General features: G+C 37.5%; 8 protein-coding genes, 1 long non-coding RNA gene and 4 pseudogenes across 17 annotated transcripts; 4 read left to right on the plus strand and 9 right to left on the minus strand.

Annotated features, from left to right (window-relative positions):
• Positions 1–10,669: 10,669 nt before the first annotated feature.
• On the minus strand, positions 10,670–13,270 carry LOC137745943 (expansin-A3-like). Its single transcript, XM_068485976.2, has 2 exons — positions 12,982–13,270; positions 10,670–11,573 (listed from the first exon to the last, which is right to left on the minus strand). Exons 1-2 carry the CDS (start codon positions 13,214–13,216, stop codon positions 10,945–10,947), a joined length of 864 nt encoding a protein of 287 aa, XP_068342077.1. The 5' UTR covers positions 13,217–13,270; the 3' UTR covers positions 10,670–10,944.
• Positions 13,271–15,360: 2,090 nt separating this feature from the next.
• LOC137744133 (ARM repeat superfamily protein) lies at positions 15,361–38,707 on the plus strand. 2 transcript variants are annotated; one of them, XM_068483998.2, is made up of 51 exons: positions 15,361–15,538; positions 15,658–15,748; positions 15,855–15,909; positions 16,040–16,171; positions 16,258–16,329; positions 17,265–17,355; positions 17,480–17,575; positions 18,351–18,429; positions 18,546–18,609; positions 19,093–19,196; positions 19,397–19,502; positions 19,854–19,943; positions 20,126–20,203; positions 20,337–20,404; positions 20,489–20,588; positions 20,720–20,890; positions 21,081–21,170; positions 21,273–21,338; positions 21,546–21,644; positions 21,734–21,808; positions 22,069–22,128; positions 22,613–22,702; positions 23,084–23,205; positions 24,234–24,363; positions 24,449–24,528; positions 24,825–24,960; positions 25,906–25,987; positions 26,824–26,969; positions 27,455–27,535; positions 27,634–27,734; positions 29,395–29,633; positions 29,712–29,821; positions 29,953–30,081; positions 30,221–30,295; positions 30,367–30,500; positions 30,650–30,722; positions 30,874–31,005; positions 31,561–31,742; positions 31,827–31,949; positions 32,570–32,630; positions 32,737–32,832; positions 34,091–34,191; positions 35,229–35,334; positions 35,984–36,097; positions 36,250–36,324; positions 36,832–36,930; positions 37,179–37,250; positions 37,334–37,419; positions 37,522–37,615; positions 37,860–37,967; positions 38,060–38,707. In XM_068483998.2, the coding sequence occupies exons 1-51, from the start codon at positions 15,499–15,501 to the stop codon at positions 38,237–38,239; spliced, it is 5,184 nt and encodes a 1,727-aa protein (XP_068340099.1). In that variant the 5' UTR covers positions 15,361–15,498; the 3' UTR covers positions 38,240–38,707. The 2 variants fall into 2 exon arrangements, with proteins under 2 accessions (XP_068340099.1, XP_088537440.1); XM_088681314.1 differs by lacking the exons at positions 34,091–34,191; positions 35,229–35,334; positions 35,984–36,097; ... (5 more) ...; positions 37,860–37,967; positions 38,060–38,707 and adding an exon at positions 33,904–34,058.
• Positions 38,708–39,139: 432 nt separating this feature from the next.
• LOC137744134 (UDP-glycosyltransferase 73C11 pseudogene) lies at positions 39,140–40,913 on the plus strand (annotated as a pseudogene). Its single transcript, XR_015953824.1, has one exon. The product of XR_015953824.1 is annotated as a UDP-glycosyltransferase 73C11 pseudogene (transcript).
• A 2,498-nt stretch (positions 40,914–43,411) lies between these two features.
• On the plus strand, positions 43,412–45,459 carry LOC137745308 (UDP-glycosyltransferase 73C1-like). The gene has a single exon (XM_068485248.2). It carries the CDS (start codon positions 43,483–43,485, stop codon positions 45,028–45,030), a length of 1,548 nt encoding a protein of 515 aa, XP_068341349.1. The 5' UTR covers positions 43,412–43,482; the 3' UTR covers positions 45,031–45,459.
• Positions 45,460–47,339: 1,880 nt separating this feature from the next.
• Positions 47,340–47,921, minus strand: LOC137745309 (uncharacterized). The gene is made up of 2 exons (XR_011069679.2): positions 47,699–47,921; positions 47,340–47,521 (listed from the first exon to the last, which is right to left on the minus strand). It is a non-coding gene; the product is annotated as an uncharacterized LOC137745309 (long non-coding RNA).
• A 7,436-nt stretch (positions 47,922–55,357) lies between these two features.
• On the minus strand, positions 55,358–57,528 carry LOC137744207 (putative pectinesterase 15). The gene is made up of 5 exons (XM_088681829.1): positions 57,004–57,528; positions 56,723–56,894; positions 56,428–56,634; positions 55,970–56,220; positions 55,358–55,729 (listed from the first exon to the last, which is right to left on the minus strand). Exons 1-5 carry the CDS (start codon positions 57,426–57,428, stop codon positions 55,522–55,524), a joined length of 1,263 nt encoding a protein of 420 aa, XP_088537955.1. The 5' UTR covers positions 57,429–57,528; the 3' UTR covers positions 55,358–55,521.
• Positions 57,529–62,095: 4,567 nt separating this feature from the next.
• Positions 62,096–63,280, minus strand: LOC137746097 (increased DNA methylation 1). Its single transcript, XM_068486160.2, has 5 exons — positions 63,149–63,280; positions 62,993–63,049; positions 62,823–62,916; positions 62,488–62,628; positions 62,096–62,397 (listed from the first exon to the last, which is right to left on the minus strand). Exons 1-5 carry the CDS (start codon positions 63,157–63,159, stop codon positions 62,299–62,301), a joined length of 402 nt encoding a protein of 133 aa, XP_068342261.1. The 5' UTR covers positions 63,160–63,280; the 3' UTR covers positions 62,096–62,298.
• Positions 63,281–66,283: 3,003 nt separating this feature from the next.
• Positions 66,284–73,894, minus strand: LOC137745207 (uncharacterized). 6 transcript variants are annotated; one of them, XM_068485118.2, is made up of 22 exons: positions 73,657–73,894; positions 73,531–73,581; positions 72,642–73,402; positions 72,483–72,554; positions 72,181–72,385; positions 71,933–72,041; positions 70,808–71,041; positions 70,510–70,599; positions 70,193–70,285; positions 69,981–70,062; positions 69,842–69,901; positions 69,709–69,761; positions 69,444–69,610; positions 68,802–69,012; positions 68,617–68,674; positions 68,445–68,501; positions 68,085–68,330; positions 67,337–67,401; positions 67,181–67,237; positions 67,011–67,104; positions 66,676–66,816; positions 66,284–66,585 (listed from the first exon to the last, which is right to left on the minus strand). In XM_068485118.2, exons 3-22 carry the CDS (start codon positions 73,368–73,370, stop codon positions 66,487–66,489), a joined length of 2,922 nt encoding a protein of 973 aa, XP_068341219.1. In that variant the 5' UTR covers positions 73,371–73,402; positions 73,531–73,581; positions 73,657–73,894; the 3' UTR covers positions 66,284–66,486. The 6 variants fall into 6 exon arrangements, with proteins under 6 accessions (XP_068341219.1, XP_068341221.1, XP_088536999.1 ...); XM_068485120.2 differs by having other exon boundaries at positions 72,642–73,412; positions 73,657–73,849; XM_088680873.1 differs by having other exon boundaries at positions 73,531–73,590; positions 73,657–73,801.
• Positions 73,895–82,109: 8,215 nt separating this feature from the next.
• On the minus strand, positions 82,110–89,283 carry LOC137745954 (uncharacterized). Of its 2 annotated transcripts, none has more exons than XM_068485985.2 (9): positions 88,678–89,283; positions 88,071–88,268; positions 87,764–87,886; positions 87,145–87,182; positions 86,923–87,061; positions 83,272–86,565; positions 83,041–83,166; positions 82,708–82,841; positions 82,110–82,589 (listed from the first exon to the last, which is right to left on the minus strand). In XM_068485985.2, the coding sequence occupies exons 1-9, from the start codon at positions 88,756–88,758 to the stop codon at positions 82,373–82,375; spliced, it is 4,350 nt and encodes a 1,449-aa protein (XP_068342086.1). In that variant the 5' UTR covers positions 88,759–89,283; the 3' UTR covers positions 82,110–82,372. The 2 variants fall into 2 exon arrangements, with proteins under 2 accessions (XP_068342086.1, XP_088537653.1); XM_088681527.1 differs by having other exon boundaries at positions 83,263–86,565.
• Positions 89,284–100,562: 11,279 nt separating this feature from the next.
• Positions 100,563–102,010, minus strand: LOC148692349 (uncharacterized; annotated as a pseudogene).
• A 2,015-nt stretch (positions 102,011–104,025) lies between these two features.
• On the minus strand, positions 104,026–111,320 carry LOC137746015 (O-methyltransferase family protein). The gene is made up of 4 exons (XM_068486061.2): positions 110,639–111,320; positions 106,695–107,031; positions 106,205–106,269; positions 104,026–104,532 (listed from the first exon to the last, which is right to left on the minus strand). The coding sequence occupies exons 1-4, from the start codon at positions 111,041–111,043 to the stop codon at positions 104,233–104,235; spliced, it is 1,107 nt and encodes a 368-aa protein (XP_068342162.2). The 5' UTR covers positions 111,044–111,320; the 3' UTR covers positions 104,026–104,232.
• A 5,155-nt stretch (positions 111,321–116,475) lies between these two features.
• LOC137744395 (carotene epsilon-monooxygenase, chloroplastic-like) lies at positions 116,476–136,388 on the minus strand (annotated as a pseudogene).
• LOC148692350 (uncharacterized) lies at positions 119,739–120,617 on the plus strand (annotated as a pseudogene).
• Positions 136,389–144,179: the final 7,791 nt, after the last annotated feature.

Here is a 144,179-nt window from a genome sequence, read left to right on the forward strand (position 1 = left end):
AGATGAAGGCATTCTCTACGCTCCTTAAGCTTAAGGATACCGACAAATTTGAATGGCGCGAAGAGCATCAAACTGCATTTACGCAAATCAAGGTGGCCCTTTCCACCCCACCCGTGCTAGTTCCACCTTGTCGCGGCAAACCCCTTAAATTATACATTTCGGCAACCACTGAATCCATTGGTTGTCTCCTCGCGCAAGATAACAATGTAGGGCGTGAACAAGCTATCTTTTATCTTAGCCGTAATCTGAATTCACCAGAGCTCAATTATTCACCTGTCGAAAAACTTTGCTTAGCTTTGTTTTTTACCGCATCAAAGCTTCGGCATTACATGCTCCCATCAGTTACGCAGGTCATCGCCCAAACAGACGTAATTCGTTACATGCTCACTCGGCCCATCATCAAAGGCCGAATCGGGAAATGGACACTCGCTTTATCCGAGTTCAGCCTTCAGTACGTACCCCAAAAGGCCGTCAAGGGGCAAGCCCTCGCAGACTTCTTGGCCCAACACCCTTCCCCTTATGGTTTTAGGGGAGGCGACGTCGACATCGGTTTAGTCACAACACGTGATAACCATTGGACTATGCATTTTGATGGTTCCAGTACTTCGACCTCGGCGGGTGTCGACATTGCAATTCAGTCGCCCGACCATTGTCGATGGTATTTTTCTCTCAAGTTGGATTTCAGCTGTACAAATAATCAGGGCGAATATGAAGCCCTCATTATCGGCCTCCACGTTTTACACGATCTACGGGCCTCCCGCGTTCTCGTCCTCGGTGATTCCGAACTTGTGATTAACCAACTGAACGGCATGTTTCGTTGCATGAGTTGTACTTTAGCGCCCTATCACATGGTCGCCACTTACCTGGCCGAGTCGTTCGAACGGATCACATTTGAACATATTTCACGTATTCACAACACAGACGCCGACGAACTCGCCCAGATCGCCTCCGGAGCACAACTCACGGGGGGCAAGCTAGGCCGAATTGCAACCACAAGTCTGTGATCGTACCCAGCCTTGATCAATCGACAAACTCTCCAGCGCACACACGTAATACGCACAAGGGTAATGTCGCTCCCATCCCTACTAGAACGGGGAGATCCCGTAGAAGTATGTGTCATCGAGGTGGAACCAGATGATTGGAGAAAGACGATGTTACGATACCTCGATAACCCCAACGGGAAACACGACCGGAGAACGAAGGTCCTCACCACGAATTACGTGTCGTACCAAAATGAAATATACCGCAAGGGTGAAGACGGGTTACTACTATTGTGCCTCGGCCCACACGAGGCTGCCCAAGTAATGGCCGAGGTACATGAAGGAATTTACGGGGCACACCAATCTGGACGAAAGATGCGCTGGTTGCTTCGACGACACAGTTATTTTTGGCCCAGTATATTAAAGGATTGCATCGAATATGCACGAAGATGTGTACCATGCCAAATCCATGGACCCGTGCTAAGAGCCCCGACCGAATTACTCCACTCGGTTACTAAACCATGGCCGTTCAGGGGATGGGCAATAGACGTAATTGGCAAAATCACTCCATCATCGGGGGCGGCGAAACACGCGTGGATAATTGTAGCGACTGACTATTTCACTAAATGGGTCGAGGCAAGATCATACGCCGAATTAACGGCCAAAGAGGTATGCAATTTCGTAAAGGAGAATATTGTGACCAGATTCGGCGTGCCAGAAACGATCATAACTGACAATGGCACCATATTCACGGCCAATAGGTTTAAGGAATACGCGGCAAGTCTGAATATCCGACTTAAGCAATCTACACCGTACTACCCTCAGGCAAATGGACAGGCCGAGGCATGCAATAAAGTGTTGATCGGCATCCTCGACAAAACGGTAAGAGAAAGGCCTGGGTTGTGGCATTTGAAGTTAAATGAAGCATTATGGGCATACCGAACTTCACCCCGGTCGGCCACTGGAACCACTCCTTACGCGTTAACTTATGGACACGACGCTATGTTACCAGTCGAGTTGAGTATAAACTCATTACGAGTAATCGAGCAGAGTAGTTTGTTCAGTGTCGAATATAGTCAAGCGATGAGATAAGAATTAGAAGACTTAGAAGAAAATCGAATCGACGCGGGTAACTTATTGATAGCACAAAAGAAAATTGCCGAACGAGCGTATAACCAGCGTGTAAAACAAAAAACGTTCGGCGAAGGAGAATTGGTTTGGCAAACGGTGTTGCCCGTCGGGATTAAAGACCCCCGATTTGGTAAATGGTCGCCGAATTGGGAAAGGCCATTCATCGTTCATAAAGTTCTCGGCAAGGGGGCATATCATCTCAGAGATCGGACGGGTTCAGTTCACAAATTGCAGATTATTGGAAAGTTTTTAAAAAAGTACTATCCAATTAAATGGGAAATGCAAGAGTAAAAGACCATTGTGTTGATAAGAACCATTGTGTTGATAGTAAAAGACCATTATATTGATAGCAAAAGAACCATTGTATTGATAACAAAAGAACAAATACAAAGATAAATTCCTAGAGGGTCGAGGGGAGGAAAGTCTCGAGGGCAGCTTTTAGCTCCAACCACTTCGCTTCGCTCAAAATTATCTTAGTCTGCCTCGTATTTTTGTTGAACTGCAGTTGCTGGATGTGCCGTGCGCCGGCAGCGAAGGCCGTCAGCCGAGCCCTGTTGGCCTCGAAGTCATTCTCAAGTTCTGAAGCGGCAGCAGACCTTTGCCGTTGAAGGTCAGAAATTTGACACTGGAGGTCAGAGATCTGGCGATCAAACTCGGTCAACTTCGCTTTCTTAGCTTTTATTGCCTCCATCTCAGCTTGGCCAGCCTCTTGCGCTACCTTGACCGCCTTCAAGTCGTCCTCGGCTTGTAGGGCTCGTTCAAAAATATTGAAGTGTTGCCGAGTCCGCTCCAAAAGGTCAGTGAGGAAGGAGATATTCTCCGTGCTTAGGTAACCGCCGCTGGTGAGGTCATTAAGACACTCCCCAACGGAGTCAAGACCCTTGCATCGGAGAGCTTGGGAGGCAGAGAGAGACAGGACGTCGTGCAGCTTCACGAAGGCTTGGGCCTCGGGCGTGGTTCCCGCTGGTTCGGTAGGAGCAGCAGAGGAGCCGGCCTCACCAGTCGTGCTCTGAAGAAGAGCGTCGAGCTCCACTTCCCACGATGGCTGCACATAAAAGGAAAACTGTGAAGAAAAATAAGATGTTGTAATATAGTGCATGACAAAGGGATTGGTTTAGACCTGCCGAGAGGAGACTTCGGCCATGCCCTCTGGGTCATTGCTCGAACCCAGGGAACTTAATGGCCGAGCCCAGTGCCTTAGACCGCTTCTCAATTCACGCGGCCGATGGAGTTCATCTACATTTGATGGCCACGACGGTGGCCAGGAAATATAGACAACGCCTGTCGGCGCATAAAATTGTCGGTGAAATGAACGTTCGGGCACCTGATATTTAATAGTCTTTTAAGAACATGTGTCATGATAAAATCAACGCAAAAGAAACAAGACTTACAAAGGCCGAAGAGACTTCATGCGGAGGAATGGAAAGGTCTTCATCTTGCGGATGGATCGGCGTTTCGGCCGTTGCCTCAAGATCGGCCATGGGTCTCTTGCCGCGATCCGCCGTAGGGAGACATGATCGAGCGGTCGCCTCGACCACCGGAGGAGGATGGACGGGAGGAGAGTTAGTTGGTCGAGGACGGCGCTCCAGCGAGACTTCGTCACTCTCGCTCTCGACGTCCTGAGAAAAATTTCGTTACGACTAGAAGCCTAAAGAAACAAAGGATGGAAGTAGAATTATACCTCTTCCAGAAAGACCATCGGTCACTGAGTAGAGGGTGCCTCGACAGGTGCAGCCGACTTCCCCACGGCAGGCGCCACGACCGGCTTCGAAGCTGCAGCTGACACGACGACTGGATCGGCCGTGGTCTCAGGCAGGGAGACGGCTGGAGGAATCGGGTTTGAAGAAGCTGGGGCAGCCGGTACAGAAGGAGAGCCGGCATGAGCAGTTGTCCCTGTGGTGTCACTGGGAACAACATGAATCTCCCGGTCGCCCTTCTTCGCCAATTTCTTGACGCGTTTAGAATGACGAGGAGCATCATCCTCCGGCTCGGCTTCTCGATGGGGGCGTTTCGCGGGGACTATCCGCTCGGTGGCTATGGTCATCTTCGTGGGAACCAATTTCTTCGACTTCGCCACCGCGGCGACCACTTCCACCTTTTTCGGCACGCGACCCCCTGAAATAGCAAAGTAATTAATAACCGAGGACAAGCAATTGAAATACAAAGAGCGAAAGGACAATATACCTTGGATCGACTCCTTGGGTTGGGCCAAAGGCGCTGGTCTGGGCAGGTCGCCGAAGATACTGCTTACCACGTCTTCAGCCGAGACGCCGAAGAAGTCGCTGGTGTACTTCTCCCACCAGTCCCCGAAGGTATCGGTTCCCAAGGATTCAGGAACTGTCGGCTGGAACCAGAATTTCTTGCACTTCTCCTGAAACTCCTGCTCCGACGTCTTACATTCCCTCTCAGAGGAACCAGAAAGACGCCCTCGACTCAGGAGGGACCGAGAGGCAAGCAGGGGTTCAGGGCAGCCTTGGAGGTAGCCAAGCTGCCGGGCGACAAAATGGGGATGGTAGACCTCCCAGCTAGCTCGGCGGGCATCGCAACCAAGAGGAAGATCGCGAGCCAGAACGAATGACCCCCAGCGTTGACGGATGTCCGCATCCTCGGACTCAGCCCACACTGCCGTGGGGAGCCTGATTGAGGTAGGGTACTCCTGGTGTCGGCATACCAGGAACTCGTCGTCCGAAAGGACGTCGAGGCTGAGGAAGTGTTTGAGGACCTCATCGGCCCGGTGAAGAGGCGCCGGTCGAGAGGCCAGTTGAAGGCCGAGGGCGGCCGAAGGGTGGAAAAGTAAACCTGCAACCAGAGTTGGAACACCCAGAGGGGTCCATTCTGGTGCGGGTCAATCTTGTTAATAGTCGTCTCGGCCAAGTAACGGTAGAGGTTGGCGAGTATAGCCGGGCTGAGCGCCAAGGAGCGACCATTAGCCAGTGCCTGGGCCACCGGCATGTTCTCGACCAGGCATTTGTTTGACCTGGTACAACAAATGAATTTGTTGTACCAGTAGAAGAGGAAGGCTTCGTGTTCTCCCTTCCTAAGGCTTTCCTTGCCTCGGTCGGCGAAGTGAATGATGAGAGTGTTGTAGTTGAAGAAGTTCTTGTGGAGCTTCTGAACTTCTTCCCTTGAGGGCTCCCGGTCGCCCCGACTAAGCGTCTCAACGGCCCGTTCGTCGAATAACGCCTTTAGGTCGAGAGGAGAAGGGCATCCGAAAAGGGCGGCATTGATGGGAAGGCCGGTTGGAGAAGTCCCAAGGATGGCCGAAATGTCGAGGACTGTGGGGTCGAGAGGGCCGAAAGGCAGGATCATGGTGTTGGTGGCCGAACACCATAAACTCAGGGCCGCCATAAGCAGCTCCTTATCCATGGTAATCTCCATGGTCGAAAGAATAATGGCATCATAGATACCAAGAGCTTTCCACTCCTGGCCGAAGAATGCTCTCATTCGGTCGACCCAGGCGGCCCAGGTTGTGGTGGTCGAGGGCCAAGCTCCTTGAGGCCGTGCCAAGCACCATTTCGACCAGTCGAACCCCTGAAGCAGGGGTGTTAAGCACTTCTCCTTGAGAAGATTGGTGATGCACGACGGCACTGCATCTTTGAAGAGTGGGCCCAGAATCTGATGAGTAGTGGCCATGTCATTCTCGAAGCGTAGCGTCTTGATCGCGCTCCGATCGATGAAATCCTTGCACTTGTTGCACTCGTCAGAAAGCTTCGAAATAAAGGAAGCCATTGGTAGAGAAGAGAGAAAGTGGTTTTGAAAAAGGAGAGATTGCAGAAGGACGAACTGGAAGGAGTTGCTTGAACAAACAAGAATGATAAAAGGAAGGATTCGAAATTTCTGAAGGCGTGGGATACGAATTGCAGAAGTTTGGTATTTATAAGCTTTTCAGAATGAAGATCAAATGTTTGGTATTCGAAAAGCACTGGTTCGAATTGGGGGGAAATTTAACCGGGAAAAAGTCCTAATCATTTCGGATATTTTGGGAACCTGCGAGGATAGGATCGAGGTTTCGAGGATCCAGGATGCACGATTGCGTGCGGCGGCGGTTTTAATGCATTAATGAGGAAGAGACGCTTCGGTGGGTGCACGTTTTCAAGGGCCATGATTGAAAGCTATTAAGATCGGCGGAGAATCGACACGTGGCTGTACGTTGGGGGTAACAAGGAGAGTGCAATCATGTCTCATAAATGTGCATAAGTAATGGTCATCAAGGGAAATAAAGTCCGAAAAGCAATAGGCGTTTCCGCTTCTTCAAGGTCGAGGCCCGACCAAAAGTTAACAGTCGGTGACCTCAGAAGTGAGGTGGCAATGTTTGGGCCCAAAATAATATTGTCGGGCAGAGCAGCAGGATATGCTCGGCCCAAGGCTGTGTCAAATACTATGGGCCGAATGATAAATCCCAGGCCAGTTGGCAGGGTCGGACAAGTCCTATCCTAAGAAGTAGTCCAGATAAACAGAAAGGGTCGAGGAAGTCCTGGTATGACCAGGATTCCCGGCCGGCAAAGAATAAAGCCTCGAAAAGAGGGAAAGTTCAGAATCCCAGTGGGAGTAGGTTTGTTCGAGTTAGAGTTGAAACGGGACGAGGACTCCCAATCCAGATCAGGATGCAATTCGGTCTCAAGGAATGGGGTGCTATAAATACAAGAAATCATTCAACAGAAAAACCCCTTCAATCCAGCATACAATTGCCCTGCGCAAAACCTCTCAAATACCTTGAGATTTTTCCTTTTCTTTTTCTGCCGAAATACCTTCAGTTTGGATAAACAGCACTGTGGAGGCAGCCGACGAGCACCTTCAGTTTGGATAAACAGCACTGCTGCCGCAGAATCAGCCGACTGAGAAGCACCTTCAGTTTGGATAAACAGCACTGCGTCGAGGCCGACCGATTACCTATCTAAGTCTTGGCCGAGAAGGGTTTTCGAACCCTTGTTGGTAGAGGTTACCTTGCTAGCCTTCTTGGCATAGTCAGGTGTTACGAGTTGCGTTACTCGGCGTACTAGACGCCGAGTAATTTTATGATTGGATACTTGCAAGTAAGTTTCAGGGTTCGGCATTCCGACGGCTGAACTACATTTACCATCAAGACATACATCACGTTTGAGTACCTGTGCCCATACAGTTTGGTCTCGATTCGACGTGCTTATACTCTTACGAATATAATCACAGTGACCGAATCGGGCTCCGACGATTTGTGAACTCCGCAGAATTAGTAGCCCTGTCTTCAGGCTATAGAACCCAGAGACCGAGAGGGTTCCTTCCTCGGTCGCAATCGCAAGATAGAGAAGTCAACGACGCGCTCAACGCAACATCAACGAATTTTACTCCTCGGCCGAGCTCGGCCGACGAGTTGGCACGCCCCGCATTCAACCGAAGGACGTAGTTAGCTTATTAGTTACTCGGCCTGCGCGCCACGTAGGTTTTTGTAATTTTTAGAGTCAACAGTGAGAGACCTTTATTCCTATTGAAAACGCAGAGGAAGTCGCAGGCTAGAGCAGCTAAGGTGTAGTGTGGATTGAAGACGTTGAGATAAAAATCGGAGAAAAACCCTAAACCCGTTAATTTTAAGAATTATTTACCTTGGCTGTGATTTTTGTCAAGTGACTTTGGAAGTTGTTGGTTAATTTTAAATAGTTGGCAGATTTATTGTTTTTGTGGATTTTGAAAATATGAACTTCTATGTGGGAATTGAGTGTATGCAGATGCTTTACGATAACAGAAAGGAAGTGCAAAGAAAAAGGGCAGATTCTTCCCATTGTCATTTCATTTCGTTTCGGGAATAACGCAAGTAGCTTACGTTGAAATTCTGTTATAGACGATGAGCTACAATTGGCTTGATCCGTTTACAAAGTGCGTAAGCGGTTTAACTCGAAAATTAGATGCAGCCATAAGATTAAATAAAATTAAATGGTGCATCAGGTCTCCGAATTCAGAACTTGATATTATTATGATTCAGTCTAGCTACAAAGTTAACCAAGATTGGTAAAGACCAGGCTATCAAGCGAGAGCTAGCTAGAGGTGAGTGGAAATTTGATTTCAAAAATGGTTTTCATTATATACATACCTATATAAATGATTTTAAATATGATTATGATCATTCCTATACTTGGTTTATTGTTGGAAACATGATTTAGCTGATGAATTTTTATAAAAACGATTCTTTGAGATACTGCTTTCACTACTAGGCATGATCATGTATTTGGTAATCGTTTTGGATTATGATCTTATACACTACTTCGTAGGCATGTACTCACATCTAGCGCCTTACTCGTACGACCGTATACATTATTGTCATGACGTACGTTAAATTTCAAACTCAACTATTATTTAGGGTTAGAGTCCCAACTTATTCATGTTTTGGGTTAGAATCCCAACTTATTCATGTTTTGGGTTAGAGTCCCAACTTATTCATATTTTGGTTTATAGTCCGAACAATTTTGTATTATGGCTTCAAGTTCCAAGGTTCTAAAAAACGCTAGGTGCTAGTAGGGCGGTGGGTAAGGGCTTAGCGCCTAGGCGGCCTAGCCGGATTTATGTAAATTTATTATATATCTTGTAAATAAATGTATATTTACACTTAAAAAACTATACTTGTATGAATAATAGAAGAATGATAAAATGCCAAATAGAAGTAGAAGAATACACAAAGTACATCCATCCAACAGGTTCAATATTTAAAAAACAGTAAACATATATAGGTAATGTAACACGTTATTTTTAAAAAAAGGAAGAGATATATATATATAGGTAATGTAAAGAATTTTAAGTACATAATTTGAAAAAAGAGAGTAGATAATAATATATAATATATTTGTTTAATAACGGAGTAGGTAACTTTTTAAAATATAATTCATAAGCCTAGTGCTTTTGACACCTTGGAAATCGATCTGACAGAGGGGATGGCTTTTGACAGAAGGCAATGACTTTTGACACATTGGAAATTGGTAAGGCCCTTATTTTGGGGTTTCTTGTTTCCTCACCCTTCCATTCTTTTTTGATTGCTCCGCCCAATTCCCATCTTCTCCACCTAATTAAGTTTCTCATTTCCTTTCCCTTCCATTCTTCTTCGATTGCTCCGCCTGATCCCCCATCTTTCCGCCTAATTTCCATCTTCTTGCTCTGTATAATTTTCCAAAACCTAATCATGAGTCCAGTCAATTTCCTCAAGCACAGCGAAGAAATCCTCTTTGGCGAAGAAATATGGACTTCCAGGTCAAAATTTTCATTTTTTTCCTACAATTGCATTGTTATTTTGATTCGTTCTACGTATCTCTCTCACGTTTACTCTTCCCTCACACTCTCTCGGTTTCTCTTTCGTTACCCTCGCGGTGTAGTGAAACGAAATATTTTAACAGAACCGCCGCAAAGGCTGCTTAGCTCGGCCCTTAGGCCGCCAAGCCCGCCTAGGCACCGCCTAATACCCTTGCCGATTTACTGAACATTTTTGAAATAATCGCGGCGACGGCCCGACGCCCAGAGTCTAGGTGCCGCCTAGACCACGTTTTAGAACACTGAAAAAGATTTGGCAAATTTTAATATAAAAGTGATTCAATTGTATATAATGACAAAAATAAACATGATAGTGTGGGCGCTGACTACGCCAACGGTGGCAAGAACAATGGTTGTGATGATGGTGCCAATAAAAGGGTGTGGTGGCTAGGCTACAGAGGTAACAATAGTGGTAAGGGCAACGACAACAACAATGGCGGCGATTGTGGTTGTGATGACAGTTGTGTTTATGTTTGTGATGATGGCAACAGCGACAAGGATGTAGTGGGAGTTGTGGTTATGGTGGTACTAGTGGCAGGTATAATAGTGGTGGTGATGATTGTGCGATTGTGGTGTGGTGGTGGTGGTAATGGCAATGTGGTATAAGAGGTTAGGGTTTTAAGTGGTATGTGGGGGTGATCATTTTGTTCTCCAAGAATAAAGTGTGTCTAGAAGAATAAATAATATATATATTTTTTTAAATTAATGAGTGTATTACATGAAAGTTTGAGGTAAGAATAGCATCAATGGTGTAGAGAAAAATAAAGTTTGATTATAACTTTTAAAAAATTAATTGACACACATTACAAGAAAGTTTGATGGTAATAATGTTATTTTTTAAAATAATGCGGTGTAAGAGGTTAGGTTTTAAGTGTAATGACAATGTGGTGTAAGATGTTAGGGTTTTAACGTGCTCTTGACACATCACATGTTATATTGTGATAATTTGATGGTAAGAATAACATTATTGTTTCCACATTTCTTTTGCTATGTCACAAGACCAATTTTAATTTGAAATTTTGTCTTTTCCTCTCTATGAAATCTTGGATTTCACTGCACACATCCGTTATGACGAAACTTTTGCCGAAAACTAATGTGGATATAAAAACCTCGCTATCAGAAATATTATAACACGAAACCACAAATTTGCCAAGATTGAAGGAAATGTTGACCATATAAAACAATAGGTGAATTATACTTTACATGGAACAGTTTGTAAATATATATATATATATATACACACACACACACACACACATATATATGTACATATATATATATACACACACACATACATGGAACATTTCAGTCTCTTTTACACGATGAGAGGTAAATCTCCGACAAAGCAAATATTTATAATTTTACATAATAAAAAATAAGGAAAATAATTTTCACACATCGTCTTTAGCTTCTTACACACTTCTGTTTAATTATGGATGTTGATTTTGTTTGATTTATTCAATTTAATGACTATAAATAAAGAAAAATGTGTGGAAAGCTAAAGAGGGAGGGTGTGTGAAAATCACTTCCCATAAATCAAACATTAACATTATTTACAAGTTTATTTCTACCTGAAATTCTTGCCTACGAAGGTTTGGCCAAACTGCCAATTGCTTGGAGCAACATGCCATGAGGTTGAGTATCTACCATCACTCGCTCTGACTCGGAAGGTCAATGACTCGCCAACCATCTTGGCGTCAGTTTCCCACTTCTGACCCCATAGCCGCTTCATCGTTGTCCATATGAGCTTCTTGCTGCCCTTCACTTGCATTCCGGTCACATCTCCGGCTCCTCCCACATTCCACACCAACACTTGGTTGAAATATGGATTCCCAGTTATTGTGAGTTTAATTCCTCCTGTCTTCAGGCATGGAACCCTGCGGTACATGACCGGAACAATGCCGGCCTTGTACTCGGCAATTTTGATGAACGAAGGTTTGGCTATATCAAAATGCTCACGAGGAGGGTTGCACCACCCTCCATTGTCACTTGGCTGGTTCCAATTGGGGGGGCAGTTGTTGGTTGCCGTGACGGCAAGAGTTGGGTGTCCTGGCTTGCACCACTGAGGGTTGTCGACGCATTTGATTTCATAGCATGCTCCACAAGACAGCCCTTTGTTGAATAAAGCCTCGCTCAACGCTGCTGTGTCCAGGCCATACCCTTCTTTTATCACATCCTCATAACCACAAGCTCCTCCTGCACGTAGTCATCATCAAAATACTACTATCTTGTTCTAATTAATTTCCAAACAACCAGGTGAGATGAAAAAAAAAAAAAAAAAAAAAAGACTAGTTCGTGTGATAATGATGTGATTGGATCGTAAATAGTATGTCCTAGGAGCGTCCCACGGCTCGTATGAAATTGACATCGTGAATTTTTTGTCTTAATGGGTCGTGCATTGTTATCGTGAATTTTTGGAAGGCAAGAATTTGAACTCTGCAAGTTCCATTCTTGATCTCTACTGCCTGCATAAAATACAAGATCCTTTTGACGGCGACTGGATCAAAAGCAAAATTACAGAATCCAACTTGCTTCGAATATGGAAAATATTTACATCTGTTATTCTTAAAGCTCACTACAAGCAACTGATCACATCTTTAAAGAAAAGCTAATGAAAAGGGCTTGAAAACTTTGAGTATTAATGATAAGGACAAAATAAAGGGTAAAGTGAATAGTACCAGGATTGACTTTTTAGTGTAAAAATGTGGTTTTTGGTTAAAGTGAACAGTACCGTACATTTTTCGTTAAAACTCCCCATCTTTAATACATACTCAAATTGGGATCGAGTTGTAGATATAAATGCTTGTCTAACTTTGCGTTTTGGCTGAAATATGGCCGCGATTTGAAATGTGGTCTCATGTCTATTATTTGAGAACCTAGATGTTGTGATTGAAATTTCTCTCTAGATTTTAATTTATCATCAATAGGAAGTGGGATTCAAACTTATAAATGTTTTCTAAAATTGGGAACAATGTTTTAAAAGATGAAGGTGAAGTCAAGGCCTTCATAGGTTACCTAGCCTAGGTAGGAGCATAAATTATTAATTTTTCATAAACCTCGATGTAGGTGAGAAACTCTAACCATAAATTTAAAATTACAAATTTGTTGTGAACTTGTGGAAGGTTGCCGGGTGAGATTGGAGGTTGGCACCGTTGGCTTGAGACTTGAAATTTTGAAGTAAAGAAAGGTGGGAGAAGATAGAAGAGTTTTAGTTTATAAAAGCCGTGCCCAAAAACGATATCTATTTGGGTTTGGGTTGTTTTAAAATAAATAAAAAAATCAAACACCTAGGTGGCGCTTTAACAACACCTCAAGTGCTTAGGTGCTGTCTCCCAACGCCTAAGTTAGTTTATAGCTTATTCCTGATTGACGTATATAGGTGTTTCTTTATATAGTCGCCCAAAAAGTCATCTAGGCTGGTCAATGCTAGTTTTTTAAAACATTGACTGGTAAGAAGAGAAAAAAAACCACTACGTAAGACCTAGTTGGTATATAATCGATCCCTTTAAACAAGGTTTTTTTTTTTTTTTAATTTCGCCGGAAGATGGTCATTGAATCCTAGAAGCTTGTTAATGTACAATATAGAAGTAGCATTAATTCATACCAAAGGTTCCCGGGCCACCTTCATAGAATGTGGCATGAGCATGCTTCCAAGGGCCACCACCGAACCTTGGCCGGTTGTGGGTGCGGGCAACCGTATGAATGTCATGTCCATCGTCCTCCGATAATTTAGCTGCAAGTCTCCATGCAGTGCTTGCATGGACAACATCAGCCACCAGAGGAAGAAAAATCAATGTCACTAGCCCTAAGAGGGCCTGCAAGGGCACTTCATATGCCATATCTATTTGTGTAGGTGTGTAGAAATTTTTATTTTGCAACTAATAATTTGGTTTGCTGTAGATTCTTGTGTTGCAAGGATTTATATGGTTCTAGAGTTTAGGCATGTCTATTTTGCAACCTTGCGGTTATTTTAGTTAGCTTGAATTTGGTAGGATGTAAGTGATTAGGGTGGTTACAATGCTCCTAAAATTTAACAGAGATAATAATTAGTTGATACGAAAATATAGTAATTTCTATAAATTAACAAATTCAGCAAAAGATCATGTGAAAGTTTCTATTTAGCTTCCTGAACTTGTGGTATAATCGCATCGTTTCTCTAGTTTTCGCCCCAAAGACTTATAGTGGAACCCATCCGGCGGTGAGATGGGTTGTCTGATCCAACCGTTGAACTTATCGGTTATCAATGTGATCGAAATCATCATCCACCGTAAACAAAACATAACAGAAAGATAAAATTAAGCTGCTAAATCATTGTAAAAGCATAGTAGCAGATCTGATTAACTGACACTCCCCGGGCTCAGCTTCGCTATCCTTTGTCTTTGTCCTCGCAGGTCCTTTCATTCAACCTTGCGCGGAATTGGGTCCATTAGTCAGGAACATTGTAGTTAGCCTCTCTCCATCAAGATCCAATCTCCACCAAGATCCAATAGGGGTCCCAACCTTCACGGTGGTCTCGCCAACCATAGCCTAATATGTACCAAGAAGTTGTACCCCTCGGTGTACCATCTTTTAAGGATTGTAGTCTTTGTTTGCATTCCACTAACACCATTGCTTTCACAATGTCTCGGTCTTTCTTTTGTAATTCTTGTCATGACTCAATTGTAATTCCCAATATAAATCTCATAAAAAAAAGATGAAACACAAACCAAAAGTTTGTAGTTTGTTGAATAACCTATTTGCTTCATCTAGATTATCTTGGTTGTGATAACCAATAATCCATTGAAGCACCTGCACCAAAGGTTGAAACATTGGCTGCAAGCTTGCAAAGCGCAGTGCAGCAACGCAGCACAACATTGACAATAGACTTGAATTTCATCGTAGCATTTCGTCGAATACCTTCCGTGTCGGTTCAGAGAGGTGGATTCCTTGCTCTTCATGGGGTTTTCCAAAGGCCGAAGGAGCAGCCGCCCTTCAAACAATAATAAACAATGTTAAGAGAATTGGGTTAGAAACACCTGAATCAGGTAAATGTTCGACATTTTGTTCTTAAAACAAGTTTACGTCACACTACGATGTTCATGGCTCGTCCCACATAATACAATGACCACGTCTTATAACAGTAGCATTCCAAATTACAAGGCTCCAATGAACCATGATTGTGTTGAATACTTTATCATATGGACTCAATGCGACACTCTAATATGTAGTGCGCTACATGTATGATTATGCAAATGACGAAAAAGTGAATCTACGACTATAGGAGAGCTTTCCTATTTATAAAAGTTGAGACGTTTCTTTGAAAAGTATGTGACTATTCATAAGTCCAAAGTTGCAACATTTCATTTGAATTTCATTTTAGGATAGACATATCTTTCACCAAAAGGCACCACTTATAATTCTCATTCAATTAATAAATTTAATGCTAAAATAACATTATTAAATGTCCAACAGATGTTTATAAAAAAGCGAGCATAGTTCTGTAGGTCTACCGAAAAGGTGGAGGTTTTTTCCTCTGGTATCTCTACTAATGTTTAAAGAATTTCTGTAGGCACTTACTGAAACACTGTTTCAGTAGAATCATGCCAAAAGTTATGGCAGATTTATGCTGAAAACTTTACCTAAAAGCCAGACTTTTTAGAAAAATGTACTGTTTGAATAAATTGCATTTAGATAGTTGCAAGAAAAAATGGTAAATATTTTATTTTAAGCTACTCACAAACGCTTGTTAAATATTGTTCCGTTAATTTGTTTGATCCATCAAATTAGATGGTCATAACCAAAAAAAGAAAAAATAAAAACGTAAAAAAAAAAGAAAAAGAGCATGTGAAAATCAGCTCCGAGTTAGATTCAATTTGCAGTGTGGGCCTCGTTTGTTATACACACACATACCCACATACCATTGGGCTCGTTTACGTCGACGATTGAGTAAATAAAAGCCCGCAGCTTCCTTTTCACGTAACGAAAAGTGTCACCGACTGAGATCTGGTGCGGCAAAACAATTTACCGTTTACCGTTGAAAAATTTGTGGGGGAAATAAAATTGCCGCAGGCTCTTAAAACTGTGTGTGTATTCTTCTCGAACATCCATCCCTCTTTTTTCCCCTTCTTCTTCTGGTTCTTCAATGGCGTCTTCGAGCTCTGGAAGTTCAATTCCTGCTCCAGGTACTTTCAGTTGCCAATTGAACAATCAAATATTAAATTTTGATATTTTATTTAATTTTTCTCCGAATTGAGATTCTCTGATATTGTAATTTTGACTGTTTGGTGAGCTCTGATCTCAGAGGCTGTTCAAGTTTTGGTTTCGTTACTCGCTGATGAATCTCCCATCGTCAGGGAGGCCTCCATTGCCTCCCTCAAGGACGTTGCTGCTCTGTACTCTCTCTCTCTCTCTCTCTCTCTCTCTCTCTCTATATATATATATATGTTGAGTTTATATGTGTACACTGATATATATTGAACTGCAATTGATATTTTGCAGAAACCCTCTTCTAGTGCTTGATTGTTGTTCGGCCATTTCGCGAGGAGGGCGTCGGGTAAAGTTCAGTCCTTTGTGTCTATTATTTTGGAATTGCATTTGTTATGGTTTGTTTTTATATTTTTATCAATTTGAATGTGTAGTGAGATTTGGGTTTTTGTTCGGTTTCTTTTGTATGTTTGTTTCAGCGTTTTGGTAACATGGCTGGGGTTTTCCAAGTAATGGCATATGGTGTTCGAGCCTTGGACAAGGATGATGTCGACCCTCCTTTCATGGCTAAGCTTGCTAAGATTGCAACGGCCGAAATCATATCCTCGAAGGTACTTTTGTGTTCTTCGTCCTGATGATGCTTTGTTGATCTCATAGTAGAACTACTTGCATGATTGAATTGTTCTCTTTGATTTAGGAGCTCAATGCAGACTGGCAAAGAGCTGCGTCAGCTGTTCTTGTTTCAATCGGCAGACATTTGCCAGACCTAGTAAGTTTTGTAGTTTTACAACAAAGTTTACGTTTTCATTTACATCTTAGAACTGATTATCTTTCGTTTTTTATTACAACACCTCTTAGGATGAACTGAAAAATAGTAGTATATTCTCTTTTTTTCTTTCAAGCGCCTGTGAGATGTGACATTTTGTTTTAATCAGAAATATCATGCATGACTTGACTGCCAAGGTACTCATCTACAAAGCCCACTTTGAGGCTTAGATTGTACAACGGAAAAAATGGCTTGTCCATAATCTTGGTTGTCACTCACCAAAGTAACTGAAATCTAACACTGGAATGCTATGTGATACTCATATAGGATACGGATTTATCAATTATTTTTTGTAAAAATTTCAATTTTGGCTATAAAATGGTAAAAATGGTTTGTATGGATACTTTTTGCTGTTTGCTCAGCAGTTTTTTTAATGAGAAAATAACCTTGCAAAGAAATAACAAGAGGCTTAGTTAGGGCTGACTGCCTCTGCATTTTGAATATAATTGTCTTCCCAGACTTAAATGATCCTGGATGTTTACTGTTTAGGGCAAGCTATCTCAATATTATTAGAAAGTTCTTGCATCAACCAAATCTACAGTATTATTTATTGTTTAAGATGGGGCTTTGTCAGGCTTTTTCCATTTTTTAAATAATTGAGAAGCATTCAGTAATTCTGCCTAAAGCTGATAATGTAATATTTTATTAGCATATATTTCTGTTTAACTGATCACATCCCTTTTCTTTGGATTGTGGGATGTTGGGCCAACCCCAATCTTTAGCAGAAATGGACGATTTACACTTATACTATGATTTCACGTACACACTACCTCTCCTTCTACCTGTCCTCCCTACCTTGCTCCTTCCCAGTTCCCCGTGAGATTCTTCATTAACTCTTCTTTTAATTGGCCTTTTCTTTTCTTTTCTTGATTTGGCAGATGATGGAAGAAATTTTTCTTCATTTGCCTGGGCCAAACTCAGCTTTACCAGCTATGGTTCAGATACTAGCAGACTTTGCCCATGCTGATGGTTAGTATTAAACTTTCCTTTCTTTGTGCTTCTCTTCCACCTTGGGATCCCATATGTTACTTGGTTTTATATTTTGGATTAAACTAAAATGTCCCATACCTTTTTTGCTTTAATCTTATTGAAGCATTGCAGTTCACCCCACGATTGAAAGGTGTGCTTTCACGGGTTCTACCTATTCTTGGAAATGTACGAGATGCCCATCGGCCTATTTTTGCTAATGGTATGCTGAATTGTTATTGACCACTTTCCCTTCTTGTTCAATTGATCTTTGCTTCTAATATTGTGAAGTGAAATTGGTGTAAATAGGTCTTGATTATTTGGTAGACTGCGGAACTATTTGTTAAATGCTGTAGTAAACACGGTCAAAGTTGCATAAGAAAGTTTGTATCAAAACACACCGTATAACTTACAAACTTTAAACACTGGTTCCATGTCATTCTTTCATCTAAAATCAAGAACAAAAGAAAATAGGTTTGTGTGTTGGCTGCCACATTAATTAACCAAATCAAACCCTTAACACATTTGTTCATTTGACATTTCAGAGTGACTTGAGAAGGTTATGGAAGTTTGTATTAATAGTGTCTCCAACCTTATAGAGAAATTCTGGCCATTCGTCACCTGTTAATTACCACACACTTCCATGATAGGATTAGAGTATTCAACCAAAAACCAATTGGCAATGGATAGAGATGCCCAAGATCCTTTAAAATACTGGCAATGCTTCCATTTTTAAATGTAGATAAACTCTCAACAATCTGTGTGTGTTCATTTGTAAAATTATTTTGTTTTCTAGTTGCAATTAGGCACATATTTTTACCTCTCTGTCTCTGTCTCTGTCTCTGTCTCTGTCTGTCTGTCTGTCTGTCTGTCTCTCTCTCTCTCTCTCTCTCTCTCTCCCCCCGCTTATTTTTTGACACAGGTTCAATAAAATATACTATACTAATTTACTCAATAAGTTTGCTAACGATGTTTACCATCTTTCCTGTTCTTTTCAGCTATTAAGTGCTGGTGTCAGGCTGTTTGGCAGTATAGCCTGGATATCCCTTCGCATTCACCTTTGGATGGTGACATCATGTGAGATAAACTATCAGTTGTTCTTAGCATTACAGTTTCTTCAGTCCTGGTTATTTTCTTATTCCTATGCCTATTTTATACTTCTTGTCTTAATGAATGAATATCACTTAGTGCAGGTCATTTCTGAATTCTGTTTTTGAGCTTTTATTGAAAGTTTGGGCTGCTTCACGAGATCTAAAGGTTTGAAAAATATTGTTGTTTCTATTTCTTATTGTAATTTCTATTTTCCATGGTGATTTTGTTTTCCCACAACCTTTAATTGCAACTACATCTTGGTAGTTGTTATTACTATAAAGTTAAACTCAGTCAAATACTTCATTTTGGGAAACACATTTTAGTCTTCTTTCTTATTTCACTCTAATGGTGCCTCATTGTTTTAATTGCTTTCTATTTTCTTTAAGATGAATCATGTATCTATGCTTAGTTGGGCATAAATTTGTGAAGAGTTTTACCAAAGGTATATTTGTTTCTTCCCAACTGTATGCTTAGGTGAAGTGTAACACTCCTACGTAATGAGTGTCGTGTATCCCTTGTTTCTGATTCTCTCTCTCTCTCTCTCTTGCTGGATGTATGATACTTTACACTTTTTCGTTTTTATAGACATGAGAACTAATGGCATTGGAATCTGGTTTCTATAAATTTAATAAACTCTTTCTTGAATAGGTTCGCATGTCATCTGTAGATGCATTAGGACAGATGGTTGGCCTTATTAACCGGGCACAATTAAAGGCGGCTTTACCCAGACTTGTCCCCACAATATTGGAATTGTAAGATTGATTTATCATGAAACAGTACTTCCTGCTCCTGCACTACAAATAAATGTTTTGTAGACAAGTCTTTGATGATATAGTTCCTAAACCCGTATTGCACTTGTATATTTTCAAAGGCATACATGGATATACACACCTTCACTAAATTTTTTACACGTCAGTAACGTTTGTAGCTTTTTCTTTATCCCGTCGACCAGGTATAAAAGAGATCAAGATATTACCTTTTTGGCAACATGCAGTCTTCACAATCTCTTAAATGCTTCTATACTGTCAGAAAGTGGTCCTCCTTTACTTGATTTTGAGGTAATGAAAAACATATTATGTTCTTTTTTTTCTTATTTAGTTTGTTGGTGCTGAAGTTTTTGGATATTGTTCTTGCACAGAAAAGTTGAGGTTGTTGATGGTTTTTATCTTTAAGAACTGCTGCGTTTTTTTCCTGTTCAACCTTGTGACCAATTTTAAAGGAATGAAACACCTAATCTGTTGTAGTAAAGTGAGGCCATCAGTATGGCCATATTATTCACCATAGGCCGAATTACCTTTAGTTACTTTCAGAATACTACTAATATTAGTTACTTTCGGAATACTATTAATATTCTTTCCGATGCTAGTATTGTTTATATTGTGTTGTTTTGTACTCATGGTGGTTTTCAGGAGCTTACAATTATTTTATCAACACTCCTGCCGGTGGTTTGCATCAATAATGACAACAAAGAACACTCAGATTTCTCAGTTGGACTGAAGGTTAAAATGTGTTCCTTATTTTTTGTTCAAATAACACAAGTTCCTGCCTTTTGCTTCATGTACTTTGTCCATAGAGATTCTGTAGTTGTCTGCAGATGTTGATGGCTAACCGTTTCAGCACTCAATTGTTAATTTGGTATTTTACTTTTTCCCAATGTTTGAGTTGTTTCCATTCTGGGCAGACTTACAACGAAGTTCAGCGTTGCTTCCTGACAGTTGGCTTGATATACCCTGAGGATTTATTTGTCTTCCTTATAAATGTACGTATCCTTTCCATCATGTTTCTTCTTACTACTAAGTGTTTATCTAGAGTAAACGTGGAGCTGGTGTTGATTTTATGTATTAGTTTTCAAAATATAATAGTCTCTTTTCTTTTTTATTTTTTGCGACTAGAAATGCAGATTGAAGGAAGAACCTTTGACGTTTGGTGCACTATGTGTTCTAAAACATCTCTTACCAAGGTTTTTTGACCTTTTGTTGTTTTGTTGGTAATTAATATTTTGATTCTCTTACATGATCTAACATTCTTATGATTTTATTTGGAGGTTGTCTGAAGCTTGGCACAGTAAACGGCCTTTTCTTGTTGAAGCTGTACAGTTCTTGATAGATGAGCAAAATTTAGGTGTCCGAAAGGCGCTTTCAGAGGTATGTCGTATGAACTTATAGTTCTTAACCCTTAGGCACCTTTCTCTGTTTTCTATTTTCTTCTAAACATTCAGTAGAACACTCTTGCTTTTCCTATGTCCTAATGTTGGATTGCATTTTCTTTGGTGTAGTTGATAGTTGTTATGGCTTCTCATTGTTACTTAATTGGTCCATCCGGGGAGCTGTTTGTAGAATATCTTGTGCGTCACTGTTCTTTAACAGATAAGGATAGAAGTGATTTTGAGAGGTCGAAGGATGCATCAGGCAACCCCTATATACCTTTCCAATACAAGAGATCAGAGGTTCGTATCTGATTTTATTTATTTGGAAGTTCTAATGCTGCTACTGATCTTACTTAACTACAACAAAAGAAATTTATATTTTGATTTTAAAGTTGATGAAATCTTAATGTTTGTGGGGGAGATTCCACAAAAGTAATTTTTATTGCCTCCCAGATGCTTTAAGCATTAATACTAGCTTCTTGTTCTTAAGGTGAAGATTGGGCCAATTTGTCCGACAGAGTTGAGGGCAATCTGTGAAAAGGGCCTTCTTCTGCTGACTATTACGATCCCTGAAATGGAGGTATGCCAAATTGACAAATGTACATTTTTTATGCTTTTAAAGGGATTTTTGTGTACACGTACGTAAATTAGAAAAAATTGTTTGACATATTTTTGTCTGCAGCATATACTTTGGCCTTTTCTGTTAAAGATGATTATTCCCCAGGCTTATACTGGTGCAGTTGCTATGGTAGGACATCCTTTACATCCTTATATTATTATACATCCCTTTTGCTTAGGGAAGTTATATTACATACCCAAATTTTAGCTGTTTTATTTAAAATGCAGTTTTGCTTTTTTTTTTTTTTTCCCTTCTTTTCTCTGGTGGACTTGTGATTTATTGAATGCATTTTGTATAATTCGTCCCAATGAATTGAACATTGGCTTCTTGCTACAGGTTTGCAGATGCATCTCAGAATTGTGCAGGCATAGAGCATCTAATAGTGATATCATGCTCTCTGAGTGCAAAGCTCGTGCTGATTTGCCAAATCCAGAGGTAGAATTCCTTCTAAATCTAGCTTTAGACTTTTCCTTGTGCAGTACAAAAAATTGATCCAGAAACCATTGTTTTAATTGTGTTTTAAGGAGCTTTTTGTTCGTTTGGTGGTGCTTTTGCATGATCCTTTAGCAAGGGAGCAGCGGGCGAGTCAGATTTTGACAGTATGCATATCTTATTCCCTTTTAGAGTGGTTTTAGCCTGGAAATGAGCTGTACTTATGCTGTTGATTATGATTTTCTTAAATAAAATTAGAAGGTTTGGAAGTGGAGGAATTTCATTATATTGTTTGTTCTCTTTCTTTTCAAAGAAACAAAATATTAAACAAATGATATTGCTTATGATCTGGGGATTATTCATCTTATTCTGAGATAGTTTGTAATCCTCAATGATGAAATATTTGTTTTCATGTATTGCATTGCAGGTTCTTTGTCATCTGGCGCCTCTCTTTCCAAAAAATATCACCTTGTTTTGGCAAGATGAGGTATATCATTATGCAGCTAAAAATTTCAGTACTTAAGCTAGAGCTTGTTAGAGCTGGAATATTTTATAATTGGGCTATAAGTAAATTCATATCTTCAAAACTTAATTGGTTTATTAAATAGCCATGCAACAAAATGTTTTACTTTAAGAAACAAAAGAAAAAGCAGTACCAGATTATGATATGATTTGTCTTACGCAACTTCTTTTGCAGAGTTCCCTGTTCCCTTTTTAGTTTGTTTCATGATTTTTTTTGCTTTTGTACTTTTTCTGTTGGAGGTGGAGGCGTTTCTGTTATATTCGTGATGGACTTCTCTTTCCTGTTTTTGTTAAGATTTTCAAATTTTTGTTTCCTGTCAAAATAATTGGTAAAATGTTTCACTCTAAAGTGTTTAATTTTCGTTGTTGTATTCTCTTGACTCAAGTACAAGAAAAATAAAATGGCTAGTAATATAGTCTAATTAATTTTTTTCTTTGGTAAGCTCTAGATTCCAAAATTAAAGGCATATGTTAGTGACACAGAAGATTTAAAGCAGGATCCTTCTTATCAAGAAACTTGGGACGACATGATAATCAATGTAAGTTCAGTTCAACTGTGGAACTCAGTGATATCTGTTCCTTTCTTCAGCAACATTCCTATTGTTTTTTAGGTAAAGAACTCGTGTTGGCTTTGGGGATGATGGAAATATCAACTCATGATTCCACTGCTAATCAATTAGTTCAATGGAAGCATACTCTAATTGCTTCTTCAAACATGAATTTCTAATTCTTGGCCATTGAATTTGAGAGCTATGTTCCAAATGAACAAGAAAAATTATGAACGGTTTCAGAAATTTGTTTTCTAAACTGTGTCTGTCTAAACACGTTCATTAGTATTGTGAAAAATAATATAAAAGGCAGCTGAAACAAATGTCCTCACTGACAATAAGATTGATGCATCTCTTTGTTTTGTCTGGCAGTTTTTTGCAGAATCTTTGGATGTTATTCAAGATGCTGACTGGATGAGATCCCTTGGGAATGCTGTTACCCAACAATATGAACTTTATACATCTGATGATGAACACTCAGCACTTCTTCATCGGTATTATTCCTTTTAAACCAATGTTGATATTCCAAAGCATGTTTAGATTCATATTGTATTATTATGCTCCAAAAGGAGATCTTCTTTCCAATGTTAGCAACTTAGCAATGACAGGTCTTTTACTGGCTTAATACTCGTTGGGTGTGTGAACTATTTTTGGTAGATTGAGTTTCCTCGATTGTGTTGTTTGTAGTGGGCATCTTGTAGACTAAGCTTTTTAATATTTTGGTTTTAATGAAATTTTGTTTCTTATCTGCAAAAGTAATCCGTAGGGTTGTTTGCAAATAATTGGCAAACGGAAAGTACAGTAATTTGAATTTTGGGTGTTGTGCTGTCATCTTCTGATGCTGAATGGGTTGGAATCTTGATTTGTTGAAGTTGATATTTAGGTTGGCTTCACATTGTAATACTTGGTTTATCATTCATTTTGGTTTTAGTTAGATTCTGATATATTTTTTATTTGTTTCTTATCTTTTACTGTTCTATTATCAGTTTGAATGCTCTAAATTACTGTGCACCACCACATTGGTAATTTGGCTTTGTTTAGGGCTATTGATGAAGGTTTATCGAGTAGAAGACCCCAATTTCCCTTTTTGTTTGTGAAAACTATCTATTACATAAGTGTATTGTACTATTGTTGCACTTTGTTTCATTTGAGCATATGGCGTTCCCGTCTCCCTTGTAGTTCAATACTACCCAAATTGAGATTGGGCAATTGTGATGGGTACAAGTGTCCCTAGCATTTGACACTACCCACGTTAACTTCCTAGCAAAATGATCCTCAAAAATGCTGAAGCAGAAATCTAACATTGTGATGCCTTAGTTCATATATTAGTATAAAACAGCTTTTAACTCATAATGTAAGCTTAAATTTGGCCAGCAGTTATCATTTTGGTTCCATATTTATTGGAATTTCTATGTACGCCAATCTTAGGGCCTTTTGTGGCCATCCTTCAACTCAAGAAGCTATCTTGAAACCTTTGATTTGAGAGGTGCTTAATATGTAATTGTAATTTTTTTTATTGCAGCTGCTTTGGCGTGTTTCTTCAAAAAGTTAATGACAGGGCTTATGTCCGTCATAAGATAGATTGGATGTATACACAAGCTAACATCACAAATCCAACCAATAGGCTTGGTCTGGCAAAAGCCATGGGATTGGTATGTTACTTTTCGTGGTTTTATTTTCTGCTCTTCCATCTTTATGGGGTTTGTGATTCATTACTTTTGGCCTCTCCACTTCCAGGTTGCAGCATCCCACTTGGACACTGTCCTGGAAAAGCTGAAGGGCATTCTGGATAATGTTGGGGATAGTATCTTCCGAAGGTTCTTACCAGTCTTCTTCAATTCTATACATTGATGCATTTATTTTATTGAGTTTACGTTGTTAGATTCTCTGTATGATTCTCTCTCTTCTCCCGCCCCAGAAACATTGCTGTCTTTGTTTTAAAGATTTTGGTACTTTAAATATTATGCTGGATGCAATTTGTGGATTCTAGGTTCTCCCCCCTCTGGTTCTTTTTATTTCTGAGTTCCAATTCACTGTTTACTTCTTAGGTGGATCTGTAAAATATATATATTTCTTATGGTTTATGACATAAACATTGCTTCATATATTGCAGATTCCTATCTTTTTTCTCTGATGATTTCAAAACAGAAGAATCTGATGATATACATGCTGCTTTGGCTCTAATGTACGGATATGCTGCAAAATATGCTCCATCAACGGTTATTGAAGCCAGAATAGACGCACTTGTTGTATGATACCTCGTCCTTTTCTTAGCCCCTCTGACTACCAAGAAAGAACAAGATTATGTTTTTCTCTTTTCTTTATATTCTGGGAACTTATATTGCGAAACTGCTAATGATATGAAAACAAAATGTAAATTTAAAAATAGAGATATACTCTTTGTGCTCCACATAAGCTTACCCCTTCATTTTTCATTGTTTCTAATTAGAGATGTTGGTGAAACTGGTTACCCATTCATTCATATGCGTTTACTTGGCTAAGAATAGCTCTTTAGCACAATCCAGTTTGAGTGTTGTTGACTCATACTAGAAATAAAGTCATGTGGTCTAATGGCTTGAATTTTATTACAACATATTCAAACTGTAGTCTCACACATTATACCAGAAATAAAGTCATGTGGTCCCATGACATGGATTTTTGAGCAAGCAATTAGTGATGACCTTTTGATTTCAGATTCCTTTTAGTGAGCTTTTACATAGTAATCTGCCACTGTCAGATATTGTAATTGTGTAATTAAAATTAATGTCTAATGCCTTTTACTTAATATGTTTAAGAGGTATCCTGTTTTTCTCTTTGAATTTATAACTTCTTAGACCAGTTACTATTGAGCATTTGTTTTTTGAGAAAAATTCAAAGCATTTTAAAGGTCTTTCCAAAGTTTGTCTTTGTACCAACTTCTCTCTCTCTCTCGCTGGGTTCAAATTTCTTCCTCGGAAGGTATGAATACAGTACAGTAAGAGTCAATAACATGGGAGGAAGATCATACAAATCTGAGTTATTGAGGTTTGACAAATGATTTTGGTGGTTTAATGTTAAAGTGAGTATTCCTTAAAAGTCTAGATATTTGCATTGGTTTGAATTCTGACCTCACGATGAATTGAATATGGCCAAGTGTGTTAGTGAGTTTTGTAGAATTTCTGCAATTAAAGATTGATTACTTATTTCTCTTGCAGGGGACTAATATGCTCTCTCGGCTTCTTCATGTGCGACATCCCACTGCAAAGCAGGCAGTTATTACTGCTATTGATTTACTAGGTTTGTATGAAATCTGGTGTTATTTTTATAATTACTTTGAAAATTGTTTTGCAAAACTTGCATGAACTTCATTTATGAATTTGGTTTATTTCCATGTTTTTCTTTTTAAGTTTGAACTCCCAGAGTTATCCCCAGCACTTGTTTCTCTGTTTCTTCTTTTTACCATTATCAGTGATAAAAGACACCAAGTAAAACTTTGCTCAAAGGAAAAAAATTCACCTAAGCTTGTTTCTCTTGAATTGGGATACATCTTGCTAAGAGTAAGGTTTCTCTTGAATTAATTTTTTCTTTTTGATTGGCACATGAAATTTTGTTCTTTCATGTGTGTTTCCATAGGGTTTGAGGCCATTTGGTGTGGTTGGTTCTTGTTCATGTGGTTCTTATAGGGTTGATTCCGGAATGTTTAACCCATCTAGCCAGATTGCTTTCAATGAATTGCCTGTTTGTTTGTATGTACCTAAGATATTTGCCGAATCTTAGGAAAGTTGGGATATAGAATGATTTGAGGTTTAGTGTAATTGTACATGCTAAAGGACACATATATGCTGGAGAGTCTAACTTAAACTCTCTAAAAGACGTAGGTGGTGATATGGTAGATATTGCTGATAGTGATATAATTTATCAATACATTGGGTGATGTTGTAGTGTACACATGTTTATGTTAGGAAAAGGCTTTGATATTGGCCAAAATAATGTGAAATATTGCTATTTATTATAGTTTATCATAAGCTGAAAAATCTGTTGCTGGACACATATGTTCTGTGCCTAATGATTTAGATGGTATGCAACTGTTAGTACAATGCATCTTTAACAGAAGCTTATTGTTGATATTTCAGGTCGCGCTGTCATTAATGCTGCAGAAAGTGGCTCATCCTTTCCATTAAAAAGAAGGGACCAAATGCTTGACTATATATTAACTTTGATGGGCCGAGATGATAGTGAAAGCTTCTCCGATTCTACTCTTGAATTTCTGCACACACAAGTTAGTAATATACAGTATTGGTTTTATCCGTGGTATGCAATGAGCTTGTGTTTGTTTTTCCAAAAGAGAGAAAACTTTGGGGAAAAAAAGAAGTAATTTCTGGGAAAACACAATTTTCTTTGCGTTTGAGCCACATAATTTTTCTGACAACTAGGAAAATCCTGGCAATTGATTCCCGAAAAATATGTTCCCTATAAGGCTACAACCATAAATATAAAATTTTAAGAGCTATGAAGCTAAGTTTTCAGAAAATGAAAATTTCAATTAAATCGTTATACAATTATTTCAATTATTTCCCTTTAGAAACTGTCAAGAAATCTAATCAATGTGATATCAAAATTAAATATGAGAGGAAAACTTTCTCCCATATATTTTGTTTCCCAACTATAGTTCGTGGAACATAATTTTGAAACAAACACAGCCTAAAGGTAATGATTAACTTACGTTGTAACTTTCTCAATTTTTCTCTTCTTGAATTTCTACAGGCTCGTGCTTTAAGTGCCTGTACTACGTTGGTCTCCGTTGAGCCAAAACTAACAATTGAAACCAGAAACCATGTTTTAAAGGTTTGCAGTTTTTTGTATTCTGACGCACTAGTTATTTTGGTAAACCCAATTCTTGGTTGGTGGCTAATACATCTTGTTGATTGTGATAATTTTGACAGGCCACCTTAGGGTTCTTTGCTTTACCAAATGATCCAGTGGATGTTATCAATCCTCTTATCAACAATCTTATCACTCTCTTGTGTGCAATTCTTCTTACAAGGTACATTACATAACATGATATATGCATTTCTTGTAGCATTTATCTTAAATAACATGATATATGCTTCTTGGGAGTGCACATCAATCTGTCATCCTTTCCCAACTCTTGCTTGACTGCTGTGCTTTTAGTTTTTTTGTTGTTTCTTTTTCTATGAAAGTAACCAAATGCTATCTCTGGATTTCTGATAATTTTGGATATGGGTGAGATTCCACTTTGATAGAGGTTGAGAATTTGAAATTATTCCGTCACGAAATTCTAAGCCTTGCATTTCCATACATAGATTTATAGCCTCTTCATTCATTTATCCAAATATGAAAACCTCTTCATTCATTGTTAGTTGGTTGGGCAATGTATTAAAAGGCGGAGGCGTAGGCAAGGCGTTCCATGAATAGCCCCGCCTAGGCGTGAGGCGTGAGGCGTGAGGCGTGAGGCGAACCCTCATGGGACCTAAATAACTTAATATATATTGCATATATAATTATATATATAGTATAATATTTTGTAAAACAAATATAAATATAACTAAGCCAAATATGATATGTTCTTCTTCATTACTAAGCGTAGTTGTACTTGGAAATTATGTCATGTAGTCTTAAAATGTTGTAAGTATTTATTTTCTTGTAAGCAATTATAGTGAACTTCAAGAGAAATAAGGTTGACTGGCCACAATTCTAGGGAGTTTGAAAGGAAATAAAGGCAGAATGTTGCAATTATAGGCAATTCAAAAGGAAATAAGGGCTAAGTGGAGCTATTATAAGGAATATAAAATGAAATAAAGATTGAGTGGAGCAATTATTATAGGGAATTTAAGGGAAATAATGGCTGAGTGGAGTAGTTATAGGAAATTTCAAGAGAAATAAATCTTGGCTAATCAAAATGCTAGATGGCAGAATCTGAATGGGCAATAATTAATAAAAAAAACAAAAAAAATAAAAGAGTTAGACTTTGCCACTAGGATTTGGAGATAGAAACTCTCTCTTTCTTCTTCCTTGAAACTAGAACGGCACACAGAGGAATGGGAGAAACAGAGGAATGGCAGAAATAGACCTGGAATTGGAAGGAAAGAAAGGCCCAACTGAACGCATGGGCGCGCCCCGACGCCGCCTTACCCCTACCCTCACAAAACAGAGCCGAAAACCCAGCAGCCCTGCCTCCAAGGGCGCCTAAGCGCACCCCGAGGCTAGTTTTTTAAAACACTTGGGTTGGACACTTTAAAGTGGGAAATTCATGTATGTCTCAGGTTCAAATTCAATGTGGCCATATATGCTCCATTCCATCTAAAGTAATTCTTATAGATGCTTCTCTAGTTCCACTGTACTCGTGGGGTCGTGTTGAGCATATCAAATTCACACATCTGATAATTTAAATTGTCCATCCCTAAAACCTAAGCGTAATGTATCTTATGTATCATTGACCAAAGAATATATTTTGTATGCAAACATCACTATAATATGCATATTCTCTAGATCCCATGAGTTATATGTGTTCCATTACTGATTTAAGGTATAATGATGATGAAGTTATATGTGCTACTTTTCATGTATTAGGAATATAATGGTGAGCTTACAATTGAAAAATTGCATGGGTTCATATATTCCATGTATATTTGCTTTTATTTACATACCATACCGCTTCTGATTGTTATCATATGACAATTTAGCGGAGAAGATGGGAGAAGTCGAGCAGAGCAGTTATCCCATATCTTGAGACAAATTGATCAGTATGTTTCTTCACCTGTGGATTGTCAAAGGCGAAGAGGTTGTCTTGCAGTACATGAGATACTTCTCAAGTTTCGGACAGTTTGTACCACTGCAAATTGTGCCCTGGGCTGCCAAGGAAGTTGCACGCACAGCAAGCAAATTGACCGTAATTTGCATAGGAACTTTTCCAACTTACCATGTAAAAATGCCCGACACAGCTTTCCTTTTAGTTTTTATTTGACCTATCCTTATTCTTATTATTTTGTTTAACGTCCAGCTGCATTTGTATTGCCAAGTCGTGAGGCATTGTCATTGGGAGACAGGGTCATTATGTATCTTCCACGTTGTGCAGACACTAACTCGGAAGTTAGAAAAACCTCTGCTCAGGTAAGTTGGACAAGTCTCTGAAATAGTTATCTGGAAGACTAGAAATGCATTTGGATCTCTTAATATTACTTTCTATGACTGAACTCTCTCTCTCTCTCTCTCTCTCTCTCTCTCTCTCTGTGTCTTTGTAGATTCTTGATCAACTTTTTAGCATTGCGCTTTCACTTCCACGGCCATCAACTACTAGCTATGGTGTGGACATAGAAATATCCTACAGGGCTTTATCATCGCTTGAGGATGTCATAGCTATTTTGAGGAGTGTAGGTTCATTGCCAATTCTTTTCATACATATTTTTGTTTTTTTAATATTCTCTACTTTGCTTTTATCATATCTTTTGTTTGGAGTCATGGGTGGAAATGTAACACTAGGATGATCTTTGGTTTTCTTTTTGTACCCAGGATGCTTCTATAGATCCATCTGAGGTTTTCAACAGAATTATTTCCTCTGTCTGTATATTACTAACAAAGAGTGAGGTAAGTTCATTTTTTTTATTGTGTTTCCAAAGTTGAAACCGATACTACAACACAACAGTTTCATCTTGCAGCTAGTAGCCACCCTGCATGGTTGCACAGCAGCTGTATGCGATAAGATCAAGCAATCAGCGGAGGGGGCCATTCAAGCTGTAATTGAGTTTGTCACAAGAAGGGGAACTGAGCTGAGTGAAACTGATGTTTCAAGGTTTGGCTAATAATGAAATTTTAAATCAGTAACAGATTCTGAAAAAGGGAAAAATGCAATGAGCTTTTCTTGCTTTCTTTTGGTAAAGAAATAGGTTTTTTGTTTGGTAACCCTGATAGAGAATATATGTGTGTGTTTGTCTGTTATAGGACAACTCAAGCTCTGCTGATGGCTACAGCCCATGTGATTGAGAAGCATTTACGCCAGGAAACTCTTGCTGCTGTATCCTTTTACCCATATTATATGCACTCTTCTTATAAAGATACCTGTTTTTATGCTGCACTACTGGGTTGCAATGTGTTTCAATAATCCGAACTGCATAATTTTGTTTCTTTTTAGGCTCCTCTGTCAAGTAGTCCTTAACTGTCAGAAGATTTCTTCTCTAGCTGAGAGCACTAGTTCGAAAGTTGTCTTCAATGAAGTTTTAGCTACATCTGGAAGGGACATAGTAACAAAAGATATATCTAGGCTACGCGGTGGCTGGCCAATGCAGGATGCATTTTATGTAAGTCCATTTAGAAGATTTTTATGTGTCATGAATTCTTTGTTTGCTCAAACATTACCACAAGTTCAAATGGTTATATTGAATCTGTTGCTTCTGGTTCTAATTGGTTGATCAAACATGTGTTAGAGACCGAGATTCACTAATAAAATAGAATTGGGCCACAGGAGCCAGTGACACCGTAGACATTGAGTTCTATAATTCTTGAAAATGTCTCATGTCTTGCTTGTTTAGTAAGAAAGAAAAAACTTCCATCTTAATCTGGCCCCTGAATGCTAATTTTCATCTATTAGGTTGATTCTATGAGTGGCAAGAAAACACAATAAATTTTACAACCTTTCGATACATCCACCACCACCACTTCCTCCTCCTCCTCCTCTATTTCATGTGTGATTGTATCCATACATTGTGCACATATATATTGTCAACGTAATGTTTGAGTTTCTATTGTGTATGGCAGTATTATCTTCTTCATTTAATTTATTCAGTTTGATCATAATTTATTCAGTCATCTTCTAAATTTTTTTAATGTTTATTATTTTGCCTTTTTTTTTGTAGGCATTTTCCCAGCATACAGTTCTTTCGTCTTTGTTCCTGGAGCATGTCATATCTGTCCTTGACCAGTATCCCATCCTTAAGGGTGATTCAGAAAAAGGAGAGAATCCTAGCCATTTAGTTGACGGTCAAATGGAGGATGACATTCTGCAAGCTGCTATTATTGCTGTAACTGCATTTTTCAGGTTTCAGAAATCAGCTTTGATTATCAAATTTCAGTAGTATTTGTTAATGTTAGACAACTTTGACATGTTCCAAACTTGTTGCAGAGGTGGTGGTAAAATAGGAAAAAAAGCTGTGCAACAAAACTATGCTTCTGTTCTTGCTGAACTTACTCTCCAATTGGGAAGTTGTCATGGTCTAGCTAGCCATGGTCAACATGATCCGTTACGGTAAGGATCTAGTACAGTTTTTGTTTATTGATAATTTTGTCTTGCGAGATGCATGCAAGAATTTTCCTTGTTTATTTTTGAGAAAGAACTGAGATTTCATTGCATGACAACTACACAAGTGAACAAGATGTCCACAAAGTGAAAACAATGCAAAAAAACAGTGAAAATGCAAATAAATCCTTCTAAAATGAAACAGCTATGAAGTGTCCATAAACAATTTTAACTAATAGCAACTTTCCAATCAAGACAAATAACTGAAAAAGATGAATTTTTAAAATTTGCTGAAACCAAAGCCCATGTGAAAACCATACAACTTTCTCCCATCACTCCTCAGTCAATGGTCCAAATTTATAGTCTGTTAGACTAACATTTCTGCTATATATAGTTATATACTAACAGACGATGATATATTAGGCTGCCAGATGGTTATTAAGTTGATACCTGCAATTACAATATTACCTCTAACTGGCAGTTTGATGCTAACGTCACATCATACTGTCTGATAGAAAGAACATTGCCGTCTATATAAATACTCACACACGTGTAAGTTTCAAGCACATGTAAGGTTTAAATGTTGTTAAATGTTGTAAAAACTTGTCCCCTTTTTCATGCTCTTGCAGGGCTCTTTTAACTGCATTCCAAGCGTTCTGTGAATGTGTTGGAGATCTTGAGATGGGAAAGGTAGAAAAGCACATAAAGACGGAATTATATCAGTTCTTTGATTTATGAATTCCTTAGTTGTATCTTGCAACATGGAGGGAATGTGATTTAGATATTCTTTCTATAGATTTTGGCCAGAGATGGGGAGCAAAATGAAAATGAGAGGTGGATCAATCTTATTGGAGAGATAGCATGTTGCGTCTCGATAAAAAGACCAAAAGAGGTAATTGGTTTGATTTAAGACTGTGTATCATTTTTCACAATATATTTTATACAGGGAACTATATTTGAGCTTATTAGTTAAGGTGTGTGTGTGTGTGTATATATATATATTAAGATCTGGGGACACACGCTTTTGACACACATTTTGACAAACATTTTTGTTGGCCCCACACCATAATGTATTTCAACAATCCAACAGTCTATCTTTTATGTCTTACCTCAAAGATAATGTCTACCAAATATCACCCAAATGCACCATATGACTGTTGATTAAATTTAGAGTTTCTTTGTAGAACTGTATTTGTCCATTTCCTTTACTACAAATGAATGTCTTTATGGTTTCAAATTTGTCTAATTTTTTGCAAGGATGATCTAATAATGATGTACTAAAACCAGTGTTTTAAAAAACTAGTTTTAAGAGTCACCTAGGCAGATTTTTGGGGGCGGGGCTATGAAAAAAACACCTCTGCCCAGCGGTTGGGCTATAGACTAGCCTAAATGCCTAGGTTGTTGCCTAGGCACCTAGGCAACCTGGGCGTTTGATTTTGTTTTAAAAGAAACCTCCCAAACCCAAAATGACGTCATTTTGGGTAAGGGTTATATAAAATTCGTGCTAATTTTATGTTTTGAATTTAGTTTCTATTAGATTATTATGACTTTATGATGTGAATTAGAGAAATAATAATTTAATCAAATATTTGATTGCTTGGCATGCTTGCTTGATTGTTTTACAAAGTATTAGGTACCATGAGGCTATCGCCTAGGCAAGGCTATTCATGAAACGCTTTGGCTTCACTCTTTAAAACATTGACTAAAATATAGATGGTGCAGATTGTTGAAATACATTACAAAGTGGACTCTATGGGTGTTAAAAGCGTGTGTCCTTGGATCCTAACCCATATATATGTATATGTATGTCCTACGACAAGTGCTCAAGCGCTAACAAGTTAGTAAGTTAATATGGTGCTAACCGCTCGTTTGGGCTCACTCCACTAAAAAATACCATCTGAAGTCATCTTTTAAAGATCATCATTCGAGAAACCGAGATTAATAAAATTCCTATTTGTTTAAGCTTATCACATTTTGCGAATTTGTTGAAAAAGGTAGCTTGCATTTAAGTACGAGGTATGTAGTGAGCTTTATATGGTAAGTGATTCTGTGTTGTAAATATCATAATTTGTTTTTTATGGTCCATGGAAATTAAGGCTTGTGGTGGTTTCATTTTCTTTTTTGATGGATACTACCTTTTTTATTTAAAGGTTCAAAGCGTATGTGTAATTTTAAGTAAATCATTAAATCGACACCAAAGATACCAAAGGGAAGCTGCAGCTGCTGCACTGTCAGAGTTTGTCCGCTACAGGTATGCGTTGGATGTCAACAAAGACACTTTACATTTTGTTGGTTACATTAAAATTTTGTTATTCCCATGGCATGTCTGTATCATGGGATCTTCTTGTTGCAAACTCTGTTTTCATCATGTCATTATTCTCAGCAATTTGTTACTTTCTCTTCATCTTGGTAATTATCTCGGTCCGTATCATTGTTCCTGTCCATGTTTACTCATTTGATAGAAAAGGATACAATTAATAAAGTATGTGTACCCAAATAATATGTGCATAGTAACCACTGTTTACTCTATTTCCTTCAGTTTCTTGTGTACTTGGGATCTTAGTTCTTTGCAAGCATTTTAACTTGTTTTGTGCTCATTGTTAATCAATTATTTAAAAGGCTCGCTTCAGGGCGCGCCTAGGTGGCCTTTGAGGCTGGGCGTGAGGGTTGCCGCCTCTGTTTTGAGGGAGTTGGCGGAAGGCGTCGCCGGAGCCACCTAGGTGGCGGAGGCGTGCCTCAGGGCGTCCAAGCGTCTCTGTTTGGCTTTTTTTTTTCTTTTTTTTCTTTTTGTTTTTTTTTTTAACTCCCAAACCCAAATTTTGGGTAGGATTTTAACTGCCTCATATCTCTTCCTTGCACTATTGTCTCTCTGCCTTTTTTCTGATTTTTATTTTTTTATATAATGGATGTGTGTGTTGTCTGCGTGCATTGTTATATGTGTGCTCGTTGTGTTTTTCATCCTCTATTATATATATATGTATGTCTGTGTGTGTGTGTGTGTGTGTGTGTGGGTATATATATTTATAATATATGTGTACTCAGGGTGATTATTGATTAATAATCTTCTTTTTTTTAATATAACATATGTGTACACTCAGTGTATGTATTAAAAAATTTAGGTCCCGTGAGGCTTCGCCTCACGCCTAGGCCGGGCTATCCCTCGGACACCTCGCCCATGCCTCACGCTTTTAATACACTGTTAACTCATGCATTTTTGTGTTATTAGTTGAATAATTTTGTTAACCTTTGATTCCAAAGTCTTATTAGTTAATATTCTTGATAATGCAGTGATGGGTTTGGATCCCTATTGGAGCAGATTGTGGAGGTATTGTGTCGACATGTTTCAGATGAATCTCCAACAGTTAGGCGCTTGTGTTTGAGAGGACTAGTACAGGTTAAGTGAATCTTTTGTGAAAGTGCTTGGAATGAGTGTTGGAGTTTTTCTGTGCATGTTCCTATTTAGTTTTCTTTTATATTTCTTCAGCTTTTTTCTCGGAAGCTGACCTCCATAATTCTCTAGTGGGAAATGATTTCCACACATACGTTTTATCCTTTTACCCACCATGTTATATTTGTCCCTTGATTCTCCTTTGATTTATTCAATTAAAAAATGAAGCGGTTACCTTATCCAAAAATGAATAATTTCTTACTTTTCAGTTTTCACTAATTAGTATGTGCTTGCATTCACATCTTTTGGTTCTATCAGTCTCAAGCTAGACGAGCTAGGCCTTAAGAGAAGAGAGTATTATTTGGTTGAGTTGAGTAATGTTATTAAGACACTTCTATTAGAGAGTGTCAACTAGTGTGTCAGTTTCGTGCGTCTAAATAGCTTTATTGGTCTTTGGACGATATCCTGTAATTACATGTCCATTCTCAAGCCTGGCTTTGTTTGTCTGCCTGCCTGAAATTGGTGTCATTATTTCTCTGTCCTTTACAATGAATTGTATGCCTACTGCGTGTTTTAAATCTTATTTCATTTTTTTCTCTTCATCTTTCATTCTATGATTCTGGAGGAATTGACATTTTGAACTTTTGAGTTGCAGATACCATCCATGCAGATGTTGCAGTACACAGCTCAAGTTCTGGGTGTAATATTAGCTTTGCTAGATGATTCCGATGAATTGGTGCAATTAACTGCAGTTTCTTGCTTGCTCACGGTGAATTTTTCCCTCCTTTTCTTTTGATGGGTATAATATTAGCATGTGTGTTATATAAATATTAAGAATTTTCCTTAGATCACTTTTTTTCCTTGGTAATCATTAATCTTTAGTATTAATTCAAAATTGAGCACTCATTTTTAATATAATAGATGCTTGAGTCGTCACCCAAGGACGCTGTGGATCCCATTTTGCTTAGTCTTTCTCTGCGGCTTCGAAATCTTCAGGTGCAGTACTTCACTCTCAGTATGCTGGTTCACAAATTATTTTCTTGGTTCTTGCTGCCTCTTTCATTTTTGATTTGGTCATTCAAGGATTACATCTGATTAAATGTGGTTTTGACTTTCATTGCCATATCTTGATTGCAATTTACATTTGATTAAATGTTTCCAAATTAATTGAGTTATGATTGCAGTTAATAGGAGCATCTCTTCTCAAAGTTACCTTACTAATTTTGGTATTAGACTGTCAGTAAAATATTGTAAGTATAGATTTAAAAAGAATTAAGAGCATGGAAAATTTGAAGTTTGTCGAAGAACAGAAAAATTGGTGGACTGAACAATTTATGCCTTCCCCTTCATCCTGGAAGTCATTTTATGAAAAAGTGTCAGCCAAAGGATATCCATGTAATATCAGACATTATTTGGAAATCAGATGGCATCTTACATGTTGCTTGTAGCGTACTTCATTTTATTGTGCTGACACATTGACTAATTACAACATGTATGGAACAGATATGTACAAATACGAAGATGCGAGCTAATGCTTTTGCTGCTTTTGGAGCACTAAGTAACTATGGAATTGGTCCACAACATGAGGCATTTCTCGAGCAGGTCTATTACTTGTTCTGATCTTAGGAAGAACTTTCTTTCTTTTTGAAGAACTGACGTATGAGCGTAGAAATTATTGAGATTATCATTCTCATTCGTTCTTTTGGCTGTTTATTTCAGAAAGTAACTTGTTGCACAGTTTTGTTCAGAACTTTTTACCACTTAATTCTTTATATATGAATAACATGGAAACTTGACAGAGGTTTTCATTTAAAAGCTCATATAGTAATAAAATGTAATACTACGTCCAGGTACATACCGTAATCCCACGCTTGGTTCTGCATTTGCATGACGATGACGTTAGTGTGAGACAGGCTTGCCGGGTAATTGCTTACCGTTATTACTTCTCGTGTGCATGAAGATGCATGGAGACAATTTTAACTTGTTTTTCTGAACTGGTGAACAGACTACTCTGAAACAAATTGCCCCATTACTGGAAATGGATGGACTCCTTCCCTTGTTCAACATGCATTCTTTCAATCATGATCATCGGTATGTGTTGACATATTATCAGAGGACTGAATTTATGAGATGATTATGACAGTAGCCCTTATATGGCGATAGATGAAGTCACACCAACTTTTCTCTTTTCAGAACTGACTACGAGGGTTTTGTCAGAGACCTCACAAAGCAATTTGTTCAGCATCATCCCTTAAGACTTGATACTTACATGGCATCTACAATACAGGTTCCCGACTGGAAAACCTTCATTTTCAATACAATTTTTTTTTTCTTTTTTTGGTTGCTATGCTAAATGGCTAGTAAATTTAGTGTTTTTCCTATCATTAATAGTGGTAGGCCTCATAACCATGGTATGAAAGCCCTATGATTTTATGGGTGTAATCTTTGCAATTCAGATGGTTACACCACCCTTTTCTTCTTTTCACAATACGGGTACCCAAATGACTTGACTTACATTCTTGATATCACAGGCTTTCGATGCACCATGGCCGATAATTCAGGCTAATGCTATATACTTCTCCAGCTGTATGCTATCTCTGTCCGATGATCAGCACATCTTGAATCAATATTATGCGCAGGTAATTTTTAGACACGAGTTCTATCTTTTTATGTCATGGCCCATAACTAAGAGTAACATGGTATACTCACAAAAATTCATGTCTAAATCTAGGTATTCGAAACGCTAGTAGGAAAAATGAGTAAGTCAGCAGATGCAGTCGTGAGAGCTACGTGCTCTTCTGCTCTGGGTTTATTATTAAAATTCTCAAAGTCATCCTCATGGAAATCAGCTCGAGTTGATCGTACGGACTCAAGTCACTCAATACGAAAGGGCCATGATTTTTCAGTCTAGAATGAAGTAGCAAGCTATAAAGGAGAAATTAAACTGATCATCTTCATCTGTGTGCAAGGAAACATATCCCTATCTTTGATGACTGTGAAATGGAATTCCCATTGCAAGATGCAGAACAGAGCAGCGTAGGAGAATCGTGAAATTCAGCTTTGACCTTCAATATGTAGGGTTACCGGGGCCATAAATTTCTCGAATTGTTGTAGATCATGTCAATTGTGTTGTATCTTTGTAAATCAAACATTTACCTCGGGTCGCTTGTGTATTTTGTGTGTTATAGATGTAACATTATTCTGTTGCACTCAAAACGTCATCTCGGAGATTGTAAATTCGTGTGGTTTTCACGTACTATCGGTTTTACAGGTTTTAGGCAAACGATTTGTAACTTGAACACAAAGGAGATGTGGTTTGAGATGTTTCATGGTTTCTTGTTTTGAGGCAATTCTGAATATTAGTGTGTTGATTTGTTCAGAGTCGTGCTTGCGCCATAATATGTAATATTTCCGGCCTCTCCATCTATTGATATTGAATTGTCAGTTTTATTCACCCGCGGGACTCCATTTGGTCCCATAAGCTAGCTCTACACCACCCAATAGATTTGGGGTACGATTCGTGCACGTAAATATCGCGCAACTGCATCATTCTCGTAAATCTATTGGGTGTTCGATTCCTTACCCCTAAATGTTGCGCAACTGCATCATTCTCGTTAATCTACTGGCATCATTCTCGTAAATCTATTGGTTGTTCAGTTCCTTATATGTAAATGTCGCGCAACTGTATCATTCTCTTCGTTACGTGTAGCTTTTGTGTGTTCACTAGGACTGCACGACATAGAAAGCAAGTTATGTGAAGTGGTTTAACAGAGTCCACATAACTGAGTAGAGTGAAATGTTTGGATAATGACGCCAATAAATTTGTAAGCTCTCACGTCAGCAGTAGCAAATTGCATCATTGTCCGGTAGCATGAGAGAGATGCTATATCCCTGAGTAACAAGAGAACCTCCTGCTTCGTATATGATAATCTGTCTATCCAATTTTCTTCCCAATACCATGGCGTCCGGAGAGCCCCAGCTTCACTTTGTCATGTTTCCTTTCATGGCCCCAGGCCACATGATACCGATGATCGACATCGCCAGACTCTTGGCGCAAAGAGGCATCATCATCACCATCGTCACTACGCCGCACAATGCTGCGCGATTTCAAAACGTTGTGACTCGTGCTGTGCAGTCGGGGCTCCAAATGAGGGTAGCCCTACTAGAATTTCCATGCGAAGAAGCGGGGTTTCCTGCTGGGTGTGAGAACATGGACCTGCTTCCTTCGTATGGATTGGCGGCGCAGTTCTATTTTGCAACGGGTCTGTTGCAACAGCCAGCAGAGAAGTTGTTTGAAGAGCTAACCCCCGAGCCAAGCTGCATATTCTCCGATACGTGTTTTCCGTGGACAGTGAAAATTGCCCACAAGTTTAACATTCCAAGGATATCTTTCTGTGGATTCAGCACATTTTGTCTCCTTTGCAGGAACAAAATTCAGGCGTCGAAAGTTCTTGAGAATTTAAGCTCTGAAACGGAGTACTTTGTTGTGCCTGACTTGCCTGATCGAATTGAGGCCACGAAAGCTCAGCTGCCAAGCGGGACTCCAAGTATGTCCGGGTTTTTTGACAAAATTGCTGCAGCTGAATTGGAAAGATTTGGGATAATCCAGAATACTTTCGAAGAGTTGGAGCCAGCATATATTGAAGCGTACAAGAAGACGGCAAAAGTCTGGTGCATTGGCCCAGCTTCACTGTGCAACAAAGATGACTTGGACAAGGTGCAGAGGGGTAACAAGGCCTCCATTGATGAACAGCACAGCTTGAAGTGGCTTGATTCTTGGGAACCGAGTTCTGTAGTTTATGCTTGCCTTGGAAGTTTATGCAATCTTGTGTGTGAACAATTGATAGAGCTTGGACTGGCCTTAGAGGCATCGAACAAACCGTTCATTTGGGTTGTAAGGGGATGCAGTCAATCAGAAGCGTTGGAAAAGTGGATTTTCGAGAGTGGATTCGAAGAAAGAACGCAAGGAAGGAGCCTCTTTATTCGGGGATGGGCTCCGCAAACACTCATATTGTCACACCGTGCAGTTGGGGGGTTTTTAACGCATTGTGGATGGAACTCGACATTGGAAGGGATATGTGCCGGGCTGCCCTTGATCACATGGCCACTGTTTGGGGACCAGTTCCTTAATGAAAAACTAGTTGTGCAGGTTCTTAAAATTGCGGTGAGCGTTGGGGTGGAGTATCCCGTAAAGTGGGGAGAGGAAGAGAAGATTGGCGTGCTGGTGAAAAGGGAAAATGTAACAAAAGCGATAGAGGAGGTGATGGATGGAGAAGAAAGTGAAGGGAGAAGAGAGAGAGCCAGAGAGTTTGGAGAGATGGCAAAGAGGGCAGTAGAAGGAGGATCGTCTCACGTCAACGTTACACAGCTTATCCAAGATATCATGCAACGAGGTGGTAATGGCAGACATACAAACTAAGGAGAGAAGAAGATAAGAGACTTGCTGCTCCATCTCAACTGAAAGAGCTTCTTGTCTCATGTACTGTAAACATGTCATTTGTTGCAAAATTAGTTTTCTTTTCTTTTTCTTTCTCTGCAGATTTATGCTTCAGAAACAATTAATACACCTGCTTTCCTTACCTAAATTACCGTCACACACTCGACATCCTATACCCTCCACAAAATGTTTCAACAGGTATCTGTCGAAACGATATATAAGATTTATCAAGCGCCTCCCGAAAGAATACAACGTTTCAGCGGCAGCCATAAAAGCTGTGCATATTTTCAGTACTCTCCGTCTAACGTAAGAGTACGTAAAAGATAACTGGTGAAACTTTTTCAGCAGGTATCCACCGAAATACATTCACGTTTTTATAAAGACCTATCAGATATATTGAAAATGAAGAAAGAAAATAATATGAAGTCGTAACTCATTTGAACCTCCAAATAATCGATTTAAGGTTCCATTAGTAAAAAGTGAGTTTTTGATCAACCTGTTTGTGTCTACAGTGGTTAAGTTTTTTTAAGGAAGTTGGGGTTCCATCATAAAACTTATTGGCAGTATGAGTAGTACACAAATGACTTAGGCATATGCAATGTTCCCTCTTTTTCTGATGTGGATTTCAAACTCTCAACATGCCACATCACATTTGGTGAATTTTTAGGCCAAACACGTGGACAACACAAATAGGATGACGTGGAGCATGTATTGCCGTTGGGCTTCATACATGGGATAACTTGCCCTGATACTAAGAAGAAAGTTGGGTTCCACCATAAAACTAATTGGCGATATGAGAAGTAGTCCAACTACTAATAAGCATATGCAAAGGTCTTTGTTTCCCCGATACTCTCAACATGCCCCCGCAAGTGTTGTGAATTTTCAAGTCAAACTCGTGAAAACACACAAAATGGATGACGTGGAGTATACGTGGCCATTGAGCTTCACACGTGCGACAACCTGCTCTGACCATGAAGGAAGTTGGGGTTTCATCATAAAATCATTTGGCTATATATAGAATAGCCCAATTACTAATAAGCACATGCAAGATCTCACATCGGGAAAGGAAGGGATCTTGCATGTGCTTATAAGTGATAAGCTACTCTACATATTGTCAATTGACTTTATTGTAGAACCTCAACTTTCTTCACTAGTATTTAAAAACCCATCCTTTAATCATATGTGTGGGCAAGTGAACTGGACGAGTTAAAGGCAGCATTTTGCATATCATCGTTGTTTCCTTTTCATTGGTTTGTAGTGACCTACGTACTGGTCTCTTTCTTTCCAGTAAAGGCACTATATTTCATTCATTGTTCTAAAAATTCCCGTCTACCATAACCTAAGCCCCATCTAGGCGCTAGGCGGCTAGCATCACCGGGATTAATCCCTAGGCATTTGAAAATTAAGAATAGGCGCGTAGACTTACTTAGGCACCTACTAATCCGTCCAGACCCGCCTAGGAACTTGCCTAGGTTGCGACTCTCATTAAGACAAAAAATAGATAACTTTCATTTATCATTTTATTCTTTTTAAGTAAATTGTAAGAGACTTGTTGAATACTTAAATGACCACACATTTCGTAAAGGGTTGATAGAAACCAAACCCAGTCTAGGGTTGAGTGTCATTGCGTATGTAATGTATATTATGCTTTAGAATATTTCAAAGTCAATGATAGCAAATAACAAGACATCCATAAGATCCATCCGCTTCTTGCACATGATAGCAACTGACTTGGTCTTTCTTTCTTTTGATTATTACTTTGATGGAGAGAGGCATTTGGCTACTCAATTGCCTAATTGTTGGATCAAATTCTTTGTTCACAAAGCCAATCAAAATGAGTTTACCTACTCATTAATTTGTCTACACTATTGGTGATACGTACCCTATAAACATGGCCACGATGGTATTACTCACACACACGCATGAGAGGCCTCTTTCTATATGGTACCCGATGAGCATCTTAAAATACAAAGCTTCCCATTATATCCAAGGGCTACTGCACCAAGAATCTATTTCATGTAAGTGCCTGTGTCCCATTCTAGCAGGTAAACCGTCATTTGACCCCTTGAACTATTATTATTCCAATTGAAATTGATCGCCTAAATTATTTTTTGGTAAATTAACTCCTTGAACTATTTGAAATAAGTCAATTGACCTCTTATCGGTAGATTCCATCAACTATTTCGTCAAATTTAAAGGAAAATCAGTCTTTCCTTTATCAATTCTTACTTGTCAACTATAATCAACAATGTAATTATGATATGTGAAAACAAATAATGTGTAATGATAATGCGAGATGGCCCGCTCTGTACACGTTTGGTTTTTTAAGTTTTCTCATTATGTTATATATTTTTTAATTATTTGTATCCATGTGTCGAAATTTTATTGGTGGTTTTAGCTAACAAGTAACAATTAATGATGAGATGATTAATTTACCCTTGAATTTGACGGAATTGATTCCGTAATCTAATGGCAAGAGGTTAATTAATTGATTTTAAATGGTTCAAGGGATTAATTTATAAATAAAAAAAATACATTAAAGGTCAATTTCAACTAGAATAATAATTCAGAAGCAAGTTATGCACGTAACTCCAGAAATGCCAAATAAGTTGCAGATAAAGGGATGGGAGGACAGTGAAAGCTAAAGAATCTATAGTTGTCCACTAAACTTTAATCCAAGTCTCAGCCATTAAAATCTGATCGGATAAAACTCAGTAATGTTCTATGTATTACTAGTCATCGACCTCGCCTTAATTCCCAGCATTGTTATTTGTTCAATTTCCATGGATTCTCATAAAGAAAACCAGCAGATTCACTTTGTTTTGTTTCCTTTCATGGCTCAAGGCCACATGATCCCGATGATCGACATTGCTAGACTTTTGGCTCAGCAAGGCATCATTATCACCATAGTCACTACCCCTCGCAACGCAGCCCGTTATCAAACAGTTATTACTCGCGCCATCGATTCCGGGCTTCTTATCCGGTTAATTCAACTGAAATTCCCATCTGAAGAAGCTGGATTGCCAGAAGGTTGCGAGAACGTTGACATGCTGCCTTCATACGGCTTGGCAGTGACTTTCTTTGCTGCCACTGCCCTGCTTCAACCGCAAGTGGAGCAAGTGTTTGAAGAGATGACCCCCAAGCCAAATTGCATAATCTCTGACATGTGTCTTCCATGGACAATTCACATTGCTAGCAAGTTTCACATTCCAAGGCTATCTTTCGGCGGAACATGTTGCTTGGCTTTCTTGGTCATTCATAATTTGAACGTATCCAATATTCTTGAAAATGTAACTTCTGACTCGGAGTGCATTGTTCTGCCTGAGATGCCAGATCGAATTGTGATGACAAAAGCTCAGCTTCCAGCTGGGGCAGTGACACAAAACGTGAAAGAATATAATGATCGTATGGCAGCAGCTGAGATGGCGTCATACGGGATGATCGTGAATAGTTTCGAGGAATTAGAACCAGCATATGTTAAAGCATACAAGAAGGCAAGAAAGGATAAAGTCTGGTGCATTGGCCCCGTTTCGCTGTGCAACAAAGATGACTTGGATAAGGCACAAAGAGGTAACAAGGCTGCAATTGATGCACATCACTGCTCGGATTGGCTTGATTGTCGTGAATCAGGTTCTGTAGTTTATGCTTGCCTCGGAAGTTTGTGTAACCTTGTGTCTGAACAACTGATGGAACTTGGGTTGGGGTTAGAGGCATCGAATAAGCCCTTCATTTGGGTTGTAAGGGGCTGCAGCCAAACAGAGGAATTGAAGACATGGATTACAGAAAGCGGATTTGAGGAGAGGACCAAAGACAGGAGCCTGTTGATTTGGGGTTGGGCTCCGCAAACGCTCATATTGTCACACCCTGCCATTGGAGGGTTATTAACACACTGTGGATGGAATTCAGCATTGGAAGGGATATGCGCCGGCCTGCCCTTGATCACATGGCCACTTTTCGGAGATCAGTTTCTCAATGAGAAACTTGTTGAACAGATTCTGAAAATTGCAGTGAGAGTAGGGATTGAAAATCCAATGAAGTGGGGAGAGGAGGAGAAGATTGGGGTGTTGGTGAAAAAGGAAAATGTGAAGGTGGCCGTAGAGAAGTTGATGGACGGAGAAGAAAGCGAAGCGAGAAGAGAGAGAGCCAGAGAGTTGGGAGAGATGGCAAGGAGAGCAGTAGAGGAAGGGGGATCTTCTCACCTGAACATTACGCTGCTAATCCAAGATATCATGCAACAAGGAAATAATGGCAGAGAGACAAACTAAGAAGAGAGATATTAGGATTATGTGTATTGTATTAGGATATTAGGGTTATACGCATGCTGGAAGCTTAAGATATTAAGATTATACTTCAATACGCATGTTGGGCCCTTTAAAAATAAAAAATAAAAAAAATTATTATTAGTAAGGGGAAAGGGGGGAGGGGGGGGGGGTGTGGTTCAAAATTATTATAATTAAGGATAGGGGGGAGTTTCCAACCTAGGAAGTATGGCTAGAAACCCAACACCCTATTCACTTGGATATTAGACCACATGTTGTTGTATCATATTAGGATTATAGATTGTTACTAGCAATCGTGCCTGCGCGTTGCTGCGGGATTGAAAATAATATGTACAACATATTTACAATCCTATTTACACATAATATCCTAATCAGCAATTAATTGAAATGAATAATTAGTGACTTACTCAATAAGGTCCGAGTACTTTTCACTTAGCCAAGAGTAATGGCCTGCATGAGGAAAGCTGAATATGGTGACATCAAATTTCTTCCATTGGAGACGGGATGGATGTCCATCTAATGTGCATCAACTTCATGCAACACCAAGAACTCCATCCTCGTTTGCTCTTCTAAATATGACCAACTGCTCCAATGTTTTGCCTACAAAGAACATAGAACATCAAATCGATTAATCTTGGACCACATTAAACAAATTTAAACAACCCCAAAATTTAATTTGTAGCCCAAAAAACCAGAGGATCAGTAATCGTGACATTTGATGAGTACATATATGAAAAATGTACTTGAAGATTGAAACTTTCATCAAATAAATCACAAAAAAAAAAAAAAAAAAAAAAGCAGAAAATTAGATAAACCCAAAATTATAAATTGTATAAAATTAGATCATTCATTTCAGTCATGCGTAAATACACCATCACACATAACAAATTTGCCTATATGACGGTGATGCACAATGTAAATGTTTAGATTCAAACCACACACAAAGCACTTGTAGCTCCCAAGTATACATGTATTACATTCTGATGTTTGCTTGTTGACTTTGCTCCTGCAGTCATGACTAATGTGATCTCCTTCAATGGTGCATGAGCTTTTTCCTCCAAAGTTGCTTCCTTAAACATCCCTCTTTCCTTAAAAAAAAAAACCCAAAATATATCATATTAAGCATCAGCACTATTAATACTTAATAAAGAAATTGGTCGCAACAGGTTTCACATACATCAGTTCTAAACCTAAAAGGCTTCAGATTTGTAGGCTTTGGTTGCCTATACTTCTCCCCATGAGCATTGCTGGCAATAGATGTGGAGTTTTCTTTCCGAATCTTATCTGCTTGATTGACCTGCATCATTGTTTAAGCGTTAACAGGCATAAAAAACCGTGGAGAAATGAACAAACATAAACACTATATAGATACGTTATTCTCGTATACTTTGTAGCGTTCTTCAAGGCCTGGAATTATACAACTATTTTTTCCACTAATAGCTCTTATTTACATCTTTACTGGATTTGCATCACTTCTTTTATATTAATAAAATTAGAGGATTGCACATGCTTCTTTTTGGACGCCAAAACATTTTTTTCAATTATTCTAGCTCCTTGTGGTTGAATGGGATTCTAAGCTTCAGACTTCGACAACGGAGAGTTTCGAAAAACCTCAGAGTCAGCACCAATGAGCTTAAACACAACAGATGAGAGCTAATGAGATAGAGCTAAGCTACTTCACGACTTCCATAAGTCCACGTCTCCACCCAAGCCTAGACATCCCAACATTGCCCAGATAGGTGTCCCATCTTGACCTACAAGATTTACAGAGAATTGCAAAATTGGAAGAGGTTTAAGCATGAACAGATTGTAAAATGCAAAACTTTACAGCAGCAAATTGGGTTGCAAGCGAGCACTAACCATCATGAATAAAAAGTGGGTACACAAAATTGGCAAGAGACATACTTGTTTCCTGAAACGCAGGTATGAGTGACGGCGATCAATCTCTCCATTTTTTACACAATTAAACTTGAACCTGTGCATAACCAAGGTTTGGAATCCTACTGAAATCAGGAATAGGCCATTGTTAGTTGCAGTTCCTCAAACTCCTGAAAGAAACAACAAAAACACAAACATATTCAATCTTGACATGATTCGTCATGTTAAATATTAAGAGCTACTTCTCGATTGTCATTCCAAACAACCAGCACCATCACCTAATGTGATATAACATCAGATAGAAACAGGAGATGTGCCCTGCAGTGGTTGGAAATATGTGTTTCCCAACAAAAACTATGATTCCCTCTATTGTTGCTATGATTAATCACAAATCTTTTGGATTTACACCTCCGTAGTTGGAGTTTTAAATCTGATGTATGAATAAATAGAGATTGTAGTCCTTAGATCACACAATTTTACCTTTAAACTTACTAAAAGACATAGAATCAGAAGCAGCACTTACAACTTGAACAGTTTAGACATGTTGCTATACGAATCTGGAATTGTAGTCCCACCAAAGTTGTTGTTGTCAACTTGACTGCAAAACAAATAAGATTATAGGGCTAGGAAACTTGATACGGATTGCATCCCTCAAATTATGTTGTAGAAAAAGGAAAGTCTAGAGAATTGTTGCCAAGAGTACGAAAATTTAAGAAAGGAAAGGATGAAAACATAATTAAGGCACAAATTTATGTTCCGAAGTAAGAAAACATACAATATTAATAAGCTTGGCAACTCCGAGAACTCTGGCGGAAGATACCCAGATAAGTTGTTGTCAAGATGACTGCAAAAAGGTATTGGTCTATAATGTCATTTGTTTTCTTTTCAGTGGACATCTGATTAAATTAAAGAGTTTTTCTTCTTTTTTCACTTCACGTAGAATATAGGGGTTGATCTATGACATCTACCAACTGATAACATATGCATGCTCTAACCCAAGAATAAAATAAGAACATACAGTGTTGTGAGCTGCAGAGCCACCATACTGCTGCGCAAGAGCATCTCCATGCTCTGGTACATATCTATTTGAGCTGCAGCAACGGTGCTATCAGGATTACACAACAATATTTATTTGAATATTAGAAAGAAATCAAACAAACAAAAGAGGAGAAATATTTGACGACCAAACAATCGTCAATTTCTTCAGCCATTAAATAAACCTTCTTCGACTGTTTAAGTTCACAATCAAAAAAACAAACCCTTCATAGAGTTTTAGGCAACAAAAATCAAGAGGAAACCAATTAAAAAATATTGGAGATTTTTAAGAACCAAAAACTCTGCAATCAAACAAAATATATTCCACAAAAAGAGTTTAGAGAGAAAAAAAGGAAGAGAGTGAAGAGGCTTACCATCCTTCAAGGCAACCAGAACTTTCAGATAAAATCACACCAAAAAATCCCACAAATTTAACGAAAATTTGAGCACAACCCAGAAATTTAAATTAAAAAAATCTACGAATGGATTTTCAACTTTCTCCTTGTGGGAGTTAAAGAACGTCAGCTATCTCAATCTCAATGTCCTCATCTTCTTCTACAGGCGTGAAGATTTTGAGGATTTCAAAATACCAATCTTGGGACCATTTCCTAAAAAATATGAATTCATAAGCTAAAAAGTCTCAAAACTTTCCAAAAACTTCTTCAAAAATCATTTTTCGAAAACATAGTAGCAACTGACCATCGTCTTCCTCGATGAAACATTAAGAGGGAAAAAGCGACGTAGCTTTGAAGCTCAGTTGCTGAAGAATCTGTTCTTCCTCCCCAACTCCTCCATAACTGCTAGAAGAGAAATTTAAAAAAAAAAAAAAAAATATATATATATATATATATATATATATATAATGTTGTTTAAATTTGCCTTTGGCGGAAATCGAACCTAAGATATCTCATTTACAAGTAAAAAATAATATCATTAACTGGCAAAATATTATTGTATAAAACAAAAACAAACACTACTAGAATGTGCTTGAAAATCGAATGGAACAGTACCTTTTATCCATGCCATAACGAAAGAGATTCTGGTCACTTGGAGAATTTCTTCAGTAATTAATACAAGTCATATGGCATATTATTTTCGCAATTCCTCATGTTACTTGTATCCACGTACGGAAGCAAATATGGCATTTGATGTCACTTAGTACTACGGTCTAGTGGTATTCCTCTTCACTTGTAAGTGAAAGGTCTTAGGTTCAATTTTCGCCAAAAGCGAATTTAAACCACATTATTAATATTTCATTGTAAGGTTAAGCCCACTCCCTTCTCCTTAGTGTAGATAATATTGTTTTTTTGAGATAATATTTTTTTTTTTCAAAAAAACAAAAGATATGGCAGTTGATGTCTTCCCTAATGTTGGTCATTTTTATGATCAACCTTATATTTGCTTTAATAATCTTAGATTGAATATTGACATGTACATGACTACATGTATGTGGATCTTCTTTGTAATTTATTTTGGGTCTTTAAACAAGAACGGAACAGAAGTGTTGTTTGGCGTAAAAACGTACAAGAAGTCTATTAGGTTGTGTGAAGGGTTTAGGCAGACTTTGGAGTAGGTGCTGAGTTTTGCGTCTCAAGGTTAGGATGATGCAAAAGTTAGGTTTGTGTTACTTATTTCGTTTGTTTTTGTATTTGAGTCTGGATTTGACTTCTGGTTGGATTCCTTATTTGGTGAAAAGATTTTGTTAATTACCTATTGATTAGTTACTTTCTATTAGGATTTCTATGTAAACCTAAGTCTTATGCTCTATAAAAAGGACCTTAAGGTTAGTTTATTTTGTGTGGCTTATTCGTGTGGCAATTTGATGAGAGTCAATTTGTGAATTTGTGAGAATCTTCTTCGTTTGTTTTCGGATTCTCTACTCGTTTGTTTTAGGGTTTGTAATTTGTGCGATTTAGGTTGTGAGAGTTCAAACACTTTTTTGTAATCTTCGTTTGTTTAGTTACTCGCCATAATTAGCCTATGAACGTACGCTTTACGCCAAATCACATTAAATCTTTTGTGTTCTTATTTTGAGATTGTTGTTTTTTCAATTTTTCTTACAACGTTGATATTTGGTACTTTATAAGAATTCGCTTCCGTTTGCGAAGATGAGGCAGCAGAGTCTCTGGTAGCACCATGGAGATCAGGGCTGACGACGGAGAGATGAATCGGCAATTGAGAGGAGTGAGGAGGTACAAATGACATTGCAGAGTAAGCAAAAAGAAAGATTTTCACACTCTAATTTTCTCTAGCCGCACTATTCTACTTGATCAATCCTTGATTCTCTTATAGATTTTAGTTTTTTTTTTTTTTTTTTTTTAAATCAAATATAGTTTTAAATTTTTATTTTATGTGCAACTCCGAAATTGAAATTCCTCTTGAGGTTAAATTGTGAATTGTTGTTCAAAATAATAATAATAATAATTGTGAATTTGAAGTCATCGAATAAAAGGCTGTGCAACAGTCTGTAACACTTTTTGACGAATTTCTCAAAACTGAGATTAATCTTTTGTGATCACTTACTGCGGTCTAGTAGTATTCTTCTTCACTAGTAAGTAAGAGTTAAAGGTTTGATTTTTGCCAAATGCAACTTTGAAACACACTATTATCGCTAGTCCAATGTAAGGTTTAGCGCACTCCCCCACTCCCTTAGTGCAGATATAATCGTTTGTTAAAACAAAATAAAAAAATATTAATTTTTTGTGAAAATTAGGTCAGTAGTTCCAAGGCCGTCCAATTATCCCGGAAATGGACTAGGCTCGTGCCGAAAAAAGAGTTGAGCGGCTGGGTGCAAGTTGAAACGTCCTAGATACCGAGGCTTGAAACTAGAGTGAAATGCATGTATTGTGATGTAAAATTGGCGAATGAGAAAAGCTACAAAAATAATTGAAAAAAAAAAAAAAAAAATTGGACTCTAATTTTTGGTAGTTATCATTTTTTTTTTTTTAATTAGTTTCAATTCTTTGAAAACTAAATACTGAACTTGGTCACCAAATAATTTTTTAGTTTTCAAAGAAACTACATATGAAATAGTTATGAAACGGCCTCTTAACATTCATTCATCATGCATTTTGGTTTGTACAAAGTCTCTTAAGCCATAAAAATCTCATTACTGAAATTGGAATTTAATATAACAAAAAATAAAATTAATTTACTAATTTGAGATATCCATCATGATCTTTATTATTTATAGAGAGAAAGATCATCAGTAAAATTTTAAGGATAGTATGCTATCGGTGTATCATGCACACTACTTAAGATGTTCAATATTTATCTAATGTCCAAAAATTTCGGTGTAGGATGCAACGGTTTTTGGCTTGCAATCTGTTAAAGGCATTTGTTTTGGGTACACAGGGACATAAGGTTTAAATCTTGTCCTTGATATGGCAATAGAAAATAATGTTGGAGAAATTACACGATTAAGCAAACTTATTCTCCTAGGTCCTAGGTAGGCCTGGCAATTTCTGACACGACCCGATAACCCGACACGACACGACACGAAATTAACAGGTGTTTGGGTCGACACGATAACGAATCGGGTCTTATCGGGTAACCCGATAAGCACCTGTTAAGATAACGGGTTGGGTCGGGTATACACGTGGGTAAACACGATACACGATAAGCAGAATATTATTTTTATAATTTTATAACCCTAAAAAAATACTGTAATAATTATATACATTAATTTTACAATTTTATACCCCTAAAAATTATAATAAATATATATATATATATATTAAATTAACTATAAAATTTATAATAATTATAATTATTATATATACTATAATAATTATACCCCCAAAATATTAAGTCTATCTATACTAATTATATATATATATATATATATATATATATATATTAAATTTTATAAAAACTATAATGCATATTAATTAATAATTTAATATGCTTGAATCATGATCATGCATTTGTCAACTTGCCGCCCTTTTTGAAAAAAAAAATGGAGGGAAAATGAAAATGTTAAGAAAAGTTGAAAATAAAACAAAAAAGTGAGGGAATTAGGGAAAGATGTTGGAGGGAAAAGTGAAAATGATAAGAAAAAGTTGAAAAGGAAACAAAAAAAAGAGGGAAAAATGAAAATTAATAGAAGTGATGAGAAATTTTTTTTTTTTTTTTAAGTTATTAACTTTTTATCACACATATGACTGTCATGACATATCTCACTATTTTTATAATGACACACGTGACACGTGATGTATGTACTATTCCGTGTACCAGTCAATTATAATTTATACGTACAAAATAAATAGATTTAAATCTACTTAATAAATATATATACACACACACACACACACGGAACTTGATTGATGGCATACGAATTCTCCAAAACTAATTTCAACGATCCAAACCGGCAAAATTGTTTGTATATGCTTGGAGATCACATCAGCAAAAAATCACAAAAAAAAAACATTCAGAGATCAAGTAACGGGACAAAGCTTTTCAACGGTTATAAACGAAAAATCACGATTTAACGGTTATTTTAACTCCGATTTTGATGATTTTTTATAACTACACTCCTTGACCCTATATGAATATAATGAATGAATTCGATCTTCAATTTAAAATATTTACACAAGTGGATACCACAAAATCTTATGTTATACTTAATAAAAGTATAAATAAACTCTAAGTGTTAGTTAATCTATCGTTTTACAAATTCTCCAAAACTAATTTCAACGATCCAAACCGTCAAAATTGTTTGTATATGCTTGGAGATCACATCAGCAAAAAATCACAAAAAAAAAACATTCAAAGATCAAGTAACCGGACAAAGCTTTTCAACGGTTATAAACGAAAAATCACGATTTAACGGTTATTTTAACTCCGATTTTGATGATTTTTTATAACTACACTCCTTGACCCTATATGAATACAATGAATGAATTCGATCTTCAATTTAAAATATTTACACAAGTGGATACCACAAAATCTTTTGTTATACTTAATGAAAGTATAAATAAACTCTAAGTGTTAGTCAATCTATCGTTTTACGAATTCTCCAAAACTAATTTCAACGATCCAAACCGTCAAAATTGTTTGTATATGCTTGGAGATCACATCAGCAAAAAATCACAAAAAAAAAACATTCAGAGATCAAGTAACGGGACAAAGCTTTTCAACGGTTATAAACGAAAAATCACGATTTAACGGTTATTTTAACTCCGATTTTGATGATTTTTTATAACTACACTCCTTGACCCTATATGAATATAATGAATGAATTCGATCTTCAATTTAAAATATTTACACAAGTGGATACCACAAAATCTTATGTTATACTTAATAAAAGTATAAATAAACTCTAAGTGTTAGTCAATCTATCGTTTTACAAATTCTGCAAAACTAATTTCAACGATCCAAACCGTCAAAATGGTTTGTATATGCTTGGAGATCACATTAGCAAAAAATCATAAAAAAAAAAACATTCAAAGATCAAGTAACCGGACAAAGCTTTTCAACGGTTATAAACGAAAAATCACGATTTAACGGTTATTTTAACTCCGATTTTGATGATTTTTTATAACTACACTCCTTGACCCTATATGAATACAATGAATGAATTCGATCTTCAATTTAAAATATTTACACAAGTGGATACCACAAAATCTTATGCTATACTTAATGAAAGTATAAATAAACTGTAAGTGTTAGTCAATCTATCGTTTTACGAATTCTCCAAAACTAATTTCAACGATCCAAACCGTCAAAATTGTTTGTATATGCTTGGAGATCACATCAGCAAAAAATCACAAAAAAAAAAACATTCAGAGATCAAGTAACGGGACAAAGCTTTTCAACGGTTATAAACGAAAAATGACGATTTAACGGTTATTTTAACTCCGATTTTGATGATTTTTTATAACTACACTCCTTGACCCTATATGAATACAATGAATGAATTCGATCTTCAATTTAAAATATTACACAAGTGGGTACCACAAAATCTTATGTTATACTTAATGAAATTATAAATAAACTCTAAGTGTTAGTCAATCTATCGTTTTACGAATTCTCCAAAACTAATTTCAACGATCCAAACCGTCAAAATTGTTTGTATATGCTTGGAGATCACATCAGCAAAAAATCACAAAAAAAAAACATTCAGAGATCAAGTAACGGGACAAAGCTTTTCGACGGTTATAAACGAAAAATGAAGATTTAACGGTTATTTTAACTCTGATTTTGATGAATTTTAACAGCTACACTCCTTGACCCTATATGAATACAAAGAATGAATTTGATCTTCAATTTAAAATATTTACACTAGTGGAATTTATATACTTAATAAAAGTATGAATCAACTATAATATTAATAATTATATACATTTAATATTTGTAATAGATTAGTAGTGTATGTATTATTTTTTTTATTAGGCTTTCATTTTCGAGTGTAGATATAGTACTTGAACGAGAAATGTTTTAATGTTTTCAAGTAATATTTATGTCGCAATGTGTGGTATGTGCAAATTGTAAAAAAATATATTTTTTTCTTAACGGGTCATAACGGGTCGGGTCACTTTACCTGTTGGGTAAAGTGACACGACCTGTTAAGGACCCGTTAAGATAACGGGTGTGACACGACACGACCCGTTAAGATAACAGGTGTTACACGAAAACGACACAAACACGACAGACACGACCCGTTTGCCAGGCCTAGTCCTAGGGTTCAAGAAAATTGCAGTCATCCAGGATTCGATCATAATCTAATGGTAGGTGATTATTTAACTTTTTTTGTTGTTCTTTCTCCTTCACGTTGGATTCAAATCAAATGGTGGGCTACCACATCTTTGTTGGACCCTGAAATCTGGGAGAATGGGGCCCTACGATTAAGGTAGGGAAGTCATTTCCACAGTGTTAGCCTCTTATACACCTCTGTTTAATCATAGCCGTTGATTTCACTTGACTTACTCAATCTGATAGTCATAAATAAAGGAATGTTCATAAGAAGTTAATAAAGATGTGTGAAACTCACTTCCTTTAAGGTATTGGGTCGAATGTAGCCCTTTTGTTTTGGACAAAACTTGTTTTTTAGACGTCAATGGATGAAAGAGAGAGTCACTATCTATCGTATTGTGGGTAGTGGAGAGAAGCCATCTTATGCTTTGACCTTCAATGAAATCTGTTATTCTGGTCAGGGAGAAATTATCAAACGTCTAGCATGAGGGTGGAGAGAATGTAAGAGCCACTCATATCCATCACGAAGATTGTCATTATTCTAATTTCTAAGCCAAATAAATCCATCATATATAGCTAAATCATAACTTGCATCGGATGACAACATTACATAATCCACAGCAACCAAATTAAAAATGGGTTACATGGTCGGTAATATCGTCGTAGAATTAACAACAATAAGTCACGTATCTTTAAAGAATACAAATTTAAAAAGCCACATCACTTCTTATTCACTGGATTAGTATGGTATGTTATAATACCAGACTGCTAGTTAAAAAAACACATACAGGCATGATTATATTTTTCTTAAGGTTGACGGGACGACACAGCGTATCAGAATGTTTGATAAATAAAAACGCTACGAAAATACTAGAATGTACGAGTCAATTGATCGTTGAGATTGTGATCATCATGAAGGTTGAAGAGTGGAGGATGTAAAAGCCAATCATTTCCATCAATGTACGAAATGTCCAAGAAAGGAGCTGCTTCAGATTCATTCAGTTGCCTTCCATACGAAACCCTATACGTATAATTCGCACCAGACCCCATGCAATCGTACTCCCCAAATAATACTGTCCTGCATTCAAATAAATTTCTTCGGAATTAGAAGACAAAGAAAATGAGAACGACTTGTTTGACATGATGAGTACACTGTCCCAATGCATAACGTGTAATACAAGAATATGCATTAATTTCTCTCTGTGTCTTTGTATTATTGGCACGAGACATTACTGTGGCAGTGTACCGTCCCATACAAGTTGCAATTTAACTTTTGGACATAAAAGCAATGAGGAGGAATTAAGCAATTAGTACTGACTGGTCTCTGGAGGGGTCTTTCCAGTCATTCCATCCATCTGAAGCAACAACATCAGACATGTATGTTTTCGAAAACACAACAGTTGCATAAGCTCCCCATGCTCGACCAAGCCACACTTTCCCACTTCCTCCAACGCTACAATTCACAAAGGAAAACCCGCTTTGCTCCTGCATCGACTGCCTTCCTTGCGCCGTGATGGCTCCACTTATCCCCGATTTGACTGCATTTGCTATGGAGTTAAGGATGCACCCCTGTTGGAAACATTATGTGAAATGCCTTTTTAGTATCAAATGAGTGCTAATACCGTCAGATCAAATGAAATAACAGACATTAACATAAGGTGTGTGGAAGGTAAAAGGGGATGCATAGATAGCACCACCCCTATCTGACAGATAAGATATTGACATGTCACGCCATTCGGTGATTAAAATTTAAGAAAAAGTTTCCTCGTGATCTACCTCATATAGTGATCTAGCCTTTCCAAAAATGAAATCAATGGAGCCCTGAATGAAACATTCTCTAAAATAATGTCTCCCACGATCATCATTAAGCGTGTCTTGTGCACCATAAAAGCCACACCCATAAAATGCAGCTTGGTCTCCTGCAATTCTCAGGGCCACTGCCTGTGCTCCAATTCTTCCCGGAGCTGGTGGCGGAGCAGTGTTCTTCTCGAATAAAAACCAAAGAAAATAATTTACAAACTGAAATCCCACATTTAAAATTAAAATACGAAACAGTTTACATGTTCTTTACCTGAAAGCTGATGTTGTAGGCAGTGAAACAGGGAGCAAAGATGGCAACTGAAGAGCTAAAAGCAGTCCTTCCAGTAGAATTTGCAGTGTCATTCCATGCTATGATAGTGTTTAGATAACTCTGTCCTTGAATTATCAAGTTGGTCTTGTTAGCACTCACTGTCACCTTTTCCCTGCCATCATACATATTTGTCATCGTATAGTTTGTGTTTTACATAAATGGGTCTTGAAATATTAATGAGATTCCATTTCGGGTTTAGGGTTTAGGGTCTTGAAATATACCTGTAAGTGCCGGAGTTGATTATGATGAGGGTTCTATTAATACTAAGCTCCGGAACAGCATCAACCGCGCTTTGGACACTAATAAAATTTGAGCAACCTTTGAAGCCTACTGTCAAAACAAGGGATACATTGTATTCGGACATGAACCTAGAGTTTTTCCGTTTGGTCTGGTCACATGTATGCCTACGCTGACGGTGGTGGTGGTGGTGGTGTCTAGACATAATGCTTGTTAGGGTGGACAGTAAGCTCTCGCTGGTTTGCTCGAAAACCTGATCAAATATGGCAAGCTTGAAGCTGTTTCGAGCACTTTCGGAAATAATGGAAGTTGGGGAAAGAAAGGGGGTGAGGGGGAGACATTTAAAAGTGGAGAGGAGTGCAATGGCAAAGGCTGAGAGCCAGAAGAAAAGGGTTGTTTTGGTTGTCATGGGTTAGGGTTTTGCGAATAATTAGTTGAGATTTTATTTATGTTATTTGTTCATTATTTATGTAAAAATGGTTGTAAGGGAGGTGAATGATGATTGGCGTGCGAGGTAAGAATTGTATGGGGCGGCTTTATATGATGTTTGTGCGTATGAAGGTGATTACAAAATCTATACTTTTAGGAGTGTTGGTGATGAGAGAGAGAGAGAGAGAGAGAGAGAGAGAGAGAGATGGGGAGGTCATGGTGGTTGGAAGATGCATACGCAAAGCTTCTGAGAGATTTTGGACATGAATCATGATGAAATGGGGGCAGATCAGGCATGTGTGGTGACGCAATGAGACTTGAACTTGAATTCTAATTTTATCTTTTGAAATATTGGGAGTGGTGTTTGACTATTTTAGCAACAAATTTGGGGCGGTGGGATTCCTAGCTTGATTTGATCATGGTTACTCAAGAAAAAAGTGACTTGCAATCAATGTCACCGCCACTGCAATGTGAGAATTTCTGGTGTACAACCGCCGCCGGACCACTTGTTTGGGTGGCTACACATAACCGGAATCCGACTTTGTAATTTTAGACCACTCCCATGCGGTCAAATGTGTAGGCACAGTAATGTTTTAAAAGGCGAAGGCGTGAGCGAGGAGTTTCATGAATAGCCCCGTCTAGGCGAAATTTTTTTATATATATAATGTATAATATACATAGAAATATAAACTTTGTAAAATTATTCATTATCATTCAAAAGTGCACAAGTCAACAAATTTAACCAAGTAATCAAATTAATCTAACAATCAAACAAATACGGTCGGTTTTGTTTTTACCAAAAAAAAAAAAGGTCAGTTTTGTTCAAAAAAATATAAAAACAAACAAACAAATAGAGTGGTGTGTTTGTTGCACCAAACTATCTCAGACTGGATTAGCTTCAGGGATTAAGCTAGACTGGCTTAAACTAGACTAAGTTAAACTGACTTAATGAAGCATTTGGTGCAGTGTCGGATTAAAAAACAGAATAATTAACAAATCTTAATATTATATTATTTACTCTACATATATTAATATTATATTATTTAATTTATATTATTAGTATACTCCATTCTTTTTTTTTTCATAACAATTCTCCATTTTTCTATTCTCTCCCTCCCCATCTTTCTTCTCTGTCCAAGGCAACCCAGTCCCCAGATCATCCCAATCGCCATCCAAACCCAGATATAGAATCTTGGCCTCCTTCTGCCACAACCCATAGCAGAAACATGGCGGCGACTGATTCTTCTCCAGGAGCAGATTGGTGGAGTTATGAGTGAAGGACCAAAATACCCACAACGAATCGAATGAGGAAAGATCAAATACAAAAGCTGCTTGGCGAAGCGTTACAGGTTCGTTAGATCTGTGTTTGAAAATGGTTTTGGGAGAGCAAGATTGGGAGTCGATGAAGCTAAGGAACAAAGCAGAGAAGTGTTGCCTCTCGACAACGAGCTCGGCGATAAAGTATCTCGGGGATGGGCGAATTTGAGGTCTCGTGATTGTAGGTTTAGGGCGAGGGGGGAAAGGGTGGTGGCCGTCTGGTGGTGTAAAAGGGAGAGTGGGAACGATGTGGTTGACGTCTCGTGAAACAGAGAGCAGAGAAGGGTCTTAGCTAGTCCCATGGTTTTCGGGGACTCTCGCTAAGAACCTCTAGCGATGTCCTTAGTCTAGGTTAATCCCAGCTAGTCTCATTAACATTAGTCTCGTGCAACAACAAACACAGGACTACAATAATAGTTAGTCCAGTCCAGTCCAGACCCACTTAGTGAGGGCAAACAAACACCCCCCTAGAGTCTTAAATGACTATTTATAGGTATATTTTGAGTAATATTAGGGTAAGATATGTAGTCTTAGAAAAGAGGAATAAGATAATATGATATCTCTTAAGAAAAGAATATATAAGGTAAAAAACAATAAAAAGAAGGGAGCTTTATATATAGAGACAAAAACTTTCACTATATTTCAAGGAACACCACTAGTTTTTAAACATGTCAATGAGAGACAAAAACATAAAAACAACTAAAGCCCAGCCCAAAAACATAGAAACCATGTTTTAAATTGCCAACCATACCCCTAAAGCTTTAAGACTTTTAATAGAACACAACCCTCACAACTCTAACAAAATTAATATGTGCCTTAAGATCAACCCATCCTTGACTATTTATGCAGAATCAATTTGTAACATTTATTAGTAGAATCAGTTTAACCCGTACTCAACCATGTTTGCAAAATCAGTTCAACCCGTCCTCGACTATTTTTGCAGATTCAGTTCAACTCATCTTCAATCATTTTTGCAGAATCAGTTCAATCAGTCATCAACCATTTTTGCAGAATCAGTTCAATTCGTCTTCGACTATTTTTGCAGAATCAATTCAACCGCGTCTTGACCATTTTTTGCAAAATCAGTTCAACCCATCATAAACAGTTTTTGCAGAATCAGTTCAGCCCCATCCTCAGTCATTTTTGCATAATCAGTTCAACTTGTCTTTGATATTTTGCAGAATCAGTTCAACCCATTCTCGACCATTTTTGCAGAATCAATTCAACCCGTCATCGATATTTTTGTAAAATCAGTTCAAACCGTCCTTGATCATTTTTGCAGAATCAATTCAATTCGTCATCAACCATTTTTGTAGAATCAGTTCAACCCATAACTATAAATTCACGTGAATGGTTCAATTTACCCGTTATTAGAGCAATTGGTTAAGGAGTCTTTTTTTTTTCCCCTACTAAGGCTCTTTAACCACTTATGGTGCTTTATAAAGAGGGAATTGACTTCATCTTGTGTATGCATGTATCATTCCTTCCGCATAAAAAAATAACGATTTCTCTATTACAAAATGAAGATGTGAAGCCTATACATCAAATTTTAAAATCCAATCAATCCAACCTCAAAAAAAAAAAAAAAATCTGGGGGTCCTTAGATTTGATGGAGTAATTGCTTACATAAGAGCATCTTCAGCATTGCAAAGGCCCCCTAGGGCTATTCACTATTGAATCCACCCAGTGAATAGTAAATGTTCTTAATGAACAATAACTGCATTTTGCATCTCCACCTCTAAAACTGAATAATCCTCGCAATAGGCAATAAAATATTAGTATTTTTTATTTTATAAAATAATACAAAATAATTTTATTTGTAATTTCAGATAAAGCACCGAAAGCATCACAAGAATTCCTTACCAGTTCTTCACATCGTGAATTTGGCAACAAATTCAACAATTAGACAAACAAACAGACAAATTCATACATACATGCATACAAAAGATTACTGATGAACAAGGAAGCAGTAGAAAGAATTGAGGAGGAAGAGGAAGGCGGCTCTAGCCTCCAGGCTCTGATCATGTCTGCGAATTGAAAGTGAATCAGAAAGAGAAAATTTTAATGCTATCCAAGCTTTCCTTTTTCTTGTCACGAATCAAATCCCTCGCGGCTTGCTTTTCATCTTCGATTACAGCTTCAAGTTGGGGGATCGATCGATCCCCTCCGGAGAATTGTAGGCCTTTTTTAGCAAAGAATTGTAGGCGTTTGGGTATTTTTGTAATTTAAACTCCGGAGAAAAAATGCCAATGAAGTCATCCCTTAAGTTTGTCTATTCTTGAAATGTTTAAAATGTATTGTCACAATAAAAAATTAAAAATTAAAAGTATCATCTATATGTAATTTTTCTTAAAAATAAAAAGATGTTTATTTTTTTTAATTTTTTTTTTCTGTTGGGATGTTATGAGAATAATAAAAACAAAAAGAAACAAAAAGATGTTTATCTATCCATATAAAAATAATATAAAAAATAAAAGTAATAAAAAAGAGTTAGTGAGGTAATAAATGTCAACAAAGTAGAGTCTATTTAAATTTTAAAGAGAAAACAATTGTTAAAAAATGTAAAATCAGGAAAAAAAACACCTCGCCATGTGTCTTGTTCATCTTCTACCTTGGGCACGGCTTTGGGTTTTAAAATAAATAAATAAATAAATACAAAGCAAACAATTGAAAAAAACAAAAAAACACCTGGACGCCCTGAGGCGCTCATTCACCATCTAGGAACGCTCCGGCGATGCCTTACGCCGACTCCTGGAAAACAGATGCGGCAAACCACCCCCTCGCCTTTGAGGCCGACTAGGAGCGCCCTAGGATAAGTCTTTTAAAACATTAAGGCACAACCAAAACCCTACTCTGTAATTTTTTGAGCCTCTTCCGCCCATGCTCCCACACAAAGCAAGCATGAGGCCATTTGTACGCAATAAGGAAGAGGATGTTCTCCCCTTTTCTCTCCCGTCCTACTTGAACAGTTACGATTAAGTCACATCGTCTTATATTAAATTTTTTGTAGAGACAATAATACAAAAACCAAAATGTGAGACAAGGAGAGGAAAAGAAATAGAAATAAGAGGGAAGAAATAGAAATAAGTTGAAAAAATTTATCACCTCCATATCGTTGAGAGAAATTTAGATTATTAAGAAAAATACTGGTAACAATATATTACTTGAAAAATTTATATATTTTTAGTGCCTTACTACGCTAAATTATAAAATTTAAGAAAGGAGGAAGAGTTTGAACCGAGACGAAGTAGGCTGACCAGAAAGCCCCAACCACCAGAGCAATCCGACCAAAATTGCACAGAGAAAGAAGAGAAAATATACGAGAGAAGATTACCAAACTCATGCAGAATGTGTATTATAGAAATCTAGCTATTAAGGTGATGTTCAATAACAAAAAAAATGTTGATATGAACAGCAGAGGCTTGACAATTCCAATTCATAAAATTTTACAAACATGAACTGGAAACAAAAAGCTTGCTAATAAAATATCAGAAAACAAAAATTGAAAAATCTCCCTTCGCTCTCCCCTTCCCTCATGTGCTTACAACCCGGCACTCGGGAACCCTTTTATGTAGCATGGACGTTCCTTTGAATGTCACCATTTGGTAGCAGGTTCTTCGGTAGGTGGTGAGCTGCAGCACGAGGGACGCAACCATGAGTACCGGGGCACAAGAAAAGGTACGACTAGAATTGAGGCATCAATTAGACACATTTAAACATACCTGCTCCGGCTTCATTTTTGTAAAACCAAATTTATCGGTCCATATGGATTCTGCTTCTTCCGCAGCCGGCAGCACAATACTTTTCACATTCAAGAAAGCTAGCAGCTTTTCAATGCAGGAGAACAATAGTTGGAAGTAGCCCTGTGAAGTTAGGTGATTAAAGTTAAACCATATCAAATTGAAAACTGCAGTCATCCCATTGTGGGTGGCATAATGAAAACTACCAATAATTAAATATTGTATCACAAAACCGCCAAGGAAAAAAGAAAAGCAGGGCAAAAAAAATAAACATAATCATCTAAGAAAAATACAACTTTATATTCATATAGTCCCACCTTGCCATGGTTACCATTACTAGTGGCAACCAAAGGAAGTTCAGCAACTTCATGACCAAAAACACGTATAATTCCAGCTGATACCACAGTCGAGCTGCAAGACCAGTCAAGTTCTATCAATTATACTACACGGAAGCAAGTCCACGACCAGAAATCAAAAGAATTCTTACTTGACCATCAGTATTGCACAGTACATATTCCCAAATTCTTGGCTCCTAACATTCCTTCTGAGAGAGAGAAGAAAGTAATGTTAGAAAAGATAGACATGTAAGACTGTCAAAAATAAACCAACTACAGCATAAGGTATAACATATCCTTATGCTTACCCATAAACCATGGCGGGAATAAGGTCTCGCCCAGATTCTGCATCAACTATAGGATCAAAACAATCCTGAGACACAAATATCGGAGAATTTCAATTAGTCATGATGATTGCCCCACTCGTCTGTAACAAATGCCTCAATATGCTTCTTTAATGCAAGAAATGATAAATAATAAAAAAATAACCCTAGTGCATAAAAGCATAGTGCACTGTAAAATTCCTGCCTATCAAAATAAACATTTCAGTCATACAGAAGGGGGAAAAAGAAAATCACCGTAACAAACAAACACCAACTGCATTAAGTGGGTCCTAAAGAAGTCATCTTGTTCAAGGGGATTGTGCTGTCTATGTGCAATTGTAATTTCACATAGATTACCCTAGTGCATAAAACCCGATAATGACCCGATTAGTTATCGTGTTGACCTGAAACCCGTTATTTTCGTGTCGTGTTAACGGGTCATGTAAGAAATTGCCAGATCTAATCTTCAGCATTGCAAAGGCCCCCTAGGGCTATTCACTATTGAATCCACCCAGTGAATAGTAAATGTCCTTAATGAACAATAACTCCATTTTGCATCTCCACCTCTAAAACTGAATAATCCTGGCAATAGGCAATAAAATATTAGTATTTTTTATTTTATAAAATAATACAAAATAATTTTATTTGTAATTTCAGATAAAGCACCGAGAGCATCACAATAATTCCTTACCAGTTCTTCACATCGTGAACTTGGAACTTGTATATTTGGACTCCTGGCAACTTTAGGAACATAACTGGGTCCTTGCATGCACCATCGGTACACTGGGAAGTGCAATGATCCTAGACCCGAGAGCTTGAAGCTCTAGTTTGTAGTTTCAGGTGAGATTTCCTTGTTCCTTTGAATATTTGGGATTTTCTTGTTGGTGTTGTGATTCCGAGTGAAGACTTAATGGTTAAATTTTGTTCTTTTCACTATGCATGCTTTATGTTTCGTTAGAATCCGGCAAGAAAATCCGACGAGCTCTGTGACCAAACCCAGCCAATCTCAACCACAGTTGTTACTCACAATGGTAGAATCTTGTTCCTTTTCATTTTAGCCTCATTTTTGTGCTTAAATTACAATTTTTAATGGAGTTTTAAGTCGAGATCGGAATTGGGATGAATCTCCGCCAAATATTCCGGTGTTCTTCCTCGAGGGGTCCGGTGACCCATGTTTTAAATAGTGGCTGACGTCAGCTTTGCATCATCTCCATCTCGGGCTCTTGGGGCAGCAATTCGTGCCGGGCCTGTCGCTTGGACCCCCTCCGGCATTGAAGCCCACATGGGCTGGACTTGATCGACCCAGCAATTTGGTCCTGTTCTGTTCACGGTCGATCGGGCTAAAGGCCCCCACTGGACTTGCTCTAATGTGGAGAGCAGGAGCTCTTCTAATTCTCTTCGAATGAGGCTGTCCATGGCTTTTCTTTTACTCTCTGCTTGTTTGCGTCTTGTGCTCTAAAAAATGGAGCTATCTTTTTGTTCTGGGTCGTAACCAAAACAAAGCATCTTCACCATTTCTAATTGTCTGCATTTTTTAATGTGAGCCTAAAGGCATAAAGTGCCTTTCAGCTTTTTTTTGTCTGCCACCGAAAGCAATAAATGGGCTCTTGAATTTGGCAACAAATTCAACAATTAGACAAACAAACAGACAAATTCATACATACATGCATACAAAAGATTACTGATGAACAAGGAAGCAGTAGAAAGAATTGAGGAGGAAGAGGAAGGCGGCTCTAGCCTCCAGGCTGCGAATTGAAAGTGAATCAGAAAGAGAAAATTTTAATGCTATCCAAGCTCTTTCCTTTATCTTGTCACGAATCAAATCCCTCGCGGCTTGCCTTTCGACTTCGATTACAGCTTCAAGTTGGGGGGATACAAGTGAACTCGATCAATACCCTCCGGAGAATTGTAGGCCCTTTTTAGCAAAGAATTGTAGGCGTTTGGGTATTTTTGTAATTTAAACTCCGGAGTGAAAATGCCAATGATGTCATCCCTTAAGTTTTGTCTCTTCTTGAAATGTTTAAAATGTATTGTCACAATAAAAAATTAAAAATTAAAAGTATCATCTATGTGTAATTTTTCTTAAAAATAAAAAGAGGTTTATTTTTTTTATTTTTTATTTTCTGTTGGGATGTTATGAGAATAATAAAAACAAAAAGAAACAAAAAGATGTTTATCTATCCATCTAAAAATAATATAAAAAATAAAAGTAATAAAAAAGAGTTAGTGAGGTAATAAATGTCAACAAAGTGGAGTCTATTTAAATTTTAAAGAGAAAACAATTGTTAAAAAATGAAGAATCAGGAAAAAAAAAAAAACCCTAGCCATCTGTCTTGTTCATCTTCTACCTTGGGCACGGCTTTGGATTTTAAAAAAAAATAAATAAATAAATACAAAGCAACAATTGAAAAAAACAAAAAAACACCTGGACACCCTGAGGCGCTCATTCACCACCTAGGAACGCTCCGGTGATGCCTTACGCCGCCGACTCCTGGAAAACAGATGCGGCAAACCACCCCCTCGCCTTTGAGGCCGACTAGGAGCGCCCTAGGATAAGTCTTTTAAAACATTAAGGCACAACCAAAACCCTACTCTGTAATTTTTTGAGCCTCTTCCGCCCATGCTCCCACACAAAGCAAGCATGAGGCCATTTGTACGCAATAAGGAAGAGGATGTTCTCCCCATTTCCCTCCCGTCCTACTTGAACAGTTATGATTAAGTCACATCGTCTTATATTAAATTTTTTGTAGAGACAATAATACAAAAAACAAAATGTGAGACAAGGAGAGGAAAAGAAATAGAAATAAGAGGGGAGAAAGCCCTACTCCTACAATAACAACTTCCCCTCCTGCAATCTAGGATTTCTTGCTATCAGTAGTTGAAAAAATTTATCACCTCCATATCGTTGAGAGAAATTTAGATTATTAAGAAAAATATTGGTAACAATATATTACTTGAAAAATTTATATATTTTTAGTGCCTTACAACGCTAAATTATAAAATTTAAGAAAGGAGGAAGAGTTTGAACCGAGACGAAGTAGGCTGACCAGAAAGCCCCAACCACCAGAGCAATCCGACCAAAATTGCACAAAGAAAGAAGAGAAAATATACGAGAGAAGATTACCAAACTCATGCAGAATGTGTATTATAGAAATCTAGCTATTAAGGTGATGTTCAATAACAAAAAAAATGTTGATATGAACAGCAGAGGCTTGACAATTCCAATTCATAAAATTTTACAAACATGAACTGGAAACAAAAAGCTTGCTAATAAAATATCAGAAAACAAAAATTGAAAAATCTCCCTTCGCTCTCCCCTTCCCTCATGTGCTTACAACCCGGCACTCGGGAACCCTTTTATGTAGCATGGACGTTCCTTTGAATGTCACCATTTGGTAGCAGGTTCTTCGGTAGGTGGTGAGCTGCAGCACGAGGGACGCAACCGTAAGTACCAGGGCACAAGAAAAGGTACGACTAGAATTGAGGCATCAATTAGACACATTTAAACATACCTGCTCCGGCTTCATTTTTGTAAAACCAAATTTATCGGTCCATATGGATTCTGCTTCTTCCGCAGCCGGCAGCACAATACTTTTCACATTCAAGAAAGCTAGCAGCTTTTCAATGCAGGAGAACAATAGTTGGAAGTAGCCCTGTGAAGTTAGGTGATTAAAGTTAAACCATATCAAATTGAAAACTGCAGTCATCCCATTGTGGGTGGCATAATGAAAACTACCAATAATTAAATATTGTATCACAAAACCGCCAAGGAAAAAAGAAAAGCAGGGCAAAAAAATTAAACATAATCATCTAAGAAAAATACAACTTTATATTCATATAGTCTCACCTTGCCATGGTTACCATTACTAGTGGCAACCAAAGGAAGTTCAGCAACTTCATGACCAAAAACACGTATAATTCCAGCTGATACCACAGTCGAGCTGCAAGACCAGTCAAGTTCTATCAATTATACTACACGGAAGCAAGTCCACGACCAGAAATCAAAAGAATTCTTACTTGACCATCAGTATTGCACAGTACATATTCCCAAATTCTTGGCTCCTAACATTCCTTCTGAGAGAGAGAAGAAAGTAATGTTAGAAAAGATAGACATGTAAGACTGTCAAAAATAAACCAACTACAGCATAAGGTATAAAATATCCTTATGCTTACCCATAAACCATGGCGGGAATAAGGTCTCGCCCAGATTCTGCATCAACTATAGGATCAAAACAATCCTGAGACACAAATATCGGAGAATTTCAATTAGTCATGATGATTGCCCCACTCGTCTGTAACAAATGCCTCAATATGCTTCTTTAATGCAAGAAATGATAAATAATAAAAAAATAACCCTAGTGCATAAAAGCATAGTGCACTGTAAAATTCCTGCCTATCAAAATAAACATTTCAGTCATACAGAAGGGGGAAAAAGAAAATCACCGTAACAAACAAACACCAACTGCATTAAGTGGGTCCTAAAGAAGTCATCTTGTTCAAGGGGATTGTGCTGTCTATGTGCAATTGTAACCAAAGAATTTCTGTTTTTTTTTTTTTTTGTTTTTTTGCTTGCAAAAGAATTATAGCTAGTTATCAGACAATGCAGAAACTAGAATTCTTTCAGTTCATCACTTTTTTTTCCATTAATTATAACAAATCGTCTAAGATATTCAGTTATCAAAGAATTTTCCAGAAGGAAAATGTGGAGGGACATACTAACAGAAAGGTTATTACAAACAAATAAAGACATAGGAAATTCTAAGAATATGACTAAACTAATGTATATTGAATCATGAAAATACAATTAAACAAAAAATAAAAATTATATGAACAGCCCTCCAGAAGAGAGTGAAAAACTGGAATGATCATAAATTGTTGTAGGCAAGCACAATGTTTTCAAAGCAGAGAGGGCAGCACTTACATGGAAGATAGCAACAGCCTTTGAAAGTAAAAAACGACATTCCTGAGAAGCAATTTTGCCACTAATGAGTCTCCATCTCACATCAAACCCACTGACAGTCTCCAAACCGTTTGCCTCCATCTTCTTCTTTATAACATCCAAATGAGAGTCAGGAAGCTTCTCAGCTCCTCTAGTCAGCAACCTTTGCAAAATAGAATGAATTCTACTGCAGTCTGCGCAACAAAACCACTTCCCTTTTGGCAATTCCTGTTAAACAAGTGACGTCAACAGTCTAAACTGAAAATTAATTTGCAAGGCCACAGGATAAGGAAGGTTTTGCTGATGTGAGTTGTCAAATATGTCCTTCAATTAAGTACTCACCTTTAAATTTGCCATTTTATGTTTCTTCAAACAGCCAACATGATATTCCTTCTCACACTGGCACACAATAAGAGAAGAGTACCATTTGGACATTTAGGTAGAAACGAAAGTAGCATTTCATGTAACATGCACTTCAAATGCACCAACTATGGCATGAACAAGAAGAAAATACCTGATCACAAAGTATAATAGTTCGTGGACCAAATCCTGATTTGCTAAAATCATAACCTCTGCATACAGAACCAACAATAAAATAAAAGCAACATAAAGAGAAGTATATTGACAGCTATCCACCACAACTGCATCAGGAATATGTCTAAGACCATAGAATTCAACAAAATAGGTTTCTGATATTACCTACATAAAACGCATCCAGTTAGTTCAGCTTCTATGTCTTTGACAATACGAATGCATCTTTGGGTTATCTGTTCTATAGGATCAATTCCATCAATCCTTCCAGCAGCGACAGCATTTTCATTATGTTCCACAAACTTTTCTCTTTGAAACATATTTTGACAAAACTTACAGTACCAGTCACCACGAGGAACACTTGGTAGAGAAGCACAGTCTGCAGGAGGCAAAAAATTCACACAAAAACTAATATAAGGCAAACACAGTTGCAGAAGTGTAAAAGATAAAGAACTCAATGAGTGTTTTCAGATACAATGCATATCTCCGATAACTGAAATGCAAGATTCAAATACAAATGAAATGAATTTCAATTTAACCCATTTACAAAAACTTAATATTCTATACAGACAACACACGAATAAAACAAATTCTAAGCAAATTCTGTCTCCATGTCATGAACTTGAAATATAATTAACCAAAGGTTTACAAATAAAGCAATAGCCCTTTTCAGTTCATCGATTCAGTGTAACAACTTGACCTCATCCATTCAAATAGCATCTCCTATTGAACTAGCTTTACAGTCAATTAGTAGGAAATTAACAAGTTTTTATTGTACTCCAAAAAAATTAAAAAAATTATTTGTTTCACCTCTGTGGAAGGCCCTAGGGCATCCATCACAAAGCACAAGGTTCCCACCATCGGCACAAATGATGCACAAGTCATCATTATCCTTGGCTGCATATTTCCGACCTCTTGACAAAGATATAGCCAACTCGTGGAGAGACACTCCGTTAGATGTGTAAATGTATGCATAGCTGCCAAAAATAAAAATAAAAAACACAACCATAGAATTATCAAGTGCTTAAGGTAAATTGTGACGTAGTTGGCCACTGAATATCTCACAAAAGCTTACGGTTTCCTGCGTGTGGCCCAACCTGCATGGGCCTCAAACTGTGACGGGCTGACCTGCAGATTTTGGATAATAAAATGGTTAAAGGCTCCAATACAGTTCAAGTACAGTGAACTCCAAATGCTAGCACACAAACCTCACTGTTGCAGCAACAACAAAATATTCCAAATCCTTTCTTGTAACCAACTAGCAATTTCTGTCCAACAAAAGAAATTATTATATTTCAATAAGCCCATAAATGGCATGTAAAAATGACCAATCTTTTTCTAAATGACCTGTCCGCGTGCATAATATGCTACTTCTGTTCCGTCAGGCAATCCACCTTCCTCGAAAACCAACTTATGCAGCCGCTGATCTCTTTAGAAAGATACACCATAGAATAAAGAGATTATTCACATGTCACAAACGAAAATAAATACTTCATCCAAGATTATGCTCCCCAAAATCATAAACTTTTTAATAATAATCAAAAGGAGGGGAAACCTACTTTGTTGTAATCCTCCACTGACTTTTCTTCTGCGAAGAAAAATACACTGAAGAAGTACTAGGGGACCTTGAGATTAGAATTGATTTTGAAGATCTGTAAAAAATTCAGACAACCTGTCAAAAAAGATGAAGTACATACAGATAATGTTTGTATATTATTTATTTATCTAGACAATTCACATATCAAATAGGTTTCTGGAAAGAATCAGTTTTCTTGGATTGCTTTTAGAAAAGATTACTAGTAGGACGAAAATATCAAACATAAGTCTATCATTGATTCAAATTGTAAATTCAAAGGAAACCTAAGTAGATACCAACTTTGGTGTTATCTTCCATCCACTCTTATAATCTGAACTCTCTGGAGAACAACTCTTTGAGGGATCTGAGATCAAAACTGGTGTTGATGACCTGCAATGAAGGTAGAAGCATAAAAAGGGAAGGAAAAGAACCTTCTAAAACCTCAACCAAAACCATGTCCCTTCAATGATCCAGCTGTTATTTAGAACAAAATAGTCATTTAGGTTGGTTAATTTAGTGCTTCATAACTTATCCATCCAATATATGCACTAATGATACAACAAAAGGATATGGGACGCCATCAAAGAAAGAGACGTACTTTCTTGTATTCAACTGGGTCTTCTTTTTCAGTGACCAATAGAGTGGAGCACTCTTGGGGGATTTTGACACTGCATTTTTCAGGGGAGTTGAGATTGCACTTCCCAAGGGTTTTGAGATTGCACTTTTCGAGGACTTTGAGATTGTACTTTTCAGGGACCTTGAGATTGCACTTTTCCGGGACTTTGAGATTGCACTCTTGGAGGACTTTGAGATTGAAACAGGTATGAAAGATCTGAGAGAATACAGATGCAAGAACATATGAAATGTTATTTGCATATCTCTATAATAAAAACTGAAAGGACACAACAGCTAAGTAACATTCTTATACTTTACATATGGTTTCAGAAATATAGTATTGTGACTTATGATATAATATCCTCAGACTTTGTAATCCCGACAAATGTGAAAACACCGGAGTTGATCCATGTATAATGGCACACATATTAGATCCACCAAACACATTAGGCTTTTTTTAAGATTCTTTCAATCAGAAAATATCATGATAGATTGTTAAACAATAAATTTGAGCCTCTTGAGTGCACCCAATGGAACTACAGTTTTTCAGAAACAGTTAGCAAACAACAGTCTCAGAATCTCAGAAAGAATTCAGCAAATTCCCACCCTAGGACTAAATAAACACATATTGTCAAACTAATACCTATGAAACAGTAACTTGAGGACGGTAATATGTTACTATCAACTTCCTTATAGACAGCAAACATGAATCATTTGAATCTATGAAACACAAGCATAACATACACTACACTGAGTTTAGCAATGTCCCAATACAGTCCTAGAAGGGTTAAAAACAGCAAAATATAATACTACCTAATCATTGACCTTATAGAACAAAAAAAAAAAATTGACACTAATATCTTGATGCTTAAGAGACAAGATGCAGATAAGATTCCCACTAACATAAAATTACGAAACCCTTTCTTTTTATGGCCAATGTCCCAATACATCCTAGAAGGGTTCAAAACAGCAAAATATATTACATCAAACACTGGCTAATTAAGGGGAAATCAAAGGCTACAATCTGGAATACCAAAATCAACATATTCCAGAGCATAAGTTGACAAAATGACAAAGTTGGATGAGGTAGCTCGACAGGATACCGTACCTGAGACTATTGCCTCTCTCATGAGTTAGGCTGCACTCAGGCTGCTTCGGCTCCATGCAAGAATAGCAAAGAGATCCATCACCCAGAGCACAGTATGGAGGAAAAGACACTAGAAATGATAGGGAAAAATGGCAATAAGAAAACTTTTAGAAAATCGCTATAATCAATACGATTATAATTTCTTAATGCAAAAGAATATTGACTAAATACAAAAAAAAAAAAAAAAAAAAAAAACAACAACAACTCACCACTACATTTTTTACAAGTAAAATACTTCTCCATGGGTGAAGAACTGATGAACTTCTGAATTGTTGTTTCCAATGTATGCAAAGAAGCATTTCTGCACGACTTCAAGAGATCAAGCAGACTCCTTCCATTCTCAAAACAAATATACTGTGCTGCTCGTCTGTATGTTTTACAAGCATGAATCTCAAATTGGGACGGTGGAATAACCTACATTGATGGGAAAAAAATAAAATAAATACACAAACCATATCCCAAAACAGTTTATAGCATGCTAAACCATATTAGGGTTACAAACATTACTCACTCTGCCGCCGTTGCACAGTATGCATGAACACAAAATTCCACCATCCTTTATTGTGCCCCGCAGACCGAATGCCTAAATTATAATGTGCCACTTTTAGCTCATGACATATCTTAAACATATTGAATATGCATATCTATATGAACTTGGAATTAAATCTACCTTCTTGCTGCCCATGTAAATCACTTGCACCCCATCAACCAAGCCAGTGTCAAAGAGCTCTTTGACTGTTGTAGGTTTCCTGTCCACCACAATCTTCTTTGACATTTTCAATTCTAGCTTATTCTTCAGTGGCGATGTCAGCATGCTGACTCCAACTGTATCTTCCCCCTCTATATTTGAAATCACTTCAACAGGCACAGACCCTGATGCATTTTCCACAGTAGGCTCAAACTTGGGTCTCAATGCTGATCGAGTAAACCGCCTCAATGCCCCGCCTTTCATATCTGTTTCCCCCTCATGATAATTGGGCTCATCTTTAACTACAATTTCAACCAAGTCTGCTTCCATATCGTGCTCCTCACACGAAGGCCCTGACCGCTCACTGCCACCCTCATGTCTACACCTGGGTATCTCCAAATTGCAATTTGACTCATCTTTAACTAAACATTCAACTAATTGATGAGAAGGGGTTTCCTCAATTCTCGGCTTTTCCGAGCCCTTCCGCCCATTTATCTCCGCCCCCTCCGAAACCCCATTACCGCCATTGATCCGAGCCCTTCTCTCTCGGGTATAAACAATCACACCATTCACAATAGTACCCTTAAACCTCTTACGATTAAGTCTCTCATAAACAACACACGGACTCGTCTGGGACTCGGCCTGAGTCCCAGCCACTGAATCAGCGAGCGGAGTTTGGCCCTCCAAAACACAAGCCAATTCCCGCTTCATGCCGGTTCAGTCCCACAAATCGTCCCCAAAATCTGCAAAACCCTCCAAAAAATAAAAAATAAAAAATTCGCACACAAAATCAAACAAAATTTCAAAACCCAATTACGAAAACCCTAAAAATCGAGAGTCTAAACCAAAAATTGGGGGAGGAAGACTGTACCGGATATATCAGATGACGGCCATGCAAGTGAAATCGGTTCGAACAGCGACTCTGAGATATCTAAGAAATGTGAGAGATTGAGATCGGATGGATATAAATTGGAGTTTACGAGGGACTTTCACTTACTGTTTCTGCAAATTCGAATGGAGATTTGATAGGAGGGAGGCGGAGAGGGCCACGATATCGCCGTTATTGGGAAGGTGAACTGACTCGACTGTCAGCCAGGAGAGAGAGAGGAGAGAGAATCAGATAGACAGCAGTCGCATGACAGGAAGGGTGGGAAATGGTGGGATCCGTAAATAAGTTCAGTGCATAGGTGAAACGACCAAAACACCATCACTCCTACTTTATCACGCCAACCCACAAAAAAGAAAAGAAAAATTAATTGACAAAAATAAAAGTCGGAGTTTATATTTCACTGTAAATTAACTAATGAGTCCCGATTCACCGGAAAATATTAGAGTCGTATATGACTTGGATGCTATATGCAAGTCATATTTGATTTTAGATATAACTCTAGAGTTAAGGGTGTGACTCTATGTTAAAAGTATACAAAAGTTATAGAGTGTTTGTCAAAATTTAACACTCAATTTCATGAATATCACTTTTTATAAAAACTTTTAAATATAACAGAAAACTTACACCTAAATGTCCTCAAAATCCAAAACCATCTACATAGAAGTGCTTCACTGCTTCCTGAGAATTCATAGGACATCAGTGTTGTAACCTTCAATTGTAAAACTTCATAAACCCTAATGTCGCTAGTGACAGTCCCCACAACCACATCAATCTTGTTATCCTTTCCTTGCATGTACTTAATCAACCTCAAGAGAGAAAGTGATGCCCTGTTGACTTTGCTCATGAACAAACATTTAAGAACAACTGCATTCAACTTGCTTCCAGTCCTCCAGACAAGAAAATGATACAACTAGGCGAGAAGCTCGAGATAGATATCATCAAACCTAGGCGCAGTGTGCTTCATCTTCTTACTCTTACCTCTTGCCACAGGATTGATCCCCATTATTACTACTAGCGTTGAAGCTCAGTTGCTCGGGATGCTGCTTCGAAAGCGTTAGGCCTTTATTTGGTCAATTCATTGAACAAATATGGATCATGTACTTCCATATGGTTGAGCCAAGGATGAAGATAGTTGAAGAAAAAGAGTGATTGCTCCCACGGTCTTATACCCATGAGAAGGACTTTTAGTGGTACCTTCATTGTTGGCAACAACTTTTGCTGGTGGTGGGTACAACAAGGAAGTTGGGAACAATGATATGGATGAGGGTTGTGCAGATCTTATTGCTTATGGTGCTTGGTTCTTGGTTAACCCGTAATTCTTTAGTTAATGTTTATTTGGTTTTAATTTTGAGGGTATTTAAGTCTATTTAAGTGGATTTTCTGTTCTTTTTGAAAGATTTTCTAAAAAATGACATTTATAAAATTTGGTGTTGAATTTTGGCTATTATCGATAAAAACTCAAAGTTATACTTGACTCTATAATTGGTGGTGTAATCTCTCTCTAATGCATAAGAGCTAGTTAAAGTTCAAATTTAACCCCCTATGCTTTGAAAATATTGTAACTTGCACCATCACATTTGAAGTCAAGTACGACTTTGTTTTACAAATAGTATCGTTAGTCGGTGATAGGAGCATATTTATGCAACTTAGCTATGTTGTTTCCTTGCATTTAGTGAGCTAATTACTACTTATTATAGTGTTTTAAGCTATTTTTGTATGTTTGTAGGTTTATGTGCTATTTTAATTAATTAAAAGTAGTTGTTTCGAATATAGGGGAGACATACCCCAAGGACGAACGTGAGCAAGTGAGGCTGGGGGGCTATGAACCTTCGACATATCAATGAGTAGGCATTTTTTTCCGTGTGTGTTTATATATATATATATATATATATATATATAAACTTTACTATTTCCAGAAATGTTTTAAATTGATTTGTGCATAGCATGCCATGGTTTAAATGTGTTGTATTTTGAATATTGCATTGTTATGAGTTGTGAGTATGCCACATGATCCTACGGGAAGCGCAGGTAAGTTCAGGTGAGTTGTTATGTGATTGAAATGATTGCATTATATTGGCATGCATATATTCATTTAGAGCTCATCATTACTGCACCCCGGTGTTAGTGCTCCCACCCCGGGCCAGGACCAGTCATTCACGTAATGTTCACCTCCTGCACCTCACGATTGCCTTGGATCCAAGTTTGGTGTCAGCCCTGTCGTACAGGTCACATTAGGTGACTCCGACTCGTAGGTGACCTGCGATTTATCGCTAGCATTCATGTGATCGTAGCACTAGAGCATACATATTTACACTCAGCCCTATTATATAGGTTACACTAGGTGACTCCGACTCGTGTGCAAGCGTAGACTGATGAGCAATAGGTCCAATTGTACAGGTCACATTAGGTGACTCCGACTGGCATGATAGTTTAGATTGATTCACACTTGACTTACATTTATTATTGCTAAGAAATCGAGGCATGGCATGCTTTTATTGTCACTACTTTTGAGCATTGGTTTTTCATACATATACGTAGTATTATTTTCTGGAAATTGCAGGTTTTACAAAGAGAGGTTAGTACTTTCAAAAAAAATAAATGTGATTTCTAAAGCTTTGTTCTTGCCCCCTCACCCTTCTGTTTTTCGCCCCTCCAGGTACTAGATAGTTGTTCTTCTTTGTGGCACATGAGGATTACCCAACGGATTCTGACATTCCACTGATTAATGTAGGGATCTTCTCTCTAGTTGTGTATTTAGTACTTAGTCAATTCGACTGCACCTTTAAGTTGCCTATGCTCTAAACGTTTGTAATTTGGGTTTGACCACTTCCGCATACTCACTTATTTTTAGTTTGAATAAGTTTTAATTTTGGTTTTAATTTGTTCACATTTTTAATTACTTCCTTTGCACTCTTAGCTACGTCACTCTCATGTGATGACCAGCATGCCTCGACTCCGGTCGGAGTGTGTCAAAGTTCGCTTCACAAAAATTTAAATTAACGCTCTAGGCAAGCCCACTAAAATCAAATTAACCTAAACCTTAAAACAACCTATAATCCTAAATCATGAGTATCACCGTCACCACTTGAATGAGAACTGTCATCAAAACCAATCACATCTAAGGCCAAAAACCGTGTAGAGCATGGATGCGTCTTTAGAAAACTTTGTTTTCAGTAGTACAATTTTGCTCAATATTGAACAACAAGGGTCCTCATATGATGGCAATGACTAAAATTAACTTGGAAAATAGAATAAATTATTTTTGTAACAAGATAATTTTGGACGAAAGATCGGATTGTAAAAGAAAAACAAAATGATGAACTATGCAAAGTATGACTTGAACCAATACTAATCATTATAAAGGGATTGTTTTTACCAGACCAACTCAAAAGAAATAACTAATAACAATAAAAAGGAATATGAGAGGGACGGAGAAGGAATTACGGCTACTTTATTTTCTGTAAAGGCTAGTTTTCTTTTCACCCTTATAATTTTTTTAGTTATATTTAGTTTATTAATATCTTGAATATCTTAAAATATATACTAGATTTTGGCCTTGTTTGGACGATTATTAAAAAGAAAAACTAATTAAAATGACTTGAAAATTTTGAGTTTTAACGATAAGAACAAAAAAAGAGTAAAGTGAATAGCAATAGGATTGACTTTTTAGTATAAAAATATAGCTTTTCGTTAAAGTGAACAGTACCGAGATTGGCAAAAATAGTTGAAAGTGTTTTTGGGTACAAAACTTTACTTAACTACTTTTTGGAAGAAACACCTGTTTTAGAAGTAAATCAATTGCATATTTAGGAAGCCATCGTATTTTGTTAGGAAGTACATCAAGTACTTTTTTTAGGGAGCCATTGCATTTGCTTTGAAACTTCCAATGTGATTCTAAATTTATGACAAAAGTGCTTTTGAGCAGAAATGTTTTAAAAATGACTAACTAATATCTATATTTGTTGAAATAATTTAGGATTTAATTCCCAAAATTACTCTCTCAAAATTACTGAACAGAAAGGGTAAAATGGAGTAATTTCTTCGTCTTTCACTCTCGGGGGTACCAGAATAGGGATCTTGGGTGGTCTTGAGCATGCAGATGGGCGCTACTCTAGGCTGAGGCCGATGCTTAAGTCTTCCTACGTACTCTGGGCGCCGATGAGTAGGTTTAGCCTCAATGACCAGCTGTGAGGACTCGAACTCGAGCATTGAGTGAGAAATGTGAACGTACCTATCGTTGGTAACTATATCAATTTTCTAAACGGAAATCCTATGTGTCCCTTGGTAACTTTTTAGCTTTTAGCTTTTAATTTATTCTCATGTTAGACATATACGGAGGAATTAGGGGTGGGCACGAGTAGGATGGGCCAGTGCCGAAAATTGAGGGGATCGGATTGAACCCGTTTGTAAATATAACGGAGCAGAGCAGAGTGAATCGTGTGTTTTCGTGAATAGAACTGGTCTTAACTCGGCCCGTTGTTGGTCATCTCATTTTGCTTCTCAGGCATGATTTGCTGAACATATCAATGTAAGTCCTCGCTCTCCAAATTATTTGTTCTTTCTCATTTAATTAAAGATTGCATCATCTGATAAGGTTGTAATTGTATGATGATCATGAATTTAAATGAAGAGGACTCCTTCACATGGTGCTTTAAGTCCAATCATCTGGAGCCGTTGTACTTGAGGAGTTGAGCTTCCCAGAATCGAACGATGAAGGTGTTGGGGTGGTGGGGGGGGGGGGGGAACTCTGGGCCGAGGGCTCTTTTTTTTCAGATTTTTTGACCCGCTCCACCCCGCTAGTTTCGTGGACACGCTCCGTCCCGCCCCGTTTTGTGTTAAAAAAATTTAGATCTACATCTACGCCCGAAACGCATGAACCAGCCCTGACTTGCAGGTCCATGGTATGTTTGCCCACCCAGGAGAAATAAAAGATATCAACTAGTGGAGGGAAGAGAATATAATAGGATAGACACACAAAATTAAAATTAAAAACAACGAACTATTTTAAGTTGTTCCACTTTCTAAATGCTAGGGAGAGTATTTTGTAAACCACATGATGCAATGGTAGATGGTTGGATTTATTTTTAATCATTTAAAGAAGGAATCCAAATATCAACCGCTACATTATGTGATCAACAAAATATGATCTAAAATATGGTGTTTTCTCTAGCATCATCCTTAGATTTTGTTCTCATTTAGTACTTTTATTTCTCCCCCACTCTCCAGTTTGATATCCTTCTTCATCCCTCATTTCTCCCTTATTTTCTCGCCTCAAAAACACAAAAAATGAAAACTACAAACTAATAGTCTGTTTGAAAACTATTTTGTTTCCAGTTTTTTATTTTTAGTTTTCATTTTTTGGAAGTAATTACTTTCACATTTAAATTTTCATTGAAAACTAAAAGGCAAATGTTGAAAACTCAGAAAAAGTGTCTTTGAGTTTTTGGTTTTCAGTTGTTATTTTTTATTTTTAAACTAAAAGCAATTAACAAACGAAATGGTTATCAAACAGTCCTAAATATTTTTCAAACGGGTTCCTAATTTATCCATAGTGTAATCCTTGCAAACTAGTTTTCTCCATTATGGTATATGAAAAGATGCTTGTTTATTTTGGCTACATTACTGTTAATCTGACAGTAAGGCTGAACATTGCTTACAATAAGGTGCAAGAAAAGAAGAACCAACAACAACAAAGCACAAAAATTCAAAGGTAAAAAAGAGAAGATCATTCATGCAGATGACTGATAAAGTTCGGCAGAGAAAAGCAACATACTTAATTTACTGATAACATGTAGAGAAGTACTGAAACTGTTAAGTACGTACTTAGCCATTGGCCAGCTGCATACACCAAACCTTAAGCTTGGGCCAAAGGCCTACAAAACACACAACTACAACACACTTAAATTTCATAACAGGAAGAAAACACAGCGCCTGACTCCGACCGGCCCTCCCGTACGACAGTTTTCTGGATCACGAACACACGCGAAAGCCAAAAGAGACGCTGCAGAAGCCAAATGCCAAAGGATTGAAGTTGCCCTTTTAGAGAATCCAACCTTCCAAGAAGGAGAGATTGAGCTAGTTTCAACATTCTTTATTAATTCCTCCCATTCTGCCTTGAAAGCTGAAGGCTAGGCTAATGGGAAAGTAACTAAAACACACACACTGACTTGCTAAACTAACAGAAGTTATTTAACTAAAACAAACAACATCGCCAACCAATCCAACAAGCAAATTAAGATCTGACCAGGCCACCCTTGCCACGCACTTCAGTTCAAGCATTTGGCTGCCATTGGTGGCGGGGGTGGCCGGGAACGAAACGGATGATGGATTGGAACTGCAGAGAATCGTACAAAGGAGGGTTTGTTCAGAAATGTTGGACATGAGGGCAATAAAAGGGAGTGATGACTTTTCGGTGCTAAAGGAAAACCAAAAAGAAAGTAGGGAAAAGTGAGAAATGGAGGTTGCTTATTCAGCATCTTCCAAAGGATATGCCATTGGCAGTGCCACCTCTCCACAGCTGATATCCATGCATGACACCTCCTCCTCTTTAATTTTCACCTACAAATACACACACACACACACACACGCACACACACATATATATACGCAAACATTTTATAATGTCAATTTGACGATGCTAACCAATATATGATTTTTGTTGGTTGTTTTGTGCATTAGAGAGAGAGGTTTTGGGAATGCCATGCAATGGGATTCTATTAAAAGATTTCATGGGCCTATCAAGTGGTAAATTGTTGTGCGTAGGAGAGTGACCCTCTTTCTAATTAACAATGTAAGTATGATATATGTACATTATTCATTGGTTATAGCCTAAGTCATAATTCAATGAGTGAATGCATAACTTGGAGAATGTTCATGTTTTTATGACTCAAATCGCTTTTGATGAAATTTATTTTGGAACCAATTTTTAGTAAAAATGCAAGTGAATGTTGGAAAAGCATTTAAAGTGCTTCCGAAAAGCACATAACTGGTGCTTCTTCCAAAATGTACTTGAAGTGTTTTTGGAACCCAAAAACACTTTCATTAAAAGCGCTTTAAATCATTTTAAAAACGCTTCATTCAATTAAACGCGCTTTCATACGAGCCCATAACACCTCACTAATGCGTTATAACATAGATAAAAGCGACTGATCTACACTTGGGCAAGCATAGGCTATTGCGTCACCAGTTGTCCAACATTTCATTGATGTAGCTTCGCAAATTGTCTCCACGATCTCTTTTCGCTTGCTAAGAGAGAGAGCTTCTAGATCATCTTTTAATGAGCTATCATCCAGCAATGAACACTAACTGAAAGCGATCGGAAATGAGTAGAAGATGTTCGTTTTGTTTTGTTTCTATATGCAAATCAAAAGCGAGGTAGGGCAAGGAAGGAAAATGGTATGCAGGCTTGGGCATTAAAGGTAGATTTAACTTCTTATTAGAAACTAGAAGTTTTGGTAACTAATTAATACTTAAGACCTTTCTCTTCACGATCAATGTGTTGATAGCCTCTTGATCTTGCTCCCACCATGAAAACTATTGAATCTGGTACAGCATAAATGGGCTACATACACAAAATATTTATACTTTAAGGTATAATTAAAAAATATAAAACGTGTTATAACATAAGCAAATTGGTAATGCCACATGCTAGTGGCATAGTTACAGTTAGAGTCACAATTTAAAAATTACTTTGCAACTCAGCATGATTACACCATGGTTGCCACATGGCGCCCAATAATGTCATGCATACAAACCGATGTTTGGTCGTGTTTACATGGAATTGTGGCATTTGAAGATGTAGTGGCGGATCCATCATGCAGTCAACAGGATAATTTTTCTAAAGTGTTGTTTGGTTAATATGTTGAGTGATAATGTGAGAGATTTTTATGCTCTCTTAGTGATATGTTCCCTTGTTTTATCAACCACAAAAAAGTTTGAAACTCTTTGAATCGCTTGCGTAATGCCTTGTGGAGGAAACTTCCTTTTCCTTTTCCTTTTCCAATCGGCCCTTATTATTACTCAGACTTGAAGCATAGCATATATACCCTCCACTACTCTCAAAAGTGATTGTCATTTCTATAGTGATTTATACATTTGTTCCATTTGATTGTACTGATTTTTTATGTTGCAGCAAGATTTTCACATTTCATTTGCAGATGAAGAAAACGAGTGTGCATAATCATATTCGTTTTTATAAGGAGCCAACCAGTGTTGTTTTTTTTTTATTCGAGCAATATTCTAATTAATTTAATATAAACTATGCAAAAGAAAATTCAAATTTAGGTGGAGAGAGAGAGAGAGAGAGAGAGAGAGAGAGAGAGAGAGAGAGAGAGCATAAGTGTTCTACTTACTATTTATATTTGGTGAAGAACTTAGTGCTCTCAGTCTCACAAGTCACAACCATGACGAGCGCAAAACTCCTTTCCCCATTCACATTAAGTTTTAGCATATGGATTGTATATTCATAGGATATCCATAAAGATTTGGAAGAATATTATCTGATGCCTAACCGAAGTTTGCACGGCAGATTTCCAATCCAAATTTAAAAAAAATTAAAAAAATGTGCAAGCAAATAATCTGGTATATTATATTATCAAAACGTTGTACAAATCATTAGTTAAGTATAATCACATTATTTGAATTTGTACCTGTAATTAACAATTTGTGAAACTTTCCACCTTTGGCTATGACGTATATTCTCCTCTACTCACTCACTTGAATATTTGTGCAGACGAAAAATTGTGATGTACAAAGATGTGCGAAAAAAAGCTACCTGAGATTGGTAAACTCAAGAAAATGACAGCAATGGAGTCATCATCTTTCATCAGAACCACCTTTTGCCACCCTTGGCTGTTTTAAGCTTCATCACAAGCTCCTCGCGCTGTGCTTCTACCTCGGCATATCTCAGGCTCATGTCTAAGTAGCGCTCGCGAATGTCTTTCAGTTCTGCCTCTAGAGATGACCTCGAGCGTTCTTGTCTTTCTTCAGCTTTTGAATTTCGACGAGCATCTGCTTGACTGTGTCGGGCCTCAGACAAGTACCTGCGGTGGTGATAACATATACATGTTAAGACTGAGTTGTAGAGAATAGATTTACCATAAGAAGACAAATGATACTTAATGTGTTTTGAAGGCATAATGTGTTTCCTCTTACACTCACCTATCAAGCTGAACTTTGTAAGTGTTATTTACTTCCAATGCCTTAACAAGTTCATCTTCAAGCAACTTAATCTTTACGCCAAGTTCTTCAACGTCATTTGGATTTTCATCATGAATTTGGACTCCAATGTCATCCTGTAATGGCAGAGAATAAAATTAGAATGAGAAAAACAAAATATAAGATTTGTAGAGTTACATGAAACCAAAAACATATAATCATACACATTATGTGTATGTCTTCTTGTACTCCGACAATTTAAATAAAATGAGAACATATTATCGTTGCAAGATCAGCTGTAGAAGCAGGACCAAATTAAGTTTTAGGATATCTAACCTCTCTTTGATGCTGGTTTCTATATGGATAATTCTGATCTCTTGCATGTCCTTGCACCTGACCATTCTTCAAAATTGGCTTCCTTCTAAAATCATGACGGGGAATGCTGTTCTTCCCCATTTCCTTCTGTTTAGTAGAAAAATCAAAGAAAGTCAGAAGTCAATACCTTTACAGTCTTAACATCAACTGTTAATGAGCAGATAACATAAAAATGGTACTTGCTTTCAGGACCTTCATATCTTCACCAACAGGAATAACTCTGGTGCCGCCTTTTGAGGAGCTGGAAATCTTTGGACTGCTGGAATCCCTCTGTTTCTGTTTTTCTTCCCTTGTTAGTTTCAATTCTTGTTCAAGGGCCTGAGACTTTCTTAGGAAGTCACTTCTCTCCTCCTCAAGTAGCTGTATTTTCAGCTGATACTGCTCGTTGGCTCTCCTAATCTGGTTGAGCTCGTTCTTCAGCTCGGCATACTGTGCACACAAAGCGTCTTTTGCAGTTAGATCACCTTCCATCTGCAGAACTTTTTCCTCCAAGCGAACATTATTACGTTTGCAATCCTCCAATTCAAATAAGGCCTTCTCCAATGTTGAGATCTTCTCATGGAATGAACTTTTCTCTGCCTTCAGATCTCGACATTCCTCAGAAATTGAATGCAGTAACACTTCCAATTTTTCTTTCTCAAACTTGGTTGCATCCAGCTCATTGTTGAAAGCCAAAACTTCCTCCTGACAATGAGTTAGTTTCTCAATCTGAACCTTCATATTAATAGATTCTTCCCACACTTGTTGACGTTCATAATCAGAAACTGTAAGCCTTAGTTCAAGGTCATTGACAGTGGTCTTCAGTTTTGCTTCACTCGATTTGTAATTCTCCAACAACTTCAATAGCCTTTCATGGTCAGCCATCGTTACTTCCTGGTTTTGTTTAGAGGCAGCAAGCTCAGCGACCAGGCCTTGTAGCTTCGCTTCAGTTTCTATTCTCATAATATTCAATTCTTCCTCAGTCTGTATTGCTTTAGATTGAACCTCTCGAAGGGCAGATTCAAGCATTTCCTTCTCAGTTCGTAATCTGGATGCTTCCTGGACGGCATCTGAAGCTAGTTCTTCTCTTTCTTCTTGAGTTGCAGCAAGTAGCTTGGTAAGTCGGTCTACCTCTTCCTGAAGGCTCTCAACTTCAACCGTCTTCTCCAAATACATCTTGTTGAACAAACTTTCTTCCAATGTAAGCTTCTCCTTATATTTCATGTTTTCATCAAGAAGTGCATCTAATTCTAAATTCAGGCTCTCCTCTTTGGAGGCGATGTTTTCCAGCATTAAAGAAAGATCCTGTTCCAGTACTTCAACTCTTTTGGAGCAATTTGTAAAGCTCTTGTGCGATTGATTCAACTTTGCCTCCAAGACGGAACAGAGCTGATGCAACTCCAGCTTTTGTTTCCTCAACTCGTCATTTGAATTCTGAAGAGAATTGCACTCTTCAATGAGGCTCTCGGCAGTAGCTTGTAGCTCCGGGTTTGCCCTTTTTAGAAATTCACATTCATCTCGAGCTTCTGACCACTGACTCTCCAAGTCCCTTAATTTCTGTTTCAGTTCAACTTTATCAGACTCCATCTCAGTTTTCAATCTAATGATCTCATCTTGGAGACTCAGAGAATAAGATTGGGAATTCTCTAATTCTAATTGACTGGCCTCTTTTTCATCTGTCAAACATCTTATTTGAGCTTCGAGTGCAGAAACACTTGCTGACAACTGTATGTTTTCTTGTTCAAGCTCTGATATGTGACGGTCCAGTTCACATTTATCAGCTTCTAGCTCCGAAGATTTCCTTTCAAGTACCCTCTGTGTGGAAACATGGGAATTCACACTTCTGCTAAGCACCATTAATTCATGCCGCAAATCATTCAAACACTTTGAGCTGATATCGCTTTCCCTTAATACAACTTCCATGTGTTCCTCTAGCTGTATTTTTTCCTTCTGAAGATCGGAAACCTTAGCTTCTAATTCATTCTGGACCCCCTTTAGAAGACTGATTTCTTCTTCATTGGTTAGCAAGTTTGTCTCAAGTTTTTCTATTTCGAACCTCTTCTCTGTCAATTCTTTACCCAGCTCTGTGACTTTACTTTCTAGTTCCATTTTCAAGCTGTCAAGTACTTGAACTGAAACATCATTATTATTTGTAATCTCCCCAAGCACTTTCTTGTTAAGCATCTCCTCCACATTTTGTATTTGGGGTTTATTTTCAGTTATTTTGGACTCAAAGCTGGTAAAAGAATCGAATAAAAGCTCACTGGATGGAAGTTCACCAGGTGCGTGTCCCCCTGAAGATTTTTTCTTCCCTGCCTTAAGCTTGAACAAGAGCTCTAAGTTTTCTTCTGTCAGCTCATTACAATCTCTTTCTAGCTCCTGTACCTTCTCTTTCAAGTCCTCAATTTCTCTGATCAGATCTGCTTCACTCCCACTCACAGTGATGGAATCCATTTCTGTAGAATGCCTTTCTTTGAGAGACTCGGATACCTTTGCTTTCAGTTTAACAATTTCTTGTTCTTTCAAAAGCAGTTTACTTTTGTATTCTGTTTCAATGTCCAAAACGAAGTGTTCGTTCAGATTTGATCCATTCTCTATCTCATGGTTTTTCTCTTCCACAGTTTGTTCAAACTGTTGCACCGTGACTTGCAACATTTTCTCTGATTCCTGCAATTGTTGCAGCTGAAGCTTTAAATTTCTGTTTTCCTCTCTGGTTAATTTGATCAAATTTTCCACATCATCAAATGTCGACTGTAGTTCTGAAAGATTCTCCAACTCCACCTTTTGGCTTTCAATTGTCTCTTCCAGCTCCTGGAGAACCGAAACCAGCTCAATATTTGATTCTTGACTTCTCTCCAACTGCAGAGCCAGATTGGCAACGGATTCTTTTTGAAACTTCAGCTCATCTTGCAACGCCTTCTCAATCTCTGGCGTTCCTTCACCCTGATAAGTTAAATCCTCACTGGCTGTTTGTTTAACCACTGAATTCTCAAGCAACAAATGCAAGTGTTCAACTTCTTTCTTCAAGCCATTGCGTTCTGCATATGCTGCTGAAAGCTCCACATTCATATTTGCCTGCTTTTTGGACTGATCAGAGAATTCTGTCCTCAGTATATCCAAATCAAGCATTAGCTTCCTGGCGTTCCTCTCCCACATCTTAGCTTCCGCATGTAATTCTTCAATCGTAACTTCTGCCGCATCCAGAAGGTTTTTAGAAGAATCAGTGGCTCTTAAAGATGATTCTTTAAAATCTTTCCGAGAATTCTGAGAATGATTTCCTAAACCATTAATCCTGGAATTAAATGATGAATTATTTGATGGAGAAGGGATATCAGCAGGAAAGTTTCCATGAGTTGTACTAATTAGGGAGGTGATTGAATCTTGTCTTCCTATCAGGTGGTTGCCTTCAACACTAAGGTTGCTTCTCGGGGACATATTATCCCTTCTTATGGAGCCCTCCGCTGAGTCATAGCTGCGATGTGAACCTGATGTGGAGAAGCTGCTACCCTACAAAAAGTGAGGAAGGCATATTAGTTTCATGGTAAGGATACACCAGTGCACAGCTTGTTCATAAGCATTTTAATCCATCGGCAGATTCTGCAGCATGCAAAATAGAATGTTAATATGGTCTAGATATCGGCAACATGAGTACTAGACAACTGAATTAAATTTCGATGAAATCTTCATTAGCTAAATAGGTGTGTCAACAAACAGAACGTTCTTAAATCCAAGATCATGCTCTGGATTGAATGAAGCAAACACAATAAAGCCACTAAATGAAGCAGGTAGTGCTATATAGTATGAAAAGGCGTGATTGAACAGTAAATTGGAAAGAAATATTATTACGGAAAAGTGTAAACATACTCGACTCCCAGGCTCTCCAGGATTTGAGATCAAGCCAAAATCTTTTCCGAAGGAAGATCCATCTGACTTGCTGTCTGCATCATGACCATTTGCATTTGCTTCTTCCAAATGAGCACTTGTCTCTTTTGACTCTTCATCACTGAAAAAAGTGCAGAAAGTCTTCACCATCAAGTAGAAAACTAAATATCTAAAGACTAACGCAATCAGTCATTTAATACTAACCTGAGCCTTTTTCTTGGTGTGAGGCAGTTAATTTTTACCTGCAAACAAGAAAGACAAGCAACACCGCTGAAAAGGCAGCTCTGAGGTGAATTTCTAGTGCAACGAGCGGGGAGAGAGAGAGAGAGAGATGTTTTGAAGAAAATAAGTACTCAAATCCTTATATTCATGTTCTTATGTAAATAACTTCAATATACACTTGCATCCACCCTTCTAGGTGTAACATACAGGCCATGTGGCCAGTACCCTCATATCGCCAAATATGGTATAAATTGATAAGGATTATTCATAGAAATTATCTAAGTAATTAAGTATCAAACTCCCACATTCAGTAAAAGAGAGGAAACATGACCATGCTTTCAAGATGATAAGCATCAATGTTTTTAAAAGATATAACAGAAACATATTCAGCAGAAACATATCCAGGTAGTTTCAACATTTTGGTAGATGGCAGAGACTGTTATGAATTACACATACTGCGTACATTGGAAAAATAAGAAGCGCGTTTTGACTCAACCCAACATACAGCTTTCTCATACCGAATGAATGAAAAGGACATTTTGTGCAACTTGTCAAACATCCACTGAACATGAATAACAAAAAAAAAAGAGTAAAAACGCACCTGCAGAATTGTCCCGAAACTGCATTTTTTCAATGGAAGAGAAACCGGAGCAGAAGAGGTTGAACTTATGTAATCCGACATATTGACTGAAACCTCTCCAAGGATACCGGATCTTGCTGATCCCTACGATAAAAATTTCATTTAGAACCGATAAGCAATTAACAACAGAAAAACAAAAAAATCCGACTGCAGAAATGAGTCATCACATCAGCAAGTAGATAAACCAGATTCCTCATTGATTCACATAAAAAAGAAAATTATTTGTCAAAAACAGCATAGTGTGATAAATCAGTGACAATGACAGTACCATGGAAATAACAAGCTTGATGAAATAATCTTCCATCTCCTTCGACGACTCATCTTGGGAAATCCATATAGATTCGCAGAGAGTCTCAGTCCATTGACAGTTTCCGTTGCGCACCACTGCTTTGCTTGATTTCGCAATTGGTTTCCCAGTTTCTACAGAGACGATAGACACAAACAGCTTGTCCCATCCTCTGGGGACCTGCAACCACATACATCATCAGTAAGCAAGCAAAAACTCATATCTACTTGCTGATAGAAATACATCAAAAACTCCATCCACTCAAAGAACAAACCGATACAACACAACATAATGATACAATTCCTAGATATCTGACGTGTTATGTTGCACGAATTAGGTTAAGATTAACACATGAATCCACACCCGATCAACGGTCTTGATTCACAGTCTGGCAACATAATTATCCGAAGGCACAAAATATGGTTCTTGTACAATCCATATATAGAAATCAAACACAATAATCTATTGTTAATGGATCATTTTACACTTTCCAATTATAGAGCTTGAAATAAATGCTACATTTTACACTAAATTGTCAATAAAATTAATCAAAATATAAGCAATTAAAGAGAAGGAATTAAATTAATACCTGGAGGGCCTTAAAGTGGGAGAACTTGAAATCCACCCTCTCCCCTGATTTAGCAGGCCTGTTCTTGTGCACCCTGAACATTTTCTGTCTCTAAATCTCTCTCTCTCTCCACTCCTTGTTGCTGATAACTAATTGATTTCCCCCGCTCTCTCTCTCTTAATTCATTCTCTCTCTCACAACCACCATTACCAGCTAGAGAGAGAAAGCAAAGAATGTCTGATTGATCACTTTTTCAATGAAGCGAGAGAAACAAAGAAAGAAGAGAGAGAAAGCAATGAGAGAGAGAGCGCGTTAGCTAGCTGGTCATTGTTGCGAAACTTGCTGTATGTTTTCCTTCCAACCTTTTGGCGTTTCTTCAATTTCTAGAGAGAGAGAGAGAGAGAGAGAGAAAGCGTAGAATCGAATTAATGCGGCCTGAAACTGCAAATCCGGAAACAGCTTTCCCTCGTTAATTGCATTTCATACCACACAACTACTACTGTACACACAGTAGAACCCCTCGGTCTCAGTGTACGCGCTCAGGGATGATGATCCTATTGGATCTTCTCTTTGAGGATTTTGAAGATCCCTCCATCGTATTCGTTCCTCGTGTATTTAATTTTTATTAGTTTTTATTGTATAGTTTTTTGGTCCAATTTAAATAAAATTTCAAATAATTTTTAACGCATAATGATAATGAATGGACCAGATTTACGCACGAAGTTTCTTTATTCGCAATCTCCACACGACACGTTGGACATAGAAGTCAGCGATGCATTCGGTTGTTAGCGTGTCAGACGTTCATTGGTTAGGAGAAGAAATGTACTTTCGTGTTTGTAACGTCAAATAGGAATAGAAGTACGAGTGATGGGGACTGAAAATTTGATATTAATGTAACGGAAGATTCAGAGCTTCTTTGTAAACAGAAAAATTAAAGTTAACAAGTTTTATGTTATATCATTTTATGCGTTATAATTAAAGAAAATAATATCATTAATATATCTTATTTTAAAGGTATAGTTGTTTCTTAATCTGGCGTCTTCCACCTCGATGCTATCGGCCTGTGTTGTACTCATTCCGGTGGGCCCAATTATGCGAACAATGCCTTCACTTGTGAAGAGAGGACAAAACATGCAACTACGAGTATTTGGAAATTTTCGTATGTTAAAGGTGCTTGAATGGAATTTGCAATGTAGATGGAATCAAGCAACGGCCTCAAATAATTTAATTGTTCTGGTCAGGCCCGACTCCCGGGTTGTATAGACACTGTGCAACACTCAGACAAAGGCCCTTATAAAATCTAACATTTTGGTTGCTGTATTTTTTTTGTATTTTGTATTTTTTTTTTAATTGTGCATAAATTGATTTAACACAAAAGAAAATAAATAAAATGATGTGTGGTGAGATGGCTAAGTACCTATCTGCATCCTCTATCTTTTTGGGTGTGGAACTCCTTGCTTTTAAATACAAGAGTAAATTTTAGCAATGTTCCTTCAAGTTTAACTAAATTGGAGCAATGGTCCCTCAATTAAGAATTCATTACCATTCATTGTTACAATTGGGTTAAAGTTAAGAGACTATTTCTCTAGTTAGATGAAAGTTGAAGGACCATTGATACAATTTTCCTTATTTGATTTTCCATATTTGCCTCTTGATCCAACCTCACGTGCATGATAGGTGACTCGTTTTAATGGGTTGAGGGACCAATGATACTGGGCTTTTAGATGAGGGACAATTGCTCCAATTGGGTTAAAGTTGAAGAACTATTACCACAATTTACTCTAAATACAAAAGAACTTTAAATAAAATTAAAAAAATGTGTTGCAAGAGGTATTTGAACCGTGTTAGAACTACAGAGATACGAAGCGAGAAAACACTTATGCTAAGAACTTAATTTAGTTATTCGACCTTTAAGTAGATATTGTCACATCCCGACCCGGGACGGATCACTTCCCAGGCCCGCTTCATCACCGTAGCACGATATTGTCCGCTTTGGGCTTACCATTCCCTCACGGTTTTGTTTCTTGGGAACTCACGAGCAACTTCCCAGTGGGTCACCCATCATGGGATTGCTCTAGCCCCCTTCTCGCTTAACTTCGGAGTTCTCATGGAACCCGAAGCCAGTGAGCTCCCAAAAGGCCTCGTGCTAGGTAGGGATGAGAATATACATATAAGGATCACTCTTCTGGGCGATGTGGGATATCACAATCCACCCCCCTTAGAGGCCCGACGTCCTCGTCGGCACACACACGGCTAGGGTTAGGCTCTGATACCAATTGTCACATCCTGGCCCGGGGCGGATCACTTCTTGGGCCCGCTTCACCATCGTAGCACGATATTGTCCGTTTTGAGCTTACCATTCCCTCACGGTTTTGTTTTTTGGGAACTCACGAGCAACTTCCCAATGGATCACCAATTATGGGATTGCTCTAGCCCCCTTCTCGCTTAACTTTGGAGTTCCCATGGAACCCGAAGCCAGTGAGCTCCTAAAAGGCCTCGTACTAGGTAAGGATGAGAATATACATATAAGTATCACTCCTCTAGGCGATTTGGGATGTCATAGATATACTTCATACACATGTAAAATAAAATTGTAAATTAAGGGCCCTCTTGAACTAGGGATCTATGCATTGGCACCACTTCTACACCCTCAGAGCTGGCTCTGATTTTGGTCAAACACTCAAATTTGAGACTTTAGAACTGTGAGGTGTCAAGTGTTGTAGAGATGAAAATATGTAGTTCGTTGGATATAATTTTTTGAGTAATGCTAGAGAGACTAAATTTAAAGACTAAAATTGCAAATTAAATAATGTATCACCAATAGAAATGAGCATGTCTATCAACGCTTAAGTAATAAAACACTCACCAACTTACATGTCCTTTAGTCTCCAAAATTTAGTTTCTAAATTTAATTTCCATAGCATTACTTTGATTTTTTTAGAGTAATATTATGGAGACTAAATTTTGTAAAGTAAATGGAAATTGATGAGTAAATTATTACTTAAACTTTGATAAATGTATTTATTTTCTATTATTGACACATCATTTAGTTTACAAATTTAGTCTACAAATTTAATCTCTATAATATTACTTTTTTTTTTTATTTTTTTTATCGAGATTTGATTAGCGTCCCAACTCAGATGCGACACCAATCACACGAAAGGCATACTTTATTAATGGTCTGACGGTTCAACTGCGATTAGACAAAATAAATTTTATTTTCTTCTTCAGATAAAACGGTTCACATGGTTCTTGTTTTCTAACAACTCCCCACCGGTGGTTGTGCATATACCTATTATATACATTTGGCCTATACAAAAATCTAATAGGATAGGACTGATAGGTGGCCGTTCGAGTCCGAAATAAACGAGAACCAACCCTGCCGAATAGTTGGTCTAGTTTGTTTTGGAAATGAATTAATGTTTCTTTTGCACACCAATACGATGTAGTGACTTAAATGCCATCTAATATTTACTGTTGCAGGTTCTTTCTTTGGGCCACAAATAAAAATTAGGTAAGCTACGAGGCTTAGTAGTTTTTATTTTGTCAAAGACGTGCAATGTAAGCCTGTCGGTAGTGTTAGAGAGTTGATCTTTTGTAATTAGTTTAGTTACCTATTTGAGTTCTTGTAATCAGATTGTAATTAGGTTATTTGATGTTTCTTTCTTTCCTTGTAAATCACTCTTGTACATTTTATATTTTCCTCCTTGGTGAGAAGAATCATATCAGAAAATTAAGCCCCAAAGATAAGCTCTAATTAGCATGGTATCAGAGAAGAGATCCTAGGATTCTTCTCTGCCCGTTCCCTCAAGCAAACTCAGTCCTCCCATGGAAAACCTACCACCACTCCCCGGTGGAAACAGCCTCATCCTAACCGATTCTACTTCTACACTAAACACTACAACCCTAAACACTACTACCCTTACCGACCCTACCATGAATCCTACCCTACCTATACCACAAGTTGTTATACAGATTGTCCATCATGATTCGTCTACTGCTTCGATTGGCATCAAACTCAATGGTGCCAATTATGGAGTTTGGTCTCAGATTATTGAGATGTTTGTTGCTGGAAAAGACAAGTTGGGCTACTTGTTTGGGAGTAATCCCCAACCACCTATCGACGATCTGGCCTTCACCAAATGACGTATGGAGAACGCTATTGTGAAGGGTTGGCTCATCAACTCTATGGAACCCAATTTGATTAGGTACTGTCTTCGACTATTGACAACAAAGGAAGTGTGGGACGCGATTGCTCACACGTATTATGACGGCTCCGATATATCTCAAGTCTATGATCTTACTTGTAAGGCTTCTCGCATGAGGCAAGATGGACGACCGGGGGAGACATACTATAATGATCTTCAATCTTTGTGGCAGGAGATTGATTATCATCGACCTAATCTGATGAAATGCGGTATTGATATTGAAATTTTTAATAAAATTGTTTAAACAGATCGTGTGTACACTTTGCTTGTAGGATTGGATGAGATGTTTGATAAAATTCGTAGTGATATTCTACGAATTGAGCCCCTTTCTTCCGTCGAACAAACTTTTGCCTATGTTCACCGGGAGGGAATGCGACAAGCTGTGATGAATACCGGAGGACAGCTGCTAAGTGGGGCAACCATGGTGGCTCGGCCTGCCACACGGGCTGTAGCTCTACTTTGTCCCCGTGCCTCCAATAAGTCACATACACCAAGCCCAGGACTGCAACCCCAGGCTACTGCCCCGAGCCCAGCATAAGGCTCGCTTTTCGCTGCTAGGTCAGCCTCATGGCCCACCACGGGTCCCCGTCCTCCTCATCCTAAACCACCTATCACGATTAGTGGTTGTACTTATTGCGGTAGCGAGAAGCATGGCCGTGATAATTGCTTCTAATTGCATGGCTATCTTGACTGGTCGGAATCGTTGAAGCTTCAGAAACAACGAGAACGAGACGAGCAAGCCAAGCTTGGGCAAGCCAATCTCGCCACCTTCATGTCCCAATTATCTTTGATATCTCAAAATGATCCTCCTCCGGTTTCGAGTTCTTCCAACATGTCTCCAGAATCCTCAGGTAACTGTGGTTATGTTTTCAATATGAATAGTGATGCTACTCCATCTGGATGGATCATCGACTCCGGTGCCACAGACCATATGACTTATGATCCCATTGATTTAGCTAGTGATACTATTCCACTCCGACGTAATATTACTAATGCTAATGGAGTCACCTTACCGGTAATTGGCGCTGGCACCGTGCGCCTCACGTCCACTTTCTCTTTGCCTCATACATTACTTGTACCTTTACTAAAGCATAAATTGATGTCTCCTGGCCAAGCTACTGAACAATTGAACTATTGTGTGCTAATGTATCCAAAGTTTTGTCTTATACAGGATATTCTCACGAAGGAGATAATTGGTCATGGTACTAAGAGGGGGAATCTTTATTTTGTGGATGATGTTAGTACAGGACGGGTCACTCTCGCCCAAGGAGCTGTTGATCACAAGAGGCGTTCGATATGGTTATGGCATCACCGTTTGGGTTATCCATCTTTCAATTATTTGCAACATATGTTTCTGAATTTATTTGTTGGTTGTTCAGTTTCAGACTCTTAATGTGACACTTGCATACTCGCCAAGAGTCACCTTGTTTCTTATCCGCTGAATTCTAATAAAAGTGTTATTCTTTTTGGTCTTGTTCATTTGGATGTTTGGGGACCATCTCCAATTACTACTTCATCTGATATTCGATCGTTTGTAACGTTCATAGATGATTGCACATGGATGACATGGTTATATCTTCTTAAGCACAAAATGATGCTTTTTTCGACTTTTAAGACCTTCCTCACCATGGTTCAGACACAGTTTTCTACTAAAATACGGATTTTGCGTTCTGATAATGGTGGTGAATATGTTAATAATGATTTTTCCTATTATTTAACTAATCATAGAATTCTTCACGAAACTACCTGTCTTCAGACTCTTCAACAGAACGAGGTGGCTGAGTGCAAAAATCGTCATCTCTTAGAAACGGCTCGCTCACTCTTGATTGGGGCATATGTTCCCCGTTCTTCTTGGGATATTGCTATTCAAACCTCCACTTATCTTATCAATCGTCTGACATCCAAAATCCTGGATTTTCTTACTCCCTTACAAGTCTTTGCTACCTTCGTGCACCTATCGTCAGTTTTGGTACTCTCACCTAGGGTTTTTGGATATGTTGCATCTGTTCATCTTCATAAAAATCAACGGACGAAACTTGAACCGTGTGCTCTCTGTTGTATTTTTATGGGGTACGAACTCCATCAGAAAGGGTACCGTTGTTACCACCCTTCTTCCCGTCGAATGTATGTTACTATGGATGTCATTTTTTCCTAGTCTGAGATGTTTTACCCTTCGGATTCTTCCAATCCTCCTCATCAGGGGGAGACACGGCATAATGAGAAGGATTGGACCATGAATTTATCTTCTGCTGGCACCAGTCGAGCCTATAGTGGCTGCGCTGTTAGCTCAGCCAACAGCAGCCGTAATGCTGCCCACATAATCAACGGTAGGCACGGCAATGCATTCCTTACCCACGGCAACAGTGCTGCCATTTGTCAACTTTGAGACTTCTACTGATACTACTCCCCCTCGTCTCAAAATATAGTAGCACTAGATGACCATACTCATGAGGTAAGCTTTACTATCCCTGTTGATGATACCGTTGTTCCGAATTATCAATTACCTTTCAGGCACAACTATGGAAAGCCACCCAATCGATATTCACCGGACACAACGAAAAGCTCTAAATACCCCATTGCCAACTATGTGTCATCACAGAAGTTATCAGAACCCGGCAAAGCTTTTGTACAACAAATATCCAATGATAGCACACCAAGTTCATTGAAGAATGCACTATCTGACGATCGATGGACCAAGGCAATGGAGGAAGAAATGGCGGCACTCCAGAAAAATCAAACGTGAGATTTAGTTCCACTTTCCCAAGGAAAGAAGAGAGTTGGGTGTCGATGGGTGTACATCAAGTACAAAGCTGATGGGTTTGTTGAACGATACAAAGCACGATTGGTGGCCAAGGGATACACTCAGACGTATGGTGTTGATTATACAAAGACATTTGCCCCTGTAGCAAAGATTAATACGGTAAGAGTATTGCTTTCATTAGCGGCCAACTTAGACTGGCCATTACAGCAATTTGATGTGAAAAATGCTTTCTTACATGGTAATCTTAAAGAAGAAGTGTATATGGATATTCCACCTGGTTATGCATCGGTTTTACAACCCGGAGTAGTGTGCAAGTTGAATAAAGCGTTGTATGGGTTGAAACAATCACCTCAAGCATGGTTTGGTAGGTTTCAGATGACTATGAGGAAATATGGGTTTAATCAAAGCAATTCCGATCATACACTTTTCTTGAAACGTCAAATAAGGAAATTGACAGCACTTATCATCTATGTGGACGATATGATTGTTACAGGTGACGACAAAGAGGAAATCTAAATGCTCAAAGATTACCTAGCAACCGAGTTTGAGATGAAAGATCTTGGTGGTTTGAAATATTTCTTGGGGATAGAAATAGCTCGATCTAAACAGGGTATATTTCTGTCTCAAAAAAAAAAAATGTTCTAAACTTATTAGCTGAAACCAGAATGCTTGATTGTAAACCGACTGACACCCCTATAGTCCAAAATCACCATCTTGCCGTGCACCCTGATCAAGTTCCCACTAACAGAGATCGTTATCAAAGGTTAGTTGGGAGGTTAATTTATTTATCTTACACCAGGCCTGATATTGCATACGCAGTAAGTGTTGTTAGTCAATTTATGCATTCTTCGAGTGAGGCACATATAGGTGCAGTTGAACATATCCTACGATACCTGAAGTCCTCACCGGGTAGAGGTATCATGTTTTCCAAAAATGATCATTGCCGAATAGAGGGTTACACCGATGCAAATTGGGCAGGCAACGTTACTGATCGTTGATCCACATCTGGTTACTTTACATTTATGGGAGGAAAATTAGTGACTTGGTGAATTTGCGGAGTAAGAAACAAAAAATGGTTGCTTTTGCGGAGTAAGAAACAGAAAATTAGTGACTTAGTTAGGGGCTTTTATGTAATTGTCATCAGTGGTATAAACCTATATATACCAAAGATACATTGTAATTATTGTGTAATGATATGAAGAGGAATATTTAATATAACAAAGTTTCTAAGTGTTCTTGAGCTTCTATATGGTACCATCGCCATTTGCCTCACGGCTTCTTCGATTCTGTGAATTTCTTTCGCTAATCTCTAATCTCTGATCTTGATTTCTTGTTCTTCTCTGATCTTGATTTTTCTCATGTCAACCTTGATCTGCAATGACTTCTCCATCGGATTCATCTTCCCTGATTGAGTCGGTTGAACTCCCAAACCCTAATTCTTCTTCCCTAAATCTCAATTCCTCCCAATTGTATATTTCTCTTACGATTTAGAACATTGGAAACATGGTTCCAATTAAGCTGAAGAGATCGAACTATGTTTTGTGGTGTGCTCTCTTTGCACCAATTCTTAAGCGTTACAAGCTTCTTAAATCAGTGATGGAACTAAGCCATGCCCGTCGCCATTTTTGCTTGATCGCTCCATGAATCCAACCTTTGAGGTTTGGAATGAGAATGATCAAAACCTTCCGATTTGGTTCAACTCGACTATCTCAAAAGAGGTAAGTCCCTCACAGTTGGTGTTTCTTCGTCTTGTGATCTATGGACAAAACTTGAGTAGCGATTTGGTGGTGTTTCTGATGCATGTCCATTAATTGTGTTCTCGTCTTTAAAACATTCAGAAATGATCTCTGTAGATAGTCGATTATCTTCAACAAATCAAGGAGATTTCTGACTCTCTCACTACCGTTGGAGCTGCAATTTCTGATCGCGATTTAATTGCTGCTATGTCTGCTCACTACACCTCGAAGCTATCTCCTTCCTGGCTTATCGATTCTAGTACCATATCACATATCACCAATGACATCTCCAACATTGAATCTCATGTTCATTATCATGGTGAAGAAAAAGTGTACATTGAAGATGGTAAATGTCTGTTTATATATCATGTTGGTTCTTCATTTTTGCACACTACCTCAATTTCGTTTAAACTGCACAAGGTTCTGCATGTGCCCTAAATGCAGCATGATTTTTTTTCTGCATTTCAATTCATCAAAGATAATGATTGTTTATTAACCTTTGATATTGATGCATCATCTGTTAAGGATCACTCTACAAAGAATATGCTTTTGCGGGGACCATATAGAGATGGTTTCCTTCCTCTTCATCGGTCTTCTGCAACATGTAAAGGTTTATCCTTTCCTTTTGCTTTAGTAAGTGTTACTGTTACTACAAAGATCCGGCACAATCGACTCGGTCATCCCTTTTCTGTCATATTTTGAAAGGTACTTTCTTCCAATAAAGTTGTTGTCATGGGTAAACACTCTGTGGATCTTTTCTACTCAAATTGTGCTATGGCAAAGAATCACAAACTACCTTTCAGCTCTACCAAGTCTGTATCTTCCAAATGTTTAGAATTGTTGCACTATGATGTATGGGGACCCTTACTTGTTGTTTCATTGAGTGGTTATAGATACTATTTGCTTATAGTTGATGATTACAGCAAATATAGTTTGTTTTTCCCTTTGCAATCTAAATCTGCAGTGTATTCAGTTTTTGTTGAGTTTAAGTGTTATGCTGAGAACATTCTTGGTAATAAAATAAAAGTTGTCCAATCTAATTCAGAGAGTGAATTTACAAGCAATATTTTCAAGAGTTTTCTTAAGTCTCATGGTATTATGAAAGAATTTAGTTGCCCTCATACTCCTAAGGAAAATGGCAGTGTTGAAAGAAAACACAGACATTTAGTTGAGACAGCTATAACTCTTTTACTTGCATCTCAAGTATCATATCTCTATTGGGTAGAAGCATTCTCAACTGCAGTCTATTTGATCAATAGGTTACCTATTGGGGGTTTACTTGAGTCATCTTGGGAACTACTCTGATTATTAGTATTGATTAATTGAATTATTGGTTGTATTAGCTATTAGTCATGTTTGTATAGTCTACTCTAGGATTAAGAGTCTAAGATTTTTTTTTCTTCCCATTTTGCAGTTACATAATGAAACAATACTATAAGAAACAATGCTTAAATCCTCCTCCAAATATTTCGGGTCGTCCTTCCTCTTTCAAATATTCCGAGTAGTCCTCCTCCTACTTCAAATATTCCAAGAAATCCTTATTCGAATATTCCTAGTAGTTCACAACAAAGTGAGGGCACTAAGTTAGATGAAATATTAGCTATCCTTCACGCAGACCCTAGACATAGACGTCGAATGCTTGATTATCCACCTAATTATCGTGAAGCATTTTGTAGACCCTATCTCTAAAATAATCATTGTCAACCAAAAGACCACATCATGCTAAGAAAAACTAGCAAGAATCAATGTAATTTTCAACTCCATGAATGAGGTGTTGGAAGTATTCATAATAAAGCTATACAACAAACTAGACATTTGATGACACAAAAGCAACACATTGAAACTTTTGTGATTAAGCAAACCAATGAAGCTTACATTAATTACCACACTTTATTGAGTGCCTCACTTGAGTGCACAAGATGGTTGTTCGGACAAGGTTTACCTTTTTATGGTCACGATGAATTGTTGAAATCAAGCAATCGGGGTAATTATTTGAAGCTTAAGCAATTTCTTGCTGATCATAATGAGAAAGTTAGAAAGGTTGTGCTTAAGAATGCTCCCAAGAATGTTAAGGATACTTCTTTCGATAGTCAAAAAGATCTTATCCCAAGAATGTTATGGATACTTCTTCCAATAATTATTGTGCAATTGAAATCATTAATGCAATCACTTAAAATATGGAAGACACATTTTATTTTTTGTCTTTTGGTTGATGGATCATGTTATTTTCAACTTAAGAGCAAATGACGATGGTATTGCATTATGTTGACAAAAAGGAGAAGCAATTGAAAGGTTTTGGGGTATGCAACATGTCTCATCTACAACTATTTTCATTTATTACTAGAAATCAAGGCGTAAAGCTCTAAAACTCACAAACTTCCATTACCATCTTGTGGACCTCTATTTTCAAGTTCCTGATATGCAACTAAAGGAATTGAATGATCACTTCAATAAGACAAATATTGAGTTGCTTCTTTGTATGATATGTTTGAGTCTGGTAAATAATTTTGCAGTATTTGACAAGGCAAAACTTATTCATTTAGTCCAACTTTATCTTCAAGATATTAATCATATGGACTTTATGAATCTTCCAATTCAACTTGAAAATTACATTCATGACAAGAAGATGCATAGTGAGTATTCATCATTGAGAGGAATTAGTGGTCTTTCAAAGGAGTTGATGAAGACCGGAAGGTGTGCAAGTTATAAGTGTATAAGCTTTTTACATTGGTTTTGGTGTTATTGGTTGTAAACACTTTGGTGGAAAGTTTCTTTTGCTATGAAAATTGTGTTTTCACAATCTTACGCAATGGTGTTTTCACAATCTTCAAAGCAGAAAAAACTCTCTCCACCAAAGCGGTTGCAGCTGGTAACACCAAAACCAATGTAAAAAGCTTGTGCACTAACATGTAACTTGCATACCTCTCGGTCTTTGCTTACTCATTTGCAAGATCACTAATTTCTTTCAATAATGAGAACTCATTATACATCTTCATATCGTGAATGTAATTATCAAGTTGAATTGGAAGATTCATGAGGTTCATACTAGTAAAATCTTGAGAATAAAGTTGGGCTAAACGAACAATTTTTGTTTGTTAAAAGATGCAGAACTTAAACATGCCATATAAAGAAGTAACTCGGTGTTTACCTCATTGAAGCAATCATTCAATTCCATAACTTCAAACATAACAATAATACTAATTATAATACCATAATATGAGTTTCACCTGTATCACAATGACACATGAGACTACTATCTTGATTTAACCCTTTACTCGTTTCAAGATCACCAATATCAAGAGCTTTCTTAAGTTGTTGTTTCTCTCTAAATGCATCACACCGCTTACACGATCTAATAATATTGACCAAAATATTAGCATTATTAAAGAAAATGACAACGCCCTCACTTCCCTTTGCAACAGCTACAAGAGCTAGTTGAAGTTGATGTGCATAACAATGAACATAAAATGCTCGAGGATATTTGTTCACAATCTTTGTTTTAAGGTCATTTAGCTTACCTTTCATATTATTAGTTGCATCATAGTCCTGTCCCCGTAATTTGGACATACTCAAATTTGTTGTAGCACATAATCTCTTAATGACCTCTCCAAGAGAGCTACTAGTTGTAGATAAGACATGTTGCACACCCAAAAACTTTTCAATTGTTTCTTTTTTGTTCACATAACGCAATACCACTGCTATTTGCTCTTTAGTTGAAACACAACATAACATGATCCATCAACTAAAAGAGAAAATAATGTACCTTCCATATCTTAAGTGATTGCATCAATAGTTTCAATTGCACAAGCATAGACAAGATCTTTTTGAATAATGAAAGAAGTAACCTTAAGATTCTTGGGAGCATTCTCATACACAACCATTCTAACTTTCTCATTATGATCGGCAAGAAATTGCGTAAGCTCCAAATAATTAACCCTGTTGCTTGACTTTAACAATTCATTGTGACCACAAAAAGGTAAACCTTGTCCCAACAACTATCTTGTGCACTCAACAAAGTGTGATAATTAATGCGAGATTCATCGGTTTGCTCAATCACAAATGTTTCAATGTGTTGCTTTTGTGTCATCAAATCTCTAGCTTGTTGTACAACTTTATGAAGACTTCTAACACCTCCTTCATGGACTCGAAAATTTTATATTCATTTCTTCCAATTTATAAATCATTTCTCAGTGAACGCATCACTTCCAATACTACCAGGTTTATCGAAATCACATTTGAAAAGATAGCAATAACAGTAAAATGCATCATCTTTTTACTATACTATACTCTAACTACTTTAACTTTTCAAACCAACTGGTGATAAAACATCGATTGTTGCTAGCTTTTCTTAGCATGATGTAGTCTTTAGGTTGACAATGATCATTTTGGAGATAGTGTCAACGAATTGCTCCACGATAATTAGGTGGATAATCAAGCATTTGACGTCTATGTCGAAGGTTTGCATAAAGATTAGTCAATATTTCATCCAACTTAGTGGCTTCACTTTATTGTGAACTACCATAAATATTTGAAAGAGGACTTCTTGGAATATTTGAAGGATAAGGAGGACTACTGGGAATATTTGAAGGAGGACTAGCCGAAATATTTGGAGGAAGATTTAAACATTGTTTCTTATAGTATCGTTCCATTACGTAACTGTAAAATAGAAAGAAAAACAAAATTCTTAGACTCTTAGTCCTAGAGTAGACTACACTAACTTGACTAATAACTAATCTAACCAACAATTCAATTAATCAATACTAATAATCACACAAATTATTCAATAAACAAAAATTCAATTCAACTAATCATATGAATAATCGTAGACATTATACAATAATTTAATTAATCAATCAATAATCAAGAATTCAATTTTTACCTTAAACATAATTTTATTCATCAATAATCAATAACCAATAACCATATTAGTGTATTACTATATGATTCTATTTCTATACTATACCAATTAATAAAAAATTCATATTAAATAATTAATTAGGGTTAGGGATTATAGATTAGAAATTAAAATATTTACCTACAAATTGGGAGTAGCTTCAAGGCTAGAAGCTGGGGTGGCTTCAAAGTTGGCAACGATTGGAGTGGCTGGTGCCGGCTAAAGTGGCTTGAAGGCTGCAAAGGGGCCAAACAGGGCTAAGGGTTCTATTGCTGGGAGATGGAGAGCAGCAGCACACTTTGCTGCTCTCTAATTGAAAAATGAAGAAAGGAACAAGATTGGAGGGAGGAAACAAAGGGGCAATGGTCCCTATATTTATTTTATTTTTTTCAAATCATTAAACGAAACGGTGTCGTTTAATTAGGAAATTTTTAATATCTTTTTACCAGGACCAAAACAATGTCATTTTGGCCTGGATTTGAAAAAAAAAAAAAATTATAACCTTGCGCTACGTATTAGCAAAACCAGATCATTGGTCGCCTCAAATGGGATTTCTCAGTTCCGACGAGAGCAGAGGGGCTAAACCAGCGTTCCTAGACATGTTTTCCGGCGATGGGAAGGGCGGCTGCCACTCCTTACCCTCATGTAGCTTCGCCACTATCTATACTTAATAATCTATATGTCATTCTATTTTGCAATTTATGTATCTCAATACAATTATGTATTTTCTTAAGTATAAGTGGACATTATTTATGCATTATACAATATACTTAATTAAAGTAAAATAAAATGCCTAGATTCTAGGCTCCTAGGAGCCTAGGCACTAGACCCTTGCCCCTTACCCGACTAACGCCTAGCGCCGTTTAGAACATTACTTTTGCCTATTCAGCTTTCTTATTCTCAAGCACAATCAAATTTTTGGACATCTTCACATTCTTCTTTAGTGGTAGACCTATTTGGGAGGCCTCCAATAGTAGTAGACCTATTACCGTACTTTCTTTCAACCACTCATTGGCACTAGATCGAAAGAAAAACTCGGGCCAAATCATGAGTGGACATAAATCGTATTCTATCTGATTTTTTATGCCAACAACTTTAGCTATTAAATTTAATTTTCACAACTATTTTTTTAACAAACGATATTATTTGCAATAAGAGGAGGGGTGTGGACTTAGCATCACAATGGGTTAGCAATAATGTGATTTAAATTCGCCTTTGGCGAGAATCAAACCAAAGACCTCTCACTTACAAGTGAAGAAGAATACTATTAGATCGTAGTACTAAGTGACTCAACAACTGTAATATCTTCTACTTTCAATCTTAGACATCTATTTTTCTTACACTTTAATTTGGATTGAATAATGTCTAACCCCACGGTAAACCGAACCAACAGGTATATAATAATTTAATAGAAAAGTAATTTTACATTACACATGTCACCCTCTTATTACAATTTGGAATAGAATTATTAGGTTGATTTGGATCAAGTTGAAATAGAAACATGAAGAATTTGAAAATCGTTAGAAATTGAATAATTTGAAGCCCAATAATCAAGCATAGGGTTCGGCCTATTAGTGTTGGTCATGAATATAATTTGTAATTTAGTATGAATGAAATGTTTTTTATTTGAACAAATGATATTATCTACATTAACGAGGTGAGAAAATGAGTTAAGCCTCACAATGGTCAAGCCATAATGATGTGGTATAAATTTACCTTTGGCGAGAATCGAACTGGTACAATTCTTATTCTTTCTTAATCAAAAGAAGCTAAGCACAACAAAGTTGAATTTAAGCCATATGGAAGTTTTACAATTCTTATTCTTCTTAATCAAAAGGAGCAACGCACAACAAAGTTGAATTTGGCAGCAACGCACAACAAAGTTGAATTTAAGCCAAATGGAAGTTTTACAATTCTTATTCTTCTTAATCAAAAGGAGCAAAGCACAACAAAGTTGAATTTAAGCCAAATGAAACTTCACTTTTGGAATTCTATGACGGTGTAGAAATAATCGATGTAGAATGGTTTGAAATGGGAGAAACCAGCGGAGAGACCGAGCTGCCGGAGTTCATCTTCGCTCCTATTCTTGCCCTTGGCCCTGTAGATGGTCATCACGAATATGTCGTTTTCTAGGAGCGCACGGGTCCTATGACTCTCGTCTGATTTCTTCGGCAATACCGGCTCACAGGCTATAAGCTTCCCTCCTTCCGGAAGTGCTTTGTAACAATTCTCCAGTATCACCTTGCATTCGCTATCCGTCCACGTTGATAAAATCCACTGCCAAGTTTTGACATATATTAATTAGTCAAGCCAATCAAGCATAATTAGTGCATAAGTTTGAGCAAATTAGGACAGAAATTTCAGTTTCTAATTCGACATGCTTGCTAGGAGACCATAAATGAACTTAAAAAAAGGAAAAAGAATGGTAGTGCGCATTTGATATTGGTTTTAGAGGAGCTAAAAATGTTTACTGAACTAAAATTACTTTCTTAATGCGTTGGACATTAAAATCAAAATAATCAGTTCTACGTTGTAGAAGCCCTTGTAGATCGTAAAAATGCTTTGCAGAGAAACACTTAAAATTGAAGAAGAACTTACAATTGAGTGATTCCCCAGGATACACTTGATTTTCTAATAAAAAATTCTACATGTTTATAGTAGAGGCATATATAACATAAAAAGCTGCATATATACTAATAGTAGAGTTATCAATTCCGAATAAGGGGTAGTATATATGCAGCTTTTTATTTTATTTTATTTTATACAACTATTAGTATGAACCCAATTTAAACAATAATTTGTAACTGAGGGGTGTGTATGTTACAAGCATTGATTTGGTGGAGGTGTATTCAATTGAGATTTTGAGGGATTTTAATTATTTTAATGAACCTAAGGGTATTCAATCAGGATTGCAAGTGATTTTCTGAAATTCAACATGTATTCAATCATGATTTTAAGAAAGTTTATTAAAATCTCTAGAAATCTGGGTGTATTCAATTAAGATTTTAAAGAAGTTTATAACATTCTAAGTGTATTCAATTAGAATTTGATTTTAAAGAATTTGAAAAAGTTGAGGAATTAGAGTGAATTGAAGAGATTTTGTAATGTATTTTAAGCAACCACAAATCTCACATTCCCCATGAGATTTCAAGGGAATTCAATCAAAATTTTACATGAAATATTTACAAATTAATTAAACTCCTAAAAAAATTCATGGATTTATAAATCCATCAAAATATCTCAAATTCCCAATTGAATACACCCAATAATAAGAATTGGATTAACTTGGTTTGGATTGAGTCATGTCTCATGGTATATCTCTGGACCAAGAGAACAATTTTATATTTTGTATAGGGGTCTAGCACTTAACACTTTTTCTGTCATTATTCTATGGATTAAGAAGACAATTACCAAAGAAAATTGAATTTTGCACTCATTTTTATTTTTTATTTTTACACACTTGTGTTTATTTTGGTTTATTGATTTTATCTGTTTATTTAGTTTAAAGTTAAAAAATAAAACAGAAATGTCCAATGAAAGAGAATAAGTCAAATCGAAAACTCAGAATTAGAATCCTAGAAGTATTTGAATAGACACATTCATGCATCTAAATATAGTTAAATAAGTCACCACTCATAAAATAGTGAAAGAGATGCTTTCAAGTTTCAAGTTTCAAACAAAGATAACAATCTGATATTGATGTTCTACCTAACTTAATTAATTTTGGAAAGTATATGCATCTATTAATCATACTTTAAATATCTGTGGTCAGTAAGTACTCATTAGTAATATTTTTTGAGATAAAAAAATATATATAAACACTTTAAAAATCAAATTGTGCATTAGAAAAATATAAAATTTCTAAATATAAAAAATTTAAACTGCACAATATATCGAGAGTGTGAATAACAATTTTCTAAATATATGTTTAATGGAGGTTTGCACAAACCTTAAAAAAAATAGCGTCACCCCTAGGAATTGACTTGAACATGTCACCGCCAACATGACTCACTCCTGCACCACAAACCATTAACATAATGCTCGTATCTAGCAATATGATTATAATTCATCATTTTTCTTCAATGATACGTAGGACTAAATGGTATTAAAAATGAATACGTAGGATTGAGTAATACAAAAAATGAATAGGTCAAATGAAGAGAAATGAAAATAAAATTTAAAAGCTAAATTACATGTATCATTCAGTGATACTTAACATTAAAGGCGCACCTCATAATTAACGAAAAATTTGTTATTATCCGATGTATTTTATAGATTAAATTTTTTACTCGTTAAACGGTTCTCAATTGATCATTCACCAAAATCTAACGGCCAGAATTCCTAATATATAAAATTTAAGTGAACCAAACTCAAATAAGTCATGACAACACATGCATTGACTAGAAATTGTTACTAATAAACCCGGTCATTTATCTTACCAGCTATTGCTGGTGCCTTGGCAACCACCTCAGGCAAGTCGAAGTTAATTCCTTCCCTCACATTAGGATGCTTCTGTAGGATCATCCGCAGGCAATCCCCTGCACTCCCTCCCACATCCACCAACCTCTCCACCCCTTCAAATCCGTCGTAGCCGTCCAAAATCGCCTTCATGAACGGCACTGACACACCCGACATCGCCTTTTGCATTAGGCCGTTCATCTCCGGCTTTTTCCCGTAGTACTCGTAAGCCGGCTCACCGTTCGCCTTCACAAATGGCTCTACCGTGGAGTCCACCACCGCCTCGTGAACCATCGGCCACGCTCCCATAAGCACATCCTTGAAAAGCTCCAATATTAAATAGGATAATTCTAAGGAGATCAAAAATTTTAGGTGCTTTATATTTTGGCCTTTACAATTCATGATTCCTATAAAAATCCATATACATATAAATGTCCAATAAAAGCCCAAATTTAAAATCTGCAGCCATATTGGTACACTATTGACCTACTAATACAATTTATTTACATCTTTGCCACTTTCCCAAATCCCTAAATTTATTCCAAATTAAAAGTTGTAGAAAAAGTGAAATAAAATATATAAACTGTTGTATTGCATTAATTGTATCCATATCATACCAAAATTTTACCTTTTTTGTGATATATATATATATATATATATATATTTTTTTTTTTGGCATTAATTGGGAAGTAAATTAATTTGTTCCAATTATTAAAAAAAAATATACTAAATCCGTATTATATATTTTGAATCAAATAACACTTCTCTAACTTGTAGGTAAATTATTTTTCATGTATTGTTACATATATTAGGCACATTTTATTGTTGTATAAATATAAATATGACATAATATTTTTCAATATAATACATCAAATTATATTTCTTCCTGTTATGGATAAATTATTCTCCATGTATTAGTGAAAAAAAGATATTATATTACACATGGGGTATAATTTTTTGTAGGTAAATTATTGGAAATTAATTTGTAGGTAGGTAAATTACTTTGTTCCAATTATATAATATATATACACACACACTACACCTAGATTATATATATATATATATATATTATTTTATATTTTGAGAAAACGTAGATTATATATTTTGAATCAAATAACATTTTTGTATATATGGTAGGTAAATTATTTTTCATGTATTATTACATATATTAGCCTATTAGGGACGTTTTTTTGGTAAAAATATATGAAGTAATATGTATATGATTGTTAGTAGGTAAAAGATAAAATCAAAAGCATGATCCAATTCCTAAGTTTATGCAATATTTTATTGTTGGTATACAATATTTTGCATCATTGGAAATGAACATTTCAAATAGTAGGTAGGTAAATTACTATGGTCTAATTATATAAATACACACACACACACACACACACACTGTGACATCCCACATCGCGCCAGGGGAGTGATCCTTATATGTATATTCCCATCCCTACTTAGCACGAGGCCTTTTGGGAGCTCACTGGCTTCGGGTTCTGTAGGAACTCCGAAGTTAAGCGAGAAGGGGGCTAGAGCAATCCCATGATGGGTGACCCACTGGGAAGTTGCTCGTGAGTTCCCAAAAACAAAACCGTGAGGGAATGGTAAGCCCAAAGTGGACAATATCGTGCTACGGTGGTGGAGTCGGGCCCGGGAAGTGGTTCCGCCTCGGGCCGGGATGCGACATTTGGTATCAGAGCCTAACCCTGGCCATGGTGTGCCAACGAGGACGTCGGGCCCCTAAGGGGGATGGATTGTGACATCCACATCGCGCCAGGGGAGTGATCCTTATATGTATATTATCGTGACATCCCACATCGCGCCAGGGGAGTGATCCTTATATGTATATTCCCATCCCTACTTAGCACGAGGCCTTTTGGGAGCTCACTGGCTTCGGGTTCTTTAGGAACTCCGAAGTTAAGCGAGAAAGGGGCTAGAGCAATCCCATGATGGGTGACCCACTGGGAAGTTGCTCGTGAGTTCCCAAAAACAAAACCGTGAGGGAATGGTAAGCCCAAAGCGGACAATATCGTGCTACGGTGGTGGAGTCGGGCCCGGGAAGTGGTTCTGCCCCGGGCCGGGATGCGACATTTGGTATCAGAGCCTAACCCTGGCTGTGGTGTGCCGACGAGGACGTCGGGCCCCTAAGAGGGGTGGATTGTGACATCCCACATCGGAGTGATCCTTATATGTATATTCCCATCCCTACTTAGCACGAGGCCTTTTGGGAGCTCATTGGCTTCGGGTTCTGTAGGAACTCCGAAGTTAAGCGAGAAGGGGGCTAGAGCAATCCCATGATGGGTGACCCACTGGGAAGTTGCTCGTGAGTTCCCAAAAACAAAAACCGTGAGGGAATGGTAAGCCCAAAGCGGACAATATCGTGCTACGGTGGTGGAGTCGGGCCCGGGAAGTGGTTCCGGCCCGAGCCGGGATGTGACACACACACACACACACATATATTTATACACATTTTGAATCAAATAAAATTTTTGTACATGGTAGGTAAATTACCTTTTTTGTATGTATTATTACATATATTAGGTTTTTTTTTTTTGGTTGTAAAAAAATATATATATGAACTCATAATGCCTTATACATAGAATTAAGCCAACAATTCTCATATTTGATATTAATATGCAATGAATTTCTTAACATTAATGTCTTATTTTTCTTTTAGCAAAATCATTAACTCTATCCTTACAATCTGCATAGAATTAATTGTACACATCAAATATGTAATAGGGGTATTTTAGGCATCTAAAAAATGTAAAATGTGTAAAGTAATAAGTAATTAATGAATTCACTTAGGTGGATCCTAATCACTTGGTTTTTTTTTTTTTTTTTTTTTTTTTGAGTAAAAAAATTATGTCAGGTTTTATATGGAAAAAATTGAATTTAAGGGGTTTAAATCATATTTTCAGTATATAAACCAAATTTATAATTCAAATGATTTGATTATAGATGATTGGATTATTAACTAAGTGTCGATTAATGTGCTTGTTTCTTATTGGTGACACATCATATGGTTTACAAATTTACTAAATTTGGTCTAGTGCTTCTACGTTTTTTTTTTTTTTTTTTTTTTTCCACATACTTTATACCTCAAATATAAGGCTTATTATATTAACACCCCAAACATTGTTGAATACACTCCATATTTGCTTTTTCAATTAAAATTTTTATTAATACACCCCACATACATTTTCATAATACCCTCACACCCCATACTCTCAACATACACCTTTGCATTTTCTCCATACACCCCACTTTGCTCTATACACCCCACACTCTTCACAGTGATTCTGTTCACTTTTTTTTATGGTCTGTGCTATGTACTGTTTGATTCAAAAGAAGGCAAGGACTGTAATCTGACACCAATGAAGTTTAACGTTCATCCACCTATGACGGCATCACCATTATCTACATTGCGAAAGAAGGCAAGGACTGTAATCTGACACCAATGAAGTTTAACGTTCATCCACCTATGACGGTACATTTTGAATAAAGTGAAGCTTTTGAAATGTCGATTTCAAGTTTCATCTGTCAAAAATAATTTTTCTCAATCAATGTGTTTGTAGTTTGCTTGGTTAGGCTTCTGTTCCACAATGGAGAGTGAGAGTGGTGAGTTGAAGAGGATAAATAATCTTGTAATATACATGTTAAAAGAGATTTTTGGATGTATTTAGTATTTTTTTTTAACCTTATAAAATCAAAATTATCATTGCATATTAGGGTATATAAGTTATTTAATATTAAATTTTAATGTGTGATGTATTCAACATTACATTGAGTGCTAATAAATAAGGCCAAATATAATCTTTACTTTTCTTCAGAGGATGTCGTAAGTTTAAATTTCATATACGGCAATCATCGAATTCTGTTTACCTATTGAAGAAATTAAATGTCTAATAATTAAGATTATAAAAACCTGGTGGTGTTGGAGGACATAAGGGCCGTACGACAAGCCGTTTTGGTCTGTGACGAGGGTTTGACCGATTGGAGTAAGGGAGAACTTTCTGTCGTCGGAGCCGTCGTCCAGGTTGCTCAGATGCTCCTCAAACACACCGTAGCTGGTGAGCATGCGGAGGATGCGCTGGAGGTTCTCGGCGTCGCCCCCGACATTAGGGAGGACGCGTGCGACTATGTCAGAGGCGGAGAGGGGAGTGTTGCAACCGCCCTGCCAGATGGCGTCGGGGACGTTAAGTCGAACAACGGCGTTTAGAGACATGGGGACGCTGATCATGTTGGCCAGCTCCAGGATAGCCAGTCTTGCTTCGTTGCTGCTGCTGCTTGGCCCTGCGGTCACGTGACTCACTTGATTATTCCCGTCCATGGCCTGATCAGATGATGACCTCGAGGCTATAATTTCAGTTTCTCTTTTTCTTCGAGTTCTTTATACTCTTATTATTTCGGAAAAAAAAAAAGTCTCCTCTTTCTTCTGGATCTTTAAATTACAACCATATTTTGGGAAAATTCTTCCTGACACAACAAACGTCAGAGGTGGTGTCGGCTTATCTCTGGGGCTGCATGTGATGAATCTTGTGAAAAGATAATACTGGTTCTTTTCTTTTTCTACGTGGTCCAAAATTATTCCAATTTTGAAACATGAAAAGTCAGGAATGCACTGTAAATTTTGTCTTTTATCCCAAAAGTCGATCCGTGATACAACTATTTGATTGATATATGGGAGTGAATCGCAATATCGGAAAAGAACGAATTTTTACATAAATAATTGAATTGTTCTTCGTATTATTAATTAGTTTTATATAGTAAAACCTTAACGTTTTTGTGGTAAAAGCACAAATTGTTTCACGTGGAAAGTACAACGACAACACGTGTTTTATATCATCTCGTTTGTGTTATTCACATGTTAGGTTTGAAAATCGCTACACGTAATAAGACATGTTAAGAGTGAATCCCATATCATGGAAAGAAGGGACATTAAACGTATTTATAAGTAATTAATATACTCTTATATTATTAATTAATTTTATGATCAAACCTCAACTTTCTTTACTAATCCTTCCATTATTAAAGGTAGGATTGGCCTCTTCCAAACTTGTGAAAACAGTGATGTGAAATGTGGTATCTTCAGCAGTTTATTTATTTATTTATTTTTAAATATAAAAAGGTCATACCGATTTACTAATCGAATTTGTACTACAACATTAATTTTATTATAAAATTTTATTTTAGTTAATTATCTTTTTTTTATATTATAAATATCTGATAATTATACTTTTATAAATAATTTATTACTCCTCCATCGTCAGATATTCAAAATTTTGTCGAAATTAGTTTACCTGTTTGCCATGTGATTTCAATTCTCCCTTCAGTTGAGGATAACACGACTTTTGCGCCACTAAAAATCACTAAACGTGAACTTTGTTCTTCCTCGAGCATGTCTGATTTATTGAACTCTATATAGCAACGACTCATCTTAGTGCGCAAGATTTTTTCACCCTTTTAAGTAGCTCCTGTGACAAATATAAACACAAAATAGATGAAAGATTTGAAACTTTGTCTTTTGGGGGAAAAAAATTAACTTCTTATAAAGGTTTAAGAGAGATAATTGGCTAACAGCCACTAATTCATAATATAAAGCTGTTGTGAAATTGGTTGAATGCCCACATAAAACAAACATGTGAAAGATAAAATAAGCATGTGAAAGATGGAAGAATAGAAGTCGAAATTATAGGCTTAAATAGAAGTTTGGTTTTTTTATATTTATACGTGTAAACTTTCAACATGCATTAATTGGTATTGTAGACTTTTGCATTTTAAGAGCTCTATATAAAGAGCATGCGATATATGACCAAAACACAATAAAAGAAGACACAACACAATAGAGAAATTCATGGAAGCTATGCCAAGGCTAGAGAGAAGAGAGAAAAATACTAAGAGTTATGGTTATACTCTTATTAATTCAGATAATGAAAGAAACTACTGTTGCTAACCCGAGGACGTAGGCACACTTGCCAAACTTAATAAACATTGTACCTTATTTACTCTATATGCCACTACATATATCGTCTATTTTTCAACAAAAACCTCCATGCAATATTTAACTATTCCATTCTTGAGCTACCATACATCTCCCTTCGAGAAATGCTACATCTATTAGTAGATTTATTGTGATATTCTATGCAGTAATAACCTCTATCTATTTATGAAAACTTTGGGTTTCAATTTAGGCCAGTTACATAACTTTCATATTGTAATAAGTTATAATTGTTTTTAGATTTTGTTACAAAAAAATTTGCCTGTACATAGTATAACTGTTAATAACACCAAAATAATGTAATGTCACAAATAAAAATTTAAAAGGAAAGATACTTTTCTATAATGTAATAACTCATCAAAATAGGCGCCTTGTTGTAGAGGTAAAAATGTTTTCAACTTCTCAAACATGCTTACAACTTCTCAAAACTACTGTGCATGCATATATTAGAGCATCTTTGATGGAGAGGTGCATAGTTAAGATGTGAAAACTACAATTACATCACATTTTTACATTTTATGGGGAATGTGACATGTATTTCAATGGGAGAGATGCAAACTTAGGATCCCATGTACTATTCTTTCTTTATTTGATGGGGCCCACCTTCAAAAGATGTAAACAAATATGTAAATTTGGATTTTTATTTACATTTTTCGGCTAAGATAAGAATTTTACTTCTATTAGAGAGATTTACCAACTAAAAATATAAAAAGTTCATTTCAAGGCATTTTGTGTCTCCCATTGTAGATATTGTTAGCCAATATAGCGTCTAGCTATTAGAGCATTTGCATTGGTATGGGCAAATGGGTTGGCAAACCATATTTGATGAGTCACGTAAGCAAAATGTTGCACGTTGGAAATTGAGTAGGTAAAATTGCACTCTTCCAAAGTAGGCAACAATATTGCCTACTATTGGGCCCAAAAATCTCACGTACAATCCCAATCACATCTAGAAGCCCGATTATCGTAAAAATACCTCGAGCAGCTTAAGTATATGCAAAGGTGCAAAATTGAGAAGGAATCGTATTTACAATCATGCCAAATAATCTATGAGTGGTACGTTTGTATGACCATGCCAAGCCCACGCATATCTATCGTGCCAAGCTTTGTCACGATGTTGTAGACAAGTCATGTTAACCACGCTACACACTAATATGAGCTCACGCCACGTATCAGGGGTTAGCCAACTAGATCATGTTGTGGATGGTTACAAAAGATTATCAGGCCTATGTGAAACCAATATTGTGGAAGACTTTGGGTTGCTTAAAACCTTAAGGCCTGGTTTGGTACTGAGGTGATTCTGAAAAAAGTTGGTATCAAAAAAAGCTGGGAGCTGTTTTTGTGTTTGGTAAACATTCAGCTTCAGCTTTTTTTTCATAGTTTTGGGTGAAAAAAAGCCAAAAACAAGAAGCTGCGAAACCCAGCTTCGAAAAACCGGTTGTTTTTCACATCTGTTTTACATAAAAGTTTACCAAACACTATAATACTGCTTTTTTTTTTTTTTCAAAAGCATTTTTACAAAAAAGTTTACCAAACACTCTGCTGCTTTATTTCACAGCTACTTATTCTCACAGCACAAAAGCACAACAATACCAAACCAGCCCTAAGACTACCAAAAGTCCAAGCCCATGATTCTTGAGTTCCAAGTAGGTAGGTCTGGGAGAGAACAAATCAAGTTTCCCTTTCCCTTAGCAAGCCAACCAACCCGCTTAGGAAGAAACAAAAATCCAAAGCTTTAGGACCATGTGAAAACCTAGTGCAAAGCGTTCATTAATGAGAAGAGAGGGGATCTTCCCTTCCCAGCTCATATAGAAAAACAAGAAATGAAAACCAGGAAGGGTGTTGCCAAAAGTAACACCTGTGGAAAATTGACTAGGGACTAAGGCGTTCTAGGCAAAGTGTGTGACTAGTCTTCATAGGAGCAACGGAGCAACGTTCCATGTTATGCTAAAAAGGAAGGTCATAGTTGTGCCAAGGGAAATAAAGATGAAGACTAAGCCAAAACGAGAAGAAACGAGGAAATCAAGGGATTCCTTAAGACTATCATCTCCAATCGAAAGGGCTAAACATAGCCTCGTTGAGAATTATAGCCATGCAAAAATTTACTTTTAAATGAATAGTATCAAGCCATACTCATATATCATTTTTAACTGAATGTGCTAAACTTAGCCCCTCAATAATTTCTTAGTTTTATGTTTATACTTGAAATTTACTGATTAATTTAATTAAACTACTATTGGATGTTTTCAAATTTAGTGGTTGGACTTGAATTAATTATTGCAACTGAGGAGCTTGGCCCAAAAAAGGGGCCAAGAGGAGGGCTACATTTGGCCATCCTGACGCCCCTTTTGGCCAAATAATGGTCTGGTGGGTTCTATAGAATTATAGCTCAGCCGTCGGTTAGAGATGAATTTTTGAGCCATTAGTCCAACCGAGACACTTCCTATGACGCGCTAATTCTTTCGAATTATTTAGGGACTTGGTGTTGAAGCAAACTAGGGGAAGCAAAAAGGTTTCCATTAAGGCCTAAGTCCAGCTCAACCTAAAAGTCCCCCAACATAAATTGGCGAATCCATTAGGGACCACATCGCAACTTTGATTCAATGGCTCTAAGATCTAGAAGAAACGACATCAGGAGTGGCAAAGCCTCGGAAGAGGAAGGCAAGGCTGCTTCTTGGTTGAACAAGTCCCAGTGTGAGGAACATCGCCAGGAAAGTCAAGAAAAATTGGAAGAGTACGCCATGCCAGACATCATCGTTGCCATTCACGCTTTGGGAGAAGCCCAAAAAGAAATTGCTGCATCTTTGAAGGAGTTGAAAAACTCAATCCCGAAGCCAATTGCAAGAAAATGAGTGAGAAGGATTGCGCATATCAAGAGACGATCCCCCAAGAAAAGTCAGTCGCTGCTGCCGGGAAGGGTTCTGAGAAGGGACCATCCCTTGTCACTTAAGAAGATGTCATTGCTGTGCTAGAAAAGGAGTTGCACAAAAGTTCTAAAGACTGGAAGTTTTTCAACTAACTGACATAGAACTTTTGACATAGCTCATCAAGCTTGCTTATACCTTTTTAGCATAAAACGAGCACTACTATACATGTATGCATTAGTTAGGTGTCTCTCTTTTTTCAATGGGTACATCCTGAAAATTGACCTGTTCCAGTACTAATATACTTATTTTTATCTATACAACTTTTATCAAGGACAACATGTTCAAAAAAATTTTGGTAACTACACATCTATTAAGTAATTAATAACCTCCTTATACTAAAATTTGTTTAATTCCAACATTATGATATAGAGATTATACTGTGTATCATTTATTTGTTTTATGTTCTGCTATAGACAATTGGCTTGGTTGAAATACAAATTCACATATAGTAATAAGCGAACAAAATACAAGAAAGCTGTGTCATGATGTTAATTGTTGATGTTTTTGCATGGCACAGTGGCGGTAGTAACAAAGCTTAAAAAGCCATCGACTCCCATATGGCCGTCCCGAGAAAGATGATGAATGGCAAAAGGAATGTTAATTAGGAACGAATAATGTTGAGGAGATATATTTTCGTACCGTATAATTCAAAGTTTTGAAACTTGATTTGGTAACCGCAGCATTACCTATTATTATCTCTTTAGAGTGCGACAATCACACTAAAAACTATAAACATCATTAGTTCATTCCGAACATAAATCCGGTAAAATACTAGTACGGACTCTTGACACTTCTAAAGCACACTGGGATTCTCTCATCACTTGCGTGATTGTTTAATTAGCTAATGCGGACTTTGCGTGTCTTTGGCTCAGTTTCATGTACAAACCCTGCAACAAACAAGCAAACTGTTAGGAGACCTTATGTACTACTGATGTTATATGTACTAACATATAGATCTTCTTATATAACTGAGTCTCGCATCGAGCTCATTCATTTGAGAGAAGTGATCAATAATGCGGTCTGTAAATATTACACAACTTAGTTTTATTTATCTTGGATATATATGCCACATGGATCCCAATCTAAATTTCTTATATCAAGATTTGGATGTTAGGCAATCTGTGTAAAATTCTAGCATGTGAGTTGAAGAGCATATGTTTGTAGTGTGAATTGTTCCAGTTGTCATGCTGATGTTCTGATCCGGAACCAGCTCAAAGTTCAGGTTCTGAATAAAGATTGCTAGAGCAACAACCGCATCCAGCAGAGCAAACTGATCACCAACACACTTCTGTGGCCCTCCGCTGAATGGAATGAACCTACAGTAGATAATTTTGTTTAACTATTGGTAAACGAGCTATGTAAATGCAAAGAAAGAAGCCACTGGGGCTCTAGGTTGATTGCTTACAATCATGCGTTCTTAAAAAGAATGCCAAGGAGGACAAGTCCAGAGATTATGTAGCCGCTGCAACATCCCGAAACGGGCAACAATTGTAAGTACCAATCCGTGTTTGTTTCACTAGGTACAGAGCCTTCCAGATCAAATCTTTCAGGTCCAAACTCTTCTGCTCTCTCCCACACCTTGTAAGGAAAAAAACACCCCGAATACGTTTTTAATTTCCATGATTAGAAGGGAAACATATTCTCAAAAATGATTTGAGGGGAAACAAATTCATATTACAGTTTCTGTATTCTTCAGTACTTTATATTCATTATTCCATACATTTTTAATTAACATGTATAGTGCACTGGGTTCAAATTTAACGTAAGATGGTACCTCTGAAGAACGATGGCTATTGTATACTGATATCCTGATATCTTGACCATTGACTTTGTAATTTCCAGGGAGCACGTCAGCAACTTGAGCTCTTCTTATCAAAATCTAAATAAATTAGTGTAAGATGTGAGTGTCAAGAAGAATGAGTTCTTGTTCTCGACAAACTAATAGCTCAGTGTATGAGTTATCATGTTGAGGAAATTCCTATCCTATTTGGCTAAGATTAAGAGTCCTAATAACATGCAATTATATTCAAGAAACCTTATCAAGACTTGACAAGAGTTCAATATCAGTTTGGAATATTCAAGGTATCAGTTAATAGGCCTGATATCAAGGGAGTATGGATATATATAGGGAGGTCTCTATGATGAGTCCATATTATACTATATATTTTACCCTAGTCTTAGTAATAATTTATTGGTTATTATGTGTGAATTTTGATACTTTGAATTATATTTTTAATGTAGGACATTCGACTTCCTCTACAGAAAAAAGTGATTAAACGGATGAATTTTGGAGTAATTCCAATTGGAGGATGTTCGTGAGTCTTTCAAGATGATTGTATTAAAGTTTCAGATTTTTCTACTTAGCCGTTTGACCTTGGTGATGAAATAAAGGCCCACAGCTTTTCCAGATTGACGTTTCTGGACTTTTTGGGTATTTTGGAGGTCAAGAGGCATATTTTGAGGAATTTTCCTTCTGATGATTTGTAGGGAACGACTTCAGCTTTCAAAAGAGACCTTTTGGAACCAAATTAGAGTTTATTTGGTCAGTCAAAAGTCTGATTTTCTGAGAAATCCAAATTTTAGTTCAAATAGGAAACCTTTTTATTTTCTGCTTTATTATTTTAATTATGTTTCCTAGTTTTACTCTAAGACCTTTTAGGGTTTTATTTTCTAGTAGTATAAATAAGGTTTTTTAGCCTTTAGGTTTTTTTGGTAGGAGAAGACAGGGGAGGGGAGAAAACGCACGCAAACTTTAGAGAGCTTTTGGATTCAAGTTTATTTTCAAGGTGTTTTCTATCCTTGTTTTAAATAATATTTTGTTGTATGATTGCTAGTAACTAACTTCCATTTGCGAGGGTGAGGCCACGAGCCTTAGCAAGAATATGTACTTTCTTTTTAACTTGCTTATGATATTATGCATGCAAGTTTGAATTATTAATCATCGGTTTATACTGTCTAATTTGAATTATTAATCACCGGTTTATACTGTCCAATTGTCTTAATGCTTAGCTACCATTAGGATCTTTAGGAAAGTAATTGTAGACATTGAAATTTCGGTGAAATGAATGTTGACCAATAATTAAAATTTCAACGCTCACGTGTCACATAAATTTTACATGTAGCGTGTGACTCAACAAAAAATCGAAATAAATCGGAAAAGTCATCACATAGGACCGTGTCAATACCTGGCATAAATGATTTATTTCATCTGATTATTTAAATCCAAAAATTAAGTTTTGGAATTCTATAAATAGGAAGCCAAGGCATTCATGAATGGGAGGAATTGGTATCACACCAAAACCTTGAAGCTTTGAAACTCTAAAGTTCTCACGCAAATCCCGAAGGATTAAGAAAGCTTTCTTTGTTCTTCGTCAAATCCTCCTTCAAGATCAAGCCCTGACGGCCCTTGAAGAATTTCCACCAACTCAAGATTAAGCCCCAACTACCCTTGAAGAAAGTGTTCATTGTTCATCATCCATTCATCCCAAGATCAAACCCCAACGGCCTTTTGAATCAACAACATCAACAAATCCACACATCCAACCGTTCTTCAAGATCAAGCCCAAAAGCCCTTGAAGATCCGCTTATCCATCAACCTTCAAGATCAAGCCCGACGGCCCTTAAAGAAATCCGCACAACCATTATTCAAAGATCAAGCCCCGACGGCCCTTGAAGAAGCTCCCACCTGGTAATCCTAAGATCAATCCCCAACGGCCCTTTGGATCAACAACTTCAAGATCAAGCCCAAAAGCCCTCGACGATCTGTTCATCCCTGTTCTTCAAGATCAAGCCCCGACTGCCCTTGAAGAAACTTCCAACTGTTCATCCAAGATCAAGCTTCGACATCATTTGGATTAACAACACGTCAACAAACCAACATCTTACAGAGATTGAATAAGAGGACCAAATTACAAAAAGATTGTAACCCCAAAATCATTAAACACAAATATTACTTTGTACATGTGTTCTTGTCTCATTCGTCGTCAGGAATTTTCGTGTTTACAAATTTGGCACGCCTAGTAGGATAATCTCTACCTCTCATCTCTGTCTCCATTTAAGATATTCAAGCACACTCCATGGCTTTAAACAAAGAACAAGTCATGACCATCGGCGCTATCTCTGTTGAAGAATAACTGGCTCAAATGAGTGAAGCAATTGCAAGGCTCACAAGGACTGTGGAGGAAAAAGACTTGCAAATCACTGCACTCATCAACCGACTGGAGATGCAGGATGATGAGAAACCCGACCTAAAGGTTAATCCACTAAAGAGATGAGCTAATGAAGAAGAGGAGCCTCTAGTGGAAAAAGTCAAAGAAGAGCAGAAGCCAGACCAAGTGGCAACACTCATGGGATATCTTTCTATCCATCAGCTACAGGAGATGATCACCGACACCATCAAGGCACAATACGAAGGGAGCTCACACACCTCCATGTTGTACTCGAAACCCTACTTCAAGAAGATTGACGCTTTGAAGATGCCGATGGGTTATCAGCCGCCAAAATTCATGCAGTTCGATGGGAAGGGAAACCCAAAGCAACATGTCGCCCATTTCATTGAAACTTGCAATAATGTTGGGACGGAGGGAGACTACCTTGTCAAACAGTTCATGCACTCGCTGAAAAGTAATGCCTTTGACTGGTACACCAACCTCGAGCCCAAGTTTGTGAACAGTTGGGATCAGCTAGAAAAGGAATTTCTCAATCGCTTTTACAGTATTCGTCGCACTGTAAGCATGTTGGAGCTAACCAATACGAAACAGTGGAAGGATGAACTTGTCGTCGACTACATCAATAGATGGCATTCATTAAGCCTGGATTGCAAAGATCGGCTTTTTGAAACCTCCGCCATTGAGATGTGCATTCAAGGCATGCAATGGGGATTACACTACATCCTTCAAGGCATTAAACCACGAACCTTTGAGGAGTTAGCCACCCGCACCCATGATATGGAGTTAAGCACCCATCATGGGAAGAAATAACCGATCGCCGATTACCAGAACGACAAAGGTTTGGGGCCAAAGATGGATAAGGCTGTGTGGAAATCCACTAAGGAAGCAATGACGGTTAACACAAATCCAGTCAAAATCTTACACGAGGCATGACGATTCAAATTGAAGCTTTTCATGATCAAGAGATGCGTAGACGCACTTTGAAGGAGCTTGAGGAGAAGACTTATCCATTCCCCGACTTTGATGTGGTTGCCATGTTGAAAGACTTGCTTGACAAGAAGGTGATCGACCTACCTGACTATAGACGGCTGGAAGAGATTAATCGTACTGACAGTCCAAGGTACTGTAAATTCCACCGCTTCATCAGTCATCCGATGGAAAATTGCTTCGTGCTAAAAGATCTCATCATGACGTTGGCTCAGAAAGGAATCATCGAGCTAGATCTTGACGATGTGGTGAAGTCAAACTATACCACCGTTACTTTCGGCTATTTCGAATCAAAATCTTCACCTCAATCGCTGGGGGTATGCTCCAAAACCATGTCAGTCAAGTCACGTGAAGTTGAAGGATGGACTCATGTCACTCCAAATAAAATGCACAAGAAGCATACGTCTCATCCACAAGTTCACCAATCAGAAAGGGGGTAAAACAGCTTTCGTCAACCTCCAAAGCTACATGAAAGTATTGAGGATGATGAAATTGTGACACGAATATCGTCCGTTGCCATTACGATGCGCGATTTCTTCCCTAAAGACTTTTTCAATCACTCAGTCAAGACTATTTGCTATGAAGATTGCAAGGAATGCCTCTCCAAGATCATTTGACAAATTCACAAAGCTCCTCGTTCGCACGAGCCTAAAAGGCGACAACAAACGCTCCTGGCCCGCAAAAGCATAAACTGTGTACGGCAAAATCATCATCAAAACCATCACTCATTTAAACTACGTCATGACTTGATCCCTCCTTAACCAAGGGTACGTAGGCAACTTGAAACTTCAAAACTTCAAGTTCAGTCACATCAATAACAAAAACACAAACACTTTGAAGAATAAAGAGCAAATTCAAAATATGAATACTTTAGTCTTTAAAGGAAGGATTTGGTTACAAAGCCTTATTACAAAAAAAAAAAAAAAAACAAAATGAACAGCATGACGACGGTCAGTGCAATGGTGTGCAACGATTAGTGCAGCGACGACGATGCAGCAAGCAGCGGCAAGAGGCACGACGTCGTCACCACCGAGGAAGTTGTGACCAAAAGGCACTACATAGCAAAATCCCGCTGCAGTATTTTGCACAACACCACACGGCAGCACACCACCGAGGGAAAACTGTGACCAAAATGCACTACACAGCATAAACTCGCTGCAGTCTTTTGCACAACCCCACACGGTAAAAGTGACGCATTGGAACAAGCTCCACGCAGCAACGGCAAAGAGCCCACGGCAAGCAACAAGGTCAATGTGCACGATAACGTCACCATCGAAGAAAGTTGTGACCAAAAGGCACTACACAACATAAACTCGCTGCAGTCTTTTGCACAACCCCATATGGTAAAAGTGACGCACTGGAACAAGCTCCAAGCAACAACGGCAAAGAGCCCAAGGCAAGCAGCAAGGTCAATGTGCACGACAACGTCACCACCGAGGAAAGTTGTGACCAAAAGGCACTACATAGCATAAACTCGCTGCAGTCTTTTGCACAACCCTACACGGTAAAAGTGACGCACTGGAACAAGCTCTAAGCAGCAAGGTCAATGTGCACGGCAATGTCACCACCGAGGAAAGTTGTGACCAAAAGGCACTACACATCATAAACTTGCTGCAATCTTTTGCATAACCCCAAAAGTGAGATATTGAAACAAGCTCTAAGCGGCAGTGGCAAAGAGCCCACGACAAGCAGCAAGGTCAATGTGAGCGGCAACGTCACCACCGAGGAATGTTGTGACCAAAAGGCACTACACAGCATAAACTTGCTGCAGTCTTTTGCACAAGCTCACACGATAAAAGTGACGTACTGGAACAACCTTCAAGAAGCAGCAGCAAAGAGCCTACGGCAAGCGGCAAGAGGCACGGCAACGTCACCACCGAGGAAAGTTATGACCAAAAGCCACTACAAAGCATAGACTCGCTGCAGTCTTTTGCACAACCCCACACAATAAAAGTGACGCACTGCAACAAGCTCCAAGCAGCGGCAAGAGGCACGGCAACGTCACCACCGAGGAAAGTTATGACCAAAAGGCACTACACAACATAAACTCGCTGTAGTCTTTTGCACAACCCTACACGGTAAAAGTGACGCAATGTAACAAGCTCCAAGCACCAAGAGTCACGGCGGCGGCAACAATGACAATGTGCATGACAAGAGAAAGATATATGTAGAAGATGTACAATTCCTCATACATTTGGTCTTTCTTATATAGGAAAATGAAGATGTAAAACGACAAATCAAAAACCTCTACTGACTTCACCTACAACCTCCACTCATTTCACCTACAACATCCACTTACTTCACCTACAATCTCCACTCATTTCACCTACATCATCTACTTACTTCACCTACAACCTCCACTCATTTCACCTACAACATCCATTTACTTTACCTACAATCTCCAATCATTTCACCCATAACATCCACTTACTTCACTTACAATCTCCACTCATTTCACCCATAGCATCCACTTACTTCACCTATAATCCACACTCATTTCACCTACATCATCCACTTACTTCACCTACAACATCCACTACATAGTGGGCATTCATTTACCATCCATTCACCATCCATTTTCACAACAAATCTAGAATTTACATAACCAAAAAAAATAAAAAAAATAAAAAATAAATAAATAAAAATAAATAAATAAATGTACACTGAGTCAAATAAAAGCTCATTTACTGATATCTCTGAAAAAAATTACAGAAATGTGGATGTACATGAGTTAAAAAAAAAAATAAAAAAAAAATAAAAAAAAAGAAAAGAGCCTTCATTGATCAGGTGGAGCCTCATCACTTGGTGGAACTCCAGGAAAAAGAGGTGCCAGAGGTTGATTGTTTGGAGCCTCAACATTTGGTAAGACTCTAGAGGTTGAAGGCAATAGGTGTCTCTGGAGTAAAGCCATAAACATCTGATTGTCACTCTGAATCCAATTTTCAAACTCCTAAAGCTGGTCAAGCTTTCTCTTCATGCTCATTGAGTAACTATTGGCAAGCATGTGCAACTCTCTATTCTCGTGTCGGAGCCCTCTAATCTCTTGCTTAAGGCTGGTCACCTCAGCCATCAAGGATTCAACCTGGCAAGTTCGAGCAAGAAGGCGTTGGCCCATGTTCAATACAGAGCTCGCACACTGAACATTGAAAGCCAAAAAGTCTTGAACAACCAGCTCATCAGACCGCTTAGAAAGGATCTTGTTATCTTTTGGGGTGAGAAGATTTCTAGCAACCACCGTGGCAGTTATGACGTTCTTCATCACAGAGTCCCCAACTGTTAGAGGACCGTTAGGGGATAAGAAGGATGGGTGCCATATTCTGTCTTGAGAAGACGTGTCAGCGTCTTCCTCAACATTCAAATCAAGACAACGGTCAAATGGGCAAGCCATTTGCAGGAATGATGAAGGAAGAAGAGGTCGTGTAAATCGGGTTCTTAGAAATACAAAATGAGGGAAATTCCTACAGGCAACAACTTTTTAAGTGTGTTTTTGGAACACGATTAATGCCTCTATAAAAAAAGAAGAGGCAATAGGGCCTGTTCAGAAATCGAGGAGGCAGCATGGTCATTCGGAAATCAAAGAGGCACCTCTCCAAAAGCTGGGCCATTTGTTCAGAAATCGAAGAGGCAATAAGGCCACTTGTTCATAAATCGAAGAGGCAACAAGGCCATTTGTTCAGAGATTTCAAAAGACCGGCTTTTCCGGATTTGTCATCACCTTCCACACACCTTAGCTTTGCAGAAATCGCGGGTAACTTTGCCAAAGATTTCTAACAAAGTTGAAAACGCGTGAATCTTACTATTTCAATTACCCAACGGTTGCCGACAAGAGTAAAGGAATAGCGCCACTACTGGCTGTTGGAAAATTCCTATATATGTCGACCTCCATCCTCTAGAGTAAGGCAGACCTGCAAAAAAAAAAATGCCCAACCATTCCGCACCTCTGAGAGTACACTCCCAGCAGAGCCTCTCGAAATGCTCAATTTTCTTCCTTTCTGGGAATACCCTTGCAAACAAATGACATCAAAGCAAAAGTATCACATATCATTAAGGTTGAAAGCAAAAGTATCTCATATCATGCTTTTTCCCTGTCTTTTCCTTTGCCCTTGCTCTTACCTGCAGGACAAGGGGAAAGAGAGTAATCAGTCGAAATCTGAAATCAAACTTTCAACCTGGAACTGATTGCCTGGAACCTTTGCCTGGTTGCTCACCTTGCATTGCTCTCGAGTACTCATCGTCGCTGAGAAGTAATGTTCTGAAACACCATTTAAATGCAAAGGTTGTATTCAACTCCTGCATCAGGAAGAAATACGGCAAGAGATTGAAACATAAGGATCAATGATGAGCTAGAACAGATCACTATAGCACGGCGTCCTTCCCTGCAGAATGGTATAATCCAAATGAAGGAGTTTAAGTCAAAACCAAGCTCGGCATCGTTGCTCTAATCAAAGAGATTGAAAAGCTTCAACAACCTTTCGCTGACACCATCGCTGAAGAGTAAAGCCTCGTTGTGCAATGCTGTCAAATCACCACCACTTCTTTGAAAGCAAGAGTATCTCATATCGTTCTTTTTCCCTGTCCTTTTCTTTGTCCTTGTTCTTACCTGCAGGATAAAGTGAAAGAGAGCAATCATTCAGAACTTGAAGTCAAACTCCCAATCAGGAACCAATTGCCTGGAACCTTTCCCTAATTGCTTACCTTGCATCGCTCTGCTGGAGAAATAAACAAGGCAGCAGAAGATACCACATCTGCCTAGAGAATAAATGAGGCAAGCGAAAATGATACATTGAAGCATGTAGAGACAAGCACAACAAAACACGTGCCGATTCATCTCCTAACCCTCTTAAATATGAATTGGAAAGATTGAACAAAGAAACAGGCCATCACCTCCACCTCGCGCTTGCCTGCCATGTGTCCAAATCGTGAGACCGCTCGTGGTCCAATTCCATTCAAGAACAAGCCTTGATGGCCCTTGAAGAAATCACAAGTCCTGTTCAAGATCAAATGTCCATCACCCTTGAATCAAGTTCAGCTCCAGATAAAAAGAGTAAATTCAGACATTTGGTGCAACTCTAACAAAAGAAACCCCTAGCCCAGTTCAAGAATGAGCTTGTGGAAAGTCAATGATTAGGGGAAACCAGAAAATCCTCCGACCCTATTCAAGATCAAAGTTGTGGAAAGTCAACAAGTGCAAAGATCTACCACGTGAAACTCTTTATGGTCCAATTTCATTCAAGATCAAGCCTCGATAGCCCTTGAAGAAATTTCAAACAAAGTTCAAGAACAAGCCTCAACGGCCCTTGAAGAAAACTTTCAGCCCAATTCAAGATCAAGCTTCAAAAGCCCTTGAAGAAATTTTCAGTCCATTTCAAGATCAAGCCTTGACGGCTCTTGGATCGACATCTACATTAAAGGACTTTAAAACGCATCTCCTACACGTGACAAGCACATGTATGCGACGCGCCTTGAAGTGGGGGCATTTGTAGACATTGAAATTTTGGTGAAATGAATGTTGACCAATAATTAAAATTTCAACGCTCATGTGTCATATAAATTTTACATGTAGTGTGTGACTCAACGAAAAATCGAGATAAATCAGAAAAGTCATCACATAAGACACGTGTCAATACCTGGCGAAAATGATTTATTTCATCTGATTATTTAAATCCAAAAATCAAGTTTTGGAATTCTATAATAGGAAGCCAAGGCATTCATGAATGGGAGGAATTGATATCACACCAAAACCTTGAAGCTTTGAAACTCTAAAGCCTTCAAGCAAATCCCGAATGATCAAGAAAGCTCTCTTCGTTCTTCGTCAAATCCCCTTTTAAGATCAAGCCTCGACGACCCTTGAAGAACTTCCACCAACTCAAGATCAAGCCCCAACGGCCCTTTGGATCAACAACATCAACAAATCCACACATCCAACCGTTCTTCAGGATGAAGCCCAAAAGCCCTTGAAGATCCGCTTATCCATCAACTTTCAAGATCAAGCCCGACGACCCTTGAAGAAATCCGCACAACCATTATTCAAAGATCAAGCACCAACAGCCTTTGAAGAAACTCCCACCTGTTCATCCTAAGATCAAGCCCCAATTGCCTTTTGGATCAACAACTTCAAGATCAAGCCCAAAAGCCCTTGACGATCTGTTCATCCTTGTTCTTCAAGATCAAGCCCCGACGGCCCTTGAAAAAACTTCCAATTGTTTATCCAAGATTAAGCCTCGACAACCCTTAGATCAACAACACGTCAACAAACCAACATCTTACGAAGATTGAATCAGAGGACCAAATTACAAAGAGATTGTAACCCCAAAATCATTAAACACAAATATTACTTTGTACACGTGTTTTTGTCTCGTTCATCGTTAGGAATTTTCATGTTTACAGTAATTCGATGCAATTTTGGTCGGAGGTTGGTACCTGAAATTGACGAAGGCTTCTTGTGATTAATATGTGCAAGTTCACTTAGGATGAATACCACGTCTTAAGGGTTGTATGGTTTTTCAAAAGGTTTCACAAAGCTTAATGAGTTAGGCATGTTTAGATTTGATCCGAATACCACAAACGGGTTGCATGTTTGATATATGCTCTATGTTGGGGGTCCAAGTAGGCATATTTTAGGGAAACCTAACCTTCAAAATATGCATGTGTAATTCATAAGTAATTGAAAGAACTACATATGATTGTTAAGGTAACGGCGGAACCCTAGACTTTTACAATTTAATTTTCAGAAACCGTTTCTTTTAGTTTATTTTATTTTGTCACTTTATTTAATTATTTTCTATTATTTGAAATCACAAAATCACCTTTTTCCAAAACTTTGTTTTAAGTCATTAATTAAGATTTGATTTGATACAAATTAATCATTCTATTCTTAAGGAGAACGACCTTACTAGAGTCGATTATACTGCAATTACCTTGTACTCTTGCAAGTATTTATAGTGTTTTTATCCCTACTTTTGCAGGTGGTAAAATCCTTATCACCTTGCACTCACAATATTATCCTATCTCATGCTAAAACCCTATTTGATAGCAAGGACTCTCAACTACTTGAGTGTAGAAGACTCCTTATGAAACCCTAGCAGTCATGGCTTCTTCTTCTTCCTCCACTTCGGAAGATAAGTTTATTTCACTTTAACTGTTTGATTGGTTTATTGTAATTATTTTGGTTTTATCTGTGATCCTAGTAACTTGTTGATTTTCAAATTACTTCTTACAATTAGAGCAATGGAACCACCAAGAATAAACATGAGTTGATATGAACTTATACCATCCACTGTTTTTTCAATTTTTCTTGATTGCATTACAGTTCACATAAACGGAAGGGAACTTAACAGACAGGAGGATGTGGGAAGAGACGCAATGATTCCATTATGCAGCACGTCAGGTACTTCAGGCTCTTTATGTTATCATAGGACGGGTGCTATCCTTGTAAAATGCAAGGTTGTTGTCCCAAAGATTGTTTGGCTAATTTGTAATTAAATTAACTCTTAATTAATTATTAAAAAAAATTTATCAAAGATTTGAGATTTTTGAATTTTTAAAGATTAAATTAACAATAAAAGAAATCTAAAAATTTGGAAAATAATGGCAGCAAAGAAGAAAACGATTTTAAATTAAAATAATTATGAGAAAGACTAGGGTTTAACCATCATCGTTAGTCTTGGCAAACGGGTCGTGCTTGTCGTGTTCGTGTCATTTTCGTGTAACACATGTTATCTTAACGGGTCATGTCGTGTCACACCCGTTATCTTAATGGATCCTTAACAGGTTGGGTCAATTTACCCAACGGGTAAAGTGACTCGACCCGCTATGACCCGTTAAGAAAAATGTATTTTTTTTCTTAAATTTGCACGTACCACACATTGCCACATAAATATTACTTCAAAACACATTTGTCGTTTAAGTACTATATCTACATTTGAAAATAAGAGCCTAATAAACAAACATCCATACAATACTAGCCTATTACAAAATATTAAATGTGCAAGGATATGCAAAATGAAAGTGATTTTGTTTTCAAGGTTGTGAAGCCTTTCTCAAAAGTTTAAACCTTGCCAATGGAACTCAAAGCTTGCATGTTATTCCTTTTACAAAATCCTCAATTTTCATCGATCATCATGACATAAGATTTTGTGGTATCCACTAGTGTAAATATTTTAAATTGAAGATCAAATTCATTCACTGTATTCATATAGGGTCAATGAATATAGCTGTAAAAAAATCATCAAAATCAGAGTTAAAATAACCGTTAAAGTGTGATTTTTCGTTGATAACCGTTGAAAAGTTTTTTTCCTGTTACTTGACCTCTGAATGTTTGTTTTTTGCAATTTTTGGCGTATGCGATCTTGAAGCATATACAAACAAGCTTGAAGGTTGGATCGTTGAAATTATTTTCGTAGAATACGTATCCCATCAAAATGATAGATTCACCAACACTTTTATTTATACTTTCATTAAGTATAACATAAGATTTTGTGGTATCCACTAGGGTAAATATTTTAAATTGAAGGTCGAATTCATTCATTCTATTCATATAGGGTCACGGAGTGTAGCTGTAAAAAATGATCAAAATTAGAGTTAAAATAACCATTAAATCATGACTTTTCGTTGATAACCGTCAAAAAGTTTTGTTCCATTATTTGATCTCTAAATGTTTGTTTTTTGCAATTTTTGGCATATGCGATCTCGAAGTATATACAAACATGTTTGACGATTGGATCGTTGAAACTATTTTCGTAGAATGCGTATCCCATCAAAACAATAGATTCACTAACACTTAAGAGTTTATTCATACTTTCATTAAGTATAACATAAGATTTTGTGGTATCTACTAGTGTAAATATAAATTCAAGATCAAGTTCATTCATTGTATTCATATAGGGTCAAGGAGTGTAGCTGTAAAAAAATCATCAAAATCGGAGTTAAAATAACCGTTAAATCGTGCTTTTTCATTGATAACCGTCGAAAAGTTTTGTCCCTTTACTTGATCTCTGAATGTTTTTTTTTTTGCAATTTTTAGCGTATGTGATCTCGTAGCATATACAAACAAGTTTGATGGTTGGATCGTTGAAATTAATTTCGTAGAATGCGTATCCCATCAAAACGATAGATTCACTAACACTTAAGAGTTTATTATTCATACTTTCATTAAGTATAACATAAGATTTTGTAGTATCCATTAGTGTAAATAATTTAAATTACAGATCGAGTTCATTCATTGTATTCATATAGGGTCAAAGAGTGTAGCTATAAAAAATCAACAAAATCGGTGTTAAAATAACCGTTAAATCGTGATTTTTTGTTGATAACCATCGAAAAGTTTTGTCTTGTTACTTGATCTCTGAATGTTTAATTCTTGCAATTTTTGGCGTATACGATCTTGAAGTATATACAAACATGTTTAACGGTTGCATCGTTGAAACTAGTTTCGCAGAATGCGTATCAAAACAATAGATTCACTAACACTTAAGAGTTTATTCTTACTTTCATTATGTATAACATAAGATTTTGTGGTATCCACTAGTGTAAATATTTTAAATTGAAGATCGAGTTAATTCAATATATTCGTATAGGGTCAAGGAATGTAGCTGTAAAAAATCATCAAAATTAGAGTTAAAATAACTGTTAAATCATAATTTTTTATTGATAACCGTCGAAAAGTTTTCTCCCGTTACTTGATCTTTGAATGTTTGTTTTTTGCAATTTTTGGCATATGCGATCTCGAAGTATAAACAAACATGTTTGACGATTGGATCGTTGAAACTAGTTTCGTAGAATGCGTATCTCATCAAAACAATAGATTCACTAACACTTACGAGTTTGTTTATACTTTCATTAAGTATAACATAAGATTTTGTGGTATCCACTAGTGTAAATATTTTAAATTGAAGATCAAGTTCATTCATTGTATTCATATAGGGTCAAGGAGTGTAGCTGTAAAAAATCATCAAAATCGATGTTAAAATAATCGTTAAATCGTGATTTTTCGTTGATAACTGTCGAAAAGTTTTGTCCCATTACTTGATCTTTGAATGTTTGTTTTTTTTTATTTTTAGCTTGCGATCTCAAAGCATATACAAGCAAATTTGACGGTTTGATCGTTGAAATTAGTTTTGTAGAATGCGTATCCCATCAAAATGATAAATTCACTAACGCTTAAGAGTTTGTTCATACTTTCATTAAGTATAACATAAGATTTTGTGGTATCCACTAGTGTAAATATTTTAAATTGAAGATCGAGTTCATTTATTATATTCATATAGGGTCAAGGAGTGTAGCTTTAAAAAATATCAAAATCGGAGTTAAAATAACCGTTAAATTGTGATTTTTGGCGTATGCGATCTCGAAGCATATACAAACATGTTTGATGGTTGGATCGTTGATTTTGTAGAATGCATATCCCATCAAAACAATAGATTAACTAACACTTCAAAGTTTATTCATACTTTCATTAAGTATAACATAAGATTTTGTGGTATCCACTAGTGTAAATATTTTAAATTGAAGATAGAGTTCATTCATTATATTCGTATAGGGTCAAGGAGTGTAGCTGTAAAAAATCATCAAAATCAGAGTTAAAATAATCGTTAAATCGTGATTTTTTGTTAATAACCGTCGAAAAGTTTTGTCCCGTTACTTGATATCTGAATGTGTTTTTTTTTTTTTTTGTTGCAATTTTGGGCGTATGCAATCTCGAAGTATATACAAACAAGTTTGACGGTTGGATCGTTGAAACTAGTTTCGTAGAATGCGTATCCCATCAAAATAATAGATTCACTAACACTTAAGAGTTTATTCATACTTCCATTAAGTATAACATAAGATTTTGTGGTATCCACTAGTGTAAATATTTTAAATTGAAGATAGAGTTCATTCATTATATTCGTATAGGCTCAAGGAGTGTAGCTGTAAAAAAATCATCAAAATCGGAGTTAAAATAACCGTTAAATCGTGATTTTTCGTTGATAACCGTTGAAAAGTTTTGTCCCATTACTTGATCTCTGAAAGTTTGTTTTTTTGTGATTTTTTGCTGATGCGATCTCGATGCATATACAAGCAAGTTTGACGGTTGGATCGTTCAAATTAGTTTCGTAGAATTTGTATCCCATCAAGTTCAATGGTATGTGTATATATATATTGACACACCCCGACAGAAATCAGGGCGTGACGGCCAGCACGCCCTGATTCCTGGTGTCGGAGCCAGCACAGTTCGATTCGGATTCCTAGTGGACTTTCCGGGTCAGGGTGTGTCATATATATATTTATTAAGTAGATTTAAATTTATTTATTTTGTATGTATAACATTTAAGAAATTGAATGGTATGTATATGTAAGCCGATGCAGTGGTCACCAATATTTAATATTTAATTTAATATATATATATATATATAATTATTATGATTTTTAGGGGTATAAAATTGTTAAATTAATATATATATATAATTATTATAATATTTTTTTAGGGCTATAAATTATAAAATTAATATTTTGCTTATCTTAACAGCTGGTTATCGGGTTACCCGATAACGACCCGATTTGTTATCGTGTCGACCCGAACACCTGTTAATTTCATGTCGTGTTGGTTATCGGGTCGTGTCAAGAATTGCCAAGCCTAGTCATCGTTAACAATCCTATGCAATTCTACCAATTACTTATGAATTTTCATACATGTTTTGAAGGTTAGGTTTTCCTAATGCATATTTTCCTCGTGATGTTCAAGAGAAAACGTATATCTAACATGTAATCCGTTTGTGATGTTCAGATCAAATATAAACATGCAAGACTCATTAAATTTTGTAAAAACCCTTTGCAAAACTATGCAACCTTTAAGAGCGTGATGGTCGCCTTAAGTGAATTTACAATTACTAATCACAAGAAGCGCTCCTCAATTTCAAGGTGACGCTCCAACAGAAATTGCATCAAATTACTTGTTTAATTACTCTAATGGTGGCCAATCAATAAGTCAATTAGATAGTTTATACCAATCATTAATAATTCAAAGCAAACATGCATCCATCCATAAGCAAATTAATAAAATCACATATTCATGCTAAGGCTTTTGGCCTAACCCTAGCAATAGAAATTAGTTATGCATACTCATAATAAATACTAGAGAAAATATTAAGAGAAAAAAAAATCGAAAACACCTTAAAGTAAAAGTCTGAAATTCTTCAAGAACCCTTCTTTTCACCCACAAGAGCATAAAGGAACAAACCCCTTATTTATATTACATATGCATTTCAATTATCCCTAGTAAAAGTCTTAGGTTTTGACTAGAAAACCAAATAATAATAAAATAAACTAGAAATAAAAGTCCAATTAGGCTAGGAGAATCTGCACTGCAACTGTTCAGCCAGGTTTTAGCCCTAGAACTCCTCCAAATCAGGTCCATGATAGCTTGTTTTAACGATTAGAGCAATCTGAACACATCTCCGCAAGGAGTCGAACCCAAAATAGGTCATCTTGGGCTCCAAAACTTGCAATCAAGCCCAAAACGTCACTTTTCCACCACCGCGCATTGCTCTTTTATTCCATCGTCAGAAAATAACCGCTTAATGGAAAAATCTGATATTTTGAACGATCAAGCTCAACAACTCATGAATGTCCTCCAATTGGAATTACTCCAAAATTTATCCATTTGATCACGTTTAGCCCCAGAGAAAGTCGAAAGTTCTATATTGAAAATACACTTCAAAGTATCAAAATTCTTCTAAAATAATAACCAAAATAAATAAGATTATGGTAAAGTATGTAACTCATCATAAAACTCTATCAACTTCTTCTTGTGCCTTCACCAGTGTGTGGGGATTCTACATTAACGAAAATAATCAAATACATGAATAATTGAGTACACACTGGTACCTCACAAACCTATGGGAATGAGAGAAACAGAAGGAATGGATACCCTAGAAGATATATCGTCCAAGTCACGACTGAACCAGTCGTCTCATGTCCAGCAACCAACATAGATAAAAGATCATCTCGCAATTCCTCACTTGATACCTGAAAAGTATTGCATCCTCAGTCCTCAGGATCACTTTAGAACTAAAAAGTATAGCGATCTCAGTCTTTACTTTATAGCTAAAACTAATGACAGAAGAAGACTTGGATTACTCTTGAGCTCATCAACAGTCTTAATCATTCTTCGAAAATGAATAAGTTAATGAAAATATCTTTAGTTTTTTCAAACAAACAATTATATGCATAAAGTCTAGTACAACTCAAATCAGGCATATTAGAAAAAGAGGAAGGCAATGAGCATTTTCGACATATGCATATGCAGATAATACACTCTCATCTTTCATAGCACTGCTACTATGTAAGAAGATCAATGCTCTTTTTTTTAAAAAGATAAAAAGTGTTCCCTTTTTCGACATGAACCTTAATTCTGTCAAAGGGTAAATGTTTATTGAAACTATGGATGCTAAAAATATACAAGCAGTTATCATCACGAACGCTAGTACATGCTGACCTCTTCCCTACTTGCAAGCAAAAAAATGAAGGATGCTTAGATCAGTGTTATTTATATATTCTTCCTCATCGATTCTTTCACCCTCAGCTTCCACAATTTCTTTGCACTTAGCAATAAGTTCTTCAACAGAACTCCTGATCCCTGAAACCGCTTTCAGCTTTTATTTGTCTTGGGATTATCTTTTGCAAACATCAACCTACAACAACTGAAAAAAGAAAAGACGTAACTGTGGTCACAGTTCACAAATGGAAGGGAAAACAAAATACAGCAGCAAAGATTAGGAAACTTAAGAGAGTGCTTGCCTTCTAATAGGGCAATATATCAGTAGAGTGAAGCTCAGCCTCTTTCAATGCAATGTAAACAGAATCAATAACCGGGCTATAAGCATTTAGAACCAAAATTGTAGTTAAACAAAGACAGGCTTATAACATCAAGAGTTTACTGAGAAAATCTGTCCTCCTTGTTTATAGCAGTTCCATTAAGCGCATTGGGTTGTAGCTTCTCCACTAATCTCTCAGCACATTTAAAATACTCGATCAACTATCACAGACTAGTACTTCTTGTAAAGAGATGCCTGAGAAGACTCCAGATGTGCACTTGTTGGGATTCAACGTCATGGTGTATGCTTGCAGAAGTTGAAATGTCTCTGCGAGGTTCTTAATGTGATCTATATGTATTTAACCTTTCAGCATGATGTTGTTTGCATAGATTCCCGTGGTTTGGCCATGTAAGCCTTCAAAGATTTTATTCACTGATCCAGAATACCATCACTTCTTAGAAGGAACGAAAAGGTGAAGATAATCTACGCCAAGGTGGCATGTAAAGACGTTAAGGAGTTATGATGTCAAGGTGGCCCATAAGGATGTTATGACATCATAAAGTGGCACCATTACTCTGAAAGAAACTTCTATAAGGCAAAACATGCAAATGAAGTCGACTAGGTGGTGATCACATCCAACACATAGTGATCAATGACCTAAAAAGTAATCTAGTCCAAAACCAGCTTGGCTAAAGATGTGATCTTGGCCAGAGCCACATGCTTAAAGTTTGGATCTATTTGTAAATTATGCCAGATAATATCTGGATCGATCTCTGACATAACTTAAGGGGACCATGCGAACACGTCTTTGTTTTGCTGAAGAAAGGCAGAGCTCATCTTTCTCTTGTTCGCTAAGCCTGGAGCCTATCTGCACCTTCCTTTCGGGGTGACATGGGTCAAGCATGACAAGTATGACACCTTCTTCTTGATCCTAGTTAGAGTCATCTAGAGTTTTCCTGTTGTCCATTGCTACGCTTACTGGGATGAACTTCATCTTCTTTGCCTCCTTGGGTCATTAGACTGTGCACTTTTTTGCCATAGTTTGATTTATCCTTGTCTTACCTACTCCATTTTCAGGGATGGGAAATCGTATCTTCTGGTACTTGCTTCAAGTTGGGCATCAATCTAGCATCAAAGGCCTATCAAGATGCGGTTGTGGGGCAATGGTTCATCAATGATCACAAACTTCCAGGAGCTAACGATAGAAGGTGAGTAGACGTCGAGCTCAATGATGCCAACAGTGGTAGAGGTGGTGTCATTAAAACTAGATAGCAGAATGGACTTATTTGTTAGGCTTCTCTATGCCAAGTTTCTTGGTGACAGAGAGTTGAAAGATATTGGCGGCACTTCATTCATCTGTATGAACGCAGTTTACTTTTGTGTGATCAATCTAGGTGCTGATAAGTGTGTCATAGTGGGATTACATATATTTTAAGTATAAATAAACGCTTATTTATATGAAATATAGTAGACTTACTTAAATCTGCCTAGTTCGCCTAGGAACCTGCCTAGGCTCCGACAAGCCGCTAGGTCCCAGCCCGCTGCCTGACTAGCGCCTAACTTCTTTTAGAACCTTGACTAGAACACTGTCATAGCTTAGTGGATCTTCTTTGTCTTCCCTTTGGATGTGAAGCCAAGGTGCTTGGACTCTGCGAGGATCAAATTGACCAAGATGACCTTCATCATTGTAGCCTTTGGTGTGTTTGCATCCCTCGTCTGCTACTTTGCCTTGTTCGTGAAGAGTTCTGTACATCTTCCTTACTTCCAGCTTGTAGATAGTCTTTCTTGGAAAAATCATCATTTGCTACAAGGCATCACTTTCTTGGAGAGTTCTACTTCTTGGTCGAATCTAGTAACTTATTTGCCTGTTTCTCATCGTCCCAAAGCGTGTGACGCTTTGGTAAGTCAAAAGCCTCAACCAAGGTCTGATTTGAGGTCATGGTAATGTCTCCACGGAGAGGATGGTCTACTGGCAGTCATCTCTTGAAAGTTGTCCAAGTGATTGTTTAGTAATAACCTTAGCCTTCTCAGTCTTAAAGCGCTAAATGTACTCCCCAATAGACTCGCCAGGCTTCTTGACCACACTGAAGAGGTGATCAAATAGCTTCTTGATAACTCAGTAGAACAAATACTCCTTTGGGAAGACGAAAGCAAGTTCCTTGAAATTGTCGATAGACTATGGGGCTAAAGTGTGGAACCAATTCTATGACGCTCCCTACAAATTCATGGCAAAGAAATTTCACATCAAGAATTCGTCTTGCTTATGAATCGACATAACACTTTGTAGTGCTTTAGGTGCCAGTCTAGGTACATCTCCCTTCAATGGCGAAGCTAGAATTTTTCGGTAGAAAGGGCGAACTTTCGAAGGGTAAATGGTTTTAAGAAAATGTAGACAACCAAATCCTTTTAGATAGTAAACAATATTAATGTTGTTCTTAAGTAACAATTGTTAACGGCGAGGCTTCATGTCATGAATCGCATTGAAATTTTGACGTGAGAAAAGGCGTTGGTTGAAGATACTTGGTAAGTGTTATTATCTAAAAATTAGGATGTTATAAAAAGGAAAAAAAAAAAAAAAAAAAAAAAAGGGATGTTATCTGTAAGTGTAATACTTGGTCGTAATATGCAAAAGTTTTTTTTTTTTTTTTATTTATTTTTATTTTTAATAACAAGATATTATTTCAAAATTTAAAAAAAAATGTTATCAAATGACCAAATAATAAAAACAGGATGTTATCAAAGGATTACGCACGTTTCCCTTAATTTTTTTTTTTTTTTTGAAAAATGACATTGCATGTGATCAAACCAAATCAGGTCAGATGAGGCCATCTTCTTCCAGTTTCTGCGAATTTCTTAGCATCTTTGCAATGGCCGTCTTGCCTGCAAGCTTGCAAAGCTAATGCTTTTCCAACCAATTACCTATGCAAAATTGCAAAGCTAATAGGCCATTGTAGCCTCGCAACAGAGCAGCATCAGTAAGCAGAGGGGCGGAATCTCGCTTCTAAGCTTGAATTCCATTGCTGGTAGGCTTTATTTCATAAGAAGTGAGGGGCGGCTACCCCTCTCTGTCCATCTATAGCTTCGACTGTGTCTCCCTTAAACAATGTGAATGATGATGTGGAGAACCTATAAGGAGGTCGCATGCTCATTCTCGTCTATGAATGATGAAACATTCACGGTGGTCACCTACTTATGAAGTGACTCAACACTATATAATATTTCAAGTGTCGGTCTAGGTCTGAATCTCCTCCTTAAACATCATAGAGGATGATGTGGAGAACCTCAAGGGAGGTCGCACCTGCTCGATCTCGTCTGTGAATAGAGAAACATTCATGGTGGGCACCTATCTGTGTAGTGTGTCCTTCAAATTTTCTTTTAGCCTGAAGTCTATGTGTCACTTGTCGAGCAACCATTGTATGTCCTTGAGTTATATGGGTTGTCCTCCTGCTTGCGGCTCCACTGGTCCGCGATTTTTTGGTGGTCTACACTCGACTTCTTGCAACTGCTAGACAAGAGAATTAGTGGAGTTTGCTTCCAATGAATAGTATGCTAACCTGATTCCTTAGGCACAACCTTAGAATCAAGGAGGGAGTGAATGCTTTGCCGTGAGCCTTGTCAATTACGAGAAACTTCCTTAGGAATCGAGTTGAGTAAATATACTAGCCCTCGACCCTAAGTAGGAAGAAACATCGGAATGAAGGCCCAACTTGGAATGAACACCCTTGGATACTTCACTCCTTGATTCGCAAGCTCTTTCCCTGTCTGCTAGATGGTTTTCAAGCACTTGGCGATGCTGCTAACAGATGGGAATTGTAACATTTACGACTTCTTGTCTTAGCTATCTACAAAATTACGATCCCTACTCCATTTGATTTGGCAAGCCAAGATCAAGGTCTAGAACTAGATTAGGATGAGGAAATAGTTGATTGAGGATCTTTGTTTATTGACTAAGCGCTGTCCTTAGGTTTGCAATTGGTAAAGAAAGAGCATTCGGGTAGGTAATCCCCAGTGGGTTGCTCTGGCTCAGGCTTGCTAACAAACCCATTCTGCACTAAGGGAAGAGCAATTTGAAGCTAAAATGATAGGCCAAAGGCCATTGAAATTAGGGCTTCTAAATCAACGGGCTATGGTCGTAGAATTTATTCAATTAGATCATTCGCGGGGAAGGGGGTAGTGTCACTCGGTAAGTTGTGGCTGAACAAGCGGCATCACTTTAACAGGTGGCTGTCAAGTTGTAGGTGATTGTTTGAAGAGGGTGGTTGAATGTGGTGGGGCCGTGCCGTTGTTTACTATTTTTGTTGTGGCATCGCGATTAAGGTCGTGGCATGTGATGGTGGCACGACGACAATTTAGGCCTCGACAAAGTCGCGATAATCCTAATTTCATTCGAAAATGGCTCTAACCACAGATAAAAGGTGCGCCCAGGGATGTGATCGATGAAAGTTTTGAATTCAAATTTTGGGGCCTCAGAGAACCCATGACAATCCCAGATGTAAGGATTGACTGTTGGTGTTATTGCTTTTCGTTCTTCTCGTATCTGCCATGGTTGTTCAATATGAATAAAGATGATAAATGATGAATAAAGGAATTTGAAGAAAGATTTTGGGTTTTACTTTCTTTGCTCAGATCCAATTCGGCCAATCCGCAACACTATCACCCTGTCCCGAAAATTTACTTTTTCGGGAAATAATTTCGATGGTAGGCCAAAAATAAATACTAGATTATCAAACCACATCTACCATCGGTTAGATAAATACTAACATGATAATCACAATCGTTGGTAACCCATATACCATCATTGGCTATACGCAGCCATTACCACAATTTTCTTCCAAATTTCTAGCCAAAATCATTGGCGATACCAAACATCAGAAAGTTTTTGCCATACTTAATACTGGCATAAAGAAATATCATAAATTCCAGACATAACTATCTTAGGCCAAATAGATATCAGAATTTCAAGCCATAATCATCAATGGCTAAGTACATATCCACAATTAAACTAAATTACCCACAATAAATTTAAAAGCCTTTTAAATCTTTCTTTCAATTGTTCCACTTTTAAAATTGCTTCATCAGTTTGGTTTACAATATCAAATCCAACAATGCTAACTCATGACTATGGCAACCAAACCAATCAAATTTGTAATTACAACTTTGCCCATCAATTCTTTTCATCAAATGTAAAAACACAACTAGGAAGTTGTTTAAATTAAACGAACTCAAAATCTAATCCCATCATTTTATTCAGGACCACCAATAATTCAATAAATGAAGAATCTCCATGGTCCTCCCACCATTTCAATTATAATGGATAATCATAACCTCGGTTTATGATTTCATTTCCATTCGATAAATCGTCATGACTTTCATTAATATTAGAATTTCCATCCATCTCTATTATTGGCCATGCAATTATAAAGAATTTCTAAGCATAATCATCATTGGCCAAACAAAGATTTTACCATGATTTTCTTTTTATCTCAGTCAGTGACTAGTAGACTGGAAAAGATTGTAATACACCTAGCCAATACACATCACACATATTTTTTTTTCACTTCAATCATTTATTCTCACAGCCTACACATGGAGCTTTTTCCTGGAAACATTGGGTCTTTGTGCCCATTCAACCATTCCTTCAAATTTCATGGGTCATTTTGCCCACTCATCGTTCACGGGACCATTTTGCCCAATCACACATCCTTGGGCATTTTTGTCCAAATCACATGTCACATCCCGGCCCAGGTCCCTACCACATCCCGGGCTTGAATCCACCGTAGCACGATATTGTTCACTTTGGGCCCCGACCATGCCCTCATGGTTTTGTTTCTGGGAACTCACACGAGAACTTCCCAGTGGGTTACCCATCCTGGGATTGCTCTCGTGCAAACTCGCTTAACTTCGGAGTTCCAAAGGAACCCGAAGCCAGTGAGCTCCCAAAAGGCCTCGTGCTAGGTAGAGATGAGAATATACATATAAGGCTTACAGGATCCACTCCCCTGTGCGATGTGGGATTACATCACACATCCTCGTGCCTTTTTGCGCAAATCAATATCCACAGGTTCTTTTTGCCTAACTAAACATTTCTCCCATTCCACAGGCTATCATGCCCAAATTCGACATTCACGGGCCTTTTTTGCCCAATTCAACATCCACGGGCCTTTTTCCACCCAAATCAACATTTCTCAAATTGCACAGGTATATTACGACTTTTCCATCTACTTGTCGCCATTTCACAATCACTTTAACATTCAAATTTCCATAATGCATAACATATTACCAATCCAATTTACTTGCTTTCATGATGATTCACAATATATATATATATATATATATATATATATATATATATATTCCACATAACTTCCTCATTATTCAAGGTACTTAAGGAATAATGCAATATCAATGCAAATCATAATTCCCACTAATTGAATTCCATAATCACCATAGAAATTGCACCACAAACACAATGCAAATCATATATGTATCACACACACACACACACACACACACACACACACACACACACACACACATATATATATATATATATATATATATCACATGAATGCTACTTTATTCACAAAAATTTTGAAATCATGCAACCACAATGCATATCATAATTCACACCAATAAGAACTTGAAAATATTCCATATTGTAGAGTAGGATCATTTGCTCTGATACCATTTGTAACACCCCGCCCCCGAAATATTTATTTTTGGAAAAAAGTTCTGATGATAGGCGCAATTAAACTGTTGTTTAATTTACTACTAATAATCACTATTCTTTACCTAAATGCCTTAATCCCTGAACACTTCTCTAACCATATTTTAGTTACCAAAATATATGATTAAATTCTCAATTTAATGCCCAATTCCTTCTCTTATATCAACTTCCCAACATAAGATAAATCTCAAATATTTAAGGCTGCATCTAACCCCTGTTAGACTGCCTACGTACCCTCAATAGGGATCAAGCCTTTCGTAGTTCATAATTCATTCTTTTATTTATTTTCTAGATCACAATTAGTAAACATGGATCGATATCGAGGATAGGGTCCACAACCCTAGAAGTCTAAACAGGAAGATCCGCCTATTAGATTTATGATCCGTAACTTCTTAACATCCACATTATGCTTCTAAAACAACATACTAAAATTTTATTACGATCCAACGGCTGGATCTCCGCTACTTGCAAATTCAAGTGGCAATCAACGTTTGATTTTACAAACTTAGAAATTTAATTTGGGAAGATCCATGCTTCTGATTCCCAATCCGTAAGTTTCTATGGTCCCCAAATATTACGTACTATTACGTATTAAAGTTTGGTGACGATCCAACGGTTGGATCGTCGATTCATATATTGACCAAGGAACGTATTGTAGTGAATTGAGGTTCAAACGATCAACCTACGCCATACGAATATCAAAACTGAATACAAGACATCTAATTTAGTCTAAAAATAGCATCGACAGCCCTCTGGACACGCACCGCCGCACATGCCGCCCTGGGTGGCGGTCGGCCGCTTCAACTCGCTGGAAAATTTCAACATTTTCTAAAAATTCTCAAAAATTACAGAAATGAATATCTCAATGAGTAGAGCAAGTTTTATACCTGTGGCCAAGTCCAATTTAACCTGGAAAAGCTCTAATTTCCCTCGAACCCGTCGGAAACCCTAGAAAAGGGTGGCTTTAATCCATCACCTCTGGTGCTCCACCGCCCTTATAGTTGCTTGGGCTTTGTTCCAAGCCTCAAGGGGAGTCGAATGGTGGTAGTAATTGGATGAAATCATTTCAAAATTGGTGAATCTCATGCAAGAACCGCCGCACCCACTGGTGTGGTTTTCCCAAATTCAAAGCCAAATCTCTTGATTTTTGGGGTGTAATAGGAAGAGGGAAGGTCAAGAAGTGTTTTCCATGTGGTAGTTTGATGTGATTCACTAGAAAAATTGATGAAAACTCGTCGGAGAAGGAAAAGAAAGCCAATCAGGTCGGCGGTTCGAAACCGGATCAAATGATCTGGTGCTCCTCTCTTTCTCCTTTCCCTTCCTTTCTTTATTTTCTCTCCTTCACATTGGTCCCTTTCTCTTTTCTCTCCTCTTGATTGGGCATCCCCCCTTCCTTCTTCCTTCCACCCTTTTCTTTTTCTTTGCCCTTTCTTTTTTTTCCCGTAGCCTATTTCCATCCAGAACAAAATCTGGAACCTTCCCAAAATCATGGCAAAATGACTATTTTGCCCCTACTTTCGTTCATTTCCATTTCATTCGTTATAACTCCTATTGGCGAACGATTTTTGCATACACGCTCGTAGAATCGTTCTCTATTCAAACATGTCAAGAAAACGATAAAATATATGAGGATAAAAATACATCATCGTATAATTACATTAATCAACTAGGGGCATTTTCGTTATTTTTCACTTAATGAAAAATTATATGACATAAATATTAATAAAATCTGCAAGTAGGATTTCACATTTTATTCGTTCGAAATTCATAACAATAAATTGATTTATTTTCGATTTTCTACACATATTCATAATTATGAATATCAAATTCATATATTTAAATTTTCAGGGTATTACAGAAAATACCAAGAGAAACTGCCACTAACTCCCAATCCAAAGGCAAAGATTGCTTGCTAAGGTTTTTTCCTATCATTTGATGTCTAGCGCTTGTCAGGGTTTTTATTTTTTACACTCACTCCCATTGTGTTTGTTCCAACTTTGGTACTATATGGACTCGATTTTGCATGCACTCAACTCATATTCTTTAAGCTATTGGATAAGATAAATATTAAGGATCAAGATTGGTTTCTAGATAAAGGAGGAGTCAATTACATAATTAATCTAAATTCAAAGTCCTAGTCGAAGACCGTGAGACTTGGCAGCTATAGAGTTTCTGTCGAGAATAATTCAGAGTATATTTAGAGAATATGCCAAAGAATTGGAAATTATTAATATAAAACCATCAGCAGACTTGGCCATCATGTAATTCATACCTGTAAATAGAAAAGGTTCTACAACATGGAAATGAGCTTCAACTCAATGCACAAACACCCTGCGCAAAATCTCGCTCTATACGAAACTTTCTCATACTTTTGGAATTACTAAATACCCTAACTTCTTTGTCAACATCACCTCCAATTTGAAGTAAAAGCATTGTATTAACAACTAGCGACATCTTTAGTTTGGATTAAAAACACTAGAGCCATAGAATCAGGTGATCGAGAAGTATCTTCAGTTTGGATTAACATCATTACTTCAAGTTCGATTGGTTATCTATCAAAGTCTATGCTAGCAAGGAGTCTTTGATTTTTTAGATGAAAGAGATCACTTTATTAGCCTTCTCAGTGGAGTGAAGTGTTACTCAGGTTACTTAAGTGTTTGGCACATTGAAAGCCGAACCTTTATTTGAACTTCATTGTGAACTAGGAACCTTATCTTCAAGTTCCAGAACTCAAGGCGGAGACGCGTTCCTTCCTCGGCCATGATCTCTCGGATTAGAAGTCAGAAGCGCATTTGACACCACCATATTTATCTAACTCATTGATCGAGGTCGGTTGTGAGTTGACACGCTTGCATTCACTAGGAC

Source organism: Pyrus communis, chromosome 12 (assembly GCF_041283825.1).
Source record: "Pyrus communis isolate YQ-2024b chromosome 12, ASM4128382v1, whole genome shotgun sequence".
Classification (NCBI taxonomy): domain Eukaryota; kingdom Viridiplantae; phylum Streptophyta; class Magnoliopsida; order Rosales; family Rosaceae; genus Pyrus; species Pyrus communis.

Coding starts and splice junctions, on each gene's coding strand:
- LOC137745943 (XM_068485976.2), bottom strand. CDS start 13,216: ATGGCATATGAAGTGCCCTTGCAGGCCCTCTTAGGGCTAGTGACATTG. Junction 11,574..12,981: donor AGGTGGCCCGGGAACCTTTG/GTATGAATTAAT, acceptor GACTACGTGCAG/GAGGAGCTTGTGGTTATGAG.
- LOC137744133 (XM_068483998.2), top strand. CDS start 15,499: ATGGCGTCTTCGAGCTCTGGAAGTTCAATTCCTGCTCCAG. Junction 21,339..21,545: donor ATACTGGTGCAGTTGCTATG/GTAGGACATCCT, acceptor TTCTTGCTACAG/GTTTGCAGATGCATCTCAGA. Junction 24,961..25,905: donor CCAGAATAGACGCACTTGTT/GTATGATACCTC, acceptor TTTCTCTTGCAG/GGGACTAATATGCTCTCTCG.
- LOC137745308 (XM_068485248.2), top strand. CDS start 43,483: ATGTTCTATGTATTACTAGTCATCGACCTCGCCTTAATTCCCAGCATT.
- LOC137744207 (XM_088681829.1), bottom strand. CDS start 57,428: ATGACAACCAAAACAACCCTTTTCTTCTGGCTCTCAGCCTTTGCCATT. Junction 56,895..57,003: donor ATCAACTCCGGCACTTACAG/GTATATTTCAAG, acceptor GTATGATGGCAG/GGAAAAGGTGACAGTGAGTG. Junction 56,221..56,427: donor AGGCTAGATCACTATATGAG/GTAGATCACGAG, acceptor TGTTTCCAACAG/GGGTGCATCCTTAACTCCAT.
- LOC137746097 (XM_068486160.2), bottom strand. Junction 62,917..62,992: donor TGTGCAATACTGATGGTCAA/GTAAGAATTCTT, acceptor CTGGTCTTGCAG/CTCGACTGTGGTATCAGCTG. Junction 62,629..62,822: donor GTAATGGTAACCATGGCAAG/GTGGGACTATAT, acceptor CTAACTTCACAG/GGCTACTTCCAACTATTGTT.
- LOC137745207 (XM_068485118.2), bottom strand. CDS start 73,370: ATGAAGCGGGAATTGGCTTGTGTTTTGGAGGGCCAAACTCCGCTCGCT. Junction 70,286..70,509: donor GGATGGAAGATAACACCAAA/GTTGGTATCTAC, acceptor AATTTTTTACAG/ATCTTCAAAATCAATTCTAA. Junction 69,611..69,708: donor TGGGCCACACGCAGGAAACC/GTAAGCTTTTGT, acceptor TATTTTTGGCAG/CTATGCATACATTTACACAT.
- LOC137745954 (XM_088681527.1), bottom strand. CDS start 88,758: ATGTTCAGGGTGCACAAGAACAGGCCTGCTAAATCAGGGGAGAGGGTG. Junction 86,566..86,922: donor CTGGAGAGCCTGGGAGTCGA/GTATGTTTACAC, acceptor CACTTTTTGTAG/GGTAGCAGCTTCTCCACATC. Junction 82,842..83,040: donor GAAACCAGCATCAAAGAGAG/GTTAGATATCCT, acceptor CTGCCATTACAG/GATGACATTGGAGTCCAAAT.
- LOC137746015 (XM_068486061.2), bottom strand. CDS start 111,043: ATGGACGGGAATAATCAAGTGAGTCACGTGACCGCAGGGCCAAGCAGC. Junction 106,270..106,694: donor CAAGGCACCAGCAATAGCTG/GTAAGATAAATG, acceptor TTTGTGGTGCAG/GAGTGAGTCATGTTGGCGGT. Junction 104,533..106,204: donor GTGACGCTATTTTTTTTAAG/GTTTGTGCAAAC, acceptor AAAACTTGGCAG/TGGATTTTATCAACGTGGAC.